The 105,870-nt window shown below is 36.5% G+C and overlaps 2 protein-coding genes across 6 annotated transcripts; one reads left to right on the forward strand and one right to left on the reverse strand.

The window, feature by feature from the left end:
* The first annotated feature begins 2,708 nt into the window (after positions 1–2,708).
* Positions 2,709–10,700, forward strand: LOC6048245 (WD repeat-containing protein CG11141). The gene is made up of 2 exons (XM_038256443.1): positions 2,709–3,216; positions 9,192–10,700. The coding sequence occupies exons 1-2, from the start codon at positions 3,019–3,021 to the stop codon at positions 10,446–10,448; spliced, it is 1,455 nt and encodes a 484-aa protein (XP_038112371.1). The 5' UTR covers positions 2,709–3,018; the 3' UTR covers positions 10,449–10,700.
* A 20,741-nt stretch (positions 10,701–31,441) lies between these two features.
* Positions 31,442–100,018, reverse strand: LOC6048248 (zinc finger protein 768). Of its 5 annotated transcripts, none has more exons than XM_038254969.1 (7): positions 98,390–100,018; positions 65,417–65,454; positions 37,592–38,231; positions 36,778–37,510; positions 33,566–34,125; positions 33,395–33,496; positions 31,442–32,695 (listed from the first exon to the last, which is right to left on the reverse strand). In XM_038254969.1, the coding sequence occupies exons 3-7, from the start codon at positions 38,045–38,047 to the stop codon at positions 32,135–32,137; spliced, it is 2,412 nt and encodes an 803-aa protein (XP_038110897.1). In that variant the 5' UTR covers positions 38,048–38,231; positions 65,417–65,454; positions 98,390–100,018; the 3' UTR covers positions 31,442–32,134. The 5 variants fall into 5 exon arrangements, with proteins under 5 accessions (XP_038110897.1, XP_038110896.1, XP_038110895.1 ...); XM_038254968.1 differs by having other exon boundaries at positions 33,392–33,496; XM_038254967.1 differs by having other exon boundaries at positions 36,688–37,510.
* Positions 100,019–105,870: the final 5,852 nt, after the last annotated feature.

Genomic DNA, 105,870 nt, shown 5'->3' on the forward strand with positions numbered 1-105,870 from the left:
TGTAAAAAAAGGTGAAACATTTTTCGAGCTTCTCATGGCGTTATCGCATCACTCACTTTTTACATATGGGACGGACTAGATTCGAGCGGCAGTGTGTTGCTTGTACGAAAGAGATTGAGGTTTTTGAAATTTGAAATTAAATATGTATTCATTGAACTTTCTTATAATAATTACATTTCATTTACATTCTAAGTGGTATAGCTAAATGCTCTTCATCTTTATTGTATTTTTCGTTTTATTATTAACTGTTCGCATTCATTTATTTACTTCAAATTGTTTTACATTTTTGCATTGAATCGAATACATTTGGGTAAAAAAGAAAAAAAAAACACTTTAACAACTAATTCTAACTTAAAACAAAAAAAAAGTTAATGCATTGAAAAATTCTAAATCAATAGAACGAGTAAACTACGAACTGTATTTTAAGATAAATCCTCCAAGCGTTCTTACTTGATCCGCACGAGTTTTGCAACCACGCAGTGTTGTTGTCATCTCGATGAAAATGTTCAGAAGTTCTTGTGGTGAAAACAGGTCACTACTGCCTTCATCCGTTGATGCTGGTTGGTTTTCCCTCGGTTGCTGACTGAAGCCAGGAGGTGTTGTATGCTCTGCAACTTTTTGCCGCTGATTCAACGGCAATGGCTGCAGATTTGGAACCACTCGAGCAGATCCCGCTCCTGGTGAAGCCAAAGCAGGAAAATCCACGTCCGTGTATGCTGGTGGTGTTTTGCGACGATTTGGTTGGTGCCTCGTCGTCGCTTGCTGCCGAATTTTTACAAACTCAGCCCGTTTTGGGCAGCTCCGATTCTTGGTCGAATGGTCGCCGCCGCAATTGAAGCATTTGGCTTCGATGTTCTCGTTGATTGTTTCGCAAGCTTGAGTTTTGTGCTCACCTCCGCAGGTTGCACAACGACTCTTGATGAAACAGTTCCTTCCACCATGTCCAAACTGCAAACAGATCGAACACTGTGTCACGTAACGGTGCACTGGACGATAACGTTCCCAAGTCACGATGATGTTGAAAATTGCCCGAACTGCCTTCAGCACAGACGGCGTTGTCGATCCTTCTCGAGATGAACCAGGTACAGTTGATCACGATGCTTGATGTCCTTGTTGTGTCTCGTCATCTTGAAGACTTCGAGCACGTTCAACTTAAGAGTTTTGCGTTCTTCTTTCAGCACACTCACATCCATGTTGTACAGGCCTCGGGGGACCTGTTTCATGGGGCGTTTACCTGGGTCGTCATGGCTGTAGTATTCAATCTTTGTGTTGTTCAAGAAATCCCGAACGTACTTGTAATCCTTTCTGGTAGGTAGCAGCATTTTGAGTTCATCAGCACACAAGCGAATGGAAGCTCGTAATGCACCAGATTTGATAAATCCGGTCAGCCACTTTCGCACCGATTCCGATGACGATGTTTTCACAAAAATGGGTGGCAACTTTTCCGTCGTTCAAATTCTTCTTTCTCGCTCACGCCCACAGGGAGGGTAGCGAACTGGTTTCCAGACGAATTTTGAGCGTCCTTGCCCAAACTGCCTGGCGTGGCAGGTAGTGCATCAGCATTCTTTAACTTCTACAAATCTGCCGATCCTGCTGGTGAGGTCCGCCTCTTTTTCTTGCCGTGAGGCATTTTTTGCACTTTTAAGCACTTTTCAGGAGCTAATATCGAGGAGTACCTCTCTCGTTGTTGGTTCCCTAAGGAATGATAGATTGAGGTTAAATTTTGTTCAACGTGAGGTGAACGAATTGTGGAAGAGTTTCAAACGCGATAAATCGAACTTCCCCGAAAAACCCGAAATTAAAATGAGAGAGCTGGGAGCAGCTGCAGCGCACAAACAAGTTAGACTGCTGACGATCGAGTACGATCCTGTCAGTGAAGACCCTCGACGATATGACACAGGCTCTGGATGACATGGGATTTCACCCTCGATTTCACCTATCTCGGAGCGCTGTGTATTTGCGGCTGCACCCTCACAACTGGCGCACAAGTGAAGGGAAACGCCAAGTAGTAACCGTTCTCGTGAGGCTGTGTCGTCCGCCAGTTGACCTTAATAAGGATTACCCTGATGGTCGCTTTTGTATAGCAACGTGCTGGTAAAAATAATAAGTTGCTAGTCGAAATCTTTGTTCAATACAATTATTTTTGCAAACTTCCACAGGGCGATAGAAACGTTGGCGTCTTTACTCGGAGCAGATCAAGTTTGTATTATGATTTCCCAAGACGACAAGGCTCGTGTGCCGCTGGGTATTACCGCTGCAAACAATTGTAGCATGGAGCAATCCTGATGCACATGGAGTACAGACACTCACTTCATAAGTTGATTCCCAGCGTTTACGCCGGGCAAGGTCGACGGTTCACCAAACCTCGTAACGTACTCCGGTCTAACCTATGTTGCCATCAGAAGTGGAAAACACTCCTTTTATACTGGCGCTTCACATGCTCTGGATTTTAAACACGTTGCTAAACCTACCCGAGTTTGAAGACCTGACAAAGGGTAAATAGTTTTGAAAGTTTAACTTCAACATTTAAACTTCTAGTTAGTTAGTTGTTATTAAATAAATGTTAAATAATCATTAATGCTGATTTTCAAACCAATATGCCAATATGGTTTAAAAAAATCCCCCCTAATTTCACCTTTCCAGTTTCGACTTCGCTCACCAATTCCTCTCCATCAGTCACCGCGACAGCTGTTTGTTTACTGTTTTTGTTGCTGTTGCTCTTCCTTGCCCAAGACTGCCTTCGCGTACACAACAAAACACGGAAACTTTCTTCGCACCGCGCAGTCTCTCCAGTCACAGCCCTCCTTTCTTCATTAAAAAAAATTACAACATATTTTCCAACTCGGCAGTGAAAGTGGTGAGCCTCCTTGCGTTATCAGCCTCCGAAAGGTTCCACAAGGAGGTTACCCGTGTTGAGATGAGTCATCGACCTTTAGCCGGTAGCACTATCGAGCGATAAGCCAACCTAACGGAACGAATCGAAGTCACAACAACCTAGTTGGCGGACACGACGCGACGATGGAACTGCGCGAGTGGTCCCCGCTGGTGGGGCTGGTCAACCGGATTCCGGCCACGGTGCAACGCGGGTTGCTGTTCTACGATGTGTCCATCACGTGCGTGGACATGGTGGACGAGTTCTTGGCGCTGGGGACCAACGTCGGGATCGTGTTCTGGTACAACCGGCGGAGTGATACGGTCGAGAAGCTGCAGGGAGAGGTAGGTTGGGTGTTTTCTAGTTTGTTAGGATGGCAGCTGAACAGGGGAAACACCTTTCTTATCAAATTTAGTGGACTTTGCTTAAAAATTACTAGAACTTGCTTACACAGGTCTCGCCTGGTTTATGTCATTGTTATGCAAACTGAATATGCTGGTGGGTGTCTTAACTCCCGATGCAACTGATAACGCCGGATGAGTTATTTTTTTAGTCGCTCAGGTTAGCTACATGCAGGGATGCAGGTCACTTTCCAAACTATCTGCCGAAAACTATTCATTTGAGAAATTTAACTTTTCATCAAAAAAAAAAAAAAAAAATGAGGTGAAAAAACTGTGACAGCGAAAAGTTTTCGCGTCCACACACCCCGATTACTACGATCAGCCTTCCGCAACAATCTTCATCAATAATATGATCAAATTCAGGAAAAATATTTCCATCTTCATTCTGCAAAATAATTTTGGCGCAGTCCTGTAGGATTGTATAAAACGGTGCAGATATAAAACTCCCTTTCCCATCTTGGGACGTGACATTCAAGCATCCAAATTTCGGGAACAAAGCCTGCATGTGCAAATTCTCTCCAAACATTCTTAGAATTTTATTTTCTCAGCGACATTGCTGATCACTGTCTGAACGTCCTACGATCTCAAAAGCATATCCTCTTCGTACATGTTCACTTCCGACAAGAGCGCATCAAAAACCTGATCCAACTGCTCGGGTAATTTAGCTTAAGAGGAGCGACCAACTTCGTTTGTCAGTGGAGTTTTCGTTGATGTGTCATCGGACGAGCAGTTCATTTTCGTTGTCCCAGTTGTGCTGTTGTTGATGAGCTAAACAAATCAGAGCTAGGGTTTTTATTACATCCACACATTTAACTCATGGCACCAAGACATGTCTTTGCGTGATCCTGGCGTTTAACATATCAACTCTTCTGAAACCAGCCGTAAGGTTTTGATGAAATTTTCAGTTTAATGACTGCTTGACTACACCGAAGTTGTTCTCGAACAGTGGTTCCTTGAAATCGTTGCATATAAATCATAAATTACCATAAATCATAATCCTTAGCCTCCATCGATTCCAATTCTTTTGAAAGTATCATTCAAGCTCGAATTTCATTTAATCTTGATTTGATTAATGAATTTAGGAACATTGATGCAAAAAAGCTACCAAAATGTTCTTTTCTGTCCAGATTCAACTCAACTTCTTTTAGATCGAAGTATATTCGTCGAAATAATGGTTTATTTCTTTATTTTTTTTTTCGAGAGACATTGAGAGAAGTAGCATTCATATAACACTTACTGCTAATAAGAGTTAGGTCGTAGGCCTAACTATTAGTTGACCGATGAGTTGATTCTATGATACGGGACCATCCATAAACCGCGTGGACACTTTTTTGGGAATCTGTTACCCCCTCGTGGACAATTGTCCATACAAAAAAATTTTGTATGGATCGTGGACAATCGCCATATCCCCCAAATTGTCCACGTGGTTTATATGGTTTATCAACTCTTCTGAAACCAGCCGTAAGGTTTTGATGAAATTTTCAGTTTAATGACTGCTTGACTACACCGAAGTTGTTCTCGAACAGTGGTTCCTTGAAATCGTTGCATATAAATCATAAATTACCATAAATCATAATCCTTAGCCTCCATCGATTCCAATTCTTTTGAAAGTATCATTCAAGCTCGAATTTCATTTAATCTTGATTTGATTAATGAATTTAGGAACATTGATGCAAAAAAGCTACCAAAATGTTCTTTTCTGTCCAGATTCAACTCAACTTCTTTTAGATCGAAGTATATTCGTCGAAATAATGGTTTATTTCTTTATTTTTTTTTTCGAGAGACATTGAGAGAAGTAGCATTCATATAACACTTACTGCTAATAAGAGTTAGGTCGTAGGCCTAACTATTAGTTGACCGATGAGTTGATTCTATGATACGGGACCATCCATAAACCGCGTGGACACTTTTTTGGGAATCTGTTACCCCCTCGTGGACAATTGTCCATACAAAAAAAAAAATTTGTATGGATCGTGGACAATCGCCATATCCCCCCCCCCCCAAATTGTCCACGTGGTTTATATGGTTTATCAACTCTTCTGAAACCAGCCGTAAGGTTTTGATGAAATTTTCAGTTTAATGACTGCTTGACTACACCGAAGTTGTTCTCGAACAGTGGTTCCTTGAAATCGTTGCATATAAATCATAAATTACCATAAATCATAATCCTTAGCCTCCATCGATTCCAATTCTTTTGAAAGTATCATTCAAGCTCGAATTTCATTTAATCTTGATTTGATTAATGAATTTAGGAACATTGATGCAAAAAAAGCTACCAAAATGTTCTTTTCTGTCCAGATTCAACTCAACTTCTTTTAGATCGAAGTATATTCGTCGAAATAATGGTTTATTTCTTTATTTTTTTTTTCGAGAGACATTGAGAGAAGTAGCATTCATATAACACTTACTGCTAATAAGAGTTAGGTCGTAGGCCTAACTATTAGTTGACCGATGAGTTGATTCTATGATACGGGACCATCCATAAACCGCGTGGACACTTTTTTGGGAATCTGTTACCCCCTCGTGGACAATTGTCCATACAAAAAAATTTGTATGGATCGTGGACAATCGCCATATCCCCCCCCCCAAATTGTCCACGTGGTTTATGGATGGTCCCTACATTTGGGTGGGGCAAAAAAAATTTAAAAATAGTGTAAAAATTTAAATTTCGAGCCATGGTATCAACATTTTAATGAAAAAAGTGTTTTAAAATGCATTATACACCTGTCCAGTTGTTTTGCCATCATTAGTTTCCAAAATATCTAAGTATTGACGAAAATTTTTTTTTTGCGAAAAATAAAATTTTTACAGTGCTGGAATTTCATAAAAATTCAAAACATTTTTAAACAAGCCTAAACATGCTAAATATGATTATCGATGCAGAAAAATGCATTTTAGATTGTTTTCAGTTTATTAGACTTCTATTTTCATGGAAATTTTGATTTTTTTTGGATTTTTTTTTGCCCCCTGATTTTTCAGACCAATTTGAAAGGGGGGCGACATAAACTTTGAAAAATATTTGCAACGGCCTTACTAAAAGTTATAACATTTTAAAGAAAATAGGGTGAAAATTACAATCCATGCGTTTGAGTGTTAATCGTCAAGCCTTAGGGTTAGTGAGTTTTCCTTGGATTTTTTAAGATTTCGCGGACAGCGTGAAATACGTGAAATTCCACACTTTCCGCGTAATCCCGTGTAATTCAAGGATTTTTGGAAATTATTGAACAAAAATACCAAATATTTGATCCCCAATTTTTTATGTGTTAATTGAATATGTTTTCAATTGAAAACGTGATATTCACTTTTTGAACTCTTAAATTGAGCTCCAATATTTGAAAGGAACTAAATTATTGAATTACAGTTGTAAAATTGAAGTAAAAATAATTCTAATAAAAACATATTTTATTTTCGGATTCGTCAAAATTTGATCCCAAAATGAGGAATGCAAGATTATAGTTTGTGCATGTAAAAATGGGTAAAGCATCATTTGATACTCTTAGCTTATAATAAAATAAAAAATTCTTCATATTTGATTTTTATTTTATTTTTTTTCTAAATCCCCTTGTCCCTGGTGCGCGGTGGAGATGGGAGCGGCCGGCAATGGACGGCTGTCATGGTGGTGAGAATCTGGTTCAGGTGGAATTGGTTCTATTCCCAATTATCAATCCTAAGCAACTTGGGCTTAGACAATCATCACATCACATGGCGAAATCCAGTCTGCAATCCGCTAAAATCACCGTCTCCTAGCGAAGCGATTTTTATTTTGTATTTTTTTAACGGACAAAAGTATTTTTTTATTATTTGAAATGTTTAGTGAAAATAAAAGTGCATTTTACTGAAAAAAATGCATTTTTCGGCATTTATTGTTACTTTTGGCACGATTGGGTTCGTTTTAAATCATTTTGAATATTAGTGAAATTTCAATGCAAAGTTTAGCATTGAGCTTTTTCGTTTTTTTTTCTGCTAAAAATTATAAATATTTTGAAAACTAACTTAAATGTTTAGTTGTGTATCCGTGTACTAACTGTCAAATTCTCACAAACTTTGAAGTTTTGATTGAAACCTGGAAATTTTCAGCTTAAAAAATCACTTAGTTTTGATGCTTTATATAAATATAAGTACACCACAATATTTCCGGTTGTTCACAATAGATTTTATTAGTTATTATCGAGGTTTTTATGATATTTTTCACGCTCCGTGAATTTTCCGTACAATTTGGTGATTTCGTATGGGTGTTCCTCGTGAAAACTGCATTTTTTAGCGTGAGCCTAGTCATGTCTATCTGATAATGCGTCTGAGAGGCATTAATTAGCCCAGGGGTGCCCAACCTTTTGGCCCTGCGGGCCAGATCTGATTTTTCTGAAGCAGTGACGGGCCGGAACCAATGTTTGATAAAAAATTGAAAAAGTAAACATTTTTTTCATAAAATTATTCTTATAGGTTCTTTTTATGTAATCAAATGAATAAACTAGTGTTGAAAATAAGAATCAAAACATTGAAAAATGTGTTTATTTCTTTTATTTTCATTTAGTTTTTTTTTCATTTATTGTTATTGGTTTTGTAGATTGCTATTCAATACCTTGATATAATTAATTTAAAAATTAGTAAAAAAAATGGCAAAAACATTCAAATTTAACTGGTCGTTGCAAGTTTTTTTTGAAAGCTTGATTGCCAACACAACCATGTATAAAAGAAATCAATGAGGCTTGACAAAAACTATCTAAACGAAATTTGGATCCAAATAGGGGAACAGCATCTAATTCCAGCGTGCCTCTAATGTTGACAGGTCAGAACTTTGACATTCAATTAAAGCTCATTAAAAGCGTTTTCAACTGAAATCGAGTGATAAATAGCTCAATAAGAAGTGAGCAAGCAAGTGTCTATCAAAAGTTTTGCAAAATTAGTTGTTTAAATAGTGAAAATCAGCAAATTGGATGGAGTTAGGAGCGAGTGCTTAACCTGCCAAAGATACGAGAATTTCCCCTAATTTGGATCCAAGCGTAATGAAACAAAAAAAAAAGTTTTTGCGTTGTTGTTCACCTTTATTGAAATATATTTTATAAAACATTTTAAAAGATTTTAAACAAACAAATTTTAAAACGTGTAGAAAAATATATATTGAGTAGTTTTCATGGTTAGTTCATTGAACTTCTTTAAATTATCGAAGTTTATGAAAAATATACTGAAGAACGTGTCATATATTTAATGCTCCCAGATTTATTGACTCATTTTAACATTTCAATATTTTAAAAATATTTGCAGCTATTTTTTCTTCGGTCTTAATAATTTGCTTTCAAAAAGTTTTTTTTCAAACACGAGTTTATCACTGAAAAGATGTTCTGAAAAAAACGATATTTGAATTTTAAAATCAATTTTAATCAAGTTCCTAAAAAAAGAAAAACTTCAGTTTTATTTCACATTCTCACGAAATGGATAATTTTATTTTTTTAAGCCATTTTTCAGTTAATTGATTAATTCTGAAGTCATCAATATAGAAATGATAAGAATTAAATTCAAACATGAAGAATGTTAGATTTTGAAACAAAAATCTTTGAAAATACAAAGGCAAAATCCAAATAATACGTTAAATTAGTAACATTTTATAGCAAAAAAAAAAACAAATAAAAAACCAAAATTTTTCTCGTTAAATTTTTGCTTGCGTGAATATTTAATCTCATGCTTATTTTTTATTTTAAACACTCAGTTTATTTATTGAATATTTCATGAACAGTCCATGAACAGGGCCGGTCATAGAACATTTTTGAAAAGCCGTCGCGGGCCGGATGAAATGGCTTCACGGGCCGGATCCGGCCCGCGGGCCGGACGTTGAGCAGGCCTGAATTAGCCTCTTCCACAATAAGAAATAAGCAAATCTAGATATGACTAACAAGACCAATATCGTTTCGCTTCTTTTCCAGGGCTCCACCCACTTAACCTGCGTGCGCATCATCTCAACGGTGGAGTTTATGGTGGCGGCCGGATGTCGCCAGGGCAGCGTCAACATCTTCCAGATCCCGAAGGAGGCCCCACCGGACGTGTGCGCGGAGCTGTTGCTCAAGAGCAAACCCACCGAACGGTACACGGTTCGGAACATTCACCGGGGCGCGATTACGGACTTGGTTTGGAGCAAGAACGGGATGAAGTTGTTCTCGGGGGATAGTTGCGGGGTGGTTGCGTTAACCGAGATCAACTATCAGGCGAGGACGTGCGAGTCGCGGGAGATTGTGAACGAAAAGTACGAGGTGGTGCAGATGTGCTTGAGGAAGGACAAGCTGCTGGTTTCGACGACCTATCGGACGGTAATGTGCTCGCTCGAGGATGCGTACAAGTGGCGCGTGACGCAGGTGGGGAAGAAGGATCGGAAGATGTTGAGTCACTTTGGGGCGGTGTTTCACGAGTACCACAAGCAGCAGCAGGTCGTGTGTACGAGGTCCGGGTTTCGGCTGTGGGTTGCGGATTCCGAGGGGGACGTCGCTCAAACGCTCATCTTTAAAGAACTGATTAAGCTTCCGACGGTTGAAGTTCCTATCCTTAACCCAAGCAAACATCCAATTCGCATTCCAACGACCTTTGGCACGCTGCACCCATTCCAGGACCGGTTCCTCCTGTCCGTTGCAAACGACATGTTGTTCGTACTAGATCTAGACCAAATGAAGGTCGTCGCATCGCTCACGCGACTTCGCAAAATCCTCGACATATCCGTGCACAAGCACGAAATCCTCATCCTGGAAAGTGCCCGCTCTCTACTCCGTATTTCCACCCTTCCCGACAGCAGCCAGGCCACGATCCTGTACAAAAACCTGGACCTCTTCACCGCCAGCGACGCCGACAGTCAGATCGCCCCAGCCGACGAGTGTCTCGAAGTCGCGCCTCAACGAAGCACCACCTCCACCTGCGAAAACCATGACCAAGACTCCGTGGACGGAGTCGTGCCACCGCCGGAAGACCATCCCGCCGCAGCGCCGACGGCGGAATCGGTCCACCTGGTGACGCACCTGAAAAAGCTTGAACTGTTCGAAACCCTGAACGAGCTCAAGTACGACGAGTCGATTCTGTTCAAGAGTGGGCGTAAAACGAAGCGGAAGCACAAGGCGCAGAAGGTGAATCCGATCGTCGAGATTGGGCAGATGGCGAAGGAGGGTGGGGCGGAAAATGGGGAGAAGGACCAGGAGTAGGAAGGGGGAAGGGAAGTAACGAATGCGGAAGCTTGTTTTTGTGATAATTATGGTTTTGCTTGTGCTGAAAGTTATAGGATGTATGGATAATTACGATGAGTTGATACGTTCCAGTCAGTTCGGTCAGATCGAAGAGCATATTGTGTGCACGCGTACGCTTGGGTTTTCACGTCAAAAATTGTTTAAATTTGCTGTTATTTGTTATTGCCTGTATGTAGGTGCTCGAAAAGAAAAATCAATAAACATAACTATTGAAAAATGCTGTGTTTAAATTCATTAGAGAAATGTCCTTATTATAACAATAAGACAATAAGACCTTACAATCTGCCAATGTTCATGTCTTTGCAATACATGATAAATAACGTGATGGGTGTCACTAGGGGAGTTTGGGGTAATATGGACAGGGGGGGGGGGTAATTTGGACACCCCTTTGAAAATCACGTTTTCTTCGGATATAAAGTGAAAACGGCAATTTAAGTGATAAGGCTAGTACTAGTAATGGCCTAGGAGTATGGACAAACCAAAAAAGTTGGAATAGGTTAAGTAGTTTTGGTGTAATATGTAAAAGTTTCCAAAGGCCGGTTGACACTGCCTTAAATTCTAATATTTGAAGGTTAGGAAATATGGTTTTGCAGGGGTTATATGGCAAAAAAGTGGACATTTTATGTTTAAGGGGGTTACTTGGACGTTGCTTGAGATATGTACGTATAAAAATTGTGCATTTTATCCATTTTTATCATCAAAAATTGCAATTTATGATAGAATATGCTATGGGGGTAATTTGGACATGGCTTGTGGGGTAATTTGGACATACCTGAAAGTCTACCTGTCAGGCAACAAAAAAGTAACTTTCATGGTTGGATGAGTTTTTGAAGCGATTTAGATAAATTTAGAGGGATTTAATATGTCAAAACAATCAAAAAGGAATGTGAGCAATGAGAAAATTCACAAAACCCCTATTTTTTAAAATTTAGATAAATTTATTCCAATATTCGAATTGATGAAAATCTGATTACTGTATATTTGGCGTTCAACAAGACTCTAATGTTGATTGCTTTTAATTAATTTCTTTGACATTTCTAATTTCTATGCTGGTTTACAATAATATTTAAATTTGAAGGGCTACAGAATGTAAAATAAAAAAAATGATATTTTCAGGCTAATAAATTCTATATAAAGATTGATTTATATAAATATAAACGATACCTTAATCACTAAAAACTATACTTGTGCCTAATCCAGAATCAATGTTTAAATCATTTCAGTATTAATGATTAAATTATGTATACTACACTGAACTATTTGTTATCTTCCTATTGAATTATAGTTCTTTCACAAAATCATTATTTAAACCTTTGATGAAATATTGTGAGCAAAACAACACTTCAAAATATAAAGCAATTACAAAACCAGGACAAAAAACATGCTCAAAAAATCAAATGTTAAACTTATTCTTCAACATGTGCCCAAATTACCCCTCAAAAGGAGTTCATATTACCCCACAAGGTATGTCCAAATTACCCCACAAGGCATGTCCAAATTACCCCATAGGGGTGTTCATATTACCCTCGCACAAAAATGTGGAGGTAATTTGGACACCTTTTAATTTTTGCGATAAAAATTGGTTTTTCATCAAAATTTATCGAAATAAATTACATTTTTCCATCAAATAGGAGAATTACCCATTTTAAGCCTAATAAGCGGTCTTGTTTGAATGATGCTGAATAATCTGGAGTGTTCCTTGAAATTCAGTAACCAACGTAGTACACCAACGAGTAGAGCAACTTTTTGTGATCATTTCTGTTTATTTTCACTTTTATTAAAAGTTATGCTATTCCTTTTACAAGCATTTTAAAAAATCAGTTTCAATAAAATATATTCATAACAATTTTGAAATTCAACCCACTTTGGAACGGTTCTTTCAAAAAACCAAAGTTTAAAAAGAATCGCAGATCTTTTTTTGTGAGCCATGGTTCATTCGCTCTCTTCAATGAACCGGCTCTTTGAGCGGCTCGCTCTTTTTCACCCACCTCGAGTATTTACTATATTTTAACACAAATTTCAAATCAAATTCAGAATCAAGAAAGGAAAAAAACAAGAGTTCTAACTTCAAAAGGAGTTCACAGTACAAAGTAAATCAAATTTATTTCTGTAATTTGGCTTAATTTATAAAGTACGTCACGCTAAAATCAGCCAAAATTTACTCAAATCCATTTTAACCCTTTAGAAAATGAAAGTTAAAAAAAAAATAAGAAACTGCTTTTTTTCTGGTGTCATCCTTGGAAACGAACTAGATTTTCAAAAAATGTGAATTGAAGATTTTTGTTTAACTTCCATTTGGATGAAAATAAACATTTTTGTGCATCTATTGTGAAATTGTCTCAGGAACACGAATATGATGAAATTATCACCGAAAAAATTGATCTAAGGTGTCTCAAATTTTTCTATTGGAAATTGAATTTAACATTAAAAAAATACGTCAAAATTGTTTTTGCATGAAATTTTGATTTTTTTCCAAAAATCATGATTTTTCAAAAAATTATAACTCGTTGGCAGATTTTTGACCAGGTTTTTCTATGGGTCAAAAGTTATTATTTTGGGAAATTGAGTTTTTGTGAAAAAAAAAGTTTATAAAAAAATCCAAAAAAAATTTTTCCTTCTATATATTTTTTTCTCAATAGTCCTCAACAATACCTACAACTTTGCCGAAGACACCAAATTGATCAGAAAATTCACTCAAAAGTAACAGCTGTTTGAATATGTACGTACCATCTCTATACGGCAAGCTGCCAAAATTGTATGGAGACTTGTATGGGTAAACCAATGATACAAAATAGCATATTTGGTCATAGGGTAGAGAATTATGGGGGTTTGAGTGTTGGAGAATGTTGCAAAAAGATATTAAAGTAAAAAAAAAAACAATTTTTAACAGTAATTTGAAAAAGCTATGAAAAAAAGTTAAACCAATTCTGGATGTTTATGACTCATTTTGAAGTGCTTCAAAAGACCTTTCGAATGTATCTTAGAGAGTTGGAATTGATGAAGTTTTACACAAACGCGAGCAATTTTTAGATTTTTCATGTTTTTTGGACCTCAAACTTTAATGCCTGTTTTACCCCACTTCCCATTGTCGTAGAGGGCTCATATTTGGCATGAGTTCATCTCATGTATAGACAAACAAACGCTGAAAGTTTCATCCAAATCGGAGCACCTCGTTACGACATCTAGAACAAACCAAGCAATATTCACAAAAAACTGCCTCCTTAGCCCTTTCAGGTGCATTTTGAATTTTAAAATTAAATTCAATTTTGCCTAAGCTATAGCCTTTTCAAGATTTTTGACGTTTTTGAACTGTCAAACTTTGTGTCCCGATTTGCTCCATTTCCTGTTGACCTAGAGTGCTCATATTTTGGCCAGATGCTAGTTTCATATGTACAAACAATTTCAGGAAGATTGCTGAGGTCGATGCGAGATGGGTATGCTTTGCTCGAGGACTCGCTCTTAAAACGGGTATGGAAGAAGTGTGTTTGTATGTTTGTAGACGTGTTTGTATTTTTGGGTATTTGGTTTTGGTTTTGGTTTTGAGAACATAATATCTCGATTTGTCCTTTTCACACCTTATGTTAATGCCCAATGAAGTAAACGGGATACACTAAATATTTACATATGCTTATACTGCCGCTCGAAGCTACCCGAGCAGGGGTAAATAACACGGGAATGCCAAATTTTGGTATTACTTGGGCAAATAACAGCGACCAAAATGTGCCCTTGGTTGCCCAGTAATAGATGGTAAAATACCATGAAATCATACCAAAGTCTTGTATGTAGAAGGGCACAACAATACCAAACCATGTTATTCCAAGGGTAAAATAATATCTCAAAATAAAACCATTTCAATACCAAGTTGAGGTCTTCTGGATTTTTGAACATTGCTTGTATACCAAAACTTGGTATTGCCATGGTTTTAATTTTAGGTATTCCCGCGCCCTTGGAAAATCCAATTTTGGTATTCCTGTGGTCTTCCACATACATGATTTTGGTATGATTTCATGGTATTTTACCATCTATTACTGGGCAACCAAGGGCACATTTTGGTCGCTGGTATTTGCACAAGTAATACCAAAATTTGGTATTTTCATACCATTTTTAGTGCAGCAGTTGCAGTTAGTGAAAAAACGGAAATGATCCATATGCAACAGCCAAATCTACTCACCTGATGATTCCATGTTGTTCTTAGTGATATTCTTCACCACACCGAATGCATTTGTCATTGATGAACGGCCTGTGCTTGAAGTTCTTGAAGCTTCTGAAAAATAACAAGATTGAAAAATAAGTGTTATTAAAATGAAACTGGATTGAAATTCGCCAAAATTCAATAATCTTTCGATTGACTCGTTTTTCAAAGTATTTGGTTAAAAATTTCAAAAATTTAAAAAAAAATCGTAATGGGTACATCAAAAAATGTTATAACCAGCTTTAACATTAAAAAAAATATTATCTTGTCAAAATTGGTAAAAAAATTCCCATAGTTTCAGAGAAAATTGATGAAACCTTTCAATACCAAAATAATACCAAAACATGCCATCCTGACTTGAAATTTTCCACAATTTCAAGTCATTTCTGTAGGGGGTATATCAAAAATGTTTGAAATCAAGTTTGAAATTTCTGGTTTTCAATGAAAGCATTCGCTTTGAGACATCATTTTAGCGCAAAATTAATTATTTTGTCAAAATTGGTCAAAATTTTCCCATAGTTTCAGAGGAATTTGATAAAACACTTTAATACCAAAATAATACCAAAATGTGCCATCCTGACTTAGAAAATTTTCCACAATTTCAAGTCATTTCTGTAAGGGGTATATCAAAAATGTTTAAAATCAAGTTTGAAATTTCCGGTTTTAAATTAAAGCATTCGCTTTGAGACATCATTTTAGCGCAAAACTAATTATTTTGTCAAAATTGGACAAAATTTTCCCATAGTTTCAGAGGAATTAGATAAAACACTTTAATACCAAAATAATACCAAAACATGCCATCCTGACTTAGAAAATTTTCCACAATTTCAAGTCATTTCTGTAGGGGGTATATCAAAAATGTTTAAAATCAAGTTTGAAATTTCCGGTTTTCAATTAAAGCATTCGCTTTGAGACATCATTTTAGCGCAAAATTAATTATTTTGTCAAAATTGGTCAACATTATCCCATAGTTTCAGAGGAATTTGATAAAAATACAGTAATACCAAAAGAATACCAAAATGTGGTGTTCGACCATTGACAAATTCTGCAATTTTGCAATATCAAAACAATACCTTAAATTGGTATGATACCACATTTTGCTCTTGCATAATCCTCAAGACAAATTTTAAAGGGTCCAGGAATACCAAAATTTGGTATTGATACCAGAGAAAGGTATTATTGCGCATTTCCCTTGTTATTTATCCATGCTCGGGTAGTCCGTCCCATATGTAATTTCGTCAATTTTGAGGTAATGATGCAGTTTGGTTCAAAATAATGTAAACTATCAGAAAAACCAATAAAGTGTAGTACTTTGTTCTAGAAAGCCGGAAAAAATCCACTTTTTCGTGAAATTCTAACACGTAACCTTATGGGCGGGACAACTTTGACACGCGTTTTTCTCGGCTTGTTGTTTTTACATATGGGACGGACACGATTAGAGCGGCAGCACGGGTATGAATCTTCGAGCAATTTCAATATGGCGACTTGTATCAGAAGAAAGTGAGGCATTTTCGCTAGTTCTCATTGTTCTGTGTTCTGCGTGCACGTCCGCAAATATCGACCACACACATACTAACACAAAACGCCACCAAGAGGCAAAAGGTGAATACGAAAATTTTTGGCACTTTCGTTAAAAATATGCGGTTTTGCAAAAACAAATAACAAAACCAACTTTTAAGTGTAGTTCGACTGTCAAACTTGTAATTCGTTGCTGATTTGCTCGAAAATTTGTTAAAAATAATAAGTTTTTTTTAGCAGCACCCCTTTTGGACGGACATTTCTGTTGTCACCTTCTGGTTCCTTGGATTGGCCATGGAAAATTTCACAGTGTAATAAACAGGGCAGCTACCACCACGTGGCGCCACTGTTTCGAATGAGAAAATGATACAGGTTTTTCAGACGAGTTTCAATCCCGTGGCGGCAGTATAGGACATAATAAACAAAAAAAGTCTAGATATGTAAGTGACTTCTAAAATGTAGATGTTTTTTTGCTTGAATTAAAAAATGTAAGATTGGAAGTTTTGCAAAACCTATGAAATATATACAGATTCACTCTTCTTTTTTATAAGACTTTAAGAATTTAAAAAAGGAGGGTAATTTTTAATAAGTGTTATTGAACTCATTGAGGTTCACTTTTTTTTTCGTTTTCGAGGTTCACTGTTCTGTTTAATGTAATTTAAGACAAATCATAAAAAGCAGGGAGATTTACCCTTCTTTTTATAATTTTCGAAAATATGTGTACAAAAAGGATTAAAAATTAAACAATTAATTAATTAATTAATTAATTAAATGAAAATTAAAAGGATAGTTTAGAACATTTTGTAGAGTTTCCTACTAGAAACATTATAATATCAGAATTTTACCCTTCTTATTTCATAAGATTTGAAGCTTTGAATTTTAGAAAATTTAAGAATTTGAAGATATAAATGAACAAAAAAAGTCAATCTCAAAGATTCATTATTATTTCTCATTGCTCATAATGCAAATAATAAGTTAATTTTTTATACGGAGTTTTGAAGTTATTATAATATAGGAATTCGAATAGATCAATGGATCTAACACCTAATTCCACCTTATAGTATTTTTTGTGTTTTTCAGTTTTCACTATATGGGAAATTAGTTGTTAGGCACACCGATTCTATTAGGGATAGATTTTTGTTAGTTAGAGTAGTTTGTTTGAAATGCGTAAGTAAAGTTTGTCACAATCGTCACTTATGTACCATTCTAGATCCGGGTTGAGAGCTGTGATTGGCTTGTTGTGGACGTTTCTCGGAACTGTTTCATCAAAACCGCCCAAAGCCTTTTTTTATCGCACCGCTCGATATCACTCTTGAACTACGGGTTTGATTGATGGCTATAGACTGCAACAGCCCGATTTTGATTGCTTGATGTCCAAAGCCACCTCAACTAGTGCTGTATAAATTGGGGCGATTTGGTGGTTTCTAAGACAGTAAGCTTCATACTTCCATATCATCCGTTGGTGAAATTAATTGCTTGAGGAAAAGTTCCTTTGGATACAAAAAAAATAAAAAATGTTGAAGTTTTTACTCGTGCTCGCGATTGTGGTCCCAACGGCATTCGCCCAACACCATGCCGTTGTTTGCTGGCCGCATCCCAGCTGCCCGCTCGTGGACGTTGTTCAAACGTTTTTGCCCCACGTGGACTGTGGAAAGTTTTACAAGTGCAACAAGGGCATCAAGTGTGAAATGAACTGTCCCCCTGGATTACACTGGAGTGTCGCCCTGGTGCGCTGTGAGTGGCCCAATATCGCTTGCTGTGATCCCAGAATTCCTTGCGAGGGAATTCCGTCGCCACCGATTCCAACAGTTCCGGTGCCACCAGTTACGACAGCGGCCCCAATCCCGACCATTCCTGTGGACCCGAACCCAACTACCGTGGGACCGATTCCGACCATTCCCGTGGACCCCATTGACCCAACTCCAGTGGGTCCAACTACGGTGGGTCCGATTCCTACCATTCCTGTGCCTCCAGTCAGAATACTTTATTAAGATATGTATAAAAAGCGTTACTTTGCGCAACTGTAACTGGTTGTGACCCTTCCTCATAACTAAACGGTGTTTTAATAAAATTATATCTCAAGTAAATCGTTTTGCATTACTAGTTTTGCCATACAAGTCTCCATTAAAACTGTATCTTGGGAAGGAAATTTTTGATTGATTTGGTGTCTTTGGCAAAGTGGTAGGTTAACATATGATGGGAACTGTTCAAACCAAAATCAATACGTTTTAGGTCAAGCGTTTAAATGAAAAAATCAGTTTTTTTTAAAAGCACCACCACAAAAATGCTGAGGAAATTTCCACAAATTTCCGTTTTTAACGGAATTTATCAGAATGCAGGTTGCTGAGAGATGTTCGTTTAAAGTTTTAATGTTGAGAAAAATGGGTTTTATATTTACCAACAGGTAAATATAAAAGTTGCATGAAATAAAAAAAATGTTCATTGAGAATTTCGGAATCATCAATTTTTCTTTTTTATTGTTTTAAATTCCTTCATTATTTATTGGTAAATTTTGAAAAACAGTTCAGCAAACTCAAATCTCAAATCAAAAATAAATAAAATTATTTGCTCTACAGCAGCGACTCTCAACCTTCTTCTAGGTCGGTACCCCCTGCCATGTAAATCAAGTAGGCCCGGTACCCCCGTTGAGAATCGCTGCTCTACAGCATTGCCTTGGCGATCCCAATTGCGAGATTCCTACTCGAAACTAGGTGTCCGAAGGCTTGAGGCAATTGCAACCCTCAACCCTGCTTACCAGCGACTCTACCGAGGCAGGAACCAGGGAGACGACTCCTACACCTGGACTGAGCTAACGACCTAACCTCGAGGTCAGACAAATCTCGTTTCGAAAAATGCCACCGGGTCCTTCTGGGATCGATCCCAGACCGACTGTGTGAGAGGCAACCAGATTTACCCCTACACCACGAGTTCCTTGCACTTCTACACTTGCAATAAAAAACATAATTGGCAACAATGCCAAGCGATTTGAAGAAGATTAACAAAAACAAATTGCGCAGGGGGAACTCGTCAAAACGTGCAAAACAATACAAAAAACCACTTTGGTTGCAAATCGCTAACCATTTTGAAAGTTTACTTTTTACTGACTTTATAATTTTAGCAAAAATTTACCGGTAAACTCTTACGTTTAGATGTTTTTGCCAAACGACCCAATAAATGAAAAGAAAAAAAAGAAAATAATAAATCGATTATTGCATGATTTTGGTGCACACATATTACTTGTCTGCTTTGATTTAGCTGATACAATCGTAATTTTTGGTTTTTGGATTATAAGGGGAATACAGTCGACTCTATGGATGTCAATATCCTAGGGACCGTCGTGGAAGAGAAGCATTAGTTAATAGAACGATGCAAAATGAAGACTCGATTGAAATTTTACGATTTTTGATAACCAGCTATGGGAGAGAACTGGAGAGAATCATGGAAACTTCCAGCTAACAAAAACAAACAAATGTCAAACACCCTTCAATGCCGCGTATCTCAAAGAAAAATGTCTAAGCAAGCCATGAGAATGTGAAATATTGACAATCGGAAGAGATTTTTAAAGCAAAATGAATCCAAGGGACCGCCGAGGAAGAGATCTTTCAAGGTTTCAGTTTTACCGGATTTATTTTCATTTTGCTCAATTCCGGTTACACTCAACACATTCAGGATACCGTAAAACGGGGTGACTTTGATAGCCGGGGTGACTTTGATAGGTTAGAGATTTTTTTTTTTTTGCAAAATGAAGAGTACAAATAAAATACGTACGGAATTGTATGGAATCATACTGACCGGGGTAGAGAAAGGTTCAAGGTACTTCTAGAAGGAGTTTTCATGAAAAAAGTTTAAAAAGTTAGCTATAATTAAGAAAACGTTGATGAAAAGCATTATTTTCATATTCTCAAAGTGTCATAATTTTCTCAATGAACATGACTTCAAATCGGAAAACGGATTGCATTTTGTAAACGAAGTTTGTAAATAATAAATATCATTTGTTTTTGAAATATAGTTCCACAAAATCTTCATATTAATAGGCATTTTCAGTAGAACAAATTTCATTCAAAATGTGAAAACTTTTGATTCGTGCTTCAAATTCAGTTTAAAATACAATATGAATCGATAATTATACAAACAAAACTATTTTTAACAAATTTCAGGCAAAATTCTGACTTTTAACAATTTTTCCTAAACTTTATAAGTATTTTGTTAAAAAAAGCTCATAAACATAAATATTGATTTTTTTTGTTAAAACTATACCAGCAACCTTAACAATGGTACCTTCGACGTAAAAATAACATTTGAACACCTTTAATAACCTGATTTTAACAAAAAAAAACTATGACTATCAAAGTCACCCCGGTATTCAATATAAGAATTTTCAACGCAACTATTTTTTTAAACACTGTATTGAAAACACTTTTTTCAAAAATAGTACATGGACCTTGTGTGGCCTACCCTAGTACATATTTTAAAAATAATAGTCTTGAGATAACCCTTACCAGTTGGAAAATATTTCAAAAATAAATTTAAATCCTATCAATGTCACCCCGGTTTACGGTATTTGGATAATTTAAATGAAAAGTTAAATAAAAAAGGCAAAAAAAGGTCAAAATAACATAAATTCTATTAAATAAGTTCGAAAATTTTTAGGGTGGTCATCACTTACTCCAGGCAAAACTCCCGCTTATTTACAAGACTTTATTTGATCATTACTTTCACCTGATACTATATAATCAAATATAATTGTATGGTTCGATTTTGCGTTATCATTAATTTGAATCCTGGTGATGTTTGAAAGAGTAAAATTACAACGACTTTTTTTGTTTTTTTTTTCCTTAATGAAGAGATACATCAGAATCTTGTTTTTTTGCTTTGTTTTGTTTCATTTTATATCGTGCGTCCTTTTCGCTTGCTGCAAGATTTTGCTCGTTTGAAATTAACCTTTCGAACGTTTGATTTCTTTTTCGTATTTTTTTTTGCTGCTGTCTTCAAATGTTACAATAATTGTGTTTTTTTAAATGTATTTTTGTATTTTTATTTTTTTCTTGTGGGGAGTATTTTCTGCTTATATTTAATATATTTTATCTTTCTCACTACATTCCAAAGTTACGCCTAGAAGTGCTAGAGCCGAACATTGAAATAATTTATCTTTGGCCTGAAATTTACAATATTTTCCACGTCTTGCGCCTTTATGTTCCGGACCATTTTCCTCGAGATTTGCTGCTGCTGGTTTTGCTGTTTTTTGTGTTTCTGTTGTGCATCGTAACAAAATATAACTGGTTTGGTTGATGTTTTTCGTATGATTTTTGTTGCCTCAAGCTATTCGAAACCAAAAATGAAGTAAAATGAGTTTAATCGGGTTTTTCAGGGTTTGGTTTATTTCTATTTTGAACTATTGTTTTGTATCATATCTATGGCTATTTCTTCATCTGTGTTGCTGTGTAAATATGGATTCATCAAACAATGCAGTAATTTGATCTATTTTATTTTTGCTTAAAATTAGACCAATTATTGCAACCTTCAATGACGTTTGAGCTAGCTTTATGGTATTCTAATAATAACATGTGGCACTGTGTGGTGGCAATGTTCAGTGAGGTAAAATGTTACTTAGGTGAAATATTTTTAAGAAAAATATTTCACATAAGTAGATACTTCACCAACTGTTCATTGTTTTAGTTTGTTGTTCTTGTTGTTTAAGATAAATAATTTGTGTTAAACAAAAACGCATAATCCATTTACTATTGACGTTGTGAAAGTACACGCAAAATTTTACCAACAAAAGTTTGATTAATATCAGTAAAATGTTGCATGTACTCATCAAATCCTTCGTTTCAGATTCAGTTTCGGGTTTTGTTCTGTGAGTTCTGTGTTGCTCAACTGATGATGATCATTTCGGATTACTTTTCTTCTCTAACATGCTATCTTTAAGTCTGTCTGTTTGGTTGTGCTTTCAGCACAATTCTTACTTGTTCTCTCTGCACTTTTTTTGTCGGGGTTATATACTTTAAGAAATATAACAATAATATTCTGCGTAACTTTCACAGTTTTACTCCCATATAAGTTGCAGACACGTTACAAGTTAGCTTGTAACATTAGATTAGAAACAAAAACCATAGATTGTTGAACTGAAGAAATTGCCCTGTATTGTGTGTCACTATTTGAGATGACCATCTTAAAAATATTGTAAATTTCCTCAACGTGACAGTCTGACTTTAAGCCAGATCACGTTGACTGTGTGCACTTTATTAAAGTGTCCTGTTTGTTCTTTCTAATACACAAAAAACTCTGGATCTGTTTATTTCTAGTTTGGGGTTATCCATGATTATCGCTTTTGAGATAATGTTTCGAATCGTTTCAGTTTTTGCTGATAAGAAATTCGCTCAACCATGGAATTATTTTGAGATTTAATATTTCTTTTTCCTTTTACATAAATTATATTTCATATGCTTACACTGGTTGAGACACACATTTATTTCGAAAATTCTGGGTTTTTCGTCTGTATTTGCATTTTTATACTTTATTTTTTTATCTCTTCGGATCTTCCATGTTGATTTATGGTTCAATTGTTTGGTTAAGAAATATATATATGGATTTCTCATTTAAGGTTAACAAAAACCATTTTTTAAATAGGCAGTCTATTGTTTGTGTGAAAAGTGGTGAAATAATTTCAGTTGAGCTTTGCTCCGATATTATTTTCGTGTGGTCCACGAAAGATTGTTATATTTAATGTGTTTTTGTATGATGTTATAGTTCTATGGAAGAACTCATGAAGTGTTAAAAAAAATAAAGTCATGGTTTCACCTTACATTATGCTTTGTACTGTGATTTTTACTCTCTCCTAGAGTTTGTTTTGCATTAATGTGAACCAACGATTTACTGCACAGAGTTTACCTAAATTTGAGTATTTGCATATTGCATCAAAAATGAAATTTATTGTTGTTTTTAATTCTTTTGAAATAGTTTGTTTTGCCAGCTTGACTAAATTTTAAAAATAGTGGGCTAATATCTGTGAGAACCATGTTTTTGCAAAATAATTAGATAAGTTCTTTTGGTTACAACAGACACAGGACATCCATATTAGTACACTGGATTCAATATTTGATGCGTTTAAGTGTTCTAAAAACTGCCTTCCCTAATGAGACTATAGTGTTGATTCGTCCCAGTTAACCATTTTTAATTGAAATAAGAGAAAAACTTGCATGTAATATATCAAAATCAGGACCGAATAACAATTAAAAAAAAACTTTATTCTCTAACGGGCATTGTCTTAGTTTAACTTGACCCAAAATTAAAAGCATGCTTAAGAATTTTAATTTTCTTCTAATCAAGTTATCTGACATATTTTCGTAAAATTCTCAAATCCTAAAATGGTTGAAAATTAAGTGCTATAAGTATCACATCTATTCGAATGATTCTTCTATCCATAACTGAAGATTTTGAAAAGAAATTTGGAAATTTCAGAAGAATTTGATTTCTTGCCTTATTTTTTGAAAAAGGAAAGAAAATGAGCATTGAAAATAAGTATGATTACCGTCATCTGGAGCGAGGTGAATTGGGAAATCTGTTTTACTCATGATTTTGCACAATATTTTGATGTTTTTATTGGGTTTGTTAATAACGCACACATATATCAAAATTAGTCCTTCGTTTTTCAAATGTGAAGCTTTTAAGTACTCTGAAAACTGCTGTTTCTATTCAAACAGTAGTCCTGATTCGACCCAGTTGACTATAAATGTAAATCAAAATACAATAAATGGTATATTGCAAATAATAGAACAAGAGAAGTATTTTTATCGTTGCACAAAAGGTGAAACAAGAAATTGAACGGTAGAGGGTTCATTGGAAATAAATCTGATTGATGGTAACATTTATTGTGGCGACATTTTTTTTTCTCAAAAAATCATTTTATTTATGAAGTGATCATATTAAAAAAATGTCTGCTAGTAAAGAATCCTCAGAAACAATAAAAAACCGCTTGGGTGACTAGAAACTTGTTGATGAATCGTTAGTAAAAATTAAGTACAGGGGTTGGACTAAATTATCGGGACAGGCATTTTTTGTGACAAAACTCAAAAGCTTTTAAGTACTCTAACTTTGCTTTGCGAAAATTCAATCGATTTTGATGATTCAAATTCAAGCATATGAAATTCTAGTTTTTGAATTTGTACTGGAACAAGGTAACGGTTCATGGCCACGTCAAGAAGCCTGAGAAGAAGGCTGAGCTGAGATTTTCACCTAATCCATATTTTTCCCTGAAAGTAAAACTTATGACCAAAAATGAGGCTCGAAAATTGAAGTTTGTATGGAAAACGTTGAAAAAAAAATAATATTGGAGAATCCAAATTCTTTTGAATATGTCGAGACTTTGATGTAAAACATAAGGTGAAACGGGAAGCCTGCCTCGAGTCGAGGTTTTGGAAGTACCCTTAAGAAAATAGCGAAAATAACTTATTTGTGTTTGAGATGAAAGATAGGACGAGAACAAGCAATCTGTCAAGTTCAGGAATTGTTTTTAGTGAAAAAATTGCAATTAAATTTTCTTATTTACGCTAATATACTTGAAGGTCAATACGCACCTTCCAAGAAAATTTTTCTTGAGCGATTCTTTTCGAAGTGCGTGTACCACTTAAAGGTTCATTCATAAATTCGATTTGCGCCTATAACATTATTTGATGCCAGCCAAGTATAAAGAGAGAGTCTCAATCTATTTCGTATTATAAATGAAAAAAAAAAATTGAGAGAGAACATTTGTTTTCTCTTTCGCGAGATATCAATGAAACGATGAATATCTGGATGAATGATCAATATATGAGTTTTGAGAATTACGGGATAAAATCATTCTTACTAACACATGCAAAAACGAACCCTCAAACGCTGCTTGTTGTAACTTTATGTAAACTATCGATTTTTTGTAAACAAAGTTCAAAAAAAAGTTTTTTTTTGACGCTTTCAATGGATAACTTATCCAGTATAAGTGACAAATCGTTAACTGATTGATATTTTTTTGAGAGTTTGAAGTGATTTTGATTACACCTTTTCCAGTATGAATTGTTCATTGATGAATGGTGAGCAATATTTTTAAAGAAATCAAGTATCAAATGCATTTGTTTGAAAAGTAATACATGTAAAAAAAGCAAAAATGGTTCCTTATGCTTGATAAGCTTTCAACATTTGTGATTTAAAAAGGATTGTTTTTTTCTTTCATCGATATTAGTACGTTAGAACATGCAAATACTCAAACTGTTAGTTCTTGTGTTAGTTAATTACCACCTTGGTGGCAAAAAAACTCTGTTCCATCCAAAAACAAAAAAAAAAGTATGCTTGCTTTATTCTTAATAGCTCTCTCTCCTCCCCATATCTCTCTTTAAGGTGGTATACAAATGTATTGCTTAGCATATGGTTTTACTCTTCTCCAACTATAATTACGATACTCTTACGCACTACTACAGATTACTTTTCACCGTTTGTTAAACTCTTAGTTCGCGTGAGAGAACAAGCGTTGCCACCGATGGCACTCTGAGAAACGACTGAAATCTATTTGAAATAAAATAAAAACGTTTTTATTACACAAACAAACAAAAAAACACGTTTTAAAACTATGGCACGTGGTGCTGCAGTGTGCTTAAATCAAAACAAATAAAGTAATACAAAAACACTTTACAGTACAGTTGGTTCGTTAAACTTCGTTTTTTGATTAATTTTTTTCGTTAATTTTCTTGCCTAAACATTTCTCTTAAATTTTTGGTCTGCCAAAACATTTTCTGCTGACTCGCGATATACTTTTTTTCTTTTACTTTGAGTTTTTTTTATATAAATTTGTCCTAAAGGGGGTTTTTCTTACTCTTTTCTTCTTTTTGCTTTATAACAACAACGTAAAAGTTCGTATAACTAATTGGTAAAACAGTTTGTCCGAAACGCAAAACTAAAAACACTAATTTAGAGCATTTTTTTGTATCACAGATTTAGTTTTTTTCTTTTGACTCCACGCCTAATTTCTAATATTCTCTCTTTTTTTGTTTTTAAACGATATGTTTAATAATATGAACAAAAGAAGTACAACTTAAAACACATTGCTTGGAAAGAATCTCACTCATGTTGTGCTCTCTCGCTCTTTTCCAACCTTGGTTTCCGTCCTCCTTCCCTTTTCTCTTTCTCTCTCGTGATCCGGCTGGATTGTCTTTTATTCGAACTGCACTATTCATTCGCGCGTACGCATACACACAAGGAAAAAAGCACGTGGCTTTAATTAGGATAATACAATTATTGTTTTAAAATTGGCCTAAACGTCAGATATCACGAGTCTTAAGTCTTGTTTAATTTTTTCTTTCATTTTTGTTTTAGATTCTAAATTCTTTGGATTTACTTTTTGATGCCTAAAAGTTTCTTTTTGTTTCTCTCTCTATATAGAAGTCGCTCTCCGTAAACCGAAAATTTTGCTTAACACGGTGTGCTTGAAAAACGAAAAATAAAAAAAAACTAATCGTTAGCACTAAGTTGTATGCGTTTCACTTCAAACTGGTCTGTTTGATGTTTCTTATTCTATTTGTCACTTACATAATAGCATTCAATGCATGTCAATAACAGTGATTTTGCAACGGTTAAATCTCTTGTAAAGATTTTACGTGTTTAAAATTGAAATGACTTGGTAAATGTCTTCTTTTAATATACTGATAAATTTCGTTGGTTTGACAATATACACTCCGCTTAAACACACCACTAAACGGTTGTATTGGTAGTGTGAGTGAAGGTATTGTTGAAAGGTGACGGCTTGACACACTCATTCAAAATCACTGAGTTATCGTTTATACCAATTAAACTTACTCAGAGAATAGAGCTTTATGACGTTTCGCGTACACACACTAGCGCACCATTTGATTTTGCTGTCCGGACAAAATTTAACCTCAATCTTTTTCGTGTACGTACACGCAATACATGCGCACGTTGATAACTCTATAGCTGATGAAGAGAAAAAAAATCAACAGATTTACTCAGTAATGAGTCAGTTCAATTAAAAGAAATCTTAGTAATTTTGAATCAAGGTGGACTTTCTCAAAGTTTCAAACCAACGGCATTTAACTGTAAATATAAGAAGCGAATGCTTTTAAAACCAAAAGAACTTACATAAATCACTGTTTAGCTTAGTATATGGCAAGATGAACCACTTAAAATCTATCATTTGCCTTCCGTTTCCCTCAGAACGTTGTCCAACTTGTTCAAATTTGCACAAATTTCGCCGGTTTGAACGCAAACTCCACTTTCCTTCCTCCGCTTTTTTTTGTTTGTTTGTTTGTTTTGCTGCTGCAGTGTTCAGTTCCTTCTCATCCCTAGTTACTATTAATGCTTAACCTTACTTAGTTGACGACGTTAGTGAGAGTTGTGTTGCTGATTAGTTATCACCTGTAAATAAATGATTTGATGTGTGTGTGTGTGTGTTTGTAAGTGTGTGTGTGATATTTGTTATAAATGAAATCACACGCGGTTACGCGAGGGCGGTTTCTGCTAGTCTGTGTGAGTTTGATGTGTATAATCTCGTTCTGCGAGTATGCGTTAGAAATCAAAAACAATAGATGTGATGCATAACAAAGCAAATCATTTGTAGAAAATCACGTTTTGTTTTTGCTTCGCTTCGCGAGCAAATTCTGTTACTGCTGAACAAAAAAGCCTTGGTAAATATTTGATTGTTGTCTCTGTTTTTTTTCTTTCTTTTCTGCACGCAACAACAGTTTCATTCTGTCTGCTTCGGTGTGTTTGTGTGTAAGTGTGTGTTTGTATTTATATGGCTCTATTGTTTCTGTTCTGCTTCAATGGTAATATAAGTATAACAATAAATGTTGCATTTCATATTGTTCTAGCTTGATTACTGTTTCTGTTTTAACTATTGTTGTTCGGCTGGTGTGCATGAGTTTGTAAAACTTAATTATCCTATTGTTTTCTTGTTTTATTGTTTGTTTCTGTTGGTTGTTGCTATTGCATTTCGGGTTATGCGCTTCAATTGTATTAATCAATTAACTATTTCTGTTTCTGTTAATCACTTAATAAAGTCTCCCGTTTTGTTTAAAAAAGTTTTAATAAAAATAGCACCATCTGTTTTGTGGAAGTTTACACCTATGTTTTGTTTCTTCAGTTGCTCTATGTTTTGTTTAGTTTTTTTTTTGTTTTATGCATGTACAGTCATATTCTTTCTCTTTGTTTATTGTGGAGGTATTTTGCTTTGACGTCTGCGTTTTGTTTTACTTAAATCGGTTCACTCGGCCGAGAAACGAAAGTGGAGCTTGCACTAACCTTGTTTTCCCTCTCATTTTTATATTTTGGAAATCTCCTTCAGGAAACGTCCGGTAAACTCCTAATGTACAACAGCTAGGCACTCTTGTTCCTTAAACTTGATTAAGTTTAGTGTGATTTTTAAATGTATTACAGTTACATCTCTACCCTCATCCATGTGTTGTGTGTATGTGTGTGTCTTTTACCGACTAATCGGCATTTAGTCTCGTTCTTGGTAACAACTGCGTCTGCCGTTTTTTTTTTTGAGTAAAGTAGATCTGTGCCAAGAGTTTATAATTTTATGTTCTATTCCTTGTCCCCTTAATTCTAAAACACACAAAATAAAATATGCTTTGCATATAGTTTCCTTTTTCTTAAAAATGCATTTAATGGTCCACGTTTGACAGACCACGTGCTAAGAGGATGATTGTGCAAATTTTTCACCTTTCGACGATTTAAAAAAAACTCATTCGCTTTCTTCAGTAAATTTCTCTGTCGTTTTCCCCCTTTTATTGAAAAGCTCGTTTCGTATACGATTTATCTTGATATTCGAGAGTAAAAATCTTAAATCTCGTGCCATCTCGTTAGTCAGTCTTTGGTTTCGTTTTTCTGTGCATTTTTTTAAACTTCTTTCTTTCGTGAAGACCACAAGTCTTGTGTGCTTTTACAACTTTCAAATGTGGTGGTGTTTTATGACAAGAGCTTAACAACACATACCCTCATCTGGGGTGAATCGGGACTATAGTCTGAATAGGGACAGCAGTGTTTAGAGCACTTAAAGGTTTTAAATTTGGAAATGGATGTACACATTTCGGTGGTCTGAGTCTGTTCTATCCGAAACCAACCAGAAAAATCAAAATATTGAGCTCTAACATGGTTAAAACTGCTGTCCTAATCCACCCCAGTTGACGGTAGCGTACAAACATAAGTTTTACAATTACATGCGACTTTTATGAAAAATTGTTAACAAAAAGAGTTATCAGCGTAAATATAATGGAACCAACAAGAATCAATTGCTTTGCAAAATTTCTTGTTAAAAAAGTGAAAAACGACGATTTGGATTGAAATAGAACTGAATATTTAACCGGCCAAACATATGAAATTTTGTGTAGAGTAAAATGCTCTCGATATATTTCAATAACTTGGTTTCGCAAAAAAAGTTTCGCAAAACAACAAGTTTTTCGTCAATGCTTAGAAATTTTGGAAACTAATTTCAAACCCAGTTGACCTTCAATAAATGTTGTTCAAAAAAGCTAAAATTTAATGAATGAAAGTCGAAGATATGTGAATGAAAATTCAATTTCAATAATTACACAATTTGATGTTGATGTTCTGAATAGTTATTACATTATATTTTTTCGTATTTAACTAAACCGATATATTCTAATAAAAGTTTAACCAATTTAGTAAAACAATATAGTTTAATAAATTTTGGGAAAACATGGTCAAAACATAATCATTGAGTTCTAAAATTGAGATTAGATTGCTGATTTTATTACGCACAACGGTAAAGCTTATTTTTCTGAGCAAATGATTTTTTTTTAATTATTATTGAAAAATTGGAATCGTGACCTTTCTTGTTTGACAGCTTTTTCCGATTGGACTGTTGTAGTTGATCCATTTGAAAATGATGAAATAATAATAATTTCTTTTTGTATAAAAAAAGCCTTTTGTGCATCGGTTGAAGTAACTTTCCAGTTAGTCAGATTGGTTTGATTTTCTGGCAACACCGTCATGAGATATCCTGACTTAAGTGAAATCCATCGATCTTTTCAAGACCAAATTAATTAAATGTGGACTTTTAAAACCACGTGTCAATTAAGCGTGTTATGAGCCAATTACAATTTTTTACTCTCTGGCATACTGTCCTGATAAATGTTGCTCAATTAAATTCATAGAAATTTCAACGTCGATTGCAGAATGTTTATTTGAAAATCACTGGCACGGCACCACCTCACTGTTAATCGTTGTAAAGGTGATTTAATTTTATCCCAACGTTCCTTTAACACATCTCGACAAATTTGAAGTTGATGTCAGTAAACGCTTCAGTTTCGGTAAAAATTTGGCTCCCTGAACACGCTACATTTTTGGACAGGCCTTTCAAACGAGTTCTCGATGTTTTTTTTGTACAAATCTATATTTTTTTTTTGAGAAATTAACTCATTTTAAAAATGCTCATATTAAAAAAAACGGTACACCGTTGTAAATTGTGTCTATTTGACGCAAATCTGAAAAAAAATGAATTCGACAAAAAACATCACAAATAAAAATCATTACTATCATTTTGTGGTGATCATGCTATCTTGTAGCACGTGCATTTTAGGCTTTGTTGGGCTATCGACGCCTTTTTGAGCAGCATTCATGGCCTCAACTTTCGACCTTCGCAGATCCACAAAACTCGTTTTAAATCTTTAGATATTCAACAAAATTCCAAAAAAAGCACCGTGCAATGATGACACTCGTCATACCAACAGTTGTTCCGGTCAGATATTTCGTATCACAAATTTTATATGGGAATTTACGTCAGATGCAATTTTACACTCGAAATGTTCTAATTAAAAAAAATCATCTGACCAGGGTAACAAAAGTACTGCCATCAGGGGTGACATTGGGTCTGGGGGGGTGAGATTTGGTCATATAAATTTCAACATTTTTGTATGACCCAATCTCACTTCACAGACCCAATGTAACCCCTGATGACGGTACAAAAAATAAAATCAAATTATTCGCTCTACAGCATTGCCTTGGCGTTCTCGATTGCGAGATTCCTACTTGAAACTAGGTGTTGATGCAATTGCAAACCTCTTTTTACACCTTAGCTTCCATCCACCCCGGGATTCGAACTGACGACCTTTGGATTGTGAGTCCAACGGCCTACCAGCGACTCCACCGAGGCAGGACCCAGCGAGACGACTCCTACACCTGGACTGAGCTAACGACCTAACCCTTTAGGTTAGACCGGGGCCAACATTTACATCCCCGTCCGACGGAAAGCGTCGTCAGACAAATCTCGTCTCGAAAAATGCCACCGGGACCGTCTGGGATCGAAACCAGGCCGACTGGGTGAGAGGCAACCACGCTTACCCCTACACCACGGTTCCCGGTAACCCCGGATGACGGTACAAGTAATTTTGAAATTCTAAGGAAAACCTTTAAATTTTGAAATTACAGAACAAAACAAAATTAATTTCAAGCAAGAATAAATCATAAATCATTTACCATCAACCAAGCGTCACCATTAAAACTTACATGTCGTAATGATTTAGTGGAGGCGCATGGTTAACCAACTTGAAAATTTAATCGCTTGACTCAAAATATCACCACATTTGTATGTCATCAAATGAATATCACAATTTACGTCTCCTTCCACGCTTCATGTCATCATATGCTTCAATCTTTCAATCGGAAGGTGAAAAATTTGCGCAAACTTCTTAGTACTGTAATTGCTCATCAGTATTTCTGTTGTATCATTCCCATATGGTTCGTTACTGGTTTATCATTAGCTTATAGAAACCGCAGTGTGTTTGAGATGCCTTTTTTCCCAAAAGATTCCAACCGTAACCACCTATTGATGGATCGCAATCAGTGCCGGTGGTCCGATGGACGTCGCTGGCTGAAGCGTTTGCGGCGCAGCCGGCTGAGCTGGCGGCATTTGCTGTCCCTCCAGCGGATGTCACTGGGCCACGACGGCTTGAGGCGCGGGCGCTGTTATGACCGCTGTGACCGACGGTGGAACTGCTGAGGTCACGCTGGGCTGCTGGGGATTCACCGCGGTAGTTCCCGGTGCGGTGGCCGCAATCGGCTGCGGAGGGGCAGGTGGTCCACCGTTGGCCGTCGGCTGTTGGTTTGCTGCTACGACGGCGGCCGCCGCACCCGTTATGAACGGTTGGTTGAAGGGCGGTCCGTAGCACTGGGGGAAGTACAGCTCGTGCTTGACTGGGCCGGCCATCCGCTGGATCAGATTGTTCTGCTTGTTGTCGATCAGGAAGTTCGGGGAGACTTTTTGCTCCAGGGCGCTGTTGTTGTTGTTGTTGTTGTTATGGTTATTGTTATTATTATTATTGTTGTTGTTGTTGTTGTTATTATTATTATTCAACGCCGCAGCCATTGTGGCCGATTTTCGAGATTTCGACGAATGCGGGTTCATGTGATTATCGATGTGCTTCTTGACTTCCTGTTCGGTGCCGAAACGGCGCCGGCAGTTGGGCATTGGGCAGCAGAACGGACGATCACCCTGGAAATAGCAAAAAAGTAGTTTTAGTGATGTGTCGTGCAGTAACCACGTGGTCCTCAATTTGTAATTGTATTGTTAAGTTGATAAGACCGATTCTGTCAGCAAATTTTGCATAAAGAAGGTATCCCAAACAAATCATCACAAAGCCAGAAATTGTGATTAATTGCATTCTCATCGAAAGTTCACCACAAGGCAATTTAAAAAAATGTTCATTTTGAACAAGATACGAATACGTAAGTCGCGCAAGGAACAATACACGGCCATCAATCAAAAAAGGGCCACCACAAGATCGAGAAACGTGAATTCCCACCTGCATTCAAATTAAAAAAAAAAAAATCATACCTGTGGTAGGATGAGAGTGCAAAATGCATGATGCGTGATATTTAAACCTCTGACATGAACTCGAGCACTAAAGAAATGGCGAGGAAATGCTCTGATTCAGAATTTATGATTAATTGTTTTTGATTTATTTAAAATTAAAATGAATCCATTATTTGGAATCCTGGATACACATTTGTGTGATAGATCTATTATATAACGGAACGGAAAACAGAAATCCATTTTTTGCAGGGAGAGGATATTTTTTCCTGTTCGGAAAAATCACGAAGTTGAACCAAAAAAAATAATGCTAGTGTTCCCTCTAGATTGTACTGTGGAATAATCATTGCCTTTCCTGAGGAGTAACAATTGTACAACTACCTGGTGCGTCCGCGTGTGCTGATCCAGGATGGCCTTCTGCCGGAAGTCCTTGCCACACTGGCCACATTTGTACGGCTTCTCGCCGGTATGGATGCGAATGTGCTGAAAAAAAAAATCACAAGCAATTTTAAAATGTTAAATTTCAAATTCAAAGTCTCTCCAAATCCCAACCTGGTTCAGTATCGTCCGCTGCCGGAAGAACCGCGGACAGTACGGACACCCGAACGGCTTCTCGTTGGTGTGGATGCGCAGGTGCTGGGTCAGGTGGGACTGCTGGCGGAACCGCTTGCCGCACTCCGGACACGGGTAGGGCCGCGACTCGATGTGGATGCAACCGTGCTGGAGCAGGGTGCTCTTCTGCTTGAACTCTTTCTGGCAGATCGGACAGCGCACGTACAGCGGCATGCCGGCGGACCGACCGTGCTGGATTACGTCCGGTAGCATGGTCTTGCCGTTGGCCGATGGCTTGTTGTTCAGGTAGGGCAGATTGTTGCCGAAGATCGAGTGGTTGACGCCGCCGCCCTTGGAGTCTTTGAAGTACGATGGGTACTGGAGGCCGCCCTCGGGCGAGAAGCAGGCTCGTGATTCGGGCGTTCCGCCCTGGGACGTGGCTTCGTCGCCGAACGTTTGCTCGTCCTTGGGCTGACCTTCCTGTTCCGGTGGGTAGGGGACGTCCTGGGGCCAGAGGGTGGCGTGTGGACCATTCTTAAAGATCAGGTGCGGAGAAACGTCTGTTTTTTTGGAGAAGAAATAGATTTCGTTAAGACTTGTGTGACGATTTGGGGTGGATCGGGTGGTTTGTTTCAATTTTGTATAGAAATTTTGATCAAAATTTTCCGAAACGTGTGTGGCCAATATGAGAGCAGTTTGATTTCTAAATTTCGAAAAATGAAAGGTCGAAAAGTGGAGAAACGGCACCCGAAATAAAAGAAGATTTAGGGAAAAATAGATAATGGGTCATTCCATATGATGTCTCACAAACTCGAAGTTAGTTGTCCCACCCATTTTTTCTGTTATTTTATGTTTTTAAGAAGTGATTCAAAATGTTTGTTTGAGATTTAAACTGTATTGTTGAAGTGATTTTGATTTACCGTGGTAGATTTACTTGCAATCTTTCGTTGGCGTCCGAAAATTTCTAACATAATTGTTTGTTCTAAGATCATATCAAAAGTTTTTTTTTAATACGTACCATATATAAGCTAAGATCATAACAAATTACCAGTCAAATGCATCCTAGAGCTTAAAAATCAGATTCCTGGTTATGGCCAATTCTCAGTTTCAATCGGAATCCGTTTGGCGAGCGAGGGAGGTTCTAAAAGTGGCCAGAATAGAAAGTTCTTTCTTCGTATTATATATGCATCTTCGAGGAAATTCATGTAGTTTGAGAAGTTGCAATACATATTCCGATTGAAATCGAGGGTTGACCATACCCAGGAACCTGTTCCTTAACTTTTTTTTACGGAAATGGCCGTATCTCAGCGGATTTTCAACGGATTTTTATGCTCCAGGCTACAATCGACTGGTGGTTAGTTATTCTTTAAGAGATCTCATCTCAGCCTACACACAAAAAAAATATTTCCGAATGTTACATCATTTATGATGTAACACTTTTGCACGTCATTAAACATTTAAATTTAAATGCAATTTGATGTAAATTTGCAACAAATTATACGTAAAAACATGATTTTACGTGTGATTCAACCGTTTACATCGAATCTCACGTTTACATCAACTGAGTTTACATGTAATTCACTTTTTCCGTGTCGAGTAAATTGACATATTTTTTTCTGTGTACCCTGAAGAAAGAAGCTTTTGGACTTGTTCGAGAAAATCCAGGGTATCTCCTTGATCAGTCCACATCTTAAAACTAGAAGCATCTGAATGGGGTAACTTTCCGCTACACAAAAAATGGAGGGTTGAAAATTTGAATGGTTGAATATTACTTCTGTTTTGAGTGATATTACTTTAAAAACATGTAAAAATGTGAACCTGATGAAAATTCATCTGAAAGTGATGAATATTTATCAATTCCTGATATGAAAAAAAATCTGTCCCCATTTCCTGATGAATATAACCATTATTGTTTTGCTGTGTATGTTATCAGCATTTGAATTTAACAAAATTTACTTTGTCTAACCCTTGGTCGAACCCCTTGTAAAAATTTACACGAGTCACAATAAATGTTCCAATAGTCAATCTAATGCAAATTGTACTAACAATTCTTGAAAAAAATACACTTGAGATCAAACGATTGAATTCTAGAGCTCAAAATATTGATACACAGTGCCCAAATTTATCAATTTATCAAAAAACTTTATTTCTTAAAATTGGATTTGTCATTAAAAGTTTCACGAAAATCATGAGTTGGTGGATAATGATGACCACCAATCATGTTTGATTAGTAAATTAATTTTATGACAAGTTTTAATTATTGTTTGGTATTCTTCTTGAAGTATCATTATCGGTTGACGAAAGTCAGTCGTATGAATTTGGTCAAAATTTGTTTGTCAAGATTATGTTGTCCAACCCCGGTATGTAAAGAACTCCATTATTATGTTTATTCCTGAATTTTAGAAAAATTCATGCACTCTAAATATATTCAACGCAAAATATAAGCTCAAAGGGACTTCCAAAACAAAATTTGATTAATTTTCCCAAAAAAAAAAAACTTTTAAACGTGAACGATGGTTAACTTGCATGTAAAAGCATGCACGTAACCTTGGTGAGAAATTGATTTAAAATAATAAATTTAACGTACAGTTTTTCTACAACATCAAAATAGTTAAATCTGTGGGAATCACACCCAGCACACACGAAACCAAATTTATTATTTTTGGTAAAGTAGATTTTTCATACGAATTTTCTACATTTTTTTATATGAAATATTACATGAAATTTTAGAAAACATTGAGACAAATATTTAGAAGCGCATTCTTTTGCTACAAATCTTCATAAAAATTTGTCAATTTTGTCTAAAAAGTAATTTTTGTTACACTCTAATGTCAATAACACAAGTCGAAATAATTTATGATTTTTTGTTTAAAGAAGTCTTGATTATATGAGAATAAATAACGAGACCAAACGTACAATGTGATATAACGACCGCAGAGGCGTGAGAACCCATATGGATGACCCAAAAAAGAAAAAGTATTTCAACCGATTTCGTTAGCTTTTCCAGCAAAGTAGTTTGGTTAGAAAACAAGAAAGATAAAAAGGGAAATAGAAAATAGAAGTAGATAGAAGGAGGAAAGAAAGAGGAGTTAGCAATAATCAATAATTATTCGATCGCTCGCCTTGGTGGGTGCGCACGTGCTGATTCAAAATGGCCTTTTGACGGAATTTTTTGCCACATTCCGGATACGGACAGCCGAACGGTTTATCACCTGAGTGAATTCGGATGTGCTGGTTAAGGATGGCCCGCTGCCGGAAGGCCCGCTGGCAGAACGGACACACGAAGGGTTTTTCGTTCGCGTGGATGCGCAAGTGTTGCGTCAGGTGGGACTGCTGGCGGAACCGTTTGCCGCACTCGACGGCGGGACAACCGTACGGCCGCGAGTCGGTGTGAATGCGTTCGTGCTGCAGCAGGGTGCTCTTCTGCTTGAAGTCCTTCCCGCAGGTCAGACACTTGAACAGTCGCAGGTCCGAGCCCTTGGAGCTTTTGTGGTGCGGTCCGTTCGGTCCGGCGGAACTCCCGTGGTGGACCTGGTTCCCGTGAAGTAAGTCCGGCATGGTGGCGTACTGTTCCAGCGGGTTACCTTGCTCCATGCCGGCGGGCATTCCCGACAGCACGCCGGACTTGTTCAGATAGTGGTGCAGCGGGGTGAATCCGGGCGGGGGTAACATTGCGCCTTGCGGACCGTGGTGGCGCTGGGCGTAGTAACTCAGTTCGGGTTGGGGTGGTTCTGGGAAGCACTGTTGCTGCTGCTGTTGTTGTTGGCCAGCGGGTTGAGGGGGACCTCCTTGAGCGGGTTGGTTTTGTTGAGCAGATTGGTTGGATTGTTGTTGTTGCTGTTGCTGGTGCGGGTGGTCATTGCTTTGCGGTGGAGAACCATTGGTTTGCATTTGTTGTGGTCCGTTTTGTTGCTGGTGGACGTTTTGCTGTTGCATGGTTTGAGCCTGAAGCAATTTTTAATAATTCAATCAAAAATGATAATGTATAAAAATATTATAAAAAATGTATCTTGAGAAGGAAGTTACCTTGATGATACCCTCCTCCATTTCCGTCGTAGAAGGATTGTTGTTGTTGTTGTTGTTATTGCTGTTGTTCCTTGGGTATGGACTTGTGGCAGGACTGTGCAGTTGGCCGTTGGCTTGTTCGCCCGGTTGCTGTCCGGGTCTACTCTCCTGGTTCGGAGGACTGTTGGGAGTTTGTTGCTGAGGTTGCGGAGCTTGTTGCTGTTGCTGCTGCTGGGCTAGTTGCTGCTGTTGCTGATGAGCTCCGTTATGGTTCGGTATGTGCTGCTGCTGCAACGCCGGATATACTTCTCCGCCACCACCTCCCCACTGCCCTCCGGCCATTCGCTCGGCAGCTTCCTGGGAGTCTTTGTACAGCACGTACGGAGTGTCCTGCGAGATGCAGTACATGATCTGTCGGGGCACCTTGAGGCCGGCCGCCAGACAGGCCGCGAACGAGGCGGAGAAATTGATGGCCATTTTGCAGAGTGTAACGAGATCTAGTTTGAAAATTCTACTAGAACGATCTCATGGCCGGGAGGGCGAGATTCTGAAGTGAGTCCTGAACACCGGCCGGGGGAAGCAAGCTACGAGCCACCAGTCGAGTCGATTTAGTGAGGGTTCATTTTCGACAAAGCTGCGACGACGGTTGGTTTCATCAAGTCTGCAAAAAAGAATGGACAGAAAACAAACAAAGCGCCATCAGTATCAGTGCAAAAATGTGCAATTCAACATTCCGGAAACAGCCCAAGTTTGCTATTGCAAGCGTCAAACAATGATAGCGGCCCCAAATTTCAACGGATGTATTCCCGCCCATATTTGGCGTGTTTTACATCACTCATATTGGATCAATACATGTCCTTCTCTGTGCCGCATGTCCCCTCTGTTATCAATTCGAACACTCGACGGCTCAGAATGATGCTCCTGTTCAAATATGCACTATCTACCGCTGGATTCTTTGGGATTTTGGTGTTATTATTTTTAGGTAATTCAATTTATGAGACTGATTTATTGACTTTTTCAAGAGATCAGTTCAGATCCATCGCTAGCAAATAATTTAAAATTATTTAGGATTTTTGATCAGCCCGGGAACATGTTGACAGCTCCCATACAATTTGAGCGTACCCCGTTTCGGGGCCCAGTGGGCCTAAGATGGCGGCCTTCGATATTATCTAGCCAAACTTTTGAAAAAGTTAAAATAAATATAGTTTTTGCCTTGTTTTGGTATAAACGACAAAATAAGCATTCTGGAATCATTTTCTTTAAAAACTTGTTTAGAGATACGCCACGTTCAAATATTAGTCTAGAACAGTTGAAGTGAGCGTGCCGCGAAAGCCGTCACGAAAAAAAGTTTCCTATGCAAATTTTGAGTTGCGTATTTGATGGGCGGACTCCGACGAGGCCCACTTGCCATCTGTCGGTGAATACGCGCAACTCACGAAAACTGTCATCTTAGGGTCCGGTTGTTTCTGATGGCTCCCGAGCAGCGATGCTATGAGGAGCACTAGAAAATTGCATTCGAAACGTAGTTGTCGCCCATCCTTTCAATCTTAATATATTGGATTTTTTTGTAAACAAAAAACTACTTTTCATTTTAAAATGAACTTTTAAATAAATAATAATAAGAAACAAAAAAGTTAAAATAACGAGCTTCCCAGAGACCACCAAGTCCTTTTATTGTGAGGGAATTTGGTACCTGAAAAAACATCCGGAGCCCACACGTGTCGAGAGGAAAGTGTCTCCCAGCCCAACTCCCCTCCTCCCCCCAAGCGGGACATGAACAAAAAGTTTTTTTTTGTTTTCGTTCAATATTATTTCAGGCCCGTGCGCCACCGCCAGGTATCCTCGCGTTATCGCCGTTGCATACATCATAATTTTTAATGATTCCCCCGACGACGATGTGCAACTTTGCTTGTCAACAGCATCGCAAAGCGTCGTGTGGAGTCGCGAGCGTTGTGTATGTGTGCGGTTTGGTGATGGTGGTAAAGTTTTGGGCATCTGAAGGGGACGGATACAGTTGGTTTGGTGTTTCCAAAGATCAGATAAGTTGGGGGTTTTATTTGCGTTATCAAATTGAGCTTAATAAAACATGATTCTATACATTTTAAAACACAAAAAAAATCAATGAAAAAGAAATTGGTTCAGTTGACAGAATTTATAATACATTGCATTGTTAGGAATCATTCTTTTGTCGAAAGTTTTTTATGTTGGATGCCAAACAATTATAATTGTGTAAAAAGCATTTGCCAACCATGTTTTCACAGAATAACATCAGTTCATTTTTACTGACAGTGTTTCGAAATCATATTTTTCAAAATAATCGCGTACGCAAACGAAAAATTGTTAAATCTTAACGTGGAGACTTCCAAAATTTTCATGGTTTTTAGTTCAAAGATATAAATTTTGCGTTGCTTTCAATATATGGACAAAATTCCTTCTACAAATTGTCTAGAATAGTGCCCTACACTTCACCATCCGATAGAAGCTCAGTGGATAAGGCGGGAATCGAACCCGCGTCTCATAGCATCATCGGGATCGGCAGCCGAAGCCGCTACCCCTGCGCCGGTTTCTCCTGTCTCGTCAGAGGCGCTGGAGCAGAAATCCCACGTTAGAGGAAGGCCATGCCCCGGGGGGCGTAGTGCCAATAGTTTAGTTTTTTAGTGCCCTACACAAGCTAATACTTTTTGGTAACGATTATCCTATTCCTTGTGAAGGTGGCTTCAGGAAGGCAACAACCTGCACATGCTTATTAATTTTGGTGCATAAATTCGTTACATTGATTTAAATACAGAGCATTTTAGAGTGATGATCAATTTTCTTCAAAAATTACCAACGGCTTAACCTTAACCATTTTCAGGGAAATTTTCATAAACCATTTTTTTGGTAATTGAAAGATGCAACATTTGGTACCCAAAAAGTATATGAACAATTCCGGAAATTTATTTTACTTGTATTTTTTTTATTAGGCTCAAACTTTTACAGGGCCTTGCAATCAAAACTTACTTTACAGATTTTTTGACAAGATATAGTCACGGAAAATTTGACTGCAGGGAAATATTTGCAGTTTTTTGATTTTTAAAAATAGTGACCATGAGTGACTACTTCTAAAAAAAAATTAAGGTTCAAAAAATTTCTATAAAATTGTCTAAGAAACATTGAAGATTGAACCTCTGGTAGCTGAGATACAGCGGCTTGAAGATAAAGAAAAGTCTCACCCAAAAACTAACTTAATCCACCCATGTGGTTGGAGCCTTCCTCACCTATAACCAACAATGGCTGATATGATGGAATTGTACAAAAATTTCATCTATTTTTTAGATCCGGAATACAAAAGTACATCAATATCACTTAAGTGGTCATACCTCGAGACAGTGTTGCCAGATCATCAATGTTTTGGACTCGTTGGAAATGTCTTTTGATAACCTAACAAACGATGGGTCGGATGGTGGATCCAGACATAATTTACATACATTTAAATGAGACCCAGCTTCAAAAAAGTACATCAATATAACTTAAGTGGGCATATCTCGAGACAGAGTTGCCAGATCTTCAATGTTTTGAACTCGTTGGAAAGGTTTTTTGATAACCTAACAAACGATGGGTCGGATGGTGGATCCAGACATAGTTTACATACATTTAAATGAGACCCAGCTTCAAAAAGTACATCAATATAACTTAAGTGGGCATATCTCGAGACAGAGTTGCCAGATCTTCAATGTTTTGAACTCGTTGGAAAGGTTTTTTGATAACCTAACAAACGATGGGTCGGATGGTGGATCCAGACATAGTTTACATACATTTAAATGAGACCCAGCTTCAAAAAAGTACATCAATATAACTTAAGTGGGCATATCTCGAGACAGAGTTGCCAGATCTTCAATGTTTTGAACTCGTTGGAAAGGTTTTTTGATAACCTAACAAACGATGGGTCGGATGGTGGATCCAGACATAGTTTACATACATTTAAATGAGACCCAGCTTCAAAAAAGTACATCAATATAACTTAAGTGGGCATATCTCGAGACAGAGTTGCCAGATCTTCAATGTTTTGAACTCGTTGGAAAGGTTTTTTGATAACCTAACCAACGATGGGTGGGATGGTGGATCCGGACATAGTTTACATACATTTAAATGAGATCCAGCTTCAAAAAAGTACATAAATGTAACTTAAGTGACCATATCTTGATGCAGGGTTGCCAGATCTTCAATGTTTTGAACTCGTTGGAAAGGTTTTTTGATAATCTAACCAACGATGGGTGGGATGGTGGATCCGGACATAGTTTACATACATTTAAATGAGATCCAGCTTCAAAAAAGTACATAAATGTCACTTAAGTGACCATATCTTGATGCAGGGTTGCCAGATCTTCAATGTTTTGAACTCGTTGGAAAGGTTTTTTGATAACCTAACCAACGATGGGTGGGATGGTGGATCCGGACATAGTTTACATACATTTAAATGAAATCCAGCTTCAAAAAAGTACATAAATGTCACTTAAGTGAACATATCTCGATACAGGGTTGCCAAATCTTCAATGTTTTGATCTCGTTGGAAAGGTTTTTTAATAACCTAACTAACGATGGGTGGGATGATGGATCCGGACATAGTTTACATACATTTAAGTGAGATCCGGATATGTGTGAAAACACATTTTTATACATAACTTTTGAACTACTTATCGAAACTTCAATCTGTATAAAACTCGATCTATGGGACCCTAAACCAAGTTGAATGCAATAGGTTCGGGTCAAATCGGTTCAGCCAGTGCCGAGAAACATGAGCTAGTTTGTTGGTCACATACATACACACACACACATACACACACACATACACACAGACATTTGTTCAGTTTTCGATTCTGATTCTGTATACATGAAGGTGGGTCAACGACGTTTAGCATAGCATAGCATTGGTGTCTACCCGTAGCTGCTACTTCGTTATTGACCAGGACCCCCAAACATTGCTCCGTGGACCACAGATGAAAAGTAGGAACCAATCATCACCCCTTCGCAATTTTCTAAGGTCCCTATCGTGCTGATCAATACCGACGCCGGCCACGACCAGTGGTAAGACACGGGGAAGTGGATGGGAATGTTAGCCGATACTTGAGTGATGGGACCGCCAAATCGACTGCGTCTCCGACAAAGTATCACATGAGTTTTGAGGGGTTAGTAAGATGGGTATGAGGTCAGGATTCACTGTGGTAGGTGATGCGACCATGAGCAATTTGTTTATCGGTTGAAATTTTAAAAATCTTAGGCAGCCGGCTGCGGAAAGATACCTATCTAGGGATTTAAATATAGTATTAATTCGACCGCGATTCTCCAGAAATTCTCCGTCGGCGTGCCTTCCGATCAACGGTGATATAGGAAGGGCTTCATTTAGTAAAATTATTTTATATCATAAGCCTTAAAACATATCCGTCGACGTGCCTTCCGATCCTCGATGATATGGAAAGGACTTAATCCAGCAATACGACTTGCTTGTCTCAAAAAACAAAAATCGGATCGTTTCTATCGAAAACTATATAAAGAGAACAAAAATAAAATTCATCGGCCAACGAACGCGCGATCAAAAAATAAATGAAAAAAGAAGAAGAATAAATCCAATCACCCCATCTAATCTAATCTAATCTAACACAAACGCAGCCAGTCCGATGAAAGCATGCTGGAAAGTCTTGTGATTAGATTACGCCCCAAGCACTTTTCTTGTCAATATTAATAATTGCAGTACATCCGAGAACACCCGAAAATGTATTACAAAAACTAAAGCGGCCAGCCCTACTGCGTTGTGTTTGCCGCAGAGAGGATTCTGAGAACGGATCACATTTCACAGAATCTACAGGGAAGGAAGGATGCGTGGACATACCGTACCAAACGCTCCGAATCAGTTAGGTGTGGTGTGTTAGTGTAAATTTGGCAGATAATTATATTTTTAGGAAGGAAGTGGAACTGGGTAAATGTTAATTAGGGAATGGGAAAGAAGGTGAGGAGTAGGAGGGTTATTTAATTTTTAGTATAATGTATAGTATAGAAGAATAAATCCAATCACCCCATGTACACAAATAGCGACACAAAAGAGACGGAAAATAACACGAAAAAACAGGACTACGCGTCCACACAGGCACCGCACTACTGATGCCATTATTTAATTATGCTGACCAATCACCCCATGCACTCGAACAGCGACACAAAAGAGACGGAAAATAACACGAAAAAACAGGACTGAGCGTCCACACAGGCACCGCACTACTGATGCCTTTATTTAATTATAATGACCAATCACCCCATGCACTCGAACAGCGACACAAAAGAGACGGAAAATAACACGAAAATACAGGACTGCGCGTCCACACAGGCACCGCACTACTGATGCCATTATTTATTTATGCTGACCAATCACCCCATGCACTCGAACAGCGACACAAAAGAGACGGAAAATAACACGAAAAAACAGGACTACGCGTCCACACAGGCACCGCACTACTGATGCCATTATTTAATTATAATGACCAATCACCCCATGCACTCGAACAGCGACACAAAAGAGACGGAAAATAACACGAAAAAAAAACAGGACTGCGCGTCCACACAGGCACCGCACTACTGATGCCATTATTTAATTATACTGACCAATCACCCCATGCACTCGAACAGCGACACAAAAGAGACGGAAAATAACACGAAAATACAGGACTGCGCGTCCACACAGGCACCGCACTACTGATGCCATTATTTATTTATGCTGACCAATCACCCCATGCACTCGAACAGCGACACAAAAGAGACGGAAAATAACACGAAAAAACAGGACTGCGCGTCCACACAGGCACCGCACTACTGATGCCATTATTTAATTATAATGACCAATCACCCCATGCACTCGAACAGCGACACAAAAGAGACGGAAAATAACACGAAAAAACAGGACTACGCGTCCACACAGGCACCGCACTACTGATGCCATTATTTAATTATAATGACCAATCACCCCATGCACTCGAACAGCGACACAAAAGAGACGGAAAATAACACGAAAAAACAGGACTACGCGTCCACACAGGCACCGCACTACTGATGCCATTATTTAATTATAATGACCAATCACCCCATGCACTCGAACAGCGACACAAAAGAGACGGAAAATAACACGAAAAAACAGGACTGAGCGTCCACACAGGCACCGCACTACTGATGCCATTATTTATTTATGCTGACCAATCACCCCATGCACTCGAACAGCGACACAAAAGAGACGGAAAATAACACGAAAAAACAGGACTGCGCGTCCACACAGGCACCGCACTACTGATGCCATTATTTAATTATAATGACCAATCACCCCATGCACTCGAACAGCGACACAAAAGAGACGGAAAATAACACGAAAAACAGGACTACGCGTCCACACAGGCACCGCACTACTGATGCCATTATTTAATTATAATGACCAATCACCCCATGCACTCGAACAGCGACACAAAAGAGACGGAAAATAACACGAAAAAACAGGACTACGCGTCCACACAGGCACCGCACTACTGATGCCATTATTTAATTATAATGACCAATCACCCCATGCACTCGAACAGCGACACAAAAGAGACGGAAAATAACACGAAAAAACAGGACTGAGCGTCCACACAGGCACCGCACTACTGATGCCTTTATTTAATTATAATGACCAATCACCCCATGCACTCGAACAGCGACACAAAAGAGACGGAAAATAACACGAAAAAAAAAACAGGACTGCGCGTCCACACAGGCACCGCACTACTGATGCCATTATTTAATTATACTGACCAATCACCCCATGCACTCGAACAGCGACACAAAAGAGACGGAAAATAACACGAAAAAACAGGACTGCGTGTCCACACAGGCACCGCACTACTGATGCCATTATTTAATTATAATGACCAATCACCCCATGCACTCGAACAGCGACACAAAAGAGACGGAAAATAACACGAAAAAACAGGACTGAGCGTCCACACAGGCACCGCACTACTGATGCCTTTATTTAATTATAATGACCAATCACCCCATGCACTCGAACAGCGACACAAAAGAGACGGAAAATAACACGAAAAAACAGGACTACGCGTCCACACAGGCACCGCACTACTGATGCCATTATTTAATTATAATGACCAATCACCCCATGCACTCGAACAGCGACACAAAAGAGACGGAAAATAACACGAAAAAACAGGACTACGCGTCCACACAGGCACCGCACTACTGATGCCATTATTTAATTATAATGACCAATCACCCCATGCACTCGAACAGCGACACAAAAGAGACGGAAAATAACACGAAAAACAGGACTACGCGTCCACACAGGCACCGCACTACTGATGCCATTATTTAATTATAATGACCAATCACCCCATGCACTCGAACAGCGACACAAAAGAGACGGAAAATAACACGAAAAAACAGGACTACGCGTCCACACAGGCACCGCACTACTGATGCCATTATTTAATTATAATGACCAATCACCCCATGCACTCGAACAGCGACACAAAAGAGACGGAAAATAACACGAAAAAACAGGACTGAGCGTCCACACAGGCACCGCACTACTGATGCCTTTATTTAATTATAATGACCAATCACCCCATGCACTCGAACAGCGACACAAAAGAGACGGAAAATAACACGAAAAAAAAAACAGGACTGCGCGTCCACACAGGCACCGCACTACTGATGCCATTATTTAATTATACTGACCAATCACCCCATGCACTCGAACAGCGACACAAAAGAGACGGAAAATAACACGAAAAAACAGGACTGCGTGTCCACACAGGCACCGCACTACTGATGCCATTATTTAATTATAATGACCAATCACCCCATGCACTCGAACAGCGACACAAAAGAGACGGAAAATAACACGAAAAACAGGACTGAGCGTCCACACAGGCACCGCACTACTGATGCCTTTATTTAATTATAATGACCAATCACCCCATGCACTCGAACAGCGACACAAAAGAGACGGAAAATAACACGAAAAACAGGACTACGCGTCCACACAGGCACCGCACTACTGATGCCATTATTTAATTATAATGACCAATCACCCCATGCACTCGAACAGCGACACAAAAGAGACGGAAAATAACACGAAAAACAGGACTACGCGTCCACACAGGCACCGCACTACTGATGCCATTATTTAATTATAATGACCAATCACCCCATGCACTCGAACAGCGACACAAAAGAGACGGAAAATAACACGAAAAAACAGGACTGCGCGTCCACACAGGCACCGCACTACTGATGCCATTATTTAATTATAATGACCAATCACCCCATGCACTCGAACAGCGACACAAAAGAGACGGAAAATAACACGAAAATACAGGACTGCGCGTCCACACAGGCACCGCACTACTGATGCCATTATTTATTTATGCTGACCAATCACCCCATGCACTCGAACAGCGACACAAAAGAGACGGAAAATAACACGAAAAAACAGGACTGCGCGTCCACACAGGCACCGCACTACTGATGCCATTATTTAATTATAATGACCAATCACCCCATGCACTCGAACAGCGACACAAAAGAGACGGAAAATAACACGAAAAAACAGGACTACGCGTCCACACAGGCACCGCACTACTGATGCCATTATTTAATTATGCTGACCAATCACCCCATGCACTCGAACAGCGACACAAAAGAGACGGAAAATAACACGAAAAAACAGGACTGAGCGTCCACACAGGCACCGCACTACTGATGCCTTTATTTAATTATAATGACCAATCACCCCATGCACTCGAACAGCGACACAAAAGAGACGGAAAATAACACGAAAAAACAGGACTACGCGTCCACACAGGCACCGCACTACTGATGCCATTATTTATTTATGCTGACCAATCACCCCATGCACTCGAACAGCGACACAAAAGAGACGGAAAATAACACGAAAAAACAGGACTGAGCGTCCACACAGGCACCGCACTACTGATGCCTTTATTTAATTATAATGACCAATCACCCCATGCACTCGAACAGCGACACAAAAGAGACGGAAAATAACACGAAAAAACAGGACTGCGTGTCCACACAGGCACCGCACTACTGATGCCATTATTTAATTATACTGACCAATCACCCCATGCACTCGAACAGCGACACAAAAGAGACGGAAAATAACACAAAAAAACAGGACTGCGCGTCCACACATGCACCGCACTACTGATGCCATTATTTAATTATACTGACCAATCACCCCATGCACTCGAACAGCGACACAAAAGAGACGGAAAATAACACGAAAAAACAGGACTGCGCGTCCACACAGGCACCGCACTACTGATCATGAAGGTTGGTCAACGACGTTTTTATACAAAGTTCATTTTTAGAGCAGGATTATAGCCTTACCTCAGTGAGGAAGGCAAAAAACTAATTTTTTTTAATGCCGATGCCTCTGCAACAAATGATCTGATTTTTTTTCGATAAAAATATCTTGAATCGAGACTAACATTTCAAATGAATGTTTGACCCTTTTGAAATTTTATTCTTCATTTCAAAATAAAAAAAACTATGTGTGCAATATCATAAACATATATTCTTCGGCGTGCCTTCCAATCAACGATGATGTAGGGAAGACAACCAAGCAATACGACTTGCTTGTCGCAATAAAATTCGACTTATATTTCTATCAAAAACTATACACATAAAAAAGCAAAACCCGCGTAGTAACGCTGCTCGAGATCGACTCTAATCACTTGACAAAATGACATAAAAGCACGATGAATTTTACAAAAAAAACCGCGTGGCATCATTGCTCACAATCGACCGAAGAAAGGACATAATTCTCGTTAATCACTCAAAAAATGAACGCCAAAAGCATAATCGATCCTGCCAAGCAAAGGCGTGGTCCCGCTGCCTGCAATCGACTCAAGAATGCGAAACATTACTGCCCACCATTGAAAAAACGGCTAATATCCATTTTTGGCAAAAATGAGATATTCGCACCAGGCGGTAGAGGATGTTCCAACGCATCTCCTGGAACTTGAATTTCACTGAAATAGTGTTTAGACTTAGCTGCCGATGCGAAAAACCAAACGGCTAATATGCCACTCTTATGGGAAATTGCCTTGACAGAGATTTTGTGACAAACACTAAAACGTGTTTTTCTCGGAATACTTGATTTGGCATAATAGCCGAATTTTCAAATATGGGCAGATTAGGCACACATATAAAAATCACTTTTCTCTACACAGAAAAAATGATGGTAATATTCATCAGGAAATGGTGTGTAAAAAAATGATTAATTTTACCCCAGAAAATTACGATTTTTTATCAATTTTTGATGAATATTCATCAGGTTCACATTTTTACACATTTTTTATGTAATATTACTCAAATAAAGAGGTAATATTCAACCCATCAAATTTTCAACATTCCAAAATTCAACTTTTTTTTTCTGTGTAAGAATAATTTTTTTTCCACCATTTCTAAAACAGGATTTTGAATAACAGCTTTTTGGAAATAATTGCATGTGCATTGTGCAACCTTAAAATTGTAACCAATTAACATTTTGAGTGATTTTTTTTTTGATTGACAAACTGTACAAAACCTGAAACAAGAATTCAAGTTATTTGTAAGTGATAAAAATCTCATGTTTTTTCCCTTTTTACTTCAAAAAAGTGTCACCCTTCGTCACCTAGTGTTGTGAAAAGAGATCGATCTTTCACCGGGCATTGGATGACGAATGTTTAATATTTATCCAATACATTTTTTTTTGTTTTCATCATTTATTGGCTCCTCACTGCCCGAAATAAATCCCGAATCCACCCTCACCAACATGATGCCGGTGCAGGTGCAGGTGCACCTTTGTTTGAAGCGTGTGTGTGCGTGGCAAATGAAAAATGAATCAAAATATGCACGCTGCCAGAATTTATGGAAAAAAAATATTTCAGTTCTTTCCTGGATCCAGTATCGCACACCGGTTGTCGTCGAGCAGAGCAGTTTCTGTTCGGCAGTCAGCCAGCAGCAGTTATGGAGTCATTAAAGTTTATATGTAAATATTAAATATTTGAAATGCACATGCGTATTCGGAGCATGGCAATTGCATTTCGGGTAGAATGCAACGACTAAAAAAGGAAACGAAAATAAAAAATACTTTTTAAAAGAGAGACAAAAATTTCCCATATTGGCAGTGACGGAGAGCTTTCGGGAATGATTCGTCAGAAACGACACCGGCGCACCACTACCTCGCCACTTTTGATATTGGGATTTTTGCTTCGGATGTGAGTGTCGTGTTAAAAAATAAGCTCATTTTATACCTTGGCTGATGGATTGGTGGCAGTTTGAAGTGAATTTGATGAAGAGTAGAGTTGTTTGGCATTTTTGCCTCCGTAAAACGATTTGAAGCAATGTGGATGCTAAAGTCATTTTCATCAATATTTAAATTTAAATTTTAATGAAAAGTTCACTTACGTTGACGTTACGTTAGACAGTGTTGACAGATCAGTGAACATTCCTAAAATACGTTATTTTAAATGGGACTTTTGATTTACAGAAATAATATAAAACCGCAACTCAAAATACTGTAGATTAACAGTCAAGCTTTATAGATAGTAAGTTAACAATAAATTTCATCTTACTTTTTACTGTTAAAAAAGTTACAAATTACCCCAGCGTTACATTCGAATGACGGTTCGAATGTTTTGACGCTGGGCTCGCTGGGGTGCATTGACTTTGACTTTGTCAGTTTTTGTAGCCACAGAATTTGATGAAATTGATGCGAGAGTGGGCCCAAAACATTGATTTTATAAAGTGGGGATGGGGTGGAAGTTCACGGACACAACTCCGAAAATTTTATTACACATTTGTTGGTGCTGCACGCGCCAGGTTCAAGCCCCAAACTGCAAAACGAGAGGAAATATGTTTCAAAGCTCATAACAAATAAATGGTCCTGTTGGAATGGTTGAGCCCTTTTTATTTATGCATAAACGTGGTGCATGATTTCTCAATGGTTTATGAATATTGAATAAATCGCGTCGTCAGAACTGCGTGCGCCAGCGCCTGATGAGTTGTTGATATGAAATTTGAATGTCATTTCGTACTGAAGGGAGGAAAAACATCCGGATGGCGATAAAAAAATGGTCCATTTCAGCCTTCAACGACCAATCGACGGGATCCCATTTGTTTGGATAGACTTTCGACCAGCACAAATATATATATAAAACATCAGCCATTCGGCAACCATTCGGAACCTTCCACAAATAGAGGCAGTGCGCGCGGGATGAAAAATAAATCACCTTTCATTTATAATGAAACATTATAAATCTTTGGAGTCTCGGTTTGAGATTAATGGCTCGGGCTAGAACGGAGAACCGTAATTCCTGGGAATGAATGCACTACACCATAATGGCTCAGCTCCCGACAGGCAGTGCATGTGCCTGGAATCCTTTTCGTGAGTTCTTTGGGTCTACAACTCAAGGAAATTGTTTGAAATATTGAAACAGACACAGGAAGTTATCTATGCGTTCCAGTTTTGCACGTGTTAGGCTGCGGGAGATGACTCTTTGTGAAATATGTATATCCGGTTCAAGGTTGATTAAACTTAAGTCCACTTAAAAATACTATATATGAGCGATTCTTAGATTGAATTAATGTTGAAAATGTAATATCATCATGTCAATTGATCATTATGCCAGATGGGAAACATAACTTTTTGTTTCAAGGTCCTAAATATTTCTAAGGAATGGGTAATTCTGGGGAATGACCCATCCTGAGAGTAGGATTCTTGGAAATGGCGCACTGTTTGTTTTAATCTAGATCTGATTTAATTTTTGTTGAATTCACACAAGCATGAAACAACAAAAAACTTTTTTCCTGATAAAATAACAAAGGATGTACAGCAATACCATTTGAAAAAAGCCTAAACCGAAAAAAAGTTATCCGATCGGGTTCAACATTTTTCTGGGAGTTCCTTGGCCAAAATAATTAGACCCGTATTTTTTTGTTTGGCCATTAGGGTGACCTACATCGTGCTAGGGTGGTTCGAAAAATGGCAATTTTCGTCATTTTTCGCAAAAACCACTTTTTCAAATAATCATATCTCCGCGTCGTTTCATCCGATTTTAGCTGTCTTAGACGCAAGAGAAAGGTGATTAGTTTGACTATTTGAGAAAAATAGTAAGAAATTCAAAAATCTAGCTTACCATTTGAAAAGGTCGTATGAAAACTTAAAATGACGTTTTGACCGTGTCTGGACCAAAGAGCCTATGTCTGAACATATTTTTATCGGATTCCTCGGAAAATTTCACTAACGCATCAAATAATCGGCGATGTCGAACCGTACGTTTCCAAGATATGATTTTTTTTAAAATAAAAACTGAGTTTTTCGACGCATCACGCGCAAAAACAGGAAAATGACGAAATCGGCAAAAAATAAACTTTTTTCACTAAAACTACGATAACTTTAAAAATTTAGCGATGACCTATACATGTTAGGGTACCAAAATTTGCGTATTTTAATTAACTGCAAATAACAAGTATCGTAAAACGGGGTGACTTTGATAGGTTTGAGATTTTTCCGTAAAATGAAAAGTGCAAATTAAATACGTACGGAATGGTCTGGAATTATATTGACCATGGCAGAGTAGAAAAAAAATGTTAGTTAGACCGTTGCAAATATTTTTCAAAATTTATGGTCCGAAAAATCATGAGGCAGAAATTTTTTTTTTTCAAAAATCTTCAAAATTTTTATGAAAATAGAAGTCAAATCAACGTAAAACAATCTAAAACGCATTTTTCTGCATTTATAATCATATTTAGCATGTTTGGGCTGGATTAAAAGTATTTTGAATTTTTATGAAATTCCAATGTACAGCACTGCAAAAACTTTCTTTTTGCAAAAAAAAATTTTTTTTTGTCAATTACGTATTTTGGAAACTAATGATTGCAAAACAACTGAGCAGGTGTTAATGTATTTTTAAACACTTTGCTAATTCAAATATTGAAACCATGGCTTGTAAATTCAATGTTTAAACTTTTTATATTTTTTTTTGATTTTGAATGGGGAAACGATATACATTTCGGATTCTTGAGACAAATTTCTACTTGGAGAAGGTAAAATAAATTTGTAGATAATAAATATCATGTGTTTTTGAAACATAAATCAAAAAAAAATCCCCGGATTTATAGGCATTTTCAGTTGAACAAATTTCTTTTAAAATGTGAAAACTTTGATTCGTGCTTCGAATTCAGATTAAAATGCATCGATAATTTTTAACAATATTACATTAAATTTATATATGTTTTGATAAAAAGCATATAAATTTAGTAAACAAAATATAAACATTGATTTTTCTTCCTAAAAACTATATAAACAACCATAGAGATGGTTTCTTAGACGTAAAAATATAGTTTGAGCACCTTAAATCTGATTTTAACAAGAAAAACTATGACTATCAAAGCCATCCCGGAATTCAAACTAAGAATTTTTAACGTAACTATTTTTTTAAACACTGATGAAAAAACTAAAAAAAAACAGTGCATGGACGTTGTATGGCCTACTCCATAACACGTTTTAAAAATAATTATCTTGAGAATAATAACAGTTAGAACATATTCCAAAAATTAATCGAAATCCTTACAATGTCAACCCAATTTACGATAGTACCTTTCTCGCAAAAAAGCGAATTTCTGGAAAAAATTTTTTTAGGGCAGTTTCATTACTGTGTGCCATTTTTTAATCATTTTATAGTGGTGAAATAAAATAAAAATAAGAATTACATTTTCTAAGCTAACAAACCACCCTAATGTCGAAAAATGCATCACGTGCTGTCAAAAACACACACACACGCACACACACACACACATTCCACAGCCCAATTTTGGTGCTCAACCTGTCCAAGATCAGCCGCGTAAGCCGACGACCATCGGCGGGTAATTCATGCTGGACCGTGAGAAAAATTCCCCGTACTGGACCAATCCACCCCGCCAAAAAGAAAGCGCATCGAATCATAAGTCCACAATGCAATGGACACAATGAATTCGGTGCGCTGTCCTTTAACAAAACTTCTCTTTATTTATTTTGTTGTTGTTACTTATTTTGCTGGTTGAACAAAAAGGTGATAAATCTACGCGTCGGTCGTAATTAATGAAGCGAGGATTAATTTTTAAGGATCCGCAAATTAGCTCGCTTATTGCCTGGATCGGACTGATAATTTCGCACAAAGAAAAAAAAAAAAGGTTCGCAACTGACCGGATCGCACTGCACAGCGGGTATTCCGTACTCTTTGCGCAGAAATACGGAAGGGTCAGTCCAGCAGCGCCACCGTCATCTGAAGTGACTCTTCCCACCGGGAAGTTCACAATTCGGCAGCCATGATGGTCAACAAAAAACAACATGAAAAACAATGTTCAATTTATCATCCGGAGTCAGCAGGCAAAAAAATCCATTAATTACGTACTATTTCATTAATTCACAAGTCGAAATATAATAAAAATGTGATTTTCAGTAGCATTCGACAAAAAACAGCATGTACGCGGGAGTTGTACGGAATTGATTGAACCAGCAGCCATGAGGATGGAAACCCATGCTTGCATGCAGATCTGAGGGCTTGGTCAGAAGCCCGTGTGAATCCTTTCACTGCATAGGATGTCCGTTATCAGTGCATGCCCTGCATGGGCCATTAGGGTGTAATATGGTTGTATGAAAAAAAAATTGTCCAAATCTAATGAGCACAGCAACTTTTTAGTTCCTTTTGGGGTCCTAAACAACTCCCAAAAGTTAGGGAACGAATGATTTAGTCCTAACTTTGCGCAAAGCGATTCAATTTTAAATGGGAATCTGTATGGGGAAATCCATTTTTTGGATTTTGATATTAATAAATTTCACGCATCACGTTGTACTTAAACCGGATTCATATTCGAATACTCTGAAAGATGCTCTACAACTTTCCGAAAACGCGTCTTCTTTCAGGGGCAAGTTAGCACCATACTCTCTTCGGTGGAGTCGGGTCTTTTTGGGAACCTGGAGTCGGAGTCGGAGTCGTCAAAACTCGAGCTGGAGCTGGAGTCGGAGTCGGAGTCGGCTAAATTTTATGAGCTGGAGTCGGAGTCGGAGCCGGAGTTGAAAATTTCTAATAAACCCGGAGTCGGTGCTGGAGTCGGAGTTATCTTAAATTCAATATAATTTTAAAACTTTTTTATTGTTCAGTTTTTGTTATAATGCCAATAAATTTACAAAACTTTTATGTACCTATTTTTTAAAAACCGCGTAATGATTTTTTTTCAGTTAATTTATGTGTTGGTTCGAGAGATTTATCAGGTGCCACTTTGTTTTTGAAGCAATTTCAATTTGGTTGGATAGCTCTGACTGTGTTATTTCAATAACCCATGTTTATAATTTCATCACTCATAAAATAATAAACAATTTAAATTGTGAACGTTTTTTTTTAATATTCAGTTGATGCTTGACTTTTGCTTGTCATTATGAATTCTTTCAATTCAAATTCCACCAAATTTCACCTAAACAAAGAATCACTATTAGTACTTAACTAACTTTTTTTTAAACATTGGTAAAATTGGATTGAGTTAGGAGCGAGTGCTTAGCCTGCCAAACATACGAGAATTTCCCCTATATCAATCGATTTCTTGGAACTCAACATGCTCATTTTGTATATAAATAAAAAAAAACCAAAGGTCGTGTTATCAATATTTGAAACTGACAAAAAAATGTCAAAAATAAATTGCAACTGATTTTGAAATCATAATTGAATATATAAAATTTCTCGATTTCCTTAATGTTTACTATTTCTCTACAAAAATCTAAAAGTGTGGATCCTTACAAATATCGTTGAACAAATCTAAAAATTTCTCTCGTTTCTCTTTGTTTCGTCGTTCTAAATGAAAAAATGACCCTTCTGGGTCAATGTAGATTCGAAAAGTACATTAAATTTCCCATAAAATAACATGTTCTAAATTTTTTCACAATTGAGTAACGGAAAATGGCAGAGTTTTTAAAACTTTTTTGATGTTTTTTCGAAATGCCGATTACGCCATCGAATCGGGCGTCTAATTTTATAAAAAAAAGTCTCCAAATTTCTATCTGATCACCGTTTCAGGCTGAAAATGATTGAAAAACACCTCTTTTTTCGCATGTTCAAAAATGGAAGGGGTCGTACCGCCCCTCTGTCACGAGATATCAAAAAATGGACGTCAGATTCGTGATCAAGGATAAAAGTTAGCCCTTAGGACAAAGTTTCACGCAAATCGAAGAGGGGTCGGGGCAACTGATGTGTGAGTTACAGTCGACTGTCTGGATGTCAATATCCAAGGGACCATCGAGGAAGAGAATCATTAGTTTACAGAACGATACAAAATGAAGACTCGATTGAATTTTTTTTTCTTGATACCCAGCTATGGGAGAGAATCATGGCAACGTCCATCAAACAAAAACATACTAATGTCAAACACCCTTCAAAGCTTCGTTTCGCCAAGAAAAATGTCTATGCAAGCCATGAGAAAGTGAAATTATTGACAACCGGAAGAGATTTTTAAAGCAAACAGAATCCAAGGGACCGTCGAGGAAGAGATCCTTCAAGCAAGGGAAAATATCGAGGAATGAAGATAATTGAAGTATGCAGATTGAAGGGACTAAAGAATTCATCGATAGATGGAGAATTATTGATATCGAGAAGATCGACAGCCAGAGAGTCGACTGTAGTAGAGAATCACCCAAAATAGTTACGCAAACTGTTTATTTTAATACCAGGTGACTTTGATAGTTACTTAGTGTCTTACAAATTACAGCCTAAATGTAAGCAAAATGAACAATTGTTCATACAAAAAAAACGTTTTTGTATGGAGCGTGGACAATCGCCAGACAATCGGAGTCGGCTAGAATTGGCAGGCCGGAGTCGGAGTCGTATGAAGCTGCAAGCCGGAGCCGGAGTTGGAGTCGGAGTCGGCTTAACTCAGAAAGCTGGAGTCGGAGTCGGAGTCGTCTAAAACATGACTCGACTCCGCAGCCCTGTGTTTAGGACCCCAAAAGGAACTAAAAAAATGCTGTGCGGTAAAATCGATTTTGATATTATTTTAGATGTACATAATTTTTTTAAGATGGCTATAACATCAATGTTGACGATGTTACAAAATGGGTTTCTTTGGCAATCAATGCTTTTTTACTAAAAATTGGCAATAAAGTTGTCAATTTTGAGAAAAAAAAAGCTTTGGACTGGAAGAAAAAAATATCTTCTCCTTTTCTTCTTCTTCCCTCTCTCCTCCTTTCGGGGGCGATTGCTGTGTGAGTTAGCTTGGAATTACCCATACAGTTTGTAGAATTGATATTTTTGGAGATTTTTTAGATTATGAACAAGTAAGGATAATCAGATAAATCTATTTTTAATAAAGTGACAATTGTTTTTTCATTGGTAGACGCCAGCTTGACCCCAAAAAAATATCAAAGAATCACGCAAAAAAGGGACCAGATCCTGTCGAACCACGAGTGGATGTGTCAATTAAGCAAAACATGTGCCGCCAGCCAGCTTCGGTTCGGTTTCTTTTTCGCCCGTAAGGATCCCCAGCCCTGTCCGGTTTCGTCGTGCCGTGTTTGAAGTGTGCCGCCCAATTAATCCTGGTCCAGCAGCAGTCGTCCAAGCCAGCACACGCTCAAGTGTTTTTATCATGTGTCCGCATCAGCCGCGACCTGCAAAGTGCGTGTCCACCCCTCCCTCAAAAAAAAAACCTTCGACCGCCCCGTTTTGCTCAGGCCGTGGCGTTATTGTTCGAGGCAACAAGTTCAACATTTTACGGGCCCATCGCTGGGTCCTTTTGTCTGGCGAGGTGCCTGTCCTGACCGAGCAATAACTTAATCCGATGGAGTTTGGCCGGAGACGTCGATTTTCTTTCGTTTTTTTTTCGGGTTGAGATGGCACCAAACCGCCGGTCTTGGCCGCGGAGGAAAGCATTAATCAAGATACATAATTACCACGATTCGGCTGTCACGAGAAATTTATACCACCATGGACCGGGTTGTCCGAAGTCAGAGCGCAGAGTGGAGAGGTCGGTACCGTGAAAGGGAGTGAAATTGAACTCAACCCAGTTTTTTTTGGGTCAACCTGCCTTAGCTTTTTTTTTAAAAATTCGCTGTCATGAGCATGAGCATGAGCAGAGCATGAGCATGGTTGACTGCCAATGAGCTGCTACTCCGTTATTGACAGATCAGCTGAAGTGGGAGCCAACCATCCGTTCACTGTTTAACCTCTGAAGATCCCTACTTTATTAGTCAATACCGGCGCCCTCCCAAGAAGCCTGCAGTTCACCGAAAGGGAGGAATGTTAGTCCGATAGTTGAAGTTGCACATAATTTTTCGGTATATACTTGTTGATACCGCTTGAGACCGTTGAATCCACAGCATCTCCTTCAAGCATCACGTGATTAATTTTTTTTCTGGGTTAGTAGGATAAGGTATTGGCTTTTCGATGCCTCCCGAGCTACGACGCTATGGGGAGGACTTTCATAACAGACCCGTCGGCGAGCCTTCCGAGCAACGATGCTATGGGAAGGTCTATTTGATTAACACACAAAGTCACTCACACACAATTATTTCACTCCACTATTAATTAATCCAAAATGTCAGTACGTCTTTCGATCATTATATAGAAATGGCTTTTTCACCATAAAAAATAAAACCTTATTCAAAAAATAATACACAATTTACCCGACGCCGTGCCTTCCGATCAACGATGATATAGGAAGGGCTTTGAAAATCACAAAACAATTAATTAATCACAAAAAAATCATAAAAAACACCAATTACTCAACGAAAATTACGCTCAAGACACAAATAATTCCATAAGTCATGCTTTTATTCGATTACTACAATCACTCACTCCTAACGAACAGCGACACAAAAGCACAAAAAAAAAATTAACCTGAATAATCACGACTTCGCGTCCCCACTTCCAGCGCACCAATCTTTTTTTTTAAATTCGCTGTCATTTAAAAAATAAAATAAAAATATTACAGTAATTATTAAATTTTGATGATTGAAAATATTCATATTTAAAATATAAACATACAACAAGTTTCGTCAAAGAGATGAGAAATACTCTTTGGTTTCGTTTTAAAACATCATAGCTTTGAATATAAAAAATATATTTTGACCTTGACTAGAGCCGAAGGACAACACTTTAAATTTCAATGGCAGAAATAAGAGGACTTAAGCTTAACTAATTTTCAAAATATGTTAGCTTAAAGTATTACAAAATGATTTATAATTTATTTAAGTTATTATAATATTTTTCATTTTAGTACGTAAACTAAGGGGGAAGGGGAACATTTTTTCGAACAACTTAAAAAATTTAATGGACATAGAAGTCTTATTAACTGAAAACAATTTTGTTTGCATTGATAATCAAATTAAGCATGTTTTGGCATGATTAAAAATATTTAGAATGTTTAATACTTAATCAATACTTAGATATTTTGGAGACTAATGCTAACAAAACAACTGGGTAGGTGTATAATGCATTACAATTTGTGAAGTTTTTTTTCAATGAAAATGTGAACTTTAGGTAATAATAAAATAAAATAAAAAAATAAACAAGGTTCTTTAGAAAAATATTGAATTGCATTTTTTTTTAAATTCAGTTTATGAGAAATCCCAAAAAAATAACATTTTCGAAAAACCCAAGTAACAACACCTCACGGTGCCCAATTCAACGCAATGGTTTGTTTCACGTGGAACTCCGTGCCTGCTAAGATCTGCTTTTTACGATCGCCCACACGTCTCATTCTTTATTGTTGTAGCTCGCGTATATTCTTCTTTTTACACTCAGTAACACCTGAGGCATCATCAGCACCTGAGGGGAGGACAAATTCAGCGTGTGTTGCACTTTTTCAGAGTGCAACGAATTTCACGGCCTTGCCTTGCGGATTGACACCGGCCCCGGCGGTGGCGTACTTTAAGCGGATTTATTGGTCCCACGGACTCTCTGTCTGTCTCTGCTGGGCAGATGGTTGAATGGCTCAATTTAATCCTTTTTGGGAGACGCGGGCGCGCTTAATGGAACCCTTCAGTCAATCTTTTGCTGATAGGCGGCCGGAGAGTGATGGCCGAGCTTTCGTGTCACCTTCGACATAATTCCGTTGATAAATCGAAACTTTTAAGAGTTTATGGTAAGACGGCGCGACAAACCGAAAAAAATAATATTTGATTACATCCTTATGCTAATATCCTGGAATACAGTTATGTTTCTCGGCAACTTCCGATGCTATCAACCCCCGGCGCATAGCATAACACATAACGGATGCACATAAAGCATAGAATACATAACGTGGCACGTCCGATTTTTTTTAGAAAAGACCGTGACCATACATCTCCACAGCAACAGAGTAAAGTTTGGTACATATTTCCAAGTTTGTTTTGGCTACCCTGCTTGCTTGCTGCACATGCACCTTGCACATAGGACAAAAAGTGCCGATGACGCGCGCTGAAGCTGCCCTTGTTTCGTTCTAGTTTTTGAACACAAGAAACAGACGCAGAGCAAAAATCTGAATGGAATTCAAATTGGGTCGACATTGCATTGGGGAGGTTTTGTTTTTCTCGAAAATCGGCCTTTTGGACGACGACGACGTCACGAGTGAGTGAGTGCGAAAGACATGACTCTTCTCGGCCATCACTGAATGGGGGAGGACCGGAATATCTAGGCCATGACACGCCGGTGACCTCCGGTCTAGGGAGAGTGTCGTCTATCTTTCGTGGCAAACGGTGACATGGTGGTCAAGGTTAATTTTGAACAAATTGAAAGTACCGTAAACTGGGGTAACAGTGACTTGGCTAGTAACATCTCAACAAGTATTTTCTATCAAATTTTGAAGAAGTTGAAAAGTTAGTTAACTTTATCTCTGTACATCAACTATGTTTTTGTTACACGCATGTTTGTATCTGCAAAACTACGATAACTATCTTAATATTTTGTTTAACTCGCTTTCGGGGTCGGTGGTGTAGTGGAAACCGTGATTCCCTCTCACCCAAGTTGGCCTAGGTTCGGTTCCAGTCTTGTATTGACTATGAGTAGCTGGTGAACGACAATATGCCAAAATTCGTCCGATAAAAATACAAACATATACAGATACAATTCAGCACGGTACTGAAAAGTTGAACTGTTCAGCACTAAAAACAGTGCAAAAAGTATTACTTTTCAGCACTATTTTTTGGCATGGAAAATTATGCCGTTTCGTCTCTCCTGAAGGACAGGAAAAGTTGACAGTTTCACAGGGAAATTGCAGAAAGATTGTTTTTAAACTCTCAAGATATTCTCTACAAAAATAATTTCAAATCAGGAATTATTATACAATTTTTCACCATGAGCAAAAACTTCTGTATTCAATTGAATTGAATAAGAGTTATTTATAAAGATATTAAAATATCTTTAAAATTTCTTGGCAATTTTGAAAGATTTGCAGTCCAAGTTACAGCAAACAAACTGAAAAAAGAAACATCAAACCGTTGTAAAGTCACGGCACAAAATGTCAAAGACATTTATATTGATATTAAAAACTATTACAATGTGCGTAATTAATTATGCATGTGTAAGTGACCAAATTTGTTACACAGTTTTCTCAGCACTGGCTCAACCGATTTTGGTCAAATTTGGAATTCGATATTGATTTTTATGAAGTTTCGTAGTTCAAAAGTAATGTATAAAAATTTGTGTCCACACATACTAAAACACCAATTTTTGATAAAGAGTGAGGGAGGCTCCAACCACATAGGTGGATTAAGTTAACTTTTACATCAAATGGCACCTACCCATCTTTAACAAAATATTTTGTAACAATACCATATGCAATTGAGCAGTTATCATCGAATTCCGGAAAAAGGTTTTTTTGATTTGGCTCAATTTTTGTGATGGCCAATGACAAAACAGCCATTTTGTGTCATTGGTTCACCCATACAAGTCTCCATACAATTTTGGGATTTCTTCGGCAAAGTGATAGTTTATGATAATGACGATGACAGGAAAATCAGGAAAAATAGGTACATGGATCTTTTTTACAAGAAATCAATTTTCCAAAATCTATATTTTTTTATTTAATCCGCTCTATCTCAGCAACCAGCAAACTTTCTTTGTTTTAAGCCCAATTTGAGGACATTTTCTGAACTTTTCGAAAAAAAATAATAATTTAGAAATGGTTATTCTTGGGCACTGTTTAAAGCTGCAAATTTTAGTTAAAATCAAATTTAATATTCCATATTTATCAAAATTTCTTTAAAATATTTTTTCCAATTCCGTCGTGAAACTTCTTACTTTTCCTGTCATTCTTGACCGATGAAATAGCCTACTTTTCTGTACCAAAAATAACAGAATCGAATAGCAACACTTTTCAAAATAAATGCTGAAAAGTTCTACTTTTCAGTACTTGTTTCGAAAAGTAACACTTTTCAACATTTTTTTATTTAAACGATTTATTGACAAAATATATGAAAATTTGACAGAAAATTTCACTCATTGTGTGTTTTTTGGAATTGCAAAAAATGTTGTATGGAACTCGTTGCAAAACTTGATTTTTTCAGCACTCTTCGTATTTATCGAACTCGGTGAACCTCGTTGGATAAATGTACGACTCGTGCTGAAAAAATCCTCTTTTTGCAACTTGTTGCATAAACTACTATTTGGTGATTTTTAATTTCACTTTTTGTCACTAAAACTAGATTTGCAAAAAAACACTATTTTTATTTTTTTTTTTATATGTTTTAGAGGACATCAACTTTTCAGAAATTTCCAGAATGGGCAAAAAATCTTTGACCGAGTTATGATTTTTTGAATCAATACAGATTTTTTCAAAAAATCGAAATATTGATCGCAAAAAAATTTCACCTTCATTTTTCGATGTAAAATCGAATTCGCAATCAAAAAGTATTTTAGTGATTTTTTGATAAAGTGCACCGTATTTATAGGCATTTTTAGGTAACTTTTTTGAAATATTTTTGAAAAGCTAAAAAAATTCTCTATATTTTGCTTTTTTGAACTTTGTTGATACGACCCTTAGTTGCTGAGATATTGCCATGCAAAGGTTAAAAAACAGGAAAATTGATGTTTTCTCAGTCTCCCCAAACATCCCACCATTTTCTAATGCCGATATCTCAGCAACTAATGGTCCGATTTACAATGTCAAAATATGAAACATTCTTTCCGATCCGTTCGAAAAAAATATTTAAAAAATTTAAAATCAAGACTAACATTTCAAACGGGCCAAACATTCAATATTACGCCCATTTGAAATGTTAGTCTTGATTTAAAATTTTTGAAAATATTGTTTTCGAAAAGATCGGAAAATTTTACGAATGTTTCATAGCTTTACATTGTAAATCGGACCATTAGTTGCTGAGATATCGACATTAGAAAATGGTGGGTTGTTTGGGTGAGGCTTAGAAAATATCAATTTTCCTGTTTTTTTTTATCCTTTGCATGGCAATATCTTAGCAACTAACGGTCGTATAAACAAAGTTCAAAATAGCAAAATATAGAGAATTTTCTCAGCTTTTCAAAAATATTTTTTTCAAAGGTGGGCAAACATGGGCACTAATTTTACAAAATGAAAAACTGCGGCTATTTTAAAAAAAGTAACTAAAAATGCCTGTAACTTGAAAACGGTGCACTTTATCAAAAATTTACTAAAGTACTTTTTGATTGCAAATTCGATTTTACATCGAAAAATGAAGTTGAAAAATTTTTGCGACCAATATTTCGAATTTTTGAAAAAATCTGTATTGATTCAAAAAATCATAACTCGGTCAAAGATTTTTTGCCCATTCTTGAAATTTCTGAAAAGTTGGCATTTGATGTCCTCTAAAATATATATAAAAAAATAAAAATAGTTTTTTTTGCAAATCAAGTTTTAGTGACAAAAAGTGAAATTAAAAATCATCAAAATTTTTTTTTACCGTTTATCATTTTTTTTCAGTGTAGTCCATATCCATACCTACAACTTTGCGGAAGACACCAAATCGATCAAAAAATTCCTTCAAAAGATACAGATTTTTGAATTTTCACATATCCTTTTTGTATGGACAGCTGCCAAATTTGTATGGAAAATTATATGAACGAACTAATGATGCAAAATGGTTCCTTTGGGCATACCGAAGGCACCAAAAAAGTTTCAGCTGGATTAAAAAATACAAAAATTAAAATTAAAGAAAAAAGACCGATTTGGTAGAGAACTGCTCACTTCTCTTTTTTTCTGAATAAGATACATAAAAACATAAATATAATCTTGATATCAAGCCTATTCAGATGACCAATACTTGCAAAATAAATTGAAATCCGTTCAATGTCATCTCGGTTAACATCTTATGTTTTCCGTTGAAATACGAATGTAATTAAATAATCAAGAAATACTTTAAAGGTTAAAATATTAAAAATATTTGTAAAATAAAAATGATCATGTGATATAATTTGAAAGGGTCATATAAACATAGAAAATCACATAGCTTAAAGGCCTTGTAGAAAACATTGAATTCATTTGTTTTAGTAACAAATTTCTTTTCTTTTTATTCAACAAATCAACAAAACTGATCTCGAGGGGACTACCCTGCAGAAAAAAATATTAACCTTGGTCCGGATTTTCAACCCAAGTCACTCGCTCTGTTGCGACTTTGGGCCTGCTGAAGGATGGGATTTATTTACTTTGAAAACGTGCATGGGATCAACATTTTTTATTCGAATCTTGAACTGAACCGGGGGAGAAGGTAATAACAAAAAGATTCAAGCAATTGAGAATAATCACGAAGTAGTTTTGTAAGCCTCGGTAGAGGTTGCGATAGTTGACCTTATTTAAGTAAAAAAAATCAGATAATTAACAAAAGAGAAAAAATCCAAAAATTGACCTCACATTTTAAAATCGGATAACAACTTAATTAAGCAATTCCTGCACTAAAGTACACTATTTATGGGGTCCGTTTAAATTAACAAACATTAAAAGCGAAATTTAACACACATTTCGAAGAGATATAGTCCCAAAGAGTCGCACAGGTTCACGCTGAACTCGCGCGGAGAGGTCGGCCGCCGGCGCTCGCGAGCAGTCGCATGCAAATTATAAACACAAACAAAAATAAGAATCAAAATAAACGACACTGTTTACGTTGGGAGTGTGAGTGCGTGTGCGCGAAGGTGTGGGTGGAATATAAAATCTCAAGAAAGAGCGTAAAAATGCCTGCCAGTCGAGGTGACCAGAAGAAGAGTGAGCAAATCGCGCGTAAAATAAGGAAAAGAAATACTGTTTTGAGGAGGAAAGGAGAAGAAATAAAATCTATAAATATATGCGCAAAATGCAGCCAAGTTCTTGCAAGTTCAACCGAGTATGTTGTCCAAGATCAGTGTTTTTGGCACGCAATGTTATGAACTTGTAGACAGCGTGTGATGCGGCGATCGTTGGATCGCGCCAGAAAAACAGCTGACCGAAAGTGAATTTGTAAACATTCATAAAAGTGTATTCGAGGATATGTTGGTTGATATTGTTAATTCATTTAATTTTTTTTAATTAGCTCCTATAAACATATGATACACAATAGTTTATATGACCTTTAAAAAACTCTAGATATTAGCCATTTATGCGAAAATGGAGTCAGTTGAACCCAAGAATAAATTCCATAAGGCATCACGATCATCAAAACTAGAGCCGGTACGAATAGGTAACAGCCACTGGCCACCAACGGCGCCCGCCATGGCAGTTTGTAGACCTCGGAGGGATGGGACTTTTTATTACTTTTTATTACTTTTTCTTATAGAGGATATGATATCTATTGAAAAAAATTTAAATAACAATAATAATACTTACAAGGTTTCAATGTTGTTTTCTTCTTCAATAGTTTTTTACTGTAAAAAATGAAAATAATAAAACAATTATTTAAAAATCCAATTGACGAGTTGGGTCAGATTGGGTCATACCAATTTCAGCATTTTCATAGGACCCAATCTCCCCCTTCAAGACCCAATGTTACCCCTGAAGACGATAGATTTTTTATGTTCTTTGTTGTGCTTTGGATTTTCAATGAGTCTCCTATAAATATATTTTTTACTTATCTTTTATATAACATGGCTTAAAAAGTTTAAAAAATGTAATTGGAAATGTCAAAATGAAAAACGGCATCGAATAAAATGACATCCAGTCAACATTAAACTTTATGTAAGTTTAGAATTTGATGTTTTATCTTAAAAATATTTTACGAGTTATCTTTAAGTCACTACCGCAACTGAGGAAAATCAGGAATACAATCGGAATAACAGTATGTAACTTTAGAGCAATAAATCGGTGTTCTAATTATTTATTACCGACTTTATTACCGAATTTCGGTCATCTTCAGTTTACCGAACTGTTCAGTAGTTAAAAAATTCGGTAAACTTTACCGAATTCGGTAAAAAAATCTAAGTCTGTGGCTTAGCTTTATATTTCTTTCTTATTCCACCCATGTGCTTTATTCAAATGTCTAAGATACACGGGGTAAATTCGGACAGCTGTTTTAGCCTTGTTACTACTACAAACACAGCACAAAAAAAATGCATCGTTTTTCCACTTTTAAGCTATTAAGTGCTCTAGAAACTACTGTACACTTCCAGTTTTCTATCGAATTCGATAATCATACCGATTTTTAAACTGCTCAATAGTTCGGTAAACTGTAAACTACCGAATTTGGAAAAATCTTACCGAAATTCGGTAAAAAAGTTGATTATTGTTCATCTTACTACCGCTTTTCGGTATAATTTAATTCACTTTGACAGATGGTTTACCGTTCTAAACATTACCGATTTTTTAACTACTGAATTCGGTAAAAAAAATCTAAGTGAGTATTCCTCGAACCTTGACCCCACTCATTCGACAACTCAATTTCACTGAGTGACGCTGTGCACCCCCTCCCTCACTACCGGAAAAGAGAGTCAGTTTTTCATCTCTTTTTTCCTCTCTCACCTTGCTCCACCAACACTCATGCAACAGTGTGTGTGCCGTCATCAGTGATGATTGTTATTTTTGGCGTGTTCGCTCGGGCTTTTCTTCTCCATGTCATTTTTTATCTACTCCAGCACAACTTTTTTCGGGTTCTTTATTTTTTTTTAGATTTTCTAGGATTAAATAAAAAAATACAACAATACTTTTTTTTACATTTAATTTTTATAAATGAAGTTATAAGATCAAAAGCATCACATTTACCACTCTTACATTTTGTGGTTGTATTAGAAGTGTTGCTGGTAGTTGTGAGCCAAAAGACATGGCAAACTTTAGAAGGGGGATGCATTGAATTTCGGCTTTCCTCTTTGACCCTACCCCAACATGTTTTACGTTTCCTCGTGGAGATTCTACATTAAATTTAAGGTTGGGGGTGGAAAATGTTAAGGCATGATTCTTTAAGAATTTGTTGCACTATTTTATGGAAAAGACCTTTTTTCCATTATATTGTATTGTTACCGAATAATTTCCAACTCTTTTTTCATTCTAAATGTCAACACCAGATTAAATTAGATATTATGAACATTATGAATAAATCAAATGCACCAAGTCATCGTATGAATTCGCAGTAAGCAACGAACAAAAAAGTCATGAAAAAGTTACGGATGCATTCCAGCCAAGCAGCTTTGCACTAGAAGCCAGTTTCGCAATAAACAACATTGAAACGTGTGTGAAATGTCTGCAGTGGTTCCTAAACTCGATTAATTTCTGGTTGACTTGGAAAGTGGCAAATAGTTGTTTTGTTTTTTGTTGATTGTTGTTATTAAGTTATTTAAAAAATACCCAAATTTAATGTTATTTCTAAAATTTGTCTTATGTTTAAGCTCCCCTGAAAACCAAAAAAATGCCAATAATGCATTTGTTTGGGATCAACGTTCCTTTTTCTGTGTTTTGTTTCTTCGCCACTTCACGTTCTTTGCGACTCCTCTGTTCCTTGAAGTTCATGTGGCTAAACTGAGATTGCTGGACGGTCTTTTGGGGAGTCTTAATTATACTGGTTTTGTTAGCCTCGATGGCTTCAACCGCGACGACGACGACGACCGGTAGTCAACGAAACTTTTGTTGGGGCTTAGCGTCAATGGTTTGCAGCTTTTTACAGCTTCGGGTTGTTTTGTAGTATCTTCTTAGAATCAAATTAGATTTCATATCATCAGGTCAGATTTGATAAAATAAAAGAATCTTATAAATCTGTTTAAATTTTTGAATATTTTGAAATATACTAAATGTGTCGAATCTTTTGAATGTCTTAATGCCAAACGCCAAACGTTTGAACCTCTTTGAAATTGTGAAAAGCATTAATTTATAACTAGAAATATCATGATAAAAAACATCAAAACCGATAGGGTTATTTTCAGTCTGATCGATGATTTCTTTCGATTAACAAAAATATGGCCACATTTCACTTAAAAGCTTTAAAAACATTGCCTTTTTTTCGTGGCAAACTTTTAGCAAACTCAAGACGAAATTATAACACCATTTTTTGGATATCTTACCCTTCTTTGAATCTTTGAATCTTTGAATGTTTGAATCTTTGAATCTTTGAATCTTTGAATCTTTGAATCTTTGAATCTTTGAATCTTTGAATCTTTGAATCTTTGAATCTTTGAATCTTTGAATCTTTGAATCTTTGAATCTTTGAATCTTTGAATCTTTGAATCTTTGAATCTTTGAATCTTTGAATCTTTGAATCTTTGAATCTTTGAATCTTTGAATCTTTGAATCTTTGAATCTTTGAATCTTTGAATCTTTGAATCTTTGAATCTTTGAATCTTTGAATCTTTGAATCTTTGAATCTTTGAATCTTTGAATCTTTGAATCTTTGAATCTTTGAATCTTTGAATCTTTGAATCTTTGAATCTTTGAATCTTTGAATCTTTGAATCTTTGAATCTTTGAATCTTTGAATCTTTGAATCTTTGAATCTTTCTTGAATTTCTCAAACTTTTGAATTTTAAGCTCAAATATTTTTAGTTTTCCATTTGTTTCATCTTTTTCGTTTTTTGCATTTTCTGATTCTTTTAATCTTTTAAATGTTTTGAATCATCCGAATCATATTAGGGGAACAGCATCTAATTCCAGCGTGCCTCTATTGTTGGCAGGTCAGAACTTTGACATTCAATTAAAGCCAATTAAAAGCGTTTTTAACTGAAATCGTGTGATAAATAGCTCAATAAGAAGTGAGCAAGCAAGTTTCTATCAAAAGTTTTGCAAAATTAGTTGTTTAAATAGTGAAAATCAGCAAATAAGATGGAGTTAGGAGCGAGTGTTTAACCTGCCAAACAAACGAGAATTTCCCCTAGTTCTAAGAATATTCTAATTATTTTTAACAATATAGCAAAAAAAAATTGAATTTTGGAATGTTGAAAATTTGGTAGGTTGAATATTACCTCTTTTTGAGTAATAAAACCTACAAAATGTGTAAAAATGTGAACCTGATGAATATTCACCAGAAACAGATGAAAATTCATTTTTTTTCTGATGTAATAAAACACATTTTATTGCCACAAAATCTGTCACCATTTTCAGACGAATATTACCATAATTTTTCTATCTGTGTAATGTTGTTGAATTTCTTTAATTTCTATTATTTCTTGAACTTTTTTAATTCCTTGATATTTTTTAATCGCCAGAATTTTTAAAATTTCTTGAAATTTATTAACCTTTTGATTTTTTTTAAATTTCTTGAATTACTAAGAATTTTAATTGCCTAGAATTTCCTCCTGAATCTTTGTTTTTCTTGAATCACTTGAATCCCTCAAATCTATTGAATCTTCAGAATCTTTTGAAATTCTATATGCTCTTGAATAAATTGAATTTATAAAATACCCTTAATCTTAAAATTAGTCTCTTGACTCTCAAAAAAAAAAAAAAAAACTTGAAGCCTCTCATCATCTCGCAAATCTCCGAATTTTCTTGAGTTCATTGAGTATTTAGAACCATTTGAATTCCTTCTATATTGTTAAAAAGTAATTTCATATAAAACTAAAAAAATCAAATGGCCCGAAATAGGTCAAATAATTCAACACGTATTTTTGAAACAGTCCATTAAAGTGGTAAAGTCAAAGTGGTCCTAAAAATCGAAGTTAATGAAAAAATGCCAACTAGTTTTCTTTTCAAATAATCATAAAATCTTATTAAATGAAGCTCTCGTATATTTAACTGGTTAGAGACTTGGTTTTAATACGTTCAATTTGCAAATTGTCTCCTATTTCTGTAATTTCCGTAACAAAATATGAAAAAAATCCCGGGATTCTGGAATTCCCGGTTTTTGAAAATCCCGGGAATTCCCGGAATGGACGCACTATTTAAAACGATTTTTTGTGCTGATATACCAATATTAGGTGCCCGATGAAATTGCACACCGTTCTCATTGTTGGGCTTTTTTGTGTACTAAAATGGTTATTAAAAAGACGAATCTTTTTACGCTTTTTTTATTTTTCGTAATTTTTAAAGTTAGAACCACCCTAGCTTGTCTAGAGCCACGAATGGGCAAATTAAAACAAATACCCGTCTGATTAGTTGTGCAACGAACTTGTTGACCAATTTTAGGCCATTTTTAAAATTTGAGTTCAAACATACATTAACATTGTCGTGCTATCTTGTCGCACGTTGCTTTTTGACGTTCCGAGAAAAATCTGTTTTATATTATTGTAAACAATAACAAACACGTTTAGTTTGGTTGTGCATTAACTCAAAGTTTGGTTGAATTTGATTGCCGGAGTCCCGAGTATGAATAAAAATGTTTATGGTACTCGGGCATGTACGTGTGTCAAACGTGTTTTGATATGAACTTCTTTTGGCCAACTGTCGCATTTACAGCAATTTTCAGGGTGTGTCAAGATAGCACAACAAGATTGAAACTTCTTTCATATGAAAAGTGACAACAACTTTGGGCTTTAGTCCAACATGCACGACAAGGACGACCAAGAAGTTTAAATCTGCCAGAAATAAATGAATTAATAACAATAACAAATATCTTAAGGGTTATAGTAATTTATTTCTTCTGCATGCTGTGCAATCTTATTAAGCGTGTTCTACAATAAAATCATGATTGCAATTTTTGCTTCTCACCATCCACCCTCGATCGATACCCGTGCCAGATTGGAACAAAAAACCAACTCCGGATTGTTCCGGAAATTGCCAGTTGCATCCTTTGATGATTTCGGACATAATTATAATTTAACGCGAATTTCAGACTAAAGTGCCTGCACCCGACTGGCATCCAGTGTCACACACCCATACAGATACGTATGTATTTCGAGTAGAAAAAAAATGAATTTCTGCGACATGACATCCGGAGTTTCCCTTCACCCTGTTTATCCCTGAACCTTATCCGTTCGCTGAAACTCCGAAAACGGCGAATTTCCTCTGGTTTTTTTTATATGAAATGCACACATACAGTGACACATACACATTCAAAAATGTTTTTTTGTTGGCTTGGGAAGGTGAACAGATGCACCATCAGCGAAAGGGAAACGCTTTTCCAGCACCCACCCCCACCCACTTTAAGGGGATGGGGTCCACGGTGTGACCTCCACCCCCTCACAGGTGTGCTCTTGTGTGTGAGTGAGTGTGAGTGTGGGGGTGGAAAACATATAAAACGACGAAAAACGGTCCGTCCTGTGCTTTTTATATGGCGCATTGGAGCGTTCATGCATTTTTTTTTAAACCGAAACTCGTGAACTCGTGTGACAATAAGCTGGGATCATCGTCTGGTGAAGCATTTTTGAAGCTTCGCTGCGATGGTTTGGCACTTTTTTTTCTTGATTTTTTGCATTATCGTGAAGGGGAAATTGTTTTAATCAATGTACAGGCTTAAATCTTATGTGAACAAATTATCAGCCAAACGAGTTTCTCAAAATGTTCTGCGCGTCAAATTCATCAAAAACGTCAAAAATACATTAATCGAATCAGTGCAATACAATCTAAAACGATTAACAAAAAAACCTGTTAATGCACTTTGCATTTTTATTGTACGCATCACCGAACAGGACGGTCTTTTGTGTTACTTTTTTCTTGAAGAACACATCCCTCAATTCACTCAACTCGACGCACAGGTACAAATTGTGCATTCATGCATAATTTAAACAGTTTCCAACAGTTTGAATAAATATTTTACAGTTTAAATTCAACGTATTGTGACATTTTTAACAAAAAAATCTCCCAAAAAATTATATTTCATATTTTGAATATCTTTTTGCCTGTGCCAATTCTTGCTTTTATATTTACAACCAGTTTATTTCTTCTTTTTTCGCACAATAATGACAATGATGACGGATGAGAAAATAATTTTGAAGTTGATTAACGGCATGGAGCATCGGGAATCAGGGGACGCAGGTCGTCACTTCGTTCATCCACCCCCAACCCTCGAATCATGTCAACGGCGTGTCGTTTTGTATGTATTTACGATTCGCACAGCTACGTAGTAACAACTGCAGCGCACTCTAAAACCACACAAAGAATGACAAGCCAAAGCCAAGAATCTCATAAAAATACACGGAACAATAAATTCCTTTGCTTGCAGTTGGTGAGTTTTTTTTTCTTATTAAGGAATGCAAGAGTTGTCGTACTTTTAAGTTAAGTACTGTAGTCTGAATCGCTTAATTGAATCATTTTCTTAAGAAATATATCAAACCTCAAAAAACAACAAAAAAAGTAAAAGTGTAACATTTTGTTCAAAGTCTACGAGAAAACTAAGCTTAAATTATATTTACAAAACCCTTCTAACTTTTGTTTAGCCCCTAGCGGAGAAAACGCATCCAAGTAATTATAATTAGCGGGTGCGTGTCCACACGTTGACTATAAATAATGCCAAACTAGCGGAGGGCAACAACTTACTACCAATTTGACACGCTTAGTTACCAAGTGCTGATGCTGCCTAGGTTAGAGAGTTAATATTATTCAGCGACTCCTCCCCTGGAAGATTCGGAATTGAAGCACACTCGTTGCAAGAAAATCATTGGAATTGGTTGAAGTTACACTCTTAAAAACTTTTTTGAAGTCGTTTTTATTTCAAACAAAAAAAAATCTACTGTGCTTATAAGAGTTGGCTTGCCAATGAGTCATTCAATTGTGGACATTCTAGAAAATCATTAAATCTGGAGACATGAGAAGATATGTGTACAGTTTTGATTAAAGTCCTCACTTGCATTGCATTATTTTCTCCATAAATTTAGTCTGTTTGTGCAGTGCACGAGTAAAAAAGTAAAAATACTGGTTGCAGCTAGATTTTTACTGGGCTCCTGAGGTTGTACCTCACCACAGTTGTGGTCCTGGCATAATATATCGGTGCCGTTAAAAGACGCCCAGCTTGTAATTAGCGTATACTTTTGTAATTATGCCTCCGGAAGGTGTCGCCGCGAGTGGGTTTTTAATTTATTTCAACTGACTGTGATGAGCCGTCGAAAGGCCGATTTATCAGCTGCTGATAACGGCTTGGTATTTTTTGAACACGTTTGATTTGTTTTATGTTATGTGAGTTGAATATGTATTTCACAATACCGTTTTACTAAACTGAAATATCATATTTCTAAATTATTTCTGTAAAAAAAGATAATAAGATTAATTGCTATTACTGTCAATGAATACCTGAAAAAAAAAAATTTAAAATGCTAAATAATACTTTGTTGCCTTCCTCACCTCAATGAGAAAAAAAAAACTGCAAACCAATCTTTCCCTAAAGATTGAAGATCTGACAACCCTATTGATAGACAGATATTAAGTTATATTTAGAGAACATTTGAAGTTCGGTCATTTATTTTATTATACTAAAAAAACTATATTAATGTGAGGATGACATTAACCACCCATGAGCAATTCTCTACGACATCGGCCGATTCCGACCATTTTTAATGTTTGTATTTTTTTTATTTGGCTCAAACTTTGTGGGGGCCATCCCTATTACCAAAAAAGCTATGGGACCATTCATAAACCACGTGGACAATTTAGGGGGTAAGCGATTGTCCACGCTCCATACAAAAAAAGTTGGACAATTGTCCACAAAGGGGGTTGAGATTCCCAAAAAAGTGTCCACGTGGTTTATGGATGGTCCCTATTTTGTGTCATTGGTTCAACCATACAAGTCTCCATATAACTTTGGCAGCTGTCCATACAAAAATGGTACGTAAATATTCATAAATCTGTAACTTTTGAGTGAATTTATTGATCAATTTGGTGTCTTCGGCAAAGTTGTAGGTATTGTTGAGGAATATTGAGAAAAAATAGGTACACAAAAAATGCCGATTTTTTTATTGACATTTTTTCACAAAAACTCAATTTCGCTAAGGTCAAAAAATCTACCGCCGAGTATTGAATTTTTGAAAAAATGTGGTTTTTGGAAATTTCATACAAGAAAAAAAAACCCAAAATTTTTTATGAAAAATCAAATTTGCAATCGAAAAGTACTTTGAGCAATTCCATGTCAAATAGTGAATCGGTTGTACCCGACCCTCTCCGATTTCAATGAAACTTTGTAGACATGTTATCCTACGCTTATATAAGCCATTTTTGTGTATATGGAGCCAGTTACACTCGACAATTACATTTGAGAAGGGCGTAAGTGTTTTAAATATTTTTGTATTTCGTAATTTCAATATTGCTGTACTTCGAAGCCGTTGCATCGTTTCAAAGACAAACTTGTAGGAAATTTGACGGGCTTTCAAAAAAAAAAAATACACTTAAAGAAAAAAAAACACTCCACTTTTATGAGATTTTTTGATTTTTAAATTTAAAAATCAAATTTGACGATTTATTTACTTTCAAAATTTTAGTGAAAATAGCCTAAGATGTTACAAAAAGACTCATGAAAAATGCAGGATGGAGCAACTCGTTTTAAAAATTACAAAAATCATTTACTGAAACTGTTTTTTTGAAAAGTGCTCTAAACATCAAAATTTTCAAAATCCGAATACGGGAATCGATTCTATAGACAATTTTACATAAAAGTCTCCATATTGACCATTGTCCTAAGTCCAATCCCAGGAAGTTACAGCGGTATTAAAAAAATGTTGAAAAACGTTTTTTGATGATTTAAGCTAATTTACTATCCAGGTTACTATACTACACTGAAAAAAATATTATGTTTTCAGTTATGAGCAATGTAATTAGCTTATAGGCTTATATCTGTAAGCCCATACATCCAATTGAAATGTGGTCAAAGACAAACTTATGTGAAATGGGCAGTGTTCCCAAATGAACCGCTCAGGCTAGGTTCATTGCTGAACTTGGCTCGGCTCAAACCTCTCTTTTGAGGCTTAAGCCTGAATCCCTGAACCATGAGCCTTGGTTCAAGCCAGGCTAACCTCGCTAGTGTGAACCACTTGAACCAAAAATGAACCTTCGGCTTAAACCTTCCAGCAATCGCGCTCGCTCGAGCTAGGTTTCCTTCGGTACGAATGAAGGGAGACAGGGAAGAAGTTGAAAGTTGTTCATTAGGGAAAGTTCTTTCATTACGCTCCGCTAATAATGGTGATAAAAGTGTACGTGCATCATTAGGTAAAATTGAATTAAAATTCAACTTTACATGATAAGGACAGGATATTTTTTTTATTTTAAATATAATTTTATGTGTTACGTCATTCTTGTACGGGATGAACAAATGTGAACATTTTGCATAAATATTAGTTACTGTGAAAAAAGACCGAACTCGACTGTTGGAAATGTCCGTGCCAAAATATCCCCTGCGAATCGTCCGTCTTTCGACCGTGCTTCTGTGTGTTCTAAATTATTAGTTGGATTTTTGTGCACGTTATTTTACAGGTAAGTTTAATTCATGTCAGTGTCATATTGTTATTGTGAAATGTGTAATCTTCACTATGACCGTAAAATTCAAAAAGAAATTGCCAAGAATGTGAGCAAGCACGGAAAGGGGATCGATCGCCAAACCAGCGACCGAATTTTGCTGGGTTGGTTTTGCTGATATCAGCGAAATTTTTCTCTAAACCAGCGAAATTTTTCGCTGAAAAAGGTGGCTGCGCGAAATCAAATCCAGCAACTTGGTTTCGCTGGTTTGTTATTTCCGAAACGGTTTCTTTTCCAGCGAAAGTTTTCGCTGGTTTGATACACATCCTTTCGACAGCCGTCATAAATGTTTGTTATTGTTCACGTTTGGAAGCGATTTGTGGCAATCGAATTGCTAGGGGGTTTTTTCAAAACAAAAAAGCATGAAAAAGTTCTGCATCAAGTGTTCAGCATTAAAATACATACTCAACAGGTGATTGTTCTTTTCAATGAAAAGAAGCACGTTTCCATAAAGTTCTCGCAGCAGAAAAATACGGTGCAGTGAAGCTGGAGATGTATTTGTACTGCTGCATAGATGAGTGCACAAATTGTCGCAGGTGGCAGCAAGAATCGTAGGCGAGGAACTTGACCACGGCCGCGGAACAGTTTGTGCTGTGGCAAGTAAGTACAACCTGGCTGGACTTTCTTTTAATTCTGCTTCCTTGAATTGTTTCCCAAAACCAGCACAATAATCAGCTGGTTGATTTTGGTACGAGCTGCTGCCGCCGGAAAAAAACCCGGACGTCAGCGATAGAAAACGCTGATCCAGCGTAAAAGAACACTGGTCCAGTGAAGAAATCCGCTGGACCAGCGAATTGTTTCCCAAAACCAGTACAATAATCTCCTGGTTGATTTTGGTGCCCTGCCGCTTTTTCCAAACCAGCGAGAAAATTTTCTGATTCTAGCAAAACTGATCCCCCAAACAGCGACATTTTTCACCAAACCAGTGTTTTTTTCACTGGTTTGGTAGAATTTCATCGGTTTCCAAACCAGCGAAAAAAATTAGCGATTCTAGGTAATTTTTGTGCAGGCTGAGAAATTAGCGACATTTTTCGCTAGTTTTAGCGAACTTTATCGCGATTTGGCGATGGATCCCCTTTCCGTGAGGAAGAATTGTGTACACTACCACCACCAACCGTTTTTTTTTTCCAAACATTTGAAAATGGTGGATAGTTTATATTAATATAGTTTTTTCCTTGTTTCGGTTTAAAACGACGAAATAAGCATTTTTAAATCCTTTTCTTGAAAAACTTGTTTAGAGATACGCCATGTTCAAATATTATTCTAGGACAATTGGAGGGAGTGCCAATCGTGTACGCTGTCTGTGATTTATTATAGTGTTAGTGTCAAGCGAGCTTAGATATTATCTAGCCAAACATTTGATAATGGCGTATAGTTTATATTAATATAGGTTTTTCCTTGTTTCGGTTTAAAACGACGAAATAAGCATTCTGAAATTTTTTTCTTGAAAAACTTGCTTAGAGATACGCCGTGTTCAAATATTATTCTAGAACAGTTGGAGGGAGTGTACCGCGAAAGCCGTCACGAAAAAAAAGATTCTCATACGAATTTTGAGTTGCGTTTTTAACTGACGAGCTCCGACGAGGCCCACACTACCGTCTGTCGGTGGATACGTGGTGGTCTGGCTGGGTGTACCATAACCGAGCTGCCGGTTCAACCAACACAAGCAAAGGTTCAACCGCAGGTTTAAGCCGAAGGTTCATTTTAGGCTAGCACGTACGATGCTCGCCTGGTTCAAACCAAATGAACCCCGGCTCACGGCGCACGATGAGCCTGAACCGATTGCGCTTGAGAGGTGTTGGTGCAAACATGAACCAGAAAAATGAGCCTAGCCTAGCCGTCCGCTTAGGCTCATGGGAACACTGGAAATGGGACGAGCTTGCCGGTAAAAATATTTTCGAGACTGAAAAATCAAGTTTGTCATATAGAAATTGCCAAAAGCCATCAAAAAGCCATTATTTTCAACATTTTTATTTTAATACCGCTGTAACTTCACAAGGATTGGACTTAGGACAATGATCAAAATTGAGACTTTTATGTAAAATTGTCTATAGAATCAATTCCCGTATATGGATTTTGAAAATTTTGATGCTTAGAGCACTTTTCAAAAAAACAGTTTCAGTAAATGATTTTTGTATTCTTGAGGTGAGTTGCTCAATCATGCATTTTTCGTGAGTCTTTTGTAACATCTAAGACTATTTTCACAAAAATTTTGAACGAAAATAAATCGTCAAATTTGAATCTCATAAAAGTGTAGTGTTTTTTTTTTCTTTTAGTGTATTTTTTTTATAAATTTCAGTCAAGACTAACACTACAAAAGGGCCAAACATTTAATATTACACCTTTTTGAAAAGTTATTCGTAAAAAAATATATAAGTAACTTTGCTTATCTTTACTTCTATCTCCATTTTCTGATTTTCCATTTTTCGATATCTCTTGACAGTGGGAGACTTCTGTAATTTGTCTGGATTTTTACCTAGACATTTTCTTTTGAGTGATTTGTAGCTCGAAACCATGAAGATATGGAAATGTTGTGTCAAAGGGACATAAGTCACAAGTGAGTAATTGAACGCCCAATTTGATGGCATACTCAAAACATCGAAAAAATGTTTTTCATCAAAAAAGTAAAAAATAGGCTTAAAATCACTATCATTTCTCGTTACTCTTTAATCAAAAATTGAAAAACATGTCATTTTATGGGAAATTCAATGGGCTTTTCCATTCTGCAATAACCTAGCGAGTATTCTTTTCATTTGTTGTAGAACAGACTAAAGAATTTTTTGTCGAAAAAGACGTGTTTTCAATCATTTGCGGCCTGAAATAAAGATGGATTGGGAAATCGGTGTCAAATTTACTTTTATGTAATTGGACGCTCGATTTGATGGTGTACTTTGAATTCCGAAAAAAACGTATTTTTCATCGAGAAAATACAAAAACTAGTTTTTCAAAATTTATGCCATTTCTTCCGATTTTGTGCGAGTTGGCAAAGAAAGAAAATTTTCACTTTTTCTGACACAAATATTTTAGATTTAAAACCTTTTTTTGTGTTTTGTGAAGTAAAGATTTAAATCTTTAAAGAATACCATACTTTTTAGTTTAATCGTTATTTTTTCCAATGGTTTAAATTTAAGGCTACCTTTTACCTATCACTGCGTTTTATATTTGGAAAAATTAATTATATTTTTAGTCTGGAAGGTTATTTTGTAACTTTTTTCTTTCAGTACATTTACTCCATTCTTTAAGCACCCGCAAACTGTGTCTGTTCCCAACTTTGAATTAATCAGCTGTTGAAAGGTAGTCCACATCTCAGCTTAGGATAGCAACTTCACACAAGTACTGCTTAAACAACGAAATAAATGAAATGACAACATTTTTAGCGTTATCTAACTTGGAAATATTTTTTTCCAAAATGATATACAATTTTTAACAGATCAAGAAAAAAACGTACCTCGCCCCACATTTTTTCTTCTTCATAAAATGCTATTTAAAACATAACATAAAAATTTGTTCAGTGAATTAACGATAAATCAGACAATGAGGTGTGAGGATATTTTTCCATACGTTCAAAGTAGAAGCACTTTCATTAAAAATGCTGTTGAAAGCTTTTAAACATTATGCGTTTGACAGGTGTGCAAACATGGGACCGTTTTCGAGTGTGACACCGTCCAATTTCGTGCACCAAAAGTGCACTTCTCTTCCAGACACACACCCATACCCCGCCAGTATCGGCGTTTTCCCCATTCTGCTGCCGGATATGCATTTCGAACCGTGATTGGCAGCTAATTAATTTTGTTTTATTTTAATTTACATTTATTATTTATGTCGCGCCCCTGCAGTTTTCATTTTTTTCCTTCTCTGCGCCACATTGCATTATTTCCCCCCTTCTCCCGCGCAATTTTTCCATTCTGTTCGCGCCAGAATAAGCTGATTTTCATTTTCCCAATTAATATTAATGCATATACCGGGTGCATCATTATCATTTTTCCTGCCAGCAGGGTAGAAAACGTCGACGACGACAACGTCCAGGCTGACTTTCCCGGCGTTTGGGTGTGTGTGCGTTGATTGGGGGTGGTCGTTGGGTGGGGTAGCCATTTGATGGAGTGGACATTTAACCTCCCTCAACCCTCAATGCAATGGTTTGGATAATCGAGCCTGGACTGTATTTAAAAAATAAATGCATGAAACTTTGTCTTCTTATCAAAAGAAGATTTCAGAAAATTGTGAACTTTAAATTGTTTTAACTTATTCAAAAAAAAAAAGAAAATAATAAAAAGAGACAAATTTTACACAAAAGCCATTTGAGGGTTAAACGAAAAGGGGGTCCGCGAAAAAAAAACTCCCGGAAAATGGGTAGGGGAACAGCATCTAATTCCAGCGTGCCTCTAATGTTGGCAGGTCAGAACTTTGACATTCAATTAAAGCTAATTAAAAGCGTTTTCAGCTGAAATCGAGTGATAAATAGCTCAATAAGAAGTGAGCAAGCAAGTTTCTTTAAAAAGTTTTGCAAAATTAGTTGTTTAAATAGTGAAAATCAGCAAATTGGATGGAGTTAGGAGCGAGTGCTTAACCTGCCAAACATACGAGAATTTCCCCTAGTGGCGGCAACGACTGAAGTGATGTTTTTGCGCTGTCAAAGTCCTGTCGCAGTGTTTGCATGGTGTGGCATAATGAAGAGCCAACCACCCCTCCAATCCGCACTCCCCCCTCCCACTTGGAGCCACACGCAAATGCAAATTTTTCCGCGCGCTCCAGGTGCAGTTTGTACGCTGCGAAAAAAGAGAGGAAAATTTGGGTAAAATCAATAGCGTGGGTGGTGGGGTTAAAGTGGGAGGAGGAGTCCCCCACCCCCACCCAATTCGCGCCAATTGCGTTAGCATTTACATGCAAACCCGTTTTTTTACTTGTTTATTTTTTCGTTCCTGATGGCCACCACCACACGCATGGAGAGCATGCTGGATGCTGGACCGTCGGTCCCGGGTTGAGTTGACGTGGAACATGAAACGAAATTATATTTGCAATAACATTAATTATAAATTCGCGAATGAATGGCCGCGGTGGGCGATCGGTTTTTGTGGCGTGGTGGTTGCGAGATGGAGTGCAAAAGCAATTTTTCCCTGCTGCGTGTGGTTAAAGAATATAAGTGGATCTTTACCATAAAAGTTCAAATTATTCAACAATCAATGATATAGGGGAAATAAACCCATTTTAAGTCTAATAAGCGGTCGTGTTTGAATGATGTTGGATAATCTTGAGTGTTCCTTGAAATTTACTAAAACCAAGTACACCAACGAGTGGAGCAAATTTTTGTGAACATTTTTGTTTATTTTCACTTTTCCCAAAAGTTATTCTATTCCTTTTACAAGCATTTGAAAAAAATATTTCCAAAATGTATTCTAATCAAACGAATGCATTGGGCCACGCTTATTTTTCTATTTTAAGCTTAGTTTTTTTTACTTCCACCGCTCTTTTGGGTCTGCCTAGTGTTGCCAAAATTGATAAAATTTTAAGCGAACACTCACGAAAAGTAGCATTTGTAGAGAAAATTTCCTGGCAACACTGGCTCACTCCAACAGGCGATACGGTGGTGTTGGTAGCCACCCTTTGTTCTTTATTTGCCCTCGCTTCTCGCTCGGTTTTCTTCAGCCTTCGATTGGAATGGGTAGTCAAAATTGAAACGTCAAAAGGCTTGGTGCGTTTGTTTTTTTGATGGCGCTTGTTAATTATTTATATGTTTCGGGATTATTTTTCAGGTGAGTCACCAACTAATGAGCAAAAGAACATGTTGCTGAAAATTGGGGGCAGTTTTGTATCGAAAGTGCCTTAAAAAAGTAAGCGAAAGTGAAAAGTTGATTTTGGCGATATTCATTAAGCGTTTGAGGGTTTCTCACGTGTGTCACTGTGTGTGCCACACTTTTAAAAAATATCCCTGCAATGTTAGAAAAAACACGAAATTTTAAAATGAAAATTTTTGTTCAAAAAGTACATTAAATTTCCCTTAAAATGGCACGTTCCAAAAAATTTTACAGTCGAGTAACGGAAAATAAGAGAATTTTTAAAACTTTTTTAGTGTTTTTTCGATGAAGAATACGTTTTTTCAGAATTCTGAGTACGCCATCAAATCGGGAGTCTAATTTTACATAAAAGTCCCTTTTACACCAAATTTCTATCTCATCTCCAATTCAGGCTGCAAATTATTGAAAAACACCTCTTTTTTTCGCATGTTCAAAAATGAAAGGGGTCGTACCGTCTCTCCGTCACGAGATATCAAAAAACCGACCTCGGATTCGTGATCAGGGACAAATGTTACCCCTGAGGACAAAGTTTCACGCAAATCGAATAGGGGTCGGGGCAACTTTTCCCGATTTCATGTGAGTTGGTAGAGAATTACCCACATAGTTTCAGTTTTTTTGCCAGGTGGCGCGGGTCTCACCCAAAATGAATTAAAATTGTCAAAGTGTGAAATTCTTGTAGAAAATTCAATTCCCTGCAACTTTGCCTAAGGGTGCAATACGATCCAAGTTGATCCTTATTTTTTGGTGATTTTTTAGTTAATAGCAAATTTATTTTTAAATATCATAAAAGAAATAAAAAGTGGAAACTTGGTGCATGCAACTCCAGAAACAATCAAAAATATAAGAAGTTTTGTAAATAAAGCTATTTATAGCAAGTACAGAAAAAAAAAACATATTTTTTGTTGAATTTAAGTTAGCTCCGACTCCGACTCCGACTCTGGGTTACCAGAAATTTTCGGCTCCAACTCCGACTCCGACTCCAGCTCATAAAATTTAGCCGACTCCGGCTCCGACTCCAGCTATTCGAGTTTTGGCGACGCCCCCCCCCCCAAAAAGACCCGACTCCACCGACTTCGGCTCCGACTCCACAGCCCCGGAAGAAAGCTAGGCGTGATCTAACCTAAGGCTTTCTCCATGATCACTTTGGAAGATTGACTGCGCTAGGGTATGTTCAGAATTCGCAATAAAAATTCGTGCCTTCTTCTTTGATAAGAATTCCCAATACAAATTTAATTTTTGAGAATATTTAAATGTAAACAATGCCAGATACTGATAAAATCGCAGAAAAACTAGTTTTTCCGTACATTTTTTAAAGATTAGTAAGAAGTAGGAAGTAAGAAGTAAGAAGTAAGAAGTAAGAAGTAAGAAGTAAGAAGTAAGAAGTAAGAAGTAAGAAGTAAGAAGTAAGAAGTAAGAAGTAAGAAGTAAGAAGTAAGAAGTAAGAAGTAAGAAGTAAGAAGTAAGAAGTAAGAAGTAAGAAGTAAGAAGTAAGAAGTAAGAAGTAAGAAGTAAGAAGTAAGAAGTAAGAAGTAAGAAGTAAGAAGTAAGAAGTAAGAAGTAAGAAGTAAGAAGTAAGAAGTAAGAAGTAAGAAGTAAGAAGTAAGAAGTAAGAAGTAAGAAGTAAGAAGTAAGAAGTAAGAAGTAAGAAGTAAGAAGTAAGAAGTAAGAAGTAAGAAGTAAGAAGTAAGAAGTAAGAAGTAAGAAGTAAGAAGTAAGAAGTAAGAAGTAAGAAGTAAGAAGTAAGAAGTAAGAAGTAAGTTAAACTTAAAATTATAAGGCACAAAATGAAAACTTTTTTGTCTCCAGAAAATCTGATTTGCTTCAATAATTTATCTGTTTGCAAAAACATTGCAGTCATGCAAAAAAGAGAAAAACAAACACATAATTAAAATGATAAAATTATAAAAATATCCAGCCGCACATGGAATCATTTCCGATAATGCACCCTTTCCAATTTATCCTGCCAACTCTCGCGCACAAAACCACCCTCTTTTAACGCCCCTACCCACCCCCAGCCCGTGTCATTCTTTCTGCCAATCTCTTCCCGTTTGTTGTTTCAGTTCCCCCCACCCCCTCCTCCCCACTCCCATTTTGCATCATCAATGAGCCACCACCCCCGCGCTGGAGGAAATTGCATGCGACTGAATTTCGGCGCGGGGACACACGACTTAAAAGCAATCTATATTCATCATTTTAACAGTGGCACATGGCTCAGCAAAGGGGAGTGGGGGTGCAGAGGAAAGGGTTATTTTGCACGAAATTGGCCACCACCCCGCGGATTTTTTCGCGGCGTCCATTTTCCACCCACTTCAGAGCGGGGGTTGCGGAGCACATACTCAGTGTTTTTCGCGCAAAAGCTTGTTATATTTATTTTTCATCCCGCTCGATTTTGGCAGGGGGGAATAAAAACTCAACTCGGGATGCACGGTGAGCGAAAGGGTGCGTCAGATTACCCTGCCCCGGTTGCGCGGGAGTATGTGCGTTGGCCAATGTGGATCGTAGGAGATAGTGGGGAAGGATTTTAGTTTAAATTATTGCAATGCATTATTCAACTTTTTTCTATTGTTATTTTGATTGATACTTGATCAGCTCTGAATATAAATTGCTGAGAAAATAAAATAACTCCTTCATAGATAGAAATCCTGTAAGCTGACCCAGTAACTCTATGTTGTCGCATTTGTAAACAATGAAATGTTTTCAAAATCGTTAACATTTTTCCCAATTTTGAACAACAATCTTGTCAATTTAGAAAAAGAAAAATCGAAAAAATGTTGATGATTTTGGAAACATTTCATTGTTTACAAATTCGACAACATAGAGTTACCAGATTTGCTCACAGTATTTCTATCTGTGTGGTATTGTTCCGACACTTTTTGCCTTCCTCACCTCAATGAGGAAAGGCTATAAAATCACTCGAAAAATGAACTTCTTAATTCGACCTCGTAGACCCACCTTCACGTATATCTGTCGACTTAGAATCAAATTCTGAACAAATGTCTGTGCGTGTGGCTAGATGTGAGTCCGTGCACCGAAAAATATGCACACGATTATCTCCGGACTGGCTAAACCGATTTGGACCGTTTTGGTCTCATTCAATATTATGAAGTTTTGAAAAGTACTTCAAAAGTTATGCTAAAAAAAACGATTTCCGCTAAACTTCGGAAGATTGTAAAAAGGGTGGTTTTTGTAAAAAAAAACTCGTCATGCTTTATATTGTTAGAAAGGCATTTGAAAGATCTTTCCAACGCATTCAAAAGATTGAAGATTTGACAACCCCACCAAAAGTTATAAGCACTTAAGTGTTATTTATACACCTTTTGTGGCAAATGGGCAGTATTCATGATTGCTGAGAGTCGCAGGGTATAGCATGCATTTGATACTGTTAATTCCCATTCGGCTGTGTTCTCGTCGCTGTCATGTTGTAAACTGGAGCCGAGGGAGGTCCAAAATTACCGAGAGAACTTCACTCATACAAAAAAAGTACTTGTTCCGAAGCTCGAACCTAAGACCTTTGGCATAGTGAACTGTGCCTTTGCCGTATGGGCCACCATGGTTCGGTGACTTAGTCGCGGTCATTTGTCCATATGAGTCATTCAATGGGATGAACTGTTTCAATGAACCGATGAACACGCGAGAGGTCTATACTCTCGCAAAATAGTACTTTCCTCACGTATCTTTTCGGGCGGACTATCCGCTCGCGGCCTTTAATTTTGGGTGTAGAGGTTCCAGGCTAGGGGTCAAACTATGATCATCAGGACTTCAGCTGAAATTTGGTGAGATCTTTCCAAAACAAACGAATAAAAAAATCTGCCTACTAAATACGCGCTGATTTCTCGTCCACGGATAAGAAATCGGAAGTTCTAAATAACGTTTGAATCCGATTGATACAAACGTTCTTTAGGGCGATTGATTCAAGCTGAAGTACCTCGCGCACGGCTAGCCTGCGTAGAAATGGGTCACCGAAGCTCGGCAGAGCTAACACCCTCCAAATGCCTATGCGAGTTATTTGCATGTATAGAATATTAACCTAAAATACATGGAAACAACTCAATTTGTAAGAAAGGACCGCGTGGTCCCGTTTGGTTGGTTGCACACACACACACACAGAGGTTCCAGGCTAGGGGTCAAGTATTCTGACTCTTCTCTACTATGATAAAATGGATGCAACTCAAGAAGATAAAATCTTACTTTAAATTAATAAAGAAAACAAAAATAAGTAAAAAACAAGAGAAGGTAAGTTTTTCGTAGAACAAAAATTGCCCAAAATAATATCCCTAAACACAAGAGAATTGAAAAAAAACTTAAAAACAATTAACAGTATAAGGTTAAGTAAAATGGGTAACAGAGGAAGAAAAATGAGTTTTCCTCAAATAAAAGTCACACAAAAGTTAGGTATTCAAGATATTCAAGAGATAGCCATGATAAGAAATAGTAATCTTTCTCGTGATCATTCAGAGTTAGAAAATCTTCGAAAAGTTTCAAAGCGGTCTATGATTTATCATAGCATTTAGAGCTGTGGAGAAGAATTCGATTCGGAGGCGAACTCGAAGTTGCTGAATCTCTAGAAGCCGGAGTCGGAGTCGTTTCAAAAACCACCAAACTCCGCAGCCCTAATACAGCCCAGACTCGATTCTCCAAAAGTCTTGGATCGGATTGAATCACGAAAAATTATTTTTTGTCGTTTTCTTATTTTTGATTGTCGAGCTGAATTATGACCCGTTAACTACTCTAAAGTGATTAGAATTTGTAAATCCAATAAACAGGTCAAAATGACGATGTTGAAATATTGATAAAATTTGAACTCGAATTTGACATATATAGGGGAACTATGCCCTTTCTCACCCTATTTCTAATATCGGCCTATCAGCACTTTGATCATGAATTACAGCTTTCATAAAGTGTTGTTCCAAAGTAATAAATAGCTCAAATAAAAGTGAGCAAGCAACTTTCCATTGTTGATACATCTGAAAATGTTGATTTTATAGCGGATAATGGCAATAGTGATGAGAATTGGTCGAACAGCTTAGAGTGATTAAAATGGGTATATTTCCCCTAGTACAAAAAAGCCAAAAAAGCAAAAAAACATTGAAAGTCTCAAAATAAACTTTTTTTTCGGTTTAGGCTCTTTTCAAATCGAATTGCTGTATATTATTCAAAATGAGCTTAAATTGGGCACTAAATCGCACCCCAGTCTCCCGCCTCATCAGGGAACGCTCGAGTTTATCGATATGTTGGACCGGGCAGGCTTTCGTGTGCGGGAAATAAAATATCACAAAAAATATCCGGACGCGGTGATGGTCCTCGCGCGGAAGGTTGTTTCCCGGTGTTTGCGCGAGGGGGCAGCTGAACAACTGACCACTGCAGGGGGAGGTGGGGTAGCCCAAGTATAAAAAGGTATATGTTGAGTATGTGCACATGAGCGAGAGTACATACGCATTTCGAGGGAAAACCCGGGAAAATGCTCGACTGGACCAAATGAGGGGGCCTGGAAACGGTTGGGACGAGGTAGTGTCCTTGCTTTTCATCATGTTGTAGATTTGACCATCACACACACACACGCGAGAGAGTGGCAGGAGGCAGGAGGTTGGTAAAATCAATACTCTTTGCTGATGGCATTCTGCAACGAGATGAACCCTGGCAACGGTCGGCCACTCCGGAGTCCGCCAGTTCCGACACACGAATGCATCATCCGACGAATGGTCGGTCGATAGAGAGGTCGAGGGAAAAAAATAAATTTAATATTGGAAACGAATAAATTGAATGAACTTGTCGGTGTTGCTTTTTCCCGCTCGTGTCTCCAGCCTCGGATCGAAAAATATATCGGAAATAATTTGCAATCTGCCTGCTGCCGTTGATGTTGCTATCAGGCATGATGCGACCCGGAATGCTACCCCTACCACAGGAGGAGTTGAATTGGGGGGTTTGGTGGGGAGGAAAATTAATAGTTCTCACAAAAAAAAAGTGTGAACTCCCTTTATAGTGCGAAATCACAGCTTGTTAGGAACTACCACTAGTTTCGAATTACGCAACGCAGCAAACAATATAGAATTCCAAACGTGGAGTTGGAATAGATGAATTGGTTTAATTTTTTGTAAAATTTCTGTGGCATTTTTTGAATAATTTAAGAAGCAGATTCAATATACAAGTCATCAAACAAAAAAAAAAACAAATAAGCAGACGGTGTTCTATTTTCTCAGCATAAGAGGTAATAAGGACTGATGAAAAATTGTTAGTATACAAGATTTTTCAATTGAACAGCATCGACCACCAATGTTCTAGCACATTCTTTATTCATAGACACATTCACACTAAACGATACTCAAGCCAGATAAATTTTAATAATAATCGGATTGCCGAATTTATCAAATTGAAAAAGTTTCATGCCATTTCAATAACAAATACTGTTAAAATAACAGAAATTGTTATGGATTCTTCTTGATAAATCAATTTTGCATAAGAGTTGATTAACAGTTAATGTTTTAATAATAAAATTTGTTTTTGGTCTGATATTGATTAAAAGCCAAAACAACTTTGGAATAACATTTTTTGTCATGGAAGAATACCTCCAACTATTTTTGGGATGATCGGATTAGTTGTCAAAATAACAAAAAAATAATAACAAATATTTGTTCGAAGAATAACTGAAAATGTTACTGTTATTACAATAACAATCGAATAACAAAAAAATCATAACGACAATAATAAATCTTGTTATAAATAACATAAAATATTATTGGCTTAGTATTTTCAAAAATCAAAAAATGTTGTTCCTAAGTTATTTCCGTCTGCTCGGGATACAAGAAAAAGTTATTGATATAATACTATTTTAAAAGTAAACGGAGGCCAAGATTCTGGCACATTCTTCGTAGTTTTTAAACGCAGTCGAATTTTTTATGTTTTAAAAATGTAAAGATGTTTTTCAGCAACCAGGAAAATGCCTATTTATATCAAGTTTTTGTTCCTTCAAAGCTTCCCAAAAAATATATAAATAAGCAATTCTCAACCAAAACTGGAAATGGATTTTATTTCTATTTTTTTTAATTTGGCTCAAACTTTGTCGGGGCCTTCCCTATGATCTAAGAAGCCATTTTGTGTCTTTGGTTTATCCATACAAGTCTCCACTAGGGTGCCCAGAAAAAATGACCCCCTGCTCCACAAGCGGAAAACGGTTTTTTGGGTTATTTTAAGCATCTGTGTAAATTTTGAGCGAAATTGGATGAGATTAACCCATTGATACCCGAGCCTAAAGTTGGTGAAAAAACGTTTTTCATGCAAAAGTGACTTTTAAAAATCGCTAATAACTTTTCAGGATCAAGTTTTACAGCTTTGGTATGTTCTACAAAGTTGTAGAGCATTATATTTCCAATAAAAATCTCACTTTTGAGAATATTTGGATGGAAGTAGCGCACCGTGCAGACCAAACCGTAAGAAACTTGGGCTTTCCATACATTTTTTCGATTTTTCCCATACAAACTTCACCTCCGAGTATCAATGGGTAAATAATGACCTATTTTGCTCATATTTGGCCCAGAGTCCTAAAATAGGTCAAGGAACAATATTCAGCTTGTGGAGCGAGGTTTTGAAAAAAGTCCCATATTCTGGGCACCCTAGTCTCCACACAATCCACAGCCAAGTTTCCACAGCTGTCCGTACAAAATTGGTACGTAAATATTCGAAAATCTGTAACTCTGTGAATGAATTTTCTGATCAATTTGGTGACTTCGGCAAAGTTGTATGTATTGATGAAGACTGTTAGATAAAAATAAATACAAGGAAAAAAAATCTTGCCGATTTTTAATGAATTTTTTCACAAAACCTTAATTTTCCAAAATTGGTATTTTTTTTAGGTTTTGAGATTTTTAGGGGATCAAAACCCGGTTTTGAGTCATAAAAAAGTATGGTAAAAAATTGCCGACAAGCTGTGAATTTTTAAAAAAATAGTTTTTTGGAAAAAAATGAAATTCATATTTTATTTAAAGAAAATTCGAATTTGCAATCGAAAAGTACTTTACAGATTTTTGATAAAGTGCAAGAATTAGTCACCGAAAGTTTGATTTCTGTAAAATATTTGCAGTTTTCCGATTTTTCAAAAATAGTAACCATTTTTGTAAATATTCTTTTCCAGTTCAGAAAATTTGCTTTAAAATTGTCAAAGATACATTAAAAATTAAACCTCTGGTTGCTGAGATAAAGTGGCTTAAAGAAAAAGTAATAGAAAAGTTGAAGTTTTTTGAGTCTAACCCAAACAACTCTCCAGTTTTCAATACCGATGTCTCAGCAACTAATGGTCCAATTTTAAATGTTAAATGGTAAAACATTCGTGAAATTTTCCGATATTTTCGAAAGCAATATTTTCAAATTTTTTGAGTCAAAACAAACATTTTGAAAGGGTGTATCAAAACTAACATTTCAAAAGGACGTAATGTTTAATGTTTGGCCCTTTTGAAATGTTAGTCTTAGTTCAAAACTCAAAATATAAGGCTGGCATAAAATAAAAAATATAAAAATATTGAAATTTAAAGTCACAATTTAAACATTTTAATAAAAAAAATGTTGGAAAATGCATTATACACTAGTATTTTTGGTTTTCAATAATTAATTTTGAAAAAATGCGAAAAAAAAACTGTTTGTGGTGCTGTACATAGAAAGTTTACTATAATTCAATATATTTTTAAACGAACTGAAACATGTTGAAAATGTTTATCAACGCAGGGGAATGCATTTTTAAATGTTTTCAGCTTATTACACCACAAATTTCGTTAATTTTTTTAGGTATTTAATAAAAGATTTTTTAAATGAAGAACTTGTTTAGAGGAAGCAGAATATGTATTTGATATAAATCTTCAGTTCTGTGTTCCATTTCTCTGTTTTCGGAATTATCATATATTTACACTTTTTCTTTTACGTTATGATTATCGTGTGAGCAGCAGCGCCGGGAAGATGGATTTTTGTGGTGTCCTTTTGTGCCGTATTCGTGGTCCGGTTCATGTTGAATTCTGTGTAAGGTACGAAGCCTCATGTTTAGATTCTTGTGTCTCTATTGTTTTATTTGTGGTTCCATGTGGAGTATAAGTTTTACAATTATTTCATTTTTTTACAGCTTCCTGGAATTATTTTAAATTAAATATCTAGTCTACATGTAAATTTATCTACTCACTAAATGATTTATTTAAATGTTCATATTATTCCTTATCCTATTCCTTTCCTGTAACATACCATCTCATACCATATTAATCAATTTGCTTAAATTAACGAAACTTTCTAAACAGCATGGAAACCATCTGGAGCATTTATATTTTAAATTTATGCTATTTTTTCACAGCTTCCTGGAATCATCTTGATTATATTTATTATATTTATCATATTTATTATATTTATTCTATACACTATATTTATTATTTACACTCACAACATCCAAATCATGTAATACATTACGCATTAAACCATTTTCATCGGCCCGATGAAATTCCTCTAACCCCCATTCCAAACCTCCCAAAAATATTCCGTTCACTTTTAAAAGTCGCATGGGTTCCCTGCACTTTTGCCACTAGTGAACAACAAAAACATCCCCTCCCAAATCCCCACGGGACTGTATGGGCGTAGCCTTGGAGCACAGTGTGGAAATTTACGTTCTTAGATATTCTTGGTTGTACCGGGCAGCAATCAAATTGTCTAAGAATATTGAATTGACCATTATGGCACCCCCTACAGCGTAGTGCAGACCCGTTATGCTATGCTATGCTAACGTCATGATTCGAATTCCCGGACGCTTTGAAACCCGGACACTTCATCTTGTTTTATCAATTATTTGGATATAAGTTCGCATTATGAATGTCACAACTGTGTAATTTGATGAATTCCAACATCAATTTTCACTTAAAGTTTGTTTGAACGCTGTAGTTAATGCCAAAACAATTTAATACAATAAAATTATAAGTTTACCAAAAATGCGAAACATTTCACTTGAAATATTTCATAGGCGTTCGAAGCACCGGGAAGGCAAAGCAGAAATTTATGGTTTCGATTTTCTTGAATTCTAGCAAATTTTTATATAAACTATCGATTGCTTTAATGTTAACAGCTTATTTGAGACCTAAAGAATGCCATTCACTAACATTTCAGTCCAAATTTGTGCGATTCATTCAGTAAAATCTAGGCAGCGAATGACAAACATGTTAAAGCTGCCTGAAATAAATTAACCACCACCATTCAGTAAAATCGAGTGTCCGGAATTCGAAGCAAAAGTGTCCGGATTTCGAATCAGCTTTTGTCAGTGTCCGGGATTCGAAGCACAACAAGTCATTTTAATTTTAAAATTCTGATGAAAAATTGTTAGAAAAGACATATTTTGCATGCATTCTCTTAAACCTGACTGTTAATACTACATCCTGATGATATTTCTTCATTTCCAACTTACTACATGATTTTTTGCTATAACAAAAAAGATATGCTACTAAGTGTCCGGATTTCGAATCATGCCGTTATGCTATTTACACTTTTTCTTTTACGTTATTATTTCTTTAAAAGATAAAAAAAATCAGTTGCTTTGATTCCAGTTCATCCTTATCTTAATCACTCTAAAAAATCTCTAATATGAATTTAATACCCTTTTTCAACGAAACAATGTTGCAGTTCCTAACATGTCCTTTCTCATTCCTCCTTCCAATGCGACATCACTCCGGACTGTGCGTGCCCCTAATTGATATTTGCCGAAAGCATAATTTAAGGGTTCTGAAACAGTATTACTGGCAGCAATTATTTTCTCATTTACGTGATGATAACATACATTTTCCGCGTCTTATTTTATTTTGGATTGCAGTTTTTTCCAGATTATTTGGTTTACAATGTTTTAAAGTGCCAAGTTTCAAACGCTCCAAAGAATGAGGTGAAACTTTTGATTTATTCGAAAACGTACTACGGACACGTACAACCGATTCATATACACAAGTTGGACATAGTTGGAGAAAAAAAAAGAACCAGTGCAAATCGCACACTTGTGGTGTCACTCGATTCATTCATGGTTTCATTCATGGAAAAGGAACTGGAAATAAATGACAATTTTTCGCCCAGCATGGCGTTGCACTATTAGAGCACGGCACGCGGTCGGCTAACTCATGGATTCGCCGCTGGTCCCGGGGTCTGGGGTTGATTTATTTGCCACAGAAAGTCCCCTTTTCGCAACTGATAATCGGTGGAAAACGAACCGGCGATGGGTGGAAACGCGCAGTCGTTCCAGAAGACCCTCGGCTGGGTCCAGGCAAATTTGTCCCCCCAGGTCGTGGTCATTGCGTACCCGAGGGGACCAATATTAGAGTGCTCGAGCCAAAACCGGACCGGCGAACTTTCGCGGAAGATTCGCGGCGATAACTTTGAACACCGCCGCAGGTGATCGGACCCTGGCGACAAGATAAAGAAATTGATTTGAGGGTGCGTGTGGGGGAAAGTTACTCCGAGAAGAGATGCGGTCAATTGCAGTTGAGGAGGAAGGTCTGGGGGCATGCTTCGGATTGGATTTCACACTGGCCTCAGGGGCGTGATTTTTTCAAACTTTTATGTATTGCAACGAAAATTTAAGCGTTTCTTGGATATTTGAAACCCAATCCCTGTTTTATTTGTTTAAAAAATATGTACTCGAACATTTCTTGTAAACAATCTTCATAAAAAATCTGAACATTTTGTGAAGAATTTTGCATTGTCGTGACACAACTGTACAAACTGTACGTACAAAACTGCTTCACCACAACCATATCAGTGCACTTGATTAACTTTATTTGCACAGTTTATTGGACGACGCCGTAGAAGCTTCCCTTTACTAGCTTTTTATTACAATTTCAAGACTAAATTTAGAAGTGCGCTCCCGGGACTGCTCGGTAACAGATGTTTTGACTCTTACTCTCAGTATTTGATTATCATGGAATAAATTTCTTTGTTATTTAAATTTGCATTTTTTTTACAGGTTGAGCAAATATTTGTTATATTGTGAGCAGACCATCTAATAACACGAATCACGTTCATGTTCTTCATAAAATGGGTCTATAGATCAATAAATTCCGAGAAAGGTCAAGCGTAGCATCTGCCAACACCCATGAGTGGCCCACCATCAGATGGAGAAAGTGAAATGTGTCTACTGAGGCCTCTTTCTGAGCCTTCTTGGAAGGCTGGGGAAGACTTTCGATCCTTTTTTCTAGCTAGTGGAGCGTGAGTAATTTGACGGATTCTAGTACATGTAAGTTTAGTAATTTTTGTCGATCTGAAGAGTTTGTTCAAGGTCATTAATGTTTTTTTTTTCTACTGTGTACCTTATTGTTTTACGTACAGTATTTATTTAAAATCTATTAAATTTAATAGATTTTAAATAAATACTGTACGTAAAACAATAAGGTACACAGTAGAAAAAAAAAACTTAAAATTTGTTTTCCAACTGTTTTTCTTTTCGTTTTCAAAATTTTATAAAAATCGGTGTTTTGCTTGATCTAATCAACAAGGAAATCTCTTGAAGAAAAGTACTGATTTATGAAAAAAAAAAATTTATGGAGGTTGTAAAAATTATTTTTTTGATTGGAATTTTGTTTCCCCTTTCACTCATAAAGAATAGTTTCAAAGTCTTATCTATTGCTTGGGCTGCTCGAATTTGTAACCAATTGGGTGATTAAAAAAATATCCATGGTTTGGAATACTATAGGGGAGAATGGGGAGACTTGATCCCCTTTTTTGTATCGCTCATATATCTGTCAAATTCTCACAAATCTATAAACTTTTTTCATGAATTGAAAGCTTATACACTCAACTTCGTTTGACTGATAAAAGTATTTAAAGTTGAACTCTTTGAATCATACCAAGCGTTTTAAAAACAATATTTTAAACCGGCATATTCGAAATGGAAGGGGAGCAATTCTCTACCAAAACCGGAAATGGATTTTATTTGTATTTTTTTATTTGGCTCAAACTTTGTGGGGGTCTTCCCTATGACCAAATAAGCTGTTTTGCGTCATTGGTTCACCCATACAAGTCTCCATACAATTTTGGCTGCTGTACATACAAAAATGGTATGTAAATATTCAAACAGCTGTAACTTTTGAGTAAATTTTCTGATTAATTTGGTGTCTTCGGCAAAGTTGTAGGTATTGTTGAGGACTTTTGAGAAAAAAATAGGAACACGGAAAAAAAATTGCAGTTTTTTTAATCAACTTTTTTTTCACTAAAACTCAATTTCCCAAAATACGTATTTTTTGAATTTCGAGATTTTTTGATATGTTTTAGGGGACAAAAATCCGCAACTTTTGAGCCATAGAGAAACATGGTCAAAAAATCTGACGCCGAGTTATGATTTTTTGAAAAAATAGTGATTTTTGGAAAAATTCGAAGTTTTATGCAAAAACAAGTTTGACATTATTTTTTAATGCAAAATTGAATTTGCAATCGAAAAGTACTTCACAGATTTTTTGATTAAGGGCTCCGTTTTCAAGATATAGCCACCGGAAAATTGATTTTAGCGAAATATTTGCAGTTTTTCAGTTTTTAAAAATAGTGACCATTTCTAAAAATTTTTTTTTGAAAAGTTCAGAAAATTTGCTATAAAATTGTCTAAGAGACATTGAAGATTGGACCTCTGGTTGCTGAGATACAGCGGCTTAAAGAAAAAGAAACAGGAAAAATGAAGTTTTTTAAGTTTCACCCATACCACTCACCATTTTCTAATGTCGATATCTCAGCAACTAATGGTCCGATTTTCAATGTTAAAATATGAAACATTCGTAAAATTTTCCGATCTTTTCGAAAAAAATATTTTGATTTTTTTTAAATCAAGACTAACATTTCAAAAGGGCCAAACATAGAATATTACGCCCTTTTGAAATGTTAGTCTTGATTTAAAAATTTTCAAAATATTTTTTTCGAAAAGATCGGAAAATTTTACCAATGTTTCATATTTTAACATTGAAAATCGGACCATTAGTTGCTGAGATATCGTCATTAGAATATGGTGGGTTGTTTAGGTGAGATTTAGAAAACTTCAATTTTCGTGTTTCTTTTTCTTAAAGCGGCTCTATCTCAGCAACCCGAGGTCCAATCTTCAATGTCTCTTAGACAATTTTATAGTAAATTTTCTGAACTTTTCAAAAAAAATATTTTTAGAAATGGTCACTCATGGTCACTATTTTTAAAAATAAAAAAAACTGCAAATATTTCGCTTAAATCAAACTTTCGGTGGCTATATCTTGACAACGGAGCTTTTTATCAAAAAATCTGTGAAGTACTTTTCGATTGCAAATTCAATTTTGCATTAAAAAACAGCTGCCAAAATTGTATGGAGACTTGTATGGGTGGACCAATGACACAAAATAGCTTATTTGGTCATAGGGAAGGCCCCCACAAAGTTTGAGCCAAATCAAAAAATAGAAAAAATAAAAATGGTCGAAATCGGCCGATTTCGTAGAGAGTTGCTCAGGGGTAACTTGATCCCCCTTTCAACATTTTGTAGAAATCTTAACCCTCTCCCGCCCATGGTTACTCCGGAGCACCAAAACTTTGAACTCAAATATCTTGGAACTGCCACAACTTTTCGTGGTTTAAAGCAGCAAGTTGCAGGTGTTCATGTAGAATAGAGGTGGGCAAAAAAAGAGCGAGCCGCTCAAAGAGCCGCTTCATTAAAAAGAGCGAATAAACCATGGCTCACAAAAAAAGAACCGCGGTTCTTTTTAAACTCTGGTCTTTTGAAAGAATCGTTCCAAAATGGTCCAAGTTTTAAAATTAACTTGTTAGAAATATAATTTATTGAATTTGTAACAAATTTGTATTTGTAAAATTTGTTTTTGAGAATTGAAAATACAATTTCAAATATTTCAATGATTGTAAAAAAAGTACTTTCCAAGTACTTTAAAATTAAAACGATATGTTAATAAGGATCTATTTTCAGAGCTGAATCGTCATATTTCATTGGGGTGTCTATAGCAACTTTCTCATCAACATATATTGAAAGACTCTCAATAGCATTGATGTCAATCTTTGAACACCACTTAAAAGTTTTCAAGCATATATATTCAGTTTCCTACTGTTTTTTTAATTCCAAAAATGTATGAATTTTTAAAACAAAACGAAGAAACTTTTAATTGTATTCATCGTACATCAAAGTATTACCCGAATACAAATTTGAGCATTTAAATTTGCTTAACTTGTAAATTATTATCAAAAATTTAGTAGAATTTATAGATTTAGGAAAAAATAATTCCTCCTGCCCGAATAAACTTCAGCGTTTATGAACATTATCGATCAAATCAGAATGTAGAAAAGAGTTAACAGAACAGAATAATAAAATATCAGCATTAGTTTAATGTTCGCAGAAATAAACGCCATTTTAAAATTAATAGCAATTTCTTCAAAGTCCTTCAAAGTCGGATGCAATTCAATCATTCAAACATTAAGGTTCAAGTAGAAATTTTGACATAGAAATCACCAAGACCTATGATTTTTTAAGGGCATCTTTTCATTTTTAGTTATTTTTTTAAATAATTTATATAAATCCAATGTGAAATAGCTTTTAAAAATCACATCATTCTTAAAAATACCTTTTTTTATCTATATTGTGAAAAAGAGCGAAAGAGCCGTTCAAAAGAGCGGCTCTTTTTAAAGAGCGAACGAAAATGAGCGGCTCCTAAAAAATAGCGATTTTGCCCACCTCTAATGTAGAATGTATACTAACATCTCCCCAAATTTCATCAAATTTGGTTAAGCACAAGCAAAGTTGCAGTGTGAAATGTAAACAAAAATGGGCCAATTTTAGGGAAATAAATAAGACCTGTTTTCGAAAGCCCGTAAAAATTACCAAACACAATATTTTATGAAACAAAAAATGTTTTGCTTTCATTTGAACCTTGGACAAGAACCCCTGTGAATAACATTGTGAGTTTGGACCGGTTTTAAGTGATTTTCAACCCTTTTAATTTGGTGCACCAGAGCACCACCTAGGCATATGAGCAACTAAATATTCAGGAGCACTTTTTTCTAAATTACAGAAAAAGATTATTTTTATCAAAACAAAAGTTTATAAACGTTTTGACTATTCATAAACAAGACAAAACATTGTTATTAGACCGATAGTTTTATTATTTTCCTCATTTTTCATGAAAATGGTTGTTTGTAAAGAAACCTGAAAATGCAGAGATTTTAGAATTTGTAGTTAATACTTCAGAAATATGATCTTACAGCAAATAATAAGTAGTTTTAAACAGATTTCGAAGCGTTTTCAAACAAATGAACCAATAGATTTGAAGAAAACGAGATTTTGTGATTTAAAAAAAGTTGCTCATCTTCCTGATGGTGCTCTGGTGCACCACTTTAAATTCTACTTTTTTGCCCCAATTCGATGTTTGTGGGTCAAAGTAAAGTATTTCCTGCATTATTGTACCAAAATTAAGCCATTTACTATTTTTAAGATAAGCTAACAGCTCTGGGCGTTAGAGGGTTAAGCAAAATGTTTCTTATTCATCCAAACTTTTGATTTTTTATAAGTTAGGGTCCATCCATAAACCACGTTGACACTTTTTTGAAATCTCAGATCCCCCCCTGCTTAAGTGTGCACGTGATTTATGAATGGTCCCTTACAGCAATTTCTTGATCCCTGTACGCCCCTTCTTGAAAACCTGTAGGTTTGTGTTGAAAATATAATAAGTTTGAATGTAAAATATTTAAATACTTAAAATATTCGTTTTCAAAGTCATCTACAACTATACTAAAGAAAACCATGTATAAGAATATATTTTTGAATAAATTTTTATGGATTTCTATACATATCAAAACAAGGAAAAAAGATCTCTTGGTGGTTTTTTGTAGCACTTTTAAGGAAAATGTGTGTAACTCAATCCAAACAATTTTTAATATTTTTCTTTGTTTTCACAACTTTCTAGAACATAGCTATTTTTTTACCCACATGCTAACGAGATACAGACATGGGATCAAGTGTATCCGGGGATCAAGTCTCCTCACTCTCCCCTACTGTAGAGCTTTATTTTAGCAGATACACGAACTATGACTAAACTTTAGAGAATTTGAAATTTGTTTGACACATATAACATTTTTTATCAATTACTTTGAAATAGTTCTTCTGAAAACAAATATTAAAATTTAATTCTCTAAATTCTTAATAGAATCACATGGTTTCTGTTCACATAAATAATTTGAAAATTCACATCCTCATTTCATGCACAAACATTCCATCATCTCACCTTGCTGCACTTGACTACGCACTTGGCCTGCCTAATTCATCAGCTGTTTCGTCGTCGTCTTGGCAAAGTTCAAACCATGCAAGCGAACAGAAAATCGATATTCTGTCCAGAGAGCCTTCGCCGTCGTCGTTGTTCTTCTTCACACCGCGCGCGCGGGAGATTTCAACGAAACCAACAATAACAACAGCATCAACACACGACACAAACACGCGTCGTCGTCGTCGTCACTTCTAATACAGACGAGAAATTGTTTTGTACATAAACGTTGGACACACACACACGTACACTTTTGCCGGTCTGTCTGGGGGTTTTGAGATGTGTGTTGATTATGTTGATGCTGCGATTTTTTTTTAATTTTTATTTTTTTTCTTCTAAATCTAGATATTTTGGTTAGTGTTTCCAAACGTTACGAGTTACACTGATAATATTTGACGCCAAAGTTTACTAGTTTTGACAGTTGGTTACAAACACTTAGCGATTATTTTTGCTTGATATTTTTTTGAGTAGGTTATATTTACAAAATGTGTTTCTTTGAGTATCCGAAAGTGGTTAATTTTTGTCTTCACTTCAAAAATTGTTCACACTTAAAAACTGAACACAAAAACTTTGTCCGAACCGTGTGTCTCCTTGTTTTACTTTTGATGATCGAAACGCTTCAAAAACTGAACAAAAAAGGTGTTCAACTGAAGTTCTTTTCGTAACTGTTTACATTTTTCTGATTTTTCCACCTTTGATCAACCGAACCGATTAATCACACAGAGATGCACCTCGAAAACAGCGAATTTAATCCATGTCGGAAAATGGGTTTTCCTTTTCTTCAAACAGTGAGCAAAAGTTTGTGGCACACATACAAGGGGATTTTCCTCCTTACTGACGATGCATTTTCAAGGGCTCCAAAAAGAAGTACACGTCGTGTTAAAGTGCTTATTAGCACTTAGTCCGCTCTACAAATGCATACAGAGCTGCGATTTCGCATTTTTAGTACTGATTTTGTGCCAAATCCATTTTCCGCGTTATTCCTGAAGCTTTCTGGGACATTTTTTCTCTCGCACTCTTGTTGATTGTTAGAAGGTCTTTTTTCTCGCTGAATCACACTCTCAACTTTTTTTTGTATTCTGGCTCGATTTTTTTCCTGCTCCTCAGCTGTGTGTCCTCCAATGGCCTCAAAAAGTAATAAAGGAATATCGCTCACGGTGAACAAAAGAAAATCGCTTTTCCTCGAGACTGCCTCTTTTCTTTTTCTTGCAGGAAAATGAAGGAAAAAACTCGTCGTCAATTTTGTTTTTTTACATCACTTTTTTCTTCTTTTACTGGTGTGGCGTGGAAAACGCTTTGTGTGCATCACACCACGGTGTGGAAAAACAGAGAAAAACGGGAAAACTCGACGATGACGGGAGGAAAATCTCTCTTCAGCGCACAAAAAAAGTACACAATGAACGGTGTAAAATGCACTCTGGGAAAAACGGAGACTGCTTTTCTACAAACGGCTTCTCTTCCTTTCTTCAATGGTGCAAAATATTCAAGTTTCATTTGGGTGTTTGAATTTTGCTGCAGACTTTCAGAACAAAATAATAAAAGTTTTTTTTTCCTAAGGTGTGGAGACACACCGGACACGACCGAACGGATAAAGAGTACATTACAAACTGTTTTGCGCGGCGACGACGCGCGTTCACGTCTCGCGCGAGAAGATTTTTTGATACGTGCGAAAATGCAGCTGTGGTTGTGCGGTTGCGGTGTGTGTTGTTTTGGAGTCGCGCGACCTACTCGCGAGAGAGAAAAAAGAAGAGTAATCTTCACATGGGGAGATTCGAAAGAGACAGAGAGAGAGAAAGGGGAGCTTGAGTGGGGTTCTCTCGACCAAACGGGGAGCTCTTTTGAGGGGGGTCAAGAAAGGACTTTCAACAGGCGATTGCAGTGAGTGGTTGAGGACTTTGTTTACAAAAAGTTGGCGAAAATGCAAATTGACCAAAAAAACTTTTTGTCTCTTGTGATTTCTAAATAACAAAAAACAAAAGGGAAACCCTCATCTGTTTGGCAGGTTAAGGATTCGATTCCATTTTTTTACTTCATTTTCCTGGTACGAGAATCGGACTTACAACCTCTGGATTGGAAATCTAGTAAGCCCATCCCCTACATGTCAGAATTCCCATTGAGCAAATTTACTCCTTGAAGGGATCTCACTTTGCCAAGCCAGACAGGAATCGCAACTAAAACCACTTACAAGGCGAAGGACGTTAGCTCAATCTTTCGGATAATTAAATAACAAAAACAAATATTTTTCGTTATCTTATTTTTTTATTGTTGAGCTTTTAAGCATGGCTACTAACCAAGCATGACTACTAGATTACTCTAAAGTGATTTGAAGTTTTTAAATCCAAGAAGTCAAAGTGGCCGAAAATCCCAAATATTGAATGAATGTTTACATTTAAATGACGACATGTTCGATATTTTCAAAATATCTTAATTGTTTAGTATACATATTCAGCAATTCCATTTGAAAAGAGTCTAAGCCGAAAAAAAAGTTCTCCGATCGGGCTCAAAATTTTTCTGGGGGTTCCTTGGCCAAAATAATTAGACCCGTATTTTTTTGTTTGGCCATTAGGGTGACCTACGCCATGTTAGGGTGGTCCGAAAAATGTTAGTGTGGTCCGAAAAATGATAATTTTCGTCGATTTTCGCAAAAAAACACTTTTTTCAAAAAATCATATCTCCGCGCCATTTCATCCGATTTTAGTTGTCTTAAGCGCAAAAGAAAGGTGATTAGTTTGGCTATTTGGGAAAAAATAGTAAAAAGTTCCAAAAATTTAGCTTAACATTTGAAAAGGTTGCATGAAAACTTAAAATGCTGTTTTGAAGGTCTCGGGACCAAAGAGTCTATATCTAAAAATATTTTTATCAGATTCCTCGGAAAACTTTACACAACATATAAAAAAATGGTGAAGTTATGTTTCAATACTCTGAGATACGATTTTTTAAAAAATAAAAGTGGGGTTTTCGACGCGCCACGCGCAAAAATGAAAAAAATACGAAAACGGGAAAAATCGACTTTTTTCCACTAAAACTGCGATAACTTCAAAATTTCAGCGATGACCTATACATGTTAGGGTATCAAAAGTTGTGTATTTCAATTACAAAAATTTTGGTGCCCTAACATGTATAGGTCATCTCAGAAATTTTGAAGGTATCGCAGTTTTAGTGAAAAAAGTCGATTTTTTCCCGTTTTTTTATTTTCAAAAAATCGTACCTCAGAGTATTGAAAACATAACTTCACCATTTTTTGATATGTCATGTAAAACTTTCCGAGGAATCTGATAAATATATTGTCAGATATAGGCTCTTTGGTCCCGAGAGCTTCAAAACAGCATTTTAAGTTTTCATACGACCTTTTCAAATGTTAAACTGGATTTTTGGAACTTCTTACTATTTTTCACAAATAGCCAAACTAATCACCTTTCTTTTATGCCTAAGACAGCAAAAATCGGATAAATTTTTTGCGAAAATCGACGAAAATTGCCATTTTTCGGACCATCCTAACACGGCTTAGGTCACCCTATTGGCCAAACAAAAAAAATACGAGTCTAATTATTTCGGCCAAGAAACCCCCAGAAAATTTTGAGCCCGATCGGAGAACTTTTTTTTCGAATCATGCTGTTTTCGTGGGGAATTGCTGTATATAAAGCACCACTGCAACATATATTTTCGAAAAGCTGAGAAAATTTCCTACATTTCTGCTTTTCTTCCTTTGTTGACTGGACTGCTAATTGATTTAATAGAGCCTCTTAAACTTGAAGTTTTGTGAAAAAAGAAGTAAATATTTTCAACTCGTAATATCTCGGAAACTATCCAGCTTTTTAAGCGAAAATGGCGTTCGAATGGTGAACGCCAGAAATGTCAAAATCACTCAATGGTACCAACATTACGGAAAAAGTGTGCAATGACATGACAGCCACATTTTTTTCTAATGTTGGTGCTACTGCGCGATTTTGACATTTCGGACGTTCAATATTCGAACGCCATCTTCGCTTAAAAACCTGGTTAGGTTTGATTTTGTAGGGGGTGTATACCCATTTTAAGCCTATTATACCCATTTTAAGCCTAATAAGCGGTCGTGTTTGAATGATGCTGGATAATCTGGAGTGTTCCTTGAAATTTACTAAAACCAAGTTCACCATCGAGTATAGCAACTTTTTGTGAACATTTCTGTTTATTTTCACTTTTATTAAAAGTTATGCTATTCCTTTTACAAGCATTTAAAAATAAAATTTACCATTTCTAATCAGTCGAGTCACGCCCATTTTCCAATTTTCAGCTTAGTTCTTTTTCTTCAAGCGCTCTGCTTAGTGCTGCCAAAATTGATGAAATTTTAAGCGAACACTGATGAAAAGTAGCATTTATAGAGAAAAATTTCCAGGCATCACTGGCTCACTAGAACAGGCGCTGCTGGTGCCCGAGCAGGGGTAAATAACACGGGAATACCAAATTTTGGTATTACTTGGGCAAATAACAGCGACCAAAATGTGCCCTTGGTTGCCCAGTAATAGAGGGTAAAATACCATGAAATCATACCAAAGTCTTGTATGTAGAAGGGCATAACAATACCAAACCATGTTATTCCAAGGGTAAAATAATATCTCAAAATAAAACCATTTCAATACCAAGTTGAGGTCTTCTGGATTTTTGAACATTGCTTGTATACCAAAACTTGGTATTGCCATGGTTTTAATTTTAGGTATTCCCGCGCCCTTGGAAAATCCGATTTTGGTATTCCTGTGGTCTTCCACATACATGATTTTGGTATGATTTCATGGTATTTTACCATCTATTACTGGGCAACCAAGGGCACATTTTGGTCGCTGGTATTTGCACAAGTAATACCAAAATTTGGTATTTTCATACCATTTTTAGTGCAGCAGTTGCAGTTAGTGAAAAAACGGAAATGATCCATATGCAACAGCCAAATCTACTCACCTGATGATTCCATGTTGTTCTTAGTGATATTCTTCACCACACCGAATGCATTTGTCATTGATGAACGGCCTGTGCTTGAAGTTCTTGAAGCTTCTGAAAAATAACAAGATTGAAAAATAAGTGTTATTAAAATGAAACTGGATTGAAATTCACCAAAATTCAATAATCTTTCGATTGACTCGTTTTTCAAAGTATTTGGTTAGAAATTTCAACAATTTAAAAAAAATCGTAATGGGTATATCAAAAAATGTTATAACCAGCTTTAACATTTAAAGAAAAATATTATCTTGTCAAAATTGGTAAAAAAAATTGCCATAGTTTCAGAGAAAATTGATGAAACCTTTCAATACCAAATAATACCAAAACATGCCATCCTGACTTGAAATTTTCCACAATTTCAAGTCATTTCTGTAGGGGGTTTATCAAAAATGTTTGAAATCAAGTTTGAAATTTCTGGTTTTCAATGAAAGCATTCGCTTTGAGACATCATTTTAGCGCAAAATTAATTATTTTGTCAAAATTGGTCAAAATTTTCCCATAGTTTCAGAGGAATTTGATAAAACACTTTAATACCAAAATAATACCAAAATGTGCCATCCTGACTTAGAAAATTTTCCACAATTTCAAGTCATTTCTGTAAGGGGTATATCAAAAATGTTTAAAATCAAGTTTGAAATTTCCGGTTTTAAATTAAAGCATTCGCTTTGAGACATCATTTTAGCGCAAAACTAATTATTTTGTCAAAATTGGACAAAATTTTCCCATAGTTTCAGAGGAATTTGATAAAACACTTTAATACCAAAAAAATACCAAAACATGCCATCCTGACTTAGAAAATTTTCCACAATTTCAAGTCATTTCTGTAGGGGGTATATCAAAAATGTTTAAAATCAAGTTTGAAATTTCCGGTTTTAAATTAAAGCATTCGCTTTGAGACATCATTTTAGCGCAAAACTAATTATTTTGTCAAAATTGGACAAAATTTTCCCATAGTTTCAGAGGAATTTGATAAAATACAGTAATACCAAAAGAATACCAAAATGTGGTGTTCGACCATTGACAAATTCTGCAATTTTGCAATATCAAAACAATACCTTAAATTGGTATGATACCACATTTTGCTCTTGCATAATCCTCAAGACAAATTTTAAAGGGTCCAGGAGTACCAAAATTTGGTATTGATACCAGAGAAAGGTATTATTGCGCATTTCCCTTGTTATTTATCCATGCTCGGGTGGTGTTGGTGGCCACCCTTTGTTCTTTATTTACCTCCGCTTCTCGCTCGGTTTTCTTCAGTCTTCGATTGGAATGGGTCGTCAAAAGTCAAACGTCAAAAGACTTGGCGCGTTTGTTTTTTTATGGCGCCTGCTAATTATTTACATGTTTCGGGATTATTTTTCAAGAGAGATACTAAATAATGTTCGAAAGATTTGTTTTTCGCAAAATAGAAATTATGATCAAAAGTGCAATAAATTTTAGCTTTTTGGCTAGTAAATGGCATACATTTGCATGCTTACTTGAGGCGGTGCTGTTGCTGGTAAATTTATAGCCTAAATAGTATTTTTGGAGCTTTAATCGAGCATCAAACTCTTCATATGATAAAGATAGGTGTTCGATTAGAAAGGGCATATTTCCCCTACAATGTAATGTTAAAGTACGCCAGCTTCAAAAATGTTGAGTTGTGTAATCGAAACTCAATATTTCCTATATCTTAAGTTCTACTATAAACTTTTTGATCTTTTTGATTTTAATATAAGGAAGGAACGGGTAAAAATATACTGCAAGGTTTGCTATTTGTGAACAAATATATTTCGCTTATATTGGTCAATGAATACCATCCTTATTTTTTCCAACTGATAAGAGCATCAAAAGTTTCAGCTTCCACACAAAAAGGGGAAAATTTGAGCTCCCGATGCGCTCATTCTCCGAACTCTTGCTCTATCTTTTTGAGCTCTCTTTGCTCCAAAATTGCTCGTTCCTCGCTGCTCCGGAAGCAAATCTCAGCTCTGCCCAATACACCCTCAGACGGCGGGCGGCATTGCACTTGTGTGCAACACATCACATGTGTGCGCTTTTTATAATGCACTGAATCGCGTTGTTTTTCTGTTGTTGTGTGCGATGTTGGTTCCTTTTTGGCGAACGAGTTTTTTTTTATTTTTATTTTTTTTCGACAATCAGTATCATCATCATTCGCGAGGACTGACTTTTTGTTGCTCGTTTGGACGCGCTCGTTCTGACCATGCGCGTTCGATTTGTTATTTTAGACATTTTATTCTTTCCCGCGTGTGCCGGCATTTCCTCCTGCCGGCACCACCTCTGGCCCTCAGCCGGTGTGAGTTCAGTTTGGTTGGGTTGTCACACACAGCTTCGCGGTCGGTTTTCGGCTTGCTGCTTGGCTTTGACGCCGCGTGTGTTGCGCTCGCGAGCCATGCAAATCGCACCATGACTCGGCCGAACACTCTCGGTCTGCCTGCGGGACGAGTTCTTTGATTATGGGCGCGTGAATTGAAGGC

Source organism: Culex quinquefasciatus, chromosome 2, assembly GCF_015732765.1.
Source record: "Culex quinquefasciatus strain JHB chromosome 2, VPISU_Cqui_1.0_pri_paternal, whole genome shotgun sequence".
NCBI classification, from domain to species: Eukaryota; Metazoa; Arthropoda; class Insecta; order Diptera; family Culicidae; genus Culex; species Culex quinquefasciatus.

Excerpts from the sequence above, each read along its gene's own strand:
- LOC6048248 (XM_038254966.1), bottom strand. The coding sequence starts at position 38,047 with ATGGCCATCAATTTCTCCGCCTCGTTCGCGGCCTGTCTGGCGGCCGGC. Across the intron at positions 37,511-37,591 it reads TGGAGGAGGGTATCATCAAG|GCTCAAACCATGCAACAGCA; the intron begins GTAACTTCCTTC and ends AAATTGCTTCAG. Across the intron at positions 32,696-33,391 it reads ACACGCGGACGCACCAGGTA|GGTGATCGTCCGTTCTGCTG; the intron begins GTTGTACAATTG and ends TGCTATTTCCAG.
- LOC6048245 (XM_038256443.1), top strand. The coding sequence starts at position 3,019 with ATGGAACTGCGCGAGTGGTCCCCGCTGGTGGGGCTGGTCAACCGGATT. Across the intron at positions 3,217-9,191 it reads TCGAGAAGCTGCAGGGAGAG|GGCTCCACCCACTTAACCTG; the intron begins GTAGGTTGGGTG and ends CTTCTTTTCCAG.